The sequence below is a fragment of the Pelodiscus sinensis genome, chromosome 10 (assembly GCF_049634645.1).
Source record: "Pelodiscus sinensis isolate JC-2024 chromosome 10, ASM4963464v1, whole genome shotgun sequence".
Classification (NCBI taxonomy): Eukaryota; Metazoa; Chordata; order Testudines; family Trionychidae; genus Pelodiscus; species Pelodiscus sinensis.
In genome coordinates this window covers 51,403,693-51,543,667 of record NC_134720.1, presented here as the reverse complement: position 1 = coordinate 51,543,667, position 139,975 = coordinate 51,403,693, and the positions used below count along the sequence as shown (strand labels likewise).

The 139,975-nt window shown below is 55.5% G+C and overlaps 4 protein-coding genes across 8 annotated transcripts; 1 reads left to right on the top strand and 3 right to left on the bottom strand.

The window, feature by feature from the left end:
• The first annotated feature begins 50,107 nt into the window (after positions 1-50,107).
• On the top strand, positions 50,108-110,369 carry MASP1 (MBL associated serine protease 1). Of its 5 annotated transcripts, XM_075938224.1 has the most exons (16): positions 50,154-51,107; positions 54,589-54,814; positions 68,542-68,719; positions 71,967-72,098; positions 73,119-73,315; positions 75,079-75,226; positions 75,963-76,081; positions 77,411-77,489; positions 87,938-88,075; positions 90,183-90,257; positions 102,747-102,881; positions 104,703-104,816; positions 105,236-105,421; positions 107,036-107,103; positions 108,242-108,341; positions 109,849-110,369. In XM_075938224.1, exons 1-16 carry the CDS (start codon positions 50,935-50,937, stop codon positions 110,037-110,039), a joined length of 2,259 nt encoding a protein of 752 aa, XP_075794339.1. In that variant the 5' UTR covers positions 50,154-50,934; the 3' UTR covers positions 110,040-110,369. The 5 variants fall into 5 exon arrangements, 4 of the variants coding, with proteins under 4 accessions (XP_075794338.1, XP_075794341.1, XP_075794339.1 ...); XR_012906329.1 differs by lacking the exons at positions 102,747-102,881; positions 104,703-104,816; positions 105,236-105,421; ... (1 more) ...; positions 108,242-108,341; positions 109,849-110,369 and adding exons at positions 95,487-95,623; positions 96,637-96,771 and having other exon boundaries at positions 50,156-51,107; XM_075938223.1 differs by lacking the exons at positions 102,747-102,881; positions 104,703-104,816; positions 105,236-105,421; ... (1 more) ...; positions 108,242-108,341; positions 109,849-110,369 and adding an exon at positions 96,637-100,600 and having other exon boundaries at positions 50,108-51,107.
• Positions 110,370-115,352: 4,983 nt separating this feature from the next.
• On the bottom strand, positions 115,353-123,367 carry RTP2 (receptor transporter protein 2). Its single transcript, XM_025189585.2, has 2 exons — positions 123,019-123,367; positions 115,353-119,745 (listed from the first exon to the last, which is right to left on the bottom strand). The coding sequence occupies exons 1-2, from the start codon at positions 123,177-123,179 to the stop codon at positions 119,205-119,207; spliced, it is 702 nt and encodes a 233-aa protein (XP_025045370.2). The 5' UTR covers positions 123,180-123,367; the 3' UTR covers positions 115,353-119,204.
• Positions 123,368-127,260: 3,893 nt separating this feature from the next.
• Positions 127,261-134,519, bottom strand: LOC102444714 (receptor-transporting protein 3-like). Its single transcript, XM_075938222.1, has 3 exons — positions 134,372-134,519; positions 132,382-132,656; positions 127,261-131,141 (listed from the first exon to the last, which is right to left on the bottom strand). The coding sequence occupies exons 2-3, from the start codon at positions 132,525-132,527 to the stop codon at positions 130,652-130,654; spliced, it is 636 nt and encodes a 211-aa protein (XP_075794337.1). The 5' UTR covers positions 132,528-132,656; positions 134,372-134,519; the 3' UTR covers positions 127,261-130,651.
• A 378-nt stretch (positions 134,520-134,897) lies between these two features.
• RTP3 (receptor transporter protein 3) lies at positions 134,898-139,779 on the bottom strand. Its single transcript, XM_006112373.3, has 2 exons — positions 139,427-139,779; positions 134,898-135,453 (listed from the first exon to the last, which is right to left on the bottom strand). Exons 1-2 carry the CDS (start codon positions 139,570-139,572, stop codon positions 134,898-134,900), a joined length of 702 nt encoding a protein of 233 aa, XP_006112435.2. The 5' UTR covers positions 139,573-139,779.
• Between the last annotated feature and the right edge of the window lie 196 nt (positions 139,780-139,975).

Below are 139,975 nucleotides of genomic sequence, written 5' to 3'. Positions count from 1 at the left end.
GGAAGGGCAATGCTTGCAGATTCACCCGGCCTGCCATCCCGTTACCCTAATGCGCTGCATGCGGTCCACAGGCGGCAGGTTTCCCGCCACTGTCTTAGACCCACCTGGGTCTATTTTATTCCATTACAGGCTATCCAGGGAAGACGGGGTAAGTGCTTTCACACTGTTCGAAGAGAAGAGCCAAATAATTAGCCCAAATGGAAGGAAATGAGACAGAGGCTTGTGCCACAAAAGGAAGGGAAGGGAAACAGCATTTCTGTATCCCCCACTGTCTGCGCCACGACTCCGCGCAGTAAAAGCCTCCCAAGCTGATGCAAAATTGTCCGTGCCTATGCGACGGGTGCGGTTCCAAAGGCAGAAAGCACATGGATGCTGATGAGAAATAGTGATCCTGCTTGCGGGAGGGGGGGACGGAGGGAGTCATTTCGTTGCATCCCTCCTTCCCCCGCAAACCTCCTGCAAATCCATCGTAGGAGGCATGCGCCAGTCGTAATTTACTAGCTTAATTGAATAAATCAGCCGCACAGAAAGACGTGTTGGAGCAGATCCCGCACCGCCTGATGGGCGTAGAAAGGTTGAGTCAATGCCTCTACCAGCCTGCACAGATCTTCAGAGCCGCGGCTGGGTGGCCCACAGAAGGTACGGAGGCTGGCACGAGGTGCGAAGCCACAGAAAGGAAGCGTCTCTGAGCCAGCTCCGGGCAGCGGGTGAGGGAGATTCACTTCAGTGAGGCATGGCTTTACCCAGGGGGTGAGTTTCACCCTGTCTGATTCAGGCTTGGGATCAATAGAATTCACATTCCCGCCCTCTTCTGATCTGCCTGAACAAAGGTGTCGCCTGTAGGACACGAAGATTTGGGTGATTCCCAGGCTGAAAAATCCCAGAGAACCTCCAAGACATAAGGATGTAAATGATCCACTGAATCATCCGCCAGGGTGGCAATTCACAGAGAAACCAACAGTCCACAGAGACTCCGGCTAGATCCACAGTTCAAATGCTGCCCCCACAGAAGGGGCTCTCCCATTGCCAGACCAAATCCACCTCCCTGGGAGACAGTCGCTGGGTAGGAAACACCAGGTCTAGCCATTTGTCCAGCCAAGAGAGCTAGCGACTGTGATGTGAGGAGCAGTAAGAATATCCACACAGTGGACACCAGATGCCAGCTACCGTAGCACCAACGTACTGATTCGGTGGGGTTCTGGGCCTAGTCCCTGTCACAGGCACTAAACTCACTTCAAAACCATTTTTGCAAGTACCTGGTGTTACATGATGGTAGCATGTAACAGCCGTGATCAGAGACACCAACATGTGGAACCCTTCTGCCGGGTAGAGCCAGCAGCAGCAGGGACAGGTTCAATATCTAAGGGTTCCCTCCATCACAGAACCGGCTCGAGCCCCCACCTGGTCACCTGGGACATTCGCACACCTCCCCTGGGCCCCTCGGAGCGGCGATGCTGCCCCACGCACAAGCAGAATCTGAGCATGGACAAGAAACTAAATACAAGGAGGGAAGTTACTTGGCGTTAATTTGGGAAAACACCATCAATAGGGTTCATAGACATAAACCATGAGTAACAGTCCCGCCCTGAGTAGGCTGGGCCGTGTCCTCTCCCCCTCGGGGCCCTAAGTCCAGCAACGGAAACAGCCCCTTCCCAAGCCCAACCCTTCTCGGCACCCCACTCACAGGCGCTGCCCTTGGTCAGGGCAGACCCGGAGTTCAGAGGTGAGTCTACAGAGGTCTCCTCCCACCCTGAGCGAGGGGAGGTAAAGAGGCACCTTACTCCTCCGGTCACTCGCCGTCCGCCGGTTCATGGCTCTCTGGCACCGCCCTGCTGGCCGCTTGCCACGCCTCTCTGGCACCGCCCTGCTGGCCGCTTGCCACGCCTCTCTGGCACCGCCCTGCTGGCCCCTTCTCACGCCTCTCTGGCACCGCCCTGCTGACCGCTTGCCATGCCTCTCTGGCGCCGCCCTGCTGGCCGCTTGCCACGCCTCTCTGGCACCGCCCTGCTGGCCACTTGCCACGCCTCTCTGGCACCGCCCTGCTGGCCACTTGCCACGCCTCTCTGGCACCGCCCTGCTGACCGCTTGCCATGCCTCTCTGGCGCCGCCCTGCTGGCCGCTTGCCACGCCTCTCTGGCACCGCCCTGCTGACCGCTTGCCACGCCTCTCTGGCGCCGCCCTGCTGGCCGCTTCTCACGCCTCTCTGGCGCCGCCCTGCTGGCCGCTTCTCACGCCTCTCTGGCGCCGCCCTGCTGGCCCCTTCTCACGCCTCTCTGGTGCCGCCCTGCTGGCTGTTTTTCACGCCTCTCTGGCGCCGCCCTGCTGGCCCCTTCTCACGCCTCTCTGGTGCCGCCCTGCTGGCTGTTTTTCACGCCTCTCTGGCGCCGCCCTGCTGGCCCCTTCTCACGCCTCTCTGGCGCCGCCCTGCTGGCCGCTTCTCATGCCTCTCTGGCGCCGCCCTGCTGGCCGCTTCTCACGCCTCTCTGGTGCCGCCCTGCTGGCTGTTTTTCACGCCTCTCTGGCGCCGCCCTGCTGGCCCCTTCTCACGCCTCTCTGGCGCCGCCCTGCTGGCCGCTTCTCACGCCTCTCTGGCGCCGCCCTGCTGGCCGCTTCTCACGCCTCTCTGGCGCCGCCCTGCTGGCCCCTTCTCACGCCTCTCTGGCGCCGCCCTGCTGGCCCCTTCTCACGCCTCTCTGGCCCTGCCCTGCTGGCCGCTTCTCACGCCTCTCTGGCCCCACCCTGCTGGCCACTTCTCACGCCTCTCTGGCGCCGCCCTGCTGGCCCCTTCTCACGCCTCTCTGGTGCCGCCCTGCTGGCCCCTTCTCACGCCTCTCTGGCCCTGCCCTGCTGGCCCCTTCTCACGCCTCTCTGGCGCCGCCCTGCTGGCCCCTTCTCACGCCTCTCTGGCCCTGCCCTGCTGGCCCCTTCTCACGCCTCTCTGGCGCCGCCCTGCTGGCCGCTTCTCATGCCTCTCTGGCGCCGCCCTGCTGGCCCCTTCTCACGCCTCTCTGGCCCTGCCCTGCTGGCCCCTTCTCACGCCTCTCTGGCGCCGCCCTGCTGGCCGCTTCTCATGCCTCTCTGGCGCCGCCCTGCTGGCCCCTTCTCACGCCTCTCTGGCGCCGCCCTGCTGGCCCCTTCTCACGCCTCTCTGGCGCCGCCCTGCTGGCCGCTTCTCACGCCTCTCTGGCGCCGCCCTGCTGGCCGCTTCTCACGCCTCTCTGGCCCCGCCCTGCTGGCCGCTTCTCACGCCTCTCTGGCGCCGCCCTGCTGGCCGCTTCTCACGCCTCTCTGGCACCGCCCTGCTGGCCGCTTCTCACGCCTCTCTGGCCCCGCCCTGCTGGCCCCTTCTCACGCCTCTCTGGCGCCGCCCTGCTGGCCGCTTCTCACGCCTCTCTGGCACCGCCCTGCTGGCCGCTTCTCACGCCTCTCTGGCCCCACCCTGCTGGCCACTTCTCACGCCTCTCTGGCGCCGCCCTGCTGGCCACTTCTCACACCTCTCTGGCCCCCCTGCTGGCCGAGTCTCACACCTCTCTGGCCCCCCCCCCTTGCTGGCCGAGTCTCACGCCTCTCTGCCCCCCCCCCGCTGGCCGAGTCTCATGCCTCTCTGCCCCCCCCCCCCCGCTGGCCGAGTCTCACGCCTCTCTGCCCCCCCCCCCCGCTGGCCGCTTCTCATGCCTCTCTGGCGCCGCCCTGCTGGCCCCTTCTCACGCCTCTCTGGCGCCGCCCTGCTGGCCCCTTCTCACGCCTCTCTGGCGCCGCCCTGCTGGCCGCTTCTCACGCCTCTCTGGCGCCGCCCTGCTGGCCGCTTCTCACGCCTCTCTGGCACCGCCCTGCTGGCCGCTTCTCACGCCTCTCTGGCGCCGCCCTGCTGGCCGCTTCTCACGCCTCTCTGGCGCCGCCCTGCTGGCCGCTTCTCACGCCTCTCTGGCGCCGCCCTGCTGGCCGCTTCTCACGCCTCTCTGGCGCCGCCCTGCTGGCCCCTTCTCACGCCTCTCTGGCGCCGCCCTGCTGGCCCCTTCTCACGCCTCTCTGGCACCGCCCTGCTGGCCGCTTCTCACGCCTCTCTGGCCCCACCCTGCTGGCCACTTCTCACGCCTCTCTGGCGCCGCCCTGCTGGCCGCTTCTCACGCCTCTCTGGCCCCACCCTGCTGGCCACTTCTCACGCCTCTCTGGCGCCGCCCTGCTGGCCCCTTCTCACACGTCTCTGGCCCCACCCTGCTGGCCGCTTCTCATGCCTCTCTGGCCCCCCCGCTGGCCGAGTCTCACACCTCTCTGGCCCTGCCCTGCTGGCTGCTTCTCACGCTTCTCTGGCCCCCTCTGCTGGCTGCTTCTCACGCCTCTCTGGCCCCTTCCTGCTGGTCCGTCTCACGCCTCTCTGGCCCTGCCCTGCTGGCCGCTTCTCACGTCTCGCTGGCACCGCCCTGCTGGCCACTTCTGGCGCCTCTCTGGTGCCGCCCTGTTGACCGTTTGTCCCGCCTGTCTGGCGCCGCCCTGCTGGCTGTTTGTCACACCTCCCTAACACCATTCTGCGGGTGCCGCCCTGCTGACTGTCAGTCCCCATCCGCTGCCATCCACCTCTCGGCTGTGACCTCCGCACATCAGTCTCTTCGTAACTGTCAGCTCTTTTGCAGGCTGGATAGAATCGCTGCCCCATCTCAAGTGATTGCAGCTCCCAATTAGGTTTGCTCTTAGCAGGCAGGGCAGAAATACAGCTCCACCACAGCCAAATTAAGAAAGAGGCTCCTAATGAAACCTATTTAGCCCTATTTCTTGGACAGGGGCTGGGGGGGAGGATACAGGTCAAACCAGTCCAGGCAGTGTCCCCGCAAGGGTGTATGTCTAGCATATACACTTGCCTCCCCCTTTCTTACTCTCACAGGGGCTGTGCCAGTCGTGCCCCTGCTTAGCAAGGTCCTTTCTGCTACATGTGAGCTTTTTCCTTTGGAACAAATTAAAACACACTTTGGCTTTATTGTATTCCCCCAGCAATTACAAACATCAGCATCCATATTTCACTATCCCTGCATTACATACAAACCTAGCTGGGGCACAAATGAAGTTGATTGCAACATGTAAAACACCCCTCCCTCTACTGAATATCTGGCAAATCTACACCACGCAGGAGCAAACTCTATTTGCATGGACCCGCCCTGGGTCTCACCCCTCCTTCCAGCCGGCTGTCAGAGAAGCATTCCTTCAGGCCCCCCTCACATGTTGTGACGTAGTGGGGGTACCTGGCTGGTTTCTATGCTGCTGGCTCTGGCGTAACCCCCACTGGCTGCCATGGGTACCATGACCCAGCAAAACAGGATGAGTCACTATGCAAACCAGTAGGGCCAGACACCCCCCATGGAGAGGAACAAAGGAAGGTGGAATGCTGCCCTGGCTGGGGGGCAGGGCTGGAAGAGAGTTAGTTAGTTGCTGGCTGGGAGCATGGAGGAGACAGCCTAGGGAAAGGGGCTGGAGTTTAGGGGCCCAGTCTCCCACATCTCAAGGGGGCCTGAGGCATCCTAGCCCAGCTCTGTGACCAGATTCCATCTGTGCTGTGCTGTATCCTGGAGAGGCAATAAACTTCCTCTATTCCACTGGCTGGTGCAGTCTGTTTGTGCCATTTCGGGGTGCAGGAGACGGGGGACCCCCAACGCGCCGTCACACATGTGCACAAACCTATATAAAAGACCCTCCTGGAAGGGCTCACAGCTGAAAGAGACAAGCAATACAAGAACCTGGGAGGTGGATGGAGAGGGAGGCACTATGCAAGCCAAGTGATCAGAGAGCTGGTTGGGGAGAGAGGAGAGAACATGCACAGGGGAGAAACAAGTAACTTCTTTGACTACCACAAATACAATCAAAACACACCCTTTGGCCAAGAATGTATCCCCACTGCTTTAAAAAAAACACCCCCCACCACCGAAGCCCTTTCGTGTATTTTCCTTTGGCGAAGAAATTGATTTCCTTGGGCTCTCTCATTCATTTCCCCGGCACTTGCTGTTGCTTTTCAGAACATATGGAATTATTAATGTACGGCGCTGCATGGGTGCTGTTTAATATACAGAGCCCTGGGCAGCCATCCCAGAGCTGATGAACCGGGGTGGATAAGGTAGACACTCACCATCTCTGTCCTGGATTGCTTTGGCGGTGCCTTTCTGGGGCTTGAGTGAAAGCCTCATGGCCTGGTCTACACTGGAGAAAAAAGTCAACCTAAGCTACGTTGACTCCCGCTGTGCAATTAGCGTAGCTGGAATTGTGTATCTTAAATCACCGTCCACACAGTGGGAAGCTGATGGGACCTTACTCAGTTTCCCTTACTCCTCCTGTGGAGCAAGAGTACCAGTGCTGATGGGAGCGCCCTCTGAGTTCGATTTAGTGGGTCTTCACTAGACCTGCTAAATCAAACCCCAGAAGATCCACCACGTCAGCGTGAATCTTTCCCCATAATGTAGACATACCTCATGAGAGGGGCAGAAACAATGCAGAAAAAAAAGCCTTGTCCCTGAAGTATTCCTATCCCCTCCAGAAGCAGGGAGAGCTAGAAATCTCCTGAAACAATTGGTTCTACTTAATCTCCCTCTCTATTTAGTATATTGCACTCTAGCCATAGCATCAGGACTCCTGACATTTTCATGCCAATTTCATGAGATTCCCAGCCCAGATTCAAGAACTAGAATCAGTAAGATTCAAGTGAACATCAAGCAAGTTGTCTGGCGATTGACTAGAGCCAGGAATTTAGCAATCTATTTCCTGTGTGACTGGGGGCAAGTCACCACCGCTCAATGTGCCTCAGTTTCTCCATCTGTAGAATGGAGATAATAATATTTCTCCTTAGTTCTTTGGGGCAGGGACTATCTTTCAGTCCTGTGTTTATACACTACTCAGCAGTCTGGAGAGTCCTGGTCCATTACGGGGATGCCTACAGTGGTCCTGGAATGCAGATAAAGAACAATTTTAAAAAACACTTCAAAGGGGCGTGGTTAGGCGCGTTGAGGTCCCTGGCTTGCTTGCTGTTGCCTGCTCGGATACAGCCCTCCGATGTGAAGGATGCTTCAAAACTTCATGTACTGACAGCACATTAAAACTCAATTGTCGGCAGCGAGCAAAAAGCCAGGTAATTTCATTGTTCCAGGGACAGTGCCACGCAGCACGGGATCTTGTGCTATTTGCGCCATAGGAAATACATACCATTTGTTAACATGCCACCGGTTCTTTACACTGGCTGATTACAAAATAATTACCCTCCGCTCTTAGCGAGTGTGCTTCCCCATAAGCAGTGGGAAGCCGTTCCTGGGTGTTTAGCACAGAATGTGTCTTGGTTGTTCCGATAATATTTTAATTAAGTATTTGGTGAAAAGCTTTTTAATGGAACTCTCTTTTTATAAACACTTGGCCGGATTCTGGTCTCGATTTATGCTGGGGGAAGTCAGAACAGCTTCCCTACAGCAATGGAGTTACTCTAGATTCACACCCGAATTTGGCCTCTGTCTTCTTTCAGTGTGACCAGGTTGGTCCTCAGACCACTGGAATTTAATTGCCAGGTCTGTCCTCCCTGGGTGACCCCCGGCAAGGGGGTGAGTTTGAGGCCCTGCGACTGCCCCCCACACATGTCTACGGCACTGACCAGCGGCCATAAAAGCCCCCAAACCCACTCAAACTGGATTCCCTCCGAGCAGCCATTGTGTGGGGCAGCTGTCGACTGCCCTACCAACCCGCTACACCCAACCCCGGGCACAGAGCGCGCCAGATGTTGAAAGCAACTGGATGGATTGGCACCATTGTGTTTAATAACAGCAGTTCTAGGCAGTGCCACCCTCCATAGATCAACTGACATTGGCCGCCCAATTTAGCCAGCTCCCCCCTGCCTCCTGAACCACATTGGCCCCATTTCAGCTTCAAGAGCTGCTCCAATTCAGGAGGGCAGGAAGTTGGCTTCCCGAGGGCTGTCAGGTTTGCATCGTGCCTCACGCCCCGTGCCTCAGTTTCCCCCTTGCTGCACATGACACCAGCACTGCGGAGATGCTGTGTGGATTAATCCATTGCTCTTCCTGATTCAGGGAGCTGGCAGCCCCACATGCTGCTGAGAGATTCAGATGCCACCCCGCAGATTAGCAGGCCACCCACCGCTGGTAGCATGGGTTTCTACTGGTGGTGCACATCTGCACTTGCCCGGGTGCACTGAACAACATTTATACCACACGTGGATGGAAAAAAGTTAGAGGGAACGCTGGGCGTGCACCTTGGGCCTGGTTTAGACTCTCAATCATGCGACTGGCATTTCAAACCCGGCTTCCACATCCTCAGCCAGGCCCCGGCTGCCTCCTCTCCACAGCCAGAGCTCTCCAGTCCATAGGATAGTTCAGGGCTCTGCGCTTTTGGGGGTCCCGCATTGGCCACCCAACTGCTCTATGGACGGCAGGGACCCAGGAGATTACAAGGGTCCTGGCACCGGGGGCAGCAGGATTCCCCCACCACCACCACCACCCAAGGCAAGCAAGCAGCAGGAAGCAGAGCGCCTCAGTTTCAGGGTGCTCTGCTTTGCAGCGGGGGGCTCCCACTCCCCATGTGGTGAGGGGGGGTGCCCCCGGGGGCTGTTGAACCAGCCCCCCCTCCCCCGTAATCCCCTGGGCCATGTTGCTTGGGGGAGGGGGCAAAGAGGTGGGATGGAGGCAGGGCTTGGGAAAGGGGCGGAGTGGGGTGGGGCAAGGCCTGTGGCGGGGGGGGGTGCCCCAAGCTCTACACCCCCCTCAAGGTGTCCCTGTCCACACCGGCCATCTGCCCCAGCTCCCCAGAGTCCAACCTGGGCCAGTTTTGGTTGGATCGCACGGCAAATCCTCGGCAATTGAAGATTAATCGTCGATCCTTACAGACTTCAGGACAGCCTCGCGGGGTTGGCCATGGATCCCAACCCTCGCCAAAGGAGCTCTGTGTTGAGAATGAGCTAAACACTCTTGCCCGCTGTGCGGTATCTCAGCCATTGCTGTAGCACGGCGTCTCCACTGTCTATCCAGCGTAGGTGTGTATCGGGCCCCGTCGCTGCAGGATCTGAGCACCTCGCAATCCTCAATGCGTTTACCCCCACAGCACAGTGTGGGGCAGAGTCCAGGCAGGGAACGGAGGCCCAGAGAGGCAAAGTAACATGACCAAGGTCACACAGTGTCTGTGGCAGAGCAGAGACTTAACCCCATTGGCAGCATCTTTGAGAGACTCCGGTTCTTGGAGACAGGCAATCTCCATTAATTTAAAATTAAAAAACAACAACAAAAAACTTCCTTTTGTTTGTTTTAAACCTGCTGCCTATTAATTTTATTTGGTGAAATAGACAGAACATGGTGCTGAAAAACGACTGCCTTTCTCCGAGTGAGGCGATTAAAGACCTGGTTTTTCTACCCTGAGCCGAGATGTTAACCCCACTGTCCTGGACAAATACCAGATTGGATCATTTCATTCTGCCCCACTAAATGCCCTCCTGCCATTTCAGTTGTCTCCAGTCTACTCGCTGCCTCTGTCTGCACAAGGTGGCTGTGTGCCGTAAGCTGCCCCTGGGCTCCAGCCCAGAAGTGGCTGCTTTCCAGCAAAGACCAGGGCAATTGCTGTATGTATCATTTGCCAGAGCCGTCTGCGGTCCCACTGGATGAGCGATGCTAGATCAGCCTGCAGCATTATTAGCCCTTAGCTGCCTCCCCCGGAAAGCCAACCTAGCAATTTCCAGCATGATTTCTATAATGCTGCAGTACTCTGCTTTTGCCCGAGTCATGTCCTCTCGTTTGCCGTGGGCGGGTTGGCGAGCACGCAAAGGGCCAGCGCTAGCACTTTCCTGTCTCCAATTTCAGGCCACGTTTCAGCTCATCTTCGGCTGCCGTAACCTCTCCCCGACACCTCCGCCTGGCTGCAGGTCCAGAGCCGATTGCTGTAAGAGCCTTTCATTTTTCTTTTGCGTTCCTGGATAATTTCGTGGTCTGTCTCCTATGGCGGCTGCTGCTTCTCCCCACCCCGCTTGCTCTGTTTAAATCCGGGGTGGGGAACCTCCGGCCCGGGGGCCACATGCGGCCCCTGGCTTGCCTGGATCCAGCCCCCCGAGGCTCGGGGCTCCCGCAGCATTGGGGCAGAAGCTCCCAAAATCTACTAACCTGCGTCCCGCAGGCTCTGGTGTGGGGGGGAATGTGGGGCGTGTCTTTCTGCTTCTCAGGCGGGGGCCACGCCAGTGGGAGTTGCTTTTTGGTTTGGTTTTGTGCATCTCGCTTGGGTGCGGCCCCTGACTGATTTTTCTGTGGGCCAGCAGCTCCCAGCCCGAAAACGGCTCCCCGCCCCTGTTGCGAGCACAGAGAGGGGCCAGGTTACCGGTCAGAGCTCGCACGTCCTGCAGGGCCATATGGGAGAGGTGTTAGAGATCCAAGAAGCAGCGCTCTTCCCGCTGGGTCTTTACAGAGCCAATGCCGGAGCGCCGTCCCCGGGAGGTGGTGCGTGGCCTGCAAGCCCATCTCGCTAATGCACCAGTTCTCAAACTTTTGGCCTACGGCCCAGCCCGCTCAACACAGACCTTTCCATGGACCACCAGCCAATCACCCATGACGACAAAATGGGTGCCGGAGTGGACCAAGGATGGTGGGGTCTGGGAGGACAGTTGGGTGCAGGAGCGGGGTGTGGGGTCTGGGCAGGGGGAGGGTGCAGGAGGGAGGGAGGGTGCAGGCCCGCAAGTGGACTGCTGGGATTCTTTGCGGACGAAGGGCGCAACCCACCTGCCAGCCTTGGTGTGTTTCTGAGAACGAGGCCCAGAAAAACACCCATCCAGGTGGAACCCACACACCTCGTGTGGGTCACTGCCCGGGGAGTGGTACCTGGACCACGTACAGTGAAAGATACGAACAAGGGAGCACCACAGCCCAAGCGGAGAGCCAGCTGGCTTTGTAGTTCAAGCTGTGGCAGTTCCCACACTGAGCTCCCAAAGGCCTGGGTTCAAATCTGCCTGGATGTGGTTACCAGGCTCACGCTGTATCCTTCTGTTTGTTTCTTGTTCGAATTTGACACCTCTTAAACTTCTCCGTGACCCCTCTCCTGTTCCTGACTCTCCCCCTTGAAGGGAAATGGGCCAGATGATCTCACAGACCTCAGCCTTCTCTGATTCCTTGTCCCTTGATCTCTTCACCCCACCTTGCACTCAGCCGTCTGCTCTCTGTAGCCCTACGATCTGCAGGGGGGGCGTACACAAGGAGTGCTCGGAGGAAGGACCTGGCGTTGGCTTGATGGGAGGCAGAAAAGAGATGCTACTTCTGGGAAGGATAGGGTCCACCCCCAGCATTGCAGGACTGGGCTGAACCCCTACGGGAGGGGGTCCCTTGAGGCCAGCCCCCAGCTGACGGTAGAGGTGGGTGTTTGAACAGTGTATGCTCCAGTTGACACTGCTGCCTTTCAGGTCTGAGTCTGCATTGCCGCGCCAGGAGATGCATGAAACCCTGATGGGCCACATGCAGCCCTTGAACTGAAAGTTGCCCCACGCTGGGTCAAATCACGTGTGTGGGACTATGGCTTTCAGGAAGATCAACATTGCCCAGCTGACAAACCCAGGGCACCACAGATCCTGCAGCCTTTCTGGCATTCTCTCTTCCTGCAGGTGTAACCACCACCGGGCAGGTTTGAACCTGGGACCTCAGGAGCTGACTATAGGAGCCGCTACACAAGCAGCCCCTAGAAGTTGGAAACTGACGCGATCCGCACCTCACCCGTCTCAAGTGCTCGGAATTCTCTCTCCAGCTCAGACAAAGACAAAGATGTCGCGTAGCTGAAATTCAAAGACGCTTTCTCCCTGGGTGGTATCGATTACGTGGGGCTCCCATCGCGGCCGCACACGTCAGCTGTTGTCTTTCGAACGGAAGGAGCCCTGCTACAGCTGGGAGGAAGAAAAAGAAAACACGCGGATCAGAGGAACAGCCGACTGCAGGGGAGGCAGTGGGAAGATGAATGAAGAGGCTTCTGTCAACAGATCGGGCAGGCCGAGAACAGGCAGCGATATCTCACACTGCAAAAGGACCGCCGGGGCTTTGATCAGGATGGGAGTAAAGGATTTGGGACCGCTCCTCTGGTGTAAATCAGGACAGCTGCATTGACCACCGTGGAGCTGTGCTGATTTACACCAGCTCAGGGCCTGCCTCTAAAACTTGTCTCCGAGGCGGCCCTTTACGGGCTGAATCGCAGGCCTTGAGGAAGGGGAATGGGGAGTGGCCGCAGTTCGTCAGTGTCACCCGGCAGAGAGAAAAGGGATGAGAGGATCTCAGAGGGAGGAGTGGTGCTGATTCAGACATTGTAGGGCCTCAAGGGGTCGCTTTAATCATCTTCTCCAGTGTTTCTTAAACTTTTTAAGACCAAACACCAAACAATAACTTTTTTTATGAGGAACACCATGAATTTTTTGTTGAGAAAAAAAGGGTGGCGGGGGGGGGGGGGGAGTTATTGAGCAAAAAGAAAAAAGAAAAAAGTCACCTGCCCCTTTAAGGGCGGCCATTTTGAACTCTGTTCTCCGTGACACACCTCCGACTGCCTTACGGCACACCGTGTGCTGCGGAACACAGCTTAAGAAACACTGATCTACTCTGTAGGACTGCCGGGGGTCAATTCCTGTTTGAACTAGAGGCGATCTCTTGGAAAAATTCTTGTCTTCAAAATTTCCAACATTGGAGACTCTGCCGCAGCCTTGGGGAAATGGTTCGAATGGCGGCTAATTACGGTAAACACGTGCTCCTTGCTTCTAGTCTCAACTTGCCCCGTGTTCCCTTCCAACTCGCTGGACCTTCGTCTGCTGGACGGCTGAGCTCCTCTCACAGTTCTTGGTTCCCCACGCAGGTCCTTATAACTTGTGATCATGTCGCGCCTGCACCTTCCGAATGGTAAAATCGCCAGACTGACCTCTGGGAGGGCATCCCTCGAAGACACGTTTTCCTAATCGTTAATTATTTTTGTGGCTCTTTGCAGAACTCTCTCCAGTTCGGCTGCGGTGGGCACCAGAACTGGTCAGGATATTCCAACAGGAGTCACACCAAGGCCAAATACAGACAGAACATAAGAACATAAGAACAGCCATACTGGGTCAGACCAATGATTCATCCAGCCCAGTCTCCTGTCTGCCAACAGTGGCCAATACCAGACGCCCCAGAGGGAGGGATCACACCAAGTAATCCTCACATGATCCCATCTCCAGAGAAACAGAGGCTAGGGACACCATTCCTGCTCATCCTGGCTAATAGCTACTGATGGACCTAACCTCCATGAATCTGTCTAGCTCTTTTTTGAATCCTGTTAAAGTCCTAGCCTTTACCACATCCTCTGGCGAGGAGTTCCACAGGTTGACTGTGTGCTGAATGAAGAAAAACTTCCTTTCGTTTGTTTTAAACCTGCTGCCCATTCATTTCATTTGGTGACCCCTAGTTCTTATATTGTGGGAATAAGAAAATCACTTCTCCTTATTCACTTTTACCACACAAGTCATGATTTTATAAACCTCTATCATATCCCCCGTTAGTGTCCTAAAGTCTCTCTGCTCCTACCCAAGAGTCCTCTGTTTACACATCCAAGGATCGCATTAGCCCTTTTGGCCACAGTGTCACACGGCCAGTTTATGCACAGTCGACTGCCCGCCATGATCCCCAAATATTTTCAGAGTCAGTGTTCCCCAGGAGAGAGTCCCCGTTCCGTACCTATGGCCTGCATCCTTTGGGCCCAGGTGTACAAGTTTCCATCTGGCCATAGTAAAACCACATATTGCTTGCTTCCTTCCGGCTTACCATGTGATCCAGCTTGCTTATGTAGCAGCGACTTGGCCTCTTTGTTATTTATCAGTTCCCCAATCGTTGGGCCATCTGCAGCCTTCAGCAGCGGTGATGTGATGTTTCCTATATAAAAATGTTAAATAGAGCCAAGAACCCATCTCTGCAGGACTCTATTGGAAATACACCTGCACAACAAGTCCCCTTTGCAATAACATTTGGAGACTTATCAGTTAGCCAGTTTTGAGTCCCTGTCACGTGGTCCAGGTTAATTTTATATTGGTCTAGTTTCTTTGTCCAAATGCCATGTGCTACCAAGTCAAATGCCTTGCGCAGGTTTAAGTACAATGCATCAGCACCATTATCCTTATCCACCAAACCTACCACAACACCAAAAATAGATAGAAAATTGGTCTGACGGGATCTATTTTCCATAAACTCCTATTGATTGGCATTTATATTAATTCTTTATTAATGGAGTCCTGTATTAACTAACTGTTCCGTTATTTTGCCCAGTTTAATAGACTTATAATAACCCAAGTCATCCCATTTAGCCATTTAAAATATTATGAATTATTATTATTTATTACCACCTCGGAATCTAGTCCTTGACCAGGACCTCAGTGTGTTCTGTGCTATACAAACACAGAACCCAAAGATGGCTTCTGCCCCAAAGATCTTACAGGCTAAACATAAGACAGGGAAACTGACTTTCTTCCAGTTTCTGCAGCTTCCCCCATAATTCCAATAGTTATTGAATTTGACCCAGAGAGTTTCTCGGCCAGCTCCTTTCAAACTCTTGGATACAAGTTCTCTGGCTCTGCTGTTTTAAAAATGTCCCAACGTTAATACTTGCTATTTAAAATCCTCCTGCGCATTTCCCTATGCAGATAAGGAGATTTCAAACTATTTACTACAGCCATAGATTTTTAAAGGCATCAGGACTGTTATGTTCATCCAGTCAGCTCTTCTGCATGGCACAGGCCATAGGATTAGATTTACTGGTTCCTCTGTTAAGCCCATAATTTCTGATTTCCTAGTGCGCACCACATCTTGATGGGGTAGATAGCCCCACAGAGACATCTTCCCTTGTTAACTGCACAGATCCCACCTTGCATTCGCAGTCAGGGAACTAGGGCAACAACAATTGCTCTGTTGGGAAAAGAATATTAGGTTTCAAATGCAGTTTTCTGCCCTTTTCATGTGACTTAGCAGCAGGGAATAGAAAGGCAGAGCCAGCAAAATGTGACGGGCCAGCTCCCTGCACGGGCAGTCTGTGAACCATTGTCTGGGAACAAGTGTGCCAGAGTCAGGCCTGAACATCTGAATTTTGCAAATGACACCTGATCGGCACTTTCACCCACTTGGGACCATTCAAAATGGGGTGACGTCTCTGCTCTGCCACAGACGTCCTGTGTGGCCTTGCCCATGTCACTTAGCCCATCTCTGATCAAATGCACTAATGACAGATTCAAAGTCTCTCCTTTCTCAAAGGGGGGGGGGCTTTTGTTTACCACCACATGCTTTGCCTTCTGGAGGTAGTAAGGGGGGATCCAGAGGGGATAACAAAAACAGAGCTAATCTTTGGTCCTACACTGCTTTGAGGCTCACAAAGCGAATCTCACAATTGCTTTTCAGCAAGCATGTCCCATTTCGGAGCCCCTCTCTGTTCTGAGGCTGCTACCTGAGGCGGCCAGTGTCAGAGGGTGATGGAAGGAGCCACTAGCCGCTTCTCTCCAGCCCAAACGGCAACGGAAAAGGCCAGCCATCTCCGAATACAACCCCGATGCTCCTTACAATTCAGTGCTTGGCCGGCGGATTTGTCCAGCAGAGAGGATACTCGGATCATCGCTCTGACTGGGGGCTTTGAGAGAACACGGTCGCGCTGGCGCTGCATTCTCAAGGTGGGCCCCTGCATTCTGTGACACCTGATGCCTTGCCTGGTGTCACACCATTTCTCCATGCCTCAGTTTCCCCACTTCATTGCCGCTGCCTTAAGCACAGCTGCACAAAGTAGCACAAGGACTGGCTCACGCCACCGGGCTTTCTCCATGGAAAATCTGCAGGGAGAGGCCTTTTCTCAGCAAGATCTTTAGGCTCTCTGGGTCTCTCGCGTTTCTCGGTGCAGGCAATAAAGCCGACAGCAGGGGTTCCCAACCTTTTCGAGCACATGGACCCCTTTTCCATCTCTTAAAATTTTACGGAACCGCCCCCCGGCCCAGGGGAGCAGCAGGAACCAGCGGCCATCACGTCCTTTGGCCAGCGCTGCTTTTTCAGCTCCCGCCCCCTCCGTCCCCTGCCCATCCACAGAGGACATGGCGAGGGGGCTCTCATGGCTAAAGGCAGCTCCTGCTCTGGCACTCTGACCTGGCTGGGCACAGATCTCTGAGGAAGAAAAGAAAAGAAAAGAAAAGAAAAGAAAAGAAAAGAAAAGAAAAGAAAAGAAAAGATCGGGCCCACCATGGGACTGGGAGGGGGGAGGGCTGGAGCGTAGATGGCAGCACAGCTGATGGCAGGAGGACAGTTGGTATCAAGACCCCGTCCTGAGGGCAGTGTGCGTTTTGTTGCAAACAGCAAGCCTCGGGCGAGAATCACCCGGCGGAAACTCCCAGTCCCATGGTGGGCCCAATCCTTCCTTTCCTTTCCTAAACTTCCCACGGACCCCCGACAGTACTGTCATGGGCCCCCAGGGGTCTGTGGACCACAGGATGGGAACCCCTGCTTGGCAGCACTTAGACCTAATTCACTGGAAACCCAGGGCCTGCATCAGGGTGGTTGTTGGGGGCCAGAAGCCAGAGAGATGCTGTTCATTGTCCGAACCACTTGCCTGCCTGGAACAGCATCTGTTCTGTGGCTCTAGTGTCCCGGTGCCCATAAATGTGAGTGATTTGATGTCTCCTCCCTGATCTCCATCTTTCTTGCTGCACTGCCAAGGCAGGAGAGCTGCGGGGGGTGCAAAGGGGGCGGCCGGAGCATGCTGCCTTCATTCATTCCCCCGTCAGGCCTCCAGACCCATGGGGCCCCTCGTTAGCGTGGCTGAAAATAGCCTCGTCCCTTGCGTGGCCGATCGTTGCGAGCCTGTCAGAGCGGCTATTCAGCGGCTAATTGTCGGCGCTGGCTATTGATGAGCAGTTCTATAAAAATCTTTCACGGCTGCCTGGAAAATCGTTGCCCCCATCTGTGGGCTGCCCCTCCATCCTCGCAAAGAGGGCTTTCAAAGGAAGTAAAAGCAGGGCCTTCCACCTGAATCCGAGAGGAGGAAGGAGACTCTCTGTGTTTGATCCAGGAAGGGGCCGTCTGACAATCGATGACACGAGTGGCTATTATGAGCATTGCTGTCCTCTACTGGACAGGATCCAAACTGCTTACCTTTGTGTCATAGCCCCTATATTGACAGCGGAGATTCTCCAGGGGCGCAAGTGCTCAAGCTCCCTGCTCTTCGATGGACAGTCTACCCTTGCGGGGATGTTCTGAGTGTGTGTTGCCGATCACAGTGACAGCCGCAAAGAAGTGATTTGTGACAGCATGTCTAAATTCCCACCCACACACCCGGGCTCTCTGGGGTTCCCGAGGCAAGTGGGTTTGTTAAAGTGATTCTAAAGAGGAAAAATAAATAGCTCTGCCAGCTGTGGAAACAGGGAGCCGCCACCGAGCTGCCCGGTTCTGTGCCGGTGTATCGATTTGCTCCGAGCATGAGTGATTGTCGCTTTTCTCCTAATTGAGTGTTTTCCTGCGATAGCCACACTGAGCACAGACAGAAACTCTGCACACATTTTCCAGCAGTAAAATGTCCCCGTTTGGATGCTGCAGGCCATCGCATGGAGCATGACTGCACTGCCGACATACTCGGGGGGCATTCGATTCATGTGTAGGCTACATCTACACTACGAGTTCTCTCGGCAAAAAATATGCTAATGAGGGACTCATTTGCATGAGTCGCAATCTCATTTTTGGGGGCATAAGGATCTGACGGGAAAAGGGGGGTTTGCGCAGAAAGAAAGCATCCACACTGCTTGTTTTTGCGCAAAAACAGATCTGCAAAAAATATGCAAATGAGCTCACGACTCATGCAAATGAGTCCCTCATTAGCATATTTTTTGCCAAGAAAACTCGTCATGTAGACATTGCCGTGATGACTCGTTCTGAGATGTGCTCTGGAGATGCTGCCTCTGGGGATGCTCCAGGGGGTCACAGGAAAGCAAAGGGAAACTGAGGTTGGACATCAGGACAAAGTTTCCTCAGAGCACAACCTCTCACGGGAGCCAGTCTTTGGTGCAGCCAGAGAGACAATACACCAGCCAGGGGAGAGAAATTAAAACAAGATTTGGTGCATGAAGAAACTCAGTCGTGGAAAATTGCACCGGAAAATTCCTGGCTGCCCAAAGCTGCAGCCTCTTGGACAAACGGGGCCCCGAAAGACGTTCCAACAGTATTTTCAAAACTGAAATAAAGTCAGTGGAGACTCATTAAAAACCCGGTCATCTTGGAAACCGATAATATTGTCTTCCCCACCCTGCCCCATGCTAGTAGCTCTTTGCTGTCTCCTGGAGAGTGGGCCTAATTAATTCTTTGTCTTTACAGGCAGGTCAATTGTGCAGACTAGGGGGCTGGGTACAGCTGAGGGGATCTGAGGGAACATCTGGGATGTGTTGTATCTGAACTGATTTGCCTAAGTTAAACTCCATCCCCCTCTCAGGGGCTCTGGCTGACTCTGGATTTGGGGGCTGACCTGGGTTTCTGGTGCCCTGCAGAGACGATGGCCCTACGGTGCGTACAGTACTTTCACACTGCGTAACTTGCTGTTGTTTTCATAGACACGTTAACTCGTCTGTCGCTGTAATTAGCTTTCAGGGGAGGCTGTTTATTCTGATTTTGAATGTGCAAGGGGAAAAGAAGGAACAGGATAAAAGTTCGTTTGTTTTTATGGCAGCGATCGTTAACAGATTATAAAAAAACCCACAGCTGAGTACAACTTGTCTCCCTTCTTCTGACAATGCGAAATTACAGGCACCGACTTTATCCATTCGCATGTCACCGGAGCAGGAGAGTAACAGCTGTCTGTTCTCAAGAACCATTCATCTGTTGTAATCTTTGATTCTTCCTCCCAGGCAGTAGATCAAGTCAATTACGCAGCATGTTTTTTGACTTACTCTAGTAAATCTCATTCATTTACTTTAAAGCATAACAGCGGGGAGGATGGGCTTCCGTGGAAGCTGGACCCGGGAAAATAAGCCTAAAGAGCAGATAGGTGCCCATCCCTCTGCAGCAGCAATCTGTCGGCTGCTGTGTTCCTAGCAGGGCAGAACAGAAACAGTCCAATGATTTGCTCTTTGTTCCCCAAATAGAGCAGCTCACTCAGCTGTCAGACTCTTCCCAGAACTTTGAAAGGGGAGATGTGCAGGCCTGCAGGGCAGCAGAGATCACAAAACACAGAGCAGCACCATGAGGGCAGGCATGGTGAGTTACTGTTGGTAGCCAGTTCTCTCAGCAAACACAGCAGAGTCCACTCCGACTTTTTGTTGACAATAAAGGGAGGGGAAAGACGTAAGTCTCTCACCAGGGTAGAAGTTTTTTGTCACCAAAACTGGGTGTTTTTCCAGACAAAAGTTGCATTGCCGTGTGTACGCACTCACTGTTTTGTGCCACTGTAGACAAGTCCAAAGATGCAACATATTGCACGTTTTGGGATGAAATCACAGGAGTTGACCACACTGTGTTGCCAAAAAAACACCTTTCCATTATTTCCCGGTGGGGTAAGATCCTCCTCTTGCCTCTGCCAGGACCTAGATGATCCTGTTTCGCTTTGGTTTCACTTTCTGGGTCCTGGGCATACTCACAAGCAGGGCTAGAGGATGTTTGTTCAAAAAAACTGTTTCTGATGGAACTGAGCAGGGGAAAAATCCACAGCAGCATTAATGGTGGTCTCCATGCTGCCAGGCCAGGAAAGTCCTGTAGCTCGTACCCTGTTGGAAGCAGCTGAGAAGTCTGATGGAGGCCAGTGAAATTGCTCAAGGGCTTTAAGATGCACATGTGGGCGAGTAACTTTCTAGATCTGCACCCCGCCATACAAGCGATCAATGGGCTACGATCATCTTCAGTAGCGACAAGGAGTCTTGTAGCACCTTATAGACTGACAGATGTATACTTGATCATCTTCAATGTCTTTTGTAGACCAAAAGACAGGACTATGCAGCACTTTAAAGACTAACAAGACGGTTTATTAGGTGATGAGCTTTCGTGGGCCAGACCCACTTCCTCAGATCAATATGTGGAAGAAAATCGGCACAACCATATATACCAAAATGATACAATCAAAAAAATGACCGCATGTGAAATTGACAAATCAAATTTTAGACCAGTGGTAGCTTCACAGCGCCACCTGGTGGCCGCTGGGCAGCTGTTCACACAACCCCTGGCCAGAGTTTCCCTTTCTTGGATCCTGAAAGAAACCCCCCTGGAGGTTTTTTTCCTGTCCCATCTCAACAGCCTCCTTACAGCTGATCTTTTAACTTAAGGCTCAGAACTAAACACAAACTCCCCTGGCCTGGTCAGAGCCCTTCCTGCCCTAGCAGCCTACTCCCAGCCCCTCCTAGCAGGAGCAATTCTCCTGCTCTCCGTCTTCCCTGTGGGAACCACTCTGATCCTTATAGGAAAGGGCCTGATATCCCACAAGTACAGCCCATTGTGTCATCGGGGCTAGCTGGGCACTAGACTCGTTCTGTGGCATCCTTGTTCTGTGGCCTATCCGGCTTTCGTCTCCAGGGTTATCGATCCAGGTAATTTCACGCGCGGTAAACTCGCTGGAAAGTGTCTGCGCTGATGCATCGAAGCACAGGCAAAGGTCTCAGTTCAGAGATAAAACCTTAACGCCCCTTGTAGAGCAATTCCAAAGGGGATCCCTGGCCCCCATTGCAGAAGAGTGCCTGGCGGTGGAGAGGGGTAACGTTATCTCTGGGAATTGATAAGACCTGAGAGCAAAGGAAAGAATAACTCCAGGAATTGTTTTACGACAGGGGTGGGGAAACTTTTTTGGATCAACGGCCACTCACCCTCTGAAAAATCAGTCGGGGGCCACCCAAAAGTGAAAAACAAAAAACAGAAAGAAAGAAAGAAAGAAAGAAAGAAAGAAAGAAAGAAAGAAAGAAAGAAAGAAAGAAAGAAAGAAAGAAAGAAAGAAAGAAAGAAAGAAAGAAAGAAAGAAAGAAAGAAAGAAGTCACTGGCACGGCCCCCGACTGAGAAGCATTCCCCTCACACACCAGAGTCTGGGGGAGACCAGGCTAGTACCCCAGGCTCTGAGGTGGGTCCAAAGATGAGAGATTCAGTGTGTGGGAGGGGGCTGCTGGGAAGCAGGTTTGGGGTGCAGGAGTGGGTTGGGGGTGGGAGGTAGGGAGCAAGAGCAGAGTGAGGTTCCAGGGTCTAGGCAGGAAGTGGGGTGCCGGAGAGGAGGGGGTGCATGAGTGGTCTGGGGGTGGGGGGCCTGGGCAGGAGCATGGTGGGTGTGCAGGGTCTGGCCAAAGAGGGGGTGCTTACATGGTGGGGAGGAGCACCAGTGCGGACTCCCCGATGCTGGGGAGAAGCCCGGAGCCTCAGGGGCTGGATCCAGGCAAACAGGGGGCCAGCTACGGACCCAAGGCCATAGGTTCTGGATTACAGAGTGGGGTCAGGGGTCGGCCAGAGATTATCCAGGTTACTCAGCTGCAATCCGCTGTGCCAACAGTGTGCGCTTCATGGGGACGGAGGCGGCCATGAGGAGAAAATGGCGACAGTGTCTGCGCTTGGCAAACGGCCGGGTTGCCTTCAAGTCCTTTGCTCATTATGCGTGGCGCTTATGAAGGGCCAGGTTTGCTCCTATTTCTGGTACAGCGGATCCATTGCTGCCTCAACTGTGCTAGTGGGGGCCGGGCAGAGACGGGTTCTTTGTCTTTCACTCGCATCTTTTGCTGCAGAGGGTTGGTTTCCCGGGTAAGAACCAGGAGCTGGTGCTAGGTCCCATGACGACAGACACTTCAGATTCCAATGAGATCCATTCATCCACAGAGGTCTTATACCACCATGACTGATGGGGAGAACATGAATAAGGAACAGTTATTTCCTTGTTCCCATGACTTAAGAACTAGGGGTCACCACATGAAATGAATAGGTGGCGGGTTTAAAAAAAACCAAAGGAAGTTTTTCTTCATTCAGCGCACAGTCAACCTGTGGAACTCCTTGCCAGAGGATGTGGTGAAGACAAGGACTTCAACAGGTTTAAAACAAACAGAAGGAAGTTTTTCTTCACTCAGCATACAGTCAACCTGTGGAACTCCTTGCCAGAGGATGTGGTGAAGACAAGGACTTCAACAGGTTTAAAACAAACAGAAGGAAGTTTTTCTTCACTCAGCATACAGTCAGCCTGTGGAACTCCTTGCCAGAGGATGTGGTGAAGACAAGGACTTCAACAGGTTTAAAACAAACAGAAGGAAGTTTTTCTTCACTCAGCGTACAGTCAACCTGTGGAACTCCTTGCCAGAGGATGTGCTGAAGACAAGGACTTCAACAGGTTTAAAACAAACAGAAGGAAGTTTTTCTTCACTCAGCGTACAGTCAACCTGTGGAACTCCTTGCCAGAGGATGTGGTGAAGACAAGGACTTCAACAGGTTTAAAACAAACAGAAGGAAGTTTTTCTTCACTCAGCGTACAGTCAGCCTGTGGAACTCCTTGCCAGAGGATGTGGTGAAGACAAGGACTTCAACAGGTTTAAAACAAACAGAAGGAAGTTTTTCTTCACTCAGCGCACAGTCAACCTGTGGAACTCCTTGCCTAAGGATGTGGTAAAGACAAGGACTTCAACAGGGTTCAAAAAGAACTAGATACATTCATAGAGGTTAGGTCCATCAATGGCTGTTAGGGTAGGAATGGTGTCTCTAGCCCCTGTTTGTCAGAGGCTGGAAATGGATGACAGGGGAGGGATCACATGGTGATTTCCTGTTCTGTTCCCTCCCTCTGGGGCATCTGGCATCGGCCACTGTGGGCAGACAGGACATTGAGCAGACGGACCTTTGGTCTGACCCAGTGTGGCCGTTCTGATGTTCTCATGTATCCCGGACCCTGAGTTCTCCTCCCGGCTGGGCTGTGATTGGCGGAAGGCACGGTGGCTGTCAAGTGATCACAGGGTCTCTGACATGCATTGGACACTTGTGCAGCCCCCAATTTGCATAATTTGCCAGCCCCATTTGGGCTGTGATGTCCTTGTCCGAGGCCCCCCCCTTCAGGACAGAGACGCCACCTCACGCCTGCCTGGGAATCACTTCCCGCTTGGGAAGGCAAAGCTCCGTGGCCCTCACTTGCAGTTCAACCCAGGCAGCTCGGAGAGGAATGCTGGGCCGGTAGCGAAGCCCCCTGCCTTGGACTTGGCAGCTCTAGGTTTAATCCTGACTTTGCCCCAGACGTTGGGCGTACCCCCCGGCGAAGCACGTACCTGGCTGTGCCTCGGCTCCCAGACGTAAATTGGGTGGAGCAGCCCTTCAGGGACACCGTGTGCTGCTCGCTCTATCACCGGGGTGGGGTGCTACGGCCCAGGGACTGCATCTGGCCCCTGACTTGCCTGAATCTGGCCCCTGAGGCTCGGGGCTTCCCCCCCAAGATAGAGGGGCTAGTGCATCAACCCTATGGCCCCCCTCCCACCCATACCCCAAGCTCGCTTCCCGGCAGCCCCCCCAACACATACACTGAACTCATTTTGGCCCCCCCTCAGAGCATAGGAGGGCCCACGTCTAGTAACCCAGGCACCCTTCGGCTCTGAGGGGAATGTGGGAAGTGTCTTTCTCCTCAGCCGTGGGGTTTTTTCTTGCTTTTCACTCTTGTGCGGCCCCGACTGATTTTTCTGTGGATCGGCGGCCCCTGACCCAAAAAAGGTCCCGTCCCCCAGCTGCTCCATTGGCCCCCGCACCTCTTCCACATCCCTTCCCCCGCAGCTCGACAGTTCCTCTCGCGCCCAGAGCTAAAACCGGCGCGCCTGAGGGGCGCCCGGCTCCAAGGCGACTCCGGCCAATTGAACAGCATGATGGATGGCCACGCGTCGCAGCTGCGATCCAAACGCCTGCGTTCAATGCAGCCACCGGCGCGCCTGAAGCCTGCCCCGCGCCGATGACTAATTGCCGCTCAGCAGCCATGGGACGTGGTGAAATGATCCGTGGCCCTCCCAGATCGAGCTCCCTCGAGCCGCCCTCGCCCCAAACCGCCCTGGCAAGCCTTGTCTGAGCTTGCTCGGGTTAACCGCCCCACGCGTCCCGACGCCCTCGTTCGTTGTTAGGGGACGGAGGCGCCTCCGACGCGGGGAGGGGTCTGAGAAGCAGCCACGTGAGTGGTGCAATGGAGGAGAGTTAGCAAATGACGGCAGGGCCTGCTAAGTTCAGAACAGAGTAACGGGTGCTGGGCAGGGGAGCCGACAGCCACACCGGGCTCCTAGGCCAGGTGGGAGGGGCTCCACACTTCCGAAAGGGGAGGAGCTTCAGGCAGAAGGGGCGGGGCTAAGGACAGCCAGCTGTCAGCACTGCCAGGACCACAGCATCCCCCTCCAGAGCTGCCTGGAGCACAGCACTCCCTGCCTCCCCCTGCAGCCCTAAGAGCTGCCTGGAGCACCCAGGTGGCACTCCAGCGGCGATTTAAAGGACTCCAGGCACCGTCGCTGCCATAGCAACAGGAGCCAGGGCCCCGGGCCCCTTTGAATCACAAGGCCTCAGGGCGATTACCCCTTTCCTTTTGGTGGGCCTGAGGCGTCCACCTTGCCCCAAACTCTCCAGCCAGAAACTGAGAGTCGATGCAGGCAGCCCATGAAACACCAGGAGCAGCTCCCCTGGGTCTGAGCACCCGGCTTCGCCTCCCCTGGGTGTGAGCATCCCCAGCGCGAAGCCCTCGCACCGAACCACGCCCTGTGTCTGCGTTCACTCTGCGTAGCCGGGCATTAGGGGGGGTTCTCTGTGTGGACGCTCTGGGATTCATGCACACTCGGTTGTGTCGTCTCTCTCCGAGGGTGAGAAGGCCCTGGAGGGCGACCAACACATGGAGGGGTTAGCCTGTGTCTCCGCAGCAACGGGGGCCGGTCCTCGCCCAAATTAAGGCAAAGCCCAGCTCCAATTCTCCTCCTCCCAGGCATGACCGCAAGTTCAGGCCTCAGGCATTTCCAAACCTGGGTTTCTCTGCGGGGGTGGGAGCTGGGGCTAAAACCCCGGGGAGGAGCCCAGATTAACGGTGCCAGGGTGCTGATGTAATTCACTGTCAGGGACTTACATTGAGCAGTCACAGGGAGGGAGGGACGTAGCCGGGCTCTTCCAAGCTCCGCCCACAAAATAAGCTCCACCCACGCACATCACCAAACTGAGACACGGCTCGGGGTAGGTTGTGCAGATGTTCGAAATGTGACTGTGCAGTTCCCCGAGCTCTCCGACCTCCGCTGGCCCTGGGTGGGGCATGAATAGAGGTTGGCTTCTCTACCTCAGCCTCTCCGCATAGGTCATGTCTCCAACCCCTAATCATTTTGGTTGCCCTCTGCTGGACCCTGGCCAGTGCGTCCACATCCTTTCTGTAATGGGGGCCCAGAACTGGATGCAATACTCCAGATGTGGCCTCACCAGTGCCCAGTAAAGAGAACATAAGAACATACATAAGAACATAAGAACGGCCGTACTGGGTCAGACCAAAGGTCCATCTAGCCCAGTATCCTGTCTGCCGACAGTGGCCAGCACCAGGTGCCCCAGAGAGGGTGGACCGAAGACAATGATCAAGTGATTTGTCTCCTGCCATCCCTCTCTAGCCTCTGACAAACAGAGGCCAAGGACACCATTTTATCCCCTGGCTAATAGCCTTTTATGGACCTAACCTCCATGAAATTATCTAGCTTCTCTTTAAACCCTATTATAGTCCTAGCCTTCACAGCATCCTCTGGCAAGGAGTTCCACAGGTTGACTACACGCTGTGTGAAGAAGAACTTGTTCTTATGTTCTTATGTACTTAGCCAGTCAGTCCCCAGCCTGTCACAATGCTTGGGATTCTTCCGTCCCAAGGGCAGGACTCTGCATTTGTCCTTGTTGAACGTCATTCGATTTCTTTTGGACCAATCCTCCAATTTGTCTAGGTCACTCTGGATTCTCTCCCTGCCCTCCAGCGTAGCTACCTCTCTTCCCAAATTAGTGTCATCCATGACCTCGCTGAGGATGCACTCCATCCCCTCCTCCAGGTCATTCATAAAGACGTTGAACAAAACCAGCCCCAGAACCGATCCCTGGGTCACACTGACCACACACAAAGTAAAGAAATTAATATGTCCATCAACAACCATTGACATTTACAGCAAGGCAAAGTAAAAAAAAATGCAGCTTGAGAACTTCTTAGAGTCTGATTTAAGGCTATTTACTTTGTATTCTTTGCCGTGTGAAGCTGACTTCCCCCTATTGCCATGAATATTCCAATCAGTCTTTTAAAAAAGTTCTGTGCTTTAAAATAAACATTGGTGTTATCTGGCCAAATTCTTTAAAAAAATAAGCATTGAATTCTGCCAGGCCCACAGGTGAGCTGTTCTGGGCTGCTCCATGAGTGACAATAAAAGTATAAACACCGGGCGGTACCTCTCAAATGCCACCCACCGGTGACATGGAAATTAGACCCCCGTCACCAACAGCTGGCAGATCTGCTGCCTTCCTGTTCATTACCTACGGGATAAAATTCTCAGCTACGGTGTCATGTAAATTACCATCTCTGTCCACCTGAGCACACGTCTCCCTGTCTTGGAGGAAGGATTTCAGACCGCGCTGAGCTCTGTGGACTCGGGCAAACAGCCCTCAGGGGCCCTCCCTGTCACGTTACTGGAATTTGAGGGAAGCAGCCAGATCACTGCTGCACCCCTAGGTGGGGGTGTTGTCCCCAGAAAATGGTATAAAAGGGAGCCATGTGGGGTATTGAATGGGAGCTTATTGTTTGCTGATCCTGTGTATGCTATTTATGTGAGTGTATAATGTCTGTGTGTGTAGGTAGGAATCTGTAATCTGCGTAGAAGCTGAATATTTCTCTGAATGTGGTTAAGCATTGCTATGGACAGGTTGATTAGCCAGGCCCTGTGGGACAATGGCACTTAATGGGCTGAGGACACACCTAAAGAATGGGGGCTGTCACCTGAGAGCAGCCAGCAGGGAACACAGAGATTGGCCTCTGTCCAGGTGACCTGCTACATACTAGAAGAGGCCAGGAAGGAGGTATAAAGAGGCCATGTGGTCGATGCCATTTTGTTCTCAGCTCAGCACTTCATCCCAGAGGCAGCACTGCAGGGATCAAAGAGCCCGGAAGACCTGTGAACCCATCCTGATGATAGGATGTGCAACAAGAACTTTTAAACCAACAGCTGTAACATCTCTGCTAGAGCCTGCATCGAGAACTGGGAGATTCGGTGAATGTAACGTACTAATCTTTAACAATCTTACTCTCATGCTTTTCTTTCTTGTAATAATAAACCTTTAGATATAGATTCTAAAGGATTGGCCCAGCGTGATTTGTGGGTAAGGTCCAGAGGGTAAATTGACCAAGGATCTGTGGCTGGTTTCTTGGAACTGGACAGAACTTGTTCGGGGTAGGTGGGATTGGGTGTTAGGACCCCCCACCTGTGTATGAGGCCCGGGGCCATCTGAGGCACGGATATTGCTGGGGTGTTGGAGGGGTTTTGCTCGGGAGGCTTCAGGCAGGTTGCTGAAGCGCTCTGTGAGACTGGTTTGTGGCCTGTTTGGAGAGGTCTCCAGTCTGGGGGCTGTAAGGAGCCCCGAAGTTGAGCAATTCGCCCTGAGCGGACGCCCTCAGCTGTGCCCAGACATGGCCTGGTCCGTCACACTCCCCGTGCGCATGGTCCGTGTTTGCCTCGCCACCATCCCCGGCTCTGGCGAACCAAATGAAAGCCGGGATTCGAAACAGCGAGATGTGAGCAGCCCCCTTCGAGGCTGCCAGGGGGAGACAGCCATGGTAATTGACAGGATGAGCAGAAAATCGGGAGCGGCTTTGGGGGCCGCCAAGAAAGCCATGGCCCAAAGGAGGAGGATGACTGAGGTGACGGCAAAGCGCTGGAATTAACTCAAGACCATGGGTGGGCAAAACTTTTTGAAGTGGATTGCCCTGGAAGCATCCTGGCCCCTCTTCCCCATGAGGTACTTAATTAGGAGTGTTTGTGCGTCTACACAGCAGGGCTAAGCCTGAGAGAAGCTACGCAATGTGAGCAACGCTCCTTGCGTCACTTACGTCAAAATCGATTCTTCTGAATCTGGGCAGATCTACACAGCCCTTGCTTCGAAGTAGAGCGCTCTTCCTCCGGCTTCCCTCAGGCCTCGCACAAGGAGAGTGACAGAATTCGGAGTAAGAAGCCCGGGATTTCGAACTGATTTTGAAATCGCGGGCTTGCTGTGTAGACGCCCGCTTCCTTATTCCGAAATAACGCGGCTGTGTAGACTTCCCCTTATAGACCACGTCAGTGCTGTGAGTGCAAATAGCGGGACCCAAGCTCCTAGCATCCTCTGGCATGTCCTGGCCTCGGCACGGCACAAAGGAAGGGTTCTCAGTGCAGACTGGCCTGGTTGTTCCCAGTCCTGGTCCAGAATCTAAAGGGGATGGATCTAGCCCCTGCCTTGCATGGATCTGGCCCCCAAAGTTCAGGACTTCCCCCCCGTAGCAGGGAGCCGGCGCTCCAGCCCTGTGGTCCTCCCCATGGGGCTGGAGTTCCAGCTCCCTCCTGCGAGGGGTCACCCAACATGTTGCATCCTTTAGTAGAAACACAAGACCTTACCGGCCACCAGTGTTTCTTCTAAACTTTTCCATCCATGTGTGGAATAAAATTGTATGTGCACTGAGGCAAGTGTGAATGTGCACCACCAGTAGAAGTAAAACACCTCGCTGGGGAGGTGCTGTGCGAATCAGCTGGGTGGCATTGGAATCTCTCCTGGGCAGCCGCACAAGCGCCCTGCTAACAGAGGAACACTGCCTGCCCTTTCAGCTAGCCGTGCAAATGCATGCGTGCACAAGGGAAGGGCCTGGTGTGTGCTTGTGCACTCAGGGTTATATTTTTCACACAAGCCACGGCAATCCCAATGTTAAGGGAAAAACAGAATCCAGCCTTAACAGGCAGGAGCCACTACTGCTTAAGCTACTAGCCAGCCAGCTCTCGGCTAAGCTTGTAGAGCAGGCTCGTGTTTTCACTCCGTAAATCGTCTAAGTGCTACTCCCTGGAACAGTGATAGAAATGTAGCCGTGTTAGTCTGGTGTAGCTGAAACAAAAAACAGGACTATGTAGCACTTTAAAGACTAACACGATGGTTTATTAGGTGATGAGCTTTCGTGGGCCAGACCCACTTCCTCAGATCAAATAGTGGAAGAAAATTGTCACAACCATATATACCAAAGGATACAATTAAAAAAATGAACACATATGGAAAGGGCGAATCGAATTTCAGAACAGAAGGGGGATGGGGGAGGAGGAAAGGTAAATGTCTGTGAGCTAATGATATTAGAGGTGATAATTGGGGAAGCTATCTTTGTAATGGGTAAGATAATTAATGTCTTTGTTTAAGCTTAGGTGTAAAGTGTCGAATTTAAGCATGAGAATAGTGACCCACACCCAGTAAATCACACGAACCCTTTTGGACCCAGGACTGCCTTTTTGTGTGCTATTTGTACAGCACCTGGCCCAACTGGGACTCGTAGTCATTATGGTAATAATGAAAGCTCATTGATAACAGTATTGCAGTTCACCTACAGTGCTCCTGATGTGATACATAGAATAATTATTGCTACAGTCCACTCACAAGCCTTTTGCAAATGTATGTGAAACTCCTGCATGCTTCAGTCCACAGTACGGCATCCTCATCTCCTGCCGTATTACCCAGGTGCTACCATCGCTGTGGATCGCAACAGGGCTCCTTAGAGATTTTTTTCACCCTGCCTACAGTTCTGTGATGGTTTTCAGAAATGAATTTTTTTTTAATGATCAGCCACACCAAACATTACTTGGACACCAACCCGGTGAGACAGGCATGGGAAAGCCGGATGCCAGGCTGGATGTTTGCTCAGGGAAGAAGAAAAATCAGAAAGATTAGCGCTGTCTACCCTAGGAAATTATTTCAAACTAACTACATTCGAAATAACAACTCCTGAAATCACTATTTCGAAATAAGCTTATTCCCTGAGGAGAGCAGGAGTACAGATTTTGAAATAACCCTCCCGTTATTTTGAAATAACAGGCTTGGTAGTGGGGATGCTCTGATTATTATTTCAAAGTAAGTGGGGTGGGTATTTTGAAATAACTCCCTAGTATAGACCAGGGCTAAGGGACTTGCCCAAGGTTACACAGGGAGACTGTGGCAGGGAAGGGGCCTGCATGCCAGTCCTAAATTGGTGCCTAACCATTGGACCATGCATCCTCTCTGGTGTCTGATAGGCCCTGAAAAGTGAACCTAAAAGTATAATACAGTGTCAAGATTTGCAAAACAAATCTTGACTTTCAGGAACTTTCAGTCCCCCCCCCCCCCCCCCCCCACACACACACACAGTTGAGGTATCTCTGAGGGTGTGGTTTTCTAAAGGCAAATTCTCAGCATTTTTTGAAAACCAGGCCCCTTATGGTAGCTCGAGCTGGGCCACCCCAATTCACACGTCACTGAGATCTTTGCCTCTCCCTGTATGAGGTCGCTTTCTAGACCCACTAGCACTAACGGCTCAGTGTCCCATACCAGTGCCCCACACGAATGCACACACTGTGCCACCTGCTAGGGGCTGACCCTGGTGACCATATGTGACAGACTGGGCCGTGTCTGAGCACAGCTGAGGGCATCCGCTCAGGGCGAATTGCTCAACTTCGGGGCTCCTTACAGCCCCCAGACTGGTGACCTCTCCAAACAGGCCACAAACCAGTCCCACAGAGCGCTTCAGCTGCCTGCCTAAAGCCTCACGAGCAAAACCCCCCCGACACCCCAGCAATATCCGTGCCCCAGATGGCCCCGGGCCTCATACACAGGTGGGGGGTCCTAGCACCCAATCCCACCTACCCCGAACAAGTCCTGTCCGGTTCCAAGAAACCAGCCACAGATCCCTCATTCTTTAGGTGTGTCCTTGGCCCATTGAGTGCCATTGTCCCACAGGGCCTCACTGATTAGCATGTCCATAGGCCGGGCTCTGCCCAATACTCAACCACATGCAGGGAAATATTCAGTATCCACACAGATTCCAGATTCCTAACTACACACACAGACATTATACAATCACACGACCAGCGTACATAGGATTAGCAGACAGTGAGCTTCTATTCAACACCCCACATGGCCCCTTTTATACCATTTTTGGGGCCAACACCCCCACCTCTGGGTGCAGCAGTGATCTGGCTGCTTCCCTCAAATTCAGTAACGTGACAACATACCAGCCTGCTCTCCAGTTGCAGGAGTCCTCCTGAGGCAGGGACTCATGTAGTAGAGCTGAAGGGCCCAAGCTCAGGCCCTGGCCCCGAGGGCGCTGCAGAAGCTGCCGAGTGGTTTCGTGAAATAACTGGCCCAACCCATCGACGTGGCAAGGAGACAGTTACCGACGGTGTAAAGGAACATTGGCTGGAGAGAGCCAGCTCTCCACTGCTTCCCACCTGAGCTGTGGCACCCTACACACCTGCCTGTTATCGGAGCACTTGTGTCTCCACTGTGCTGAGCTAAGAAAAGTGGGGCGGAGTCTCCGCTGAGGCTTTGTCTACACTGAGCAGTTTTCAATGGGTTTACGCTGGACGCGTGGTCCCGGCGCACAGCGCTCTAGGTGAACCGCCTCTGCAAGGGGTGTAGCTCACAGCACGAGGGCCTGCTTCACACTGGCACTTTGCTGCCCTGCGAGGGGAGGGTGTTTTTTCACACCCGTGAGCCAGAAAGTGACGGCACTGTAAAGTGCCGGTCTAAACGTGACCCGACTTACTTCATTTTTATTCACGGCATTGCAGGGGCAGCTAGACCTGCCAGCCGGCTAGGGGGCTGTACCAACGCGAAGCAAGGCAGAGCCTTGGCCCCAAAAGAGTTTCCAAGCTCAGAAGACAGGGCAAAGGACATGGTATGAACTCCATGGGGAAACTGAGGCACAGGTGATGTGTCCAGCGCTGCACAAGGCGTCTGTGGTAGAGCTGAACCTGAACGCAGCGTTCACAAGCCCCAGTGACACGCCATCACTAAACAACCAGCCTCCCCAATTCAGTCCAGTCCCGATTAGAACCTGCCCCTTCCGTCTGAAATATTCCTTGGCTGTGTCTAGACTGGCCAGTTTTTCCAGGAAATCAGCCGCTTTTCCGGAAAAACTTGCCAGCTGTCTACACTGGCCACTTGAATTTCCGCAAAAGCCCTGACTTCCTACTATGCTGCTCCCATTCGGGCAAAAGTCCCTTTTGCGCAAAACTTTTGCGCAAAAGGGCCAGTGTAGACAGCTCAGATTTGTTTTGCGCAAAAAAGCCCCAATCGCGAAAATGGCGATCGGGGCTTTTTTTGTGCAAAAGCGCGTCTAGATTGGCACGGACGCTTTTCCACAAAAAGTGCTTTTGCGGAAAAGCGTCCGTGCCAATCTAGATGCTCTTTTCCAAAAATGCTTTTAACGGAAAACTTTTCCGTTAAAAGCATTTCCGGAAAATCATGCCAGTCTAGATGTAGCCCTTGAGTTTAGCCCAGAATTAGCTGCCCTCCCCTCTCCTCTTCTCCCCTCCCCCAACCCCATCTCTCTGCATGCAGGGAAACAAGACAGCAAGATAAAAACAACACAGAGAAGTCCTAAAACCATGCCACCGGTCCAGACGGTGGAGGCCAGGGATAGGGGAATTGATCACTTCGGGATGGGGGGGGAAGGGAAGTTTGTTTTTTCACACACTGAAAGCTCTTTAATTGCTCTGAGTTGTTTACCAAAGGAGGCCATAATTAAAAGTGAATGGATGTAATTTCGTTATCAGCATGAATATTAACTGGAGATAAACACCACCTCAATATTCATTGAAGCGGGGATGGAAGATGAACGACAGGACTCAGTCCGGGCTGGCGTTTAAACCTTCGGGAAATGAAATTAGCCAGAGAGCAAGCGGAACAGCAGAGGCCTTCAGAACCTACCAGGGGTGGAGTGGGGGCTGCAGACGGGGTCAGAGTTGTGGTCTGCGGTGGCAGAAGTGGAGCTGAAAGGCACGAGGCTCATGAGCCTTATAGGAAGTGCTGTGTACAAATCCATGAGCGTTACTAGACAATACTGTAAAAGACCAGGTCAGTCTAGGGAGGGTTAAGACTTTCCTAGGGGGGTGCATTGATCCAGCTTGGCTTGGTGAAATGTTTCTCATCCACCTGTAAGACATCGCAGCAGCACTGTCCAGGAAGGTAATGCAATGGTTCCCCACATCAGGATACCAAGATGCCAAGTTTTGGTTCACTAACTTCATCAGTGATTTAGACGGTAGCATAGAGAGCACACCTGTAAAGTTTGCAGATGATCCCAGTCTGGGAGGGGTGGCATGTGCTCTGGAGGAAGGGTCATCATTCAAAATGAGCTGGGCAAACTGTAGAAATGGTCTGAGGTCAACAGGATGAAGTTCAATAAGAGCAAATGCAAAGTGCTCCACTGAGGAAGGAACAATCCGTTTCACACACACAGAATGGGAAGCGACTGTCTTGGAAGGATGTAGCAGGGCAGCTGCCCTGTACTGGCCCTTTAAGAGCCAAACCCCAGCCTGGAGCAGGCCCGGGGAGTTCAGCCCAGCTGGGCGGTGTTGGCCCATTAAGGCCCAGCTGGGAGCTATAAAAGGGAAGGGCTGCTTCAGCAAAGGCAGTGTGAGCCTGGCTGCCGAGGGAGCAGGATGCTCTCTGGAGCTAGGGCAGGGCTAGAGAGGCAGGCTGGGCTAGGGTGCTTGGATAGCCAGCCTGCTAGGCCTACGGCAAGGCCTGCTGGAGAGACACCAAACCCCTGGAAGGGGGGCTCAGAGCGAGTGACTTGGGCACTGCCGGAGGGCAGTGTGGCGAAGAGAGCAACGCGACCGGAAGATTCCAGAGGGGAAACGCCACGTGAGCAGAGGCCTGTGCGGGTGGAATGGACTGATTCCGGGGGACAGACGACGGACCCCCGCTATGGTGGTGAGTGACCCCCTCACAAAGGAGTACGGCAGAAAGGGATCTAGGGGTCATAGTGGCCCACAAGCTGAATAGGAGTCAACAGTGTGACGCTGTTGCAAAAAAGCAAACATGATTCTGGGAGGCATAAACAGGTGTGTTGTGAGCAAGGCACGAGAAGTCATTCTGCCGCTCTACTCTGCGCTGGTTAGGCCTCACGTGGAGTATTGTGTCCAGTTCTGGGCACCGCATTTCAGGAAAGATGTGGAGAAATTGGAGAGGGTCCAGAGAAGAGCAACAAAAATGATGACAGGTCTAAAGAATATGAGCTGGGAGGGAAGACCTAAGAATGGCCAGCATCAGCTGCTTTAGGGGGAGGTGCAAGAAACCACCTACCAGCCAGCTCCGGAATAACGTGCCATGCGGGTAAGTTTCTTCCTGATCCCCATTAGTAAGCAGTGGCCAACGGCCCTGAAGCATGAAGGTTCCGATGCACCGTTCTGTCTTTTTTCCAGTTCTCCCTGGATGTTCTCATTGGCCTTATCGAAGTTTCATTCTTTTGAGTCCCACCACACTCCTGAACGGCCACAGGACAATCCAAACCACACTGGACGAGGCAACCTAGTGCATTCATGTGCGGAGCAAAGCTAATACCCCAGCCAGGGCAGGGTAACCCCGACTTTCCCACAACTCCCCCCGAGAAGCTGCAGTCAGCCACCTGAAAAATGGATCCCACACGTTCCCTAGGCAGTCTCCTTCTCTTCCTTGTTCCTGTCTCTTTTTTTAATCTTCACTTCTTAATTTAACCGTCAGATCCCCATTTGAGTAACCGACACAACAGTGACAAAATACACAATCGGCAGCCTAGTATAAGATAGCTGTCGCTTTTCGGGGGATAGTAGCTAGCTATGGCTGGCGTGTTTTGCTTTCTTTATGTATATGATGGTAGCCTCCAGGTACCCCACTGTGCTGGGAATATAAATATCTGTCAAATCTACATTACATGAGCATTAAGGCTGCAAAGCCACCAGTGCCAGTTCACAATTGCCTCTCAAATCTGAATTCCCATCCCCTTGCTCAGATGCACTAGGACCGATGTTCCTTCTCATTTTTGCCATCCTGTGTGGAATAAATTTTGTGACACACACTGAGGCGTGTGTGGATGTGCACCACCAGTAGACACACCCGCTGCCGGCTGTGGGCGCTCTGCTAATCAATGGGGTGACATTTGACTCTCTCCTGGGTGGCCACCCAAGCGCACCTCTTTTGCACAAGAGGGATGCACTGTAGACGCAGCCCTGGGCTATGTCTGCACTCACGGCTTCTTGCGCAAGAAATATGCAAATGAGGCTAAGCGTGGAATATCGCCACACCTCATTTGCATACCTAATGAGCCGCCATTTTTGCAGAAGAGGCTTTTGCGCCAGAAGGAGCTGTCTACACTGCCCCTTCTTGCGCAAGAAAAACCCCTCTTGCGCAACGCCGTTCTACCTGAAAATAATCGGCATAGCGGCATTGCGCAAGAGGGGTTTTCTTGCACCAGAAGGGGCAGTTTAGACAGCTCCTTCGGGCACAAGAGCCTCGTCTGCAAAAATGGTGTCTCATTAGGTATGCAAATGAGGCTCAGCGATAGTCCACGCTTAGCCTCATTTGCATATTTCTCGCGCAAGAAGCGGCGAGTGCAGACGCAGCCCTAGGGTTGAAAGCTGCTGTATAAAGTATCGCTCTCTTATGATGGAATGTGCAGCTGAGAATTTACTCCCGAAGGAGGCGTGAAAACACTGCTCTTCCGGGCTACAACTTGGGATACCATCCATTAGTACAAGCCACTTGTCTATTTCTCTGCCTCTAAACGCACTCTTCATCTTCAGGCTCATTTTCATGCCAGGCTTCTTACTTTGCGGGGGGAGAGGCAGCACGTCACATAGCTTGACTAAGATGCTAAATCCTGCAACCTGTCACGGGGGAAACGAAAGGATCCATAATCCCCTGCTATGAGACCCAATCAATGCAGATGGGTCCTTAAAATCAACCCACCCTCTGGTTCGTAATCATTAGCCCCGCTTCCCGCCCGCACATGCGGTACACTGGCTGCAGTTCACAGTGTTCCGCCATCCGTCCCCGTGACAGGCGCTTGGCAGTCGTTTAACAGGTTACTAATGAGAAAGGAGCTAATGAGTTTATCAATAGTACTCAGCAGCAAGCAGGCGAACAGTCCTATGTGACGGAGATGAGGGATGGCCGTGAGCTGTCGGCGTTGGAATAGTACATGGTGCTCCCCTGGACAAGAAGCAACAGCTTCCAGGGCATGTACGGTCCCTCTTCTCTATCCGTTCCGCTCCTGTCCAAGTCTGCTCTCCCCTTGCCTGGGGTTCTCGTGGCTCACATTGATGCTTCAGGGGAAAACCCAGGGAAAGGCTCTGTAATAGGGGGTGATCACAGAAGACCCCTGGGGGTTGCTTCCTGGGGTGCTGCTAATGCATCGACTCATCCCTCTTTGCTCGCTGGGGTCTCACCGCCCTGTCCGGCTGGGCCGGATCTCCTGGTCTCCCCGGCCCAGGCACAGAGCTAAGATCGCAGCTCCCTGAAGAGCAGTGCAGACACAGCCTCCGGGAAACCAAGCCCCAAATGGGATCAGAACCCCCAGATGAATCCGTCTGTCACGGTGTGAGTATTTCACACGTTGAAAGCCCACCCTGGCACGGCCCCTTTAGCAATCACAGATGGGTGTGCACACTGATGGCTCCCCCAGGTAACGCTTGTTTACACCAGGCTTGACAGGAAATAAAAGTGCTGTAACTAAGTACAAGCAGGAGAGTTGAGGCAGTTGCAAGTGAAAACAGACAGAGCCGAGTGATTTACAATCATATATATAGTAGCCCAATGTCTGTGACTCTGTAACGCTGTAGCATTACGAGTTGCCTCTAGGGGGTGCTCTTGCTTCCCACCGTGGCGCTCGGCTGACTTCTGCACCGCACAGCTGGGCCGCCGTGGGGGAGCCCAAATGGCCGCTTCCTCCACTTGCTCCCCTGTGGCAGCCCGGCTGAACAGCGCAGAAGTCAGCCGAGCGCCATGGCGGGAGGCGAAGGGAGGGCGGGGTGGTGACGTGAGGTGTGACAGCAGCTCCAGGCCCCGCCCCCTGGCTGTGAACGTCACCGCCCCACCGAGTGCCATGGTGGGAGGCGAAGGGGGGCGGGGTGGTGACGTGAGGTGTGACAGCAGCTCCAGGCCCCGCCCCCTGGCTGTGAACGTCACCGCCCCAGCGAGTGCCATGGAGGGAGGCGAAGAGTGGCGGGGTGGTGACGTGAGGTGTGACAGCAGCTCCAGGCCCCGCCCCCTGGCTGTGAACGTCACCGCCCCACCGAGTGCCATGGCGGGAGGCGAAGGGGGGGCAGGGTGGTGACGTGAGGTGTGACAGCAGCTCCAGGCCCCGCCCCCTGGCTGTGAACGTCACCGCCCCAGCGAGTGCCATGGCGGGAGGCGAAGAGTGGCGGGGCGGTGACGTACACGCCCAGGGGGCGGGGCTTGGATGAGCGTACATCCCCGATGGAGACAGAGGAGAGAGGAGAGAGAGTGAGAGGCAGGAGAGGGAGAAGAGAAAGAGAGAGACAGGGAGAGAGGCAGGAGGTGGAGGAGAGCTGAGAGAGGGGGGGAGGCAGTAGGAGGAGGAGAGAGAGAGACGCAGCGAGAGACCGGAGGCTCAAGAGAGAAGACCGACGTGGAGGAGAGACCTGAAAATCCCGTCTTATGACGGGCTAATTGGCTAGTTTTAAAAGAAAAGAAAAGCCGGAGCTCAGACTAACACACCAGAGCTTATCGCCGACTTGCCTGAAAACTGTTCTTATTTTGGGCAAACCTCCCAGCCAATGAAGATCTTTTTCTCTCCGGGGTCCCTGACAATTCCCTTGGGTGTGTCCTGCCAGCCACAGACAAAGGGACAGCTTGCTTCCCCTTGTTTTATAGATTCCACTTGGGGTGGGACCTTGTGCTTTTTCCCACCTTCCATGGAAAAGTACCTGGTCAGGGCAGTGCTATTATCCCCCCAGTGGCAGATTGGGAAACTGAGGCAAGGTGAAGATAAGTGACCAGTCTCCAGCCACACAAGGACGTGGTGACAATGCCGAATGTGTCCCCGCTTAGCAACACAGGCTTGGGGGCACAGCTAAATAGGTCCCTCGTTAACTATGTGAGCCAGGAAATGATGGGAAGGTTCATAGCCAGTTCTACTGCAGGGCATTGTGGGTGCTAACCTGCAGAGATGCCCAGCTGTGGGCCCTCAGCTGAACATCAGAACGTCCAGACTGGGTCAGACCAAAGGTCCATCCAGCCCAGTGTCCTGTCTGCCCACAGTGCCCAATGCCAGGTGCCCCAGAGGGAGTGAACAGAGCAGGAAACCACCCAGTGATCCCTCCCCATCGCCCATTCCCAGCATCCGACAAACAGAGACTAGAGACACCATCCCTGCCCATCCTGGCTAATAGCCATTGATGAATGGATCTAGTTCTTTTTTTGAATCCTGTTAAAGACCTGGCCTTCACAACATCCTCTGGCGAGGAGTTCCACAGGTTGACTGTGTGCTGCATGAAGAAAAACTTCCTTTTGTTTCTTTTAAGCCTATTAATTTAATCGGGTGACCCCTGTCTTGTGTTATGAGAACAAGGAAATCACTTTTCCTTATTCACTTTCTCTGCACCCGTCATGATTTTATAGACCTCTATCCCATCTCCCCTGAGTCTCCTCTTTTCCAAGCTGAAAAGTCCCCGTGTTACGAATCTCTCCTCTCTTATTAATCTCCCTCCGAGCTGGCTAATTGGAGGCGATAAGCCCTGAGAAGTCACAAGGTCCACACGAGAAACGGCTTGCTTGGTGATGAAGGGTGGCCTGACAGACGAAGGCCAGGGGCTGACTTTGCAAAGCACACAGCTCCCAGTTCAGCATCGTGCTTTCTGAGCGATCGCATGCGTGTAATCGGGCCCCAGCTCCTCAAAGGCAGGAAGGGTCCCAACGTCCCTTACAATCAAGCCCACAACGGGATTTAGATTGCAACGGATGTGAGGAATTAACATACCCTCGTAGGTGTGGGGCGTCATCGCTCCGTGCCTCAGTTTCCCGCCTGCATACTGTCACAGCCCTACCTCCCAGTGGCCAAGGGCAAGTACCAGGCACTCCAGTGAGGAAAGGCACGCAAGCAGGCAGGTAGAACATTCCCTCTGTGATCATAGACTCATCTACTCCCAGGGCTGGCAGACCTCAGGAGCCATCGCGTCCAGCCCCCTGCCCAAAGCAGGACCAACCCAACTAAATCAACCCAGCCAGGGCTGTGTCAAGCCAGGACTGAAACACCTCTAGGGATGGAGATTCCACCCCCTCCCTAGGGAACCCAGCCCAGCGCTTCCCCACCCTCCTAGGGAAAGAGTTTTTGCTAATATCCATCCCAGGGTTGGCCTTACCATGAGGCAAACTAAGGCAGGCAGACTGTAGGGGGGTGCCACTAAGACCCAAAGTGTAGAAAATTGTGTCTGCTGCTGGTGCGTATCTATTCTCTCTGCTCTAGATGCCCAGAGGTGGGGGAGTGCTGTGCTGGAGGAAGGAGGGCACAAGAGACGTAACAGGCAGGCAGGAGAAAAGGGGGCATGGGGGCGTCATTTGAGCTCCCGTCTCGGGTGCCAAAATGTTGTGGGCCGGCCCTGATCCAACCTAGACCTCCCCCATTGCAACTTGAGACCATTGCTCCTTGTTCTGCCATCTGTCACTCCTGACATGCTCTTTCGGAAGCCCCTGTATCCTCGTTCCACAAGGGAGAAGGGAGTTTTCGAAAGAGTGGAGGGTTCCGAAATCTGGCCCCGTCTAGGTGGGCCACATTTCAGAAAAGCCTCTTCCGACAAAAGCATCGGAAAAAGACACGCGAAATGCGGAGCGCAATTTGTGTCTCTTTTTCCGATAGATCCTCGCAGTCTCGTTGTACCCTCCCTCGTCTCTTCTGCAGCCTAAACAAGACCAAACCCCTCAGCCTCTCCTCCTAGGTCATGTGCTCCAGCCCCCTCATCCTTTTGGTTAGCCAAAGAGGAGCTAACATCCGAGTGCCTTGGCTTCGGCGTGCTCGCTGCATTACCGGAATCTAGCTCATTACTGGGGAAAGTGCTGGGGGAGACCTTGAGGGAGAAAGGCACTAATATACACAGCTCGCTGCTCTCCAGCCGACCACGTCCTGGCCAATTTGCCGCCTAAAGATCTGGAGAATAGAAAATAACTAAAGTGCCCCTGAAGCAAAAAACAGGACTATGTAGCACTTTAATAAACCATCTTGTTTGTCTTTAGGTGATGAGCTTTCATGGGCCAGACCCACTTCCTCAGATCAAATAGTGGAAGAAAATTGGCACGACCATATTTCCAATCTTCCACTATTTCATCTGAGGAAGTGGGTCTGGCCCACGAAAGCTCATCACCTAATAAACCATCTTGTTAGTCTTTAAAGTGCTACCTCATCCTATTTCAGGTTCAGCTACTCCAGACTAACACGGCTACATTTCGATCACTATTCTAAAGTGCCCCTGAGAGCCGCCGGGAGATGGGGCTGCAGGAAAGCGTCTGTTTTTAAAAATAAAAGTGGGTTTAAAGTGTGAAATGGGGGGGCTGCTCGGCTGGGTTCCAGGCACCGGAAAGGGAGGGTCAGAGCAGCCTGCAGGGGCAAATCAGGAAGAGCGCTGCCGGCTGGGTGCACGGGCACACTCCAGATTTGAAGCTGGGAGTTGCTTAGCACTTCCAGGCTGTGGCCCATACATTTCCAAACAGGGGAGCTCCGCTATTGCAAACCGGGGACCAGGAAGCCCTGTGAGAGAGGAAAGGCAGAGCTGAGGATTTTCCTGCCTTGTCCAGCAGGGAAACTGAGGCATGGAGCAAACTAGGGCCAGATTTTTCATCTGCAGGGGCATTCTGGAAAATCCCTCCAGCTGCCCTCAGTCTTGCTGGCTTGTCCAGGGCCGCACACACACGCTGCACCCCAATCTCTACAACACTAGCCGCCCTGACCCATGCTCCCCTTCCAGGACTGCCGGACCAGCTGCATCCTGGGCATCAGTGCTGAGAATGCCGAGGCAGAGACCGACGACAGCTGGCCCCGGAGTGAGACACGAACAGCAGGAACCTCTGCCCTGGGGCCCACCGCTCAGGGCAGAGAGGTGGCCCCCTGCCCCCTGGCTGCTGTGCACTATTCAGCACTGTTGGGTGCGGGGCACCGTCCCAGCTAGTGGCGTGAGACCACTTGCAGAGAGAGAAAGACTGAGTCTGCTCCACAGCCATAGCTGGGCGCCAGCTGGCTTGTAGCTCCAGCCACAGACGCGCCTGCATTCAGCTCCAGAGGGCGCCGGTTCAGTTCCGCCTGTCGGTGCTACAGCTGCGCTTAGAGGACACCGCCCTGTGACAACGGGCCTCTTTCCATTGGAGCATCCGCACAAGCCTGGTCTTCCCATTCGCCCAGGGCTGCAGTTCTGCACCCCCAAGAGCTTGGGAGCAGCCTGCCTGTGCGTGGTGGGAATGTGAGCGGGTCTCTGTGAAGCCCCTTTCTCTGCCAGAGGAAAGGCAGAGCAAAAAACCATGGAGCTGACTAGCAGCGGCATGATCTGCCGCAGGGAAATCCAGTCTTCTGCCGAGCCAGTGGCTTTGCTGTGGGCCCCTGACACGTGTGTAATAGCATCACTCACCCCATGCTCCTCCACCCTGGCCATGTCTCTGCCGAGGAAACTGGTGTGATGCGGGTTGTCAGAAAGCATTAAGGTGCTTCTCTCTACAGCAATGGTGGAGGTGGGGCCAGGCTGGGAGGGACTTTCCAGGCAGACAAGGCAACGTGCCACCAAGTGCCAGGCAGGGATGAGAAAGGAGTTCAGGGGGAAGCGTTGAGCCTGTCCCCTGTGTTGCACTGGAGGGAGGGAGCATGTGAGTATTGCCCAATGGTTAGCGCACTACCCTATGACTTATGATCTGGGCTCAGTTTCCTGCCTTGCTGAAGATTTCCTGTGTGATCTTGGGCAAGTCCCACAGCCTCTCTGTGCCACTCTGTACAGCCGGGTTGATCGTACATTGAAGCCTGTGAGATGCTCTGCCGCCAGGGTGATGGGCACCATAGAAAGCCAGGGGAGTTAGCCTGGGGACTGATCAAATTCACCTAGTAGGTAGCTGCCCCTGTAGTTCATCAGGCTAATCCCTGGCTTAATACTGGCGCAAAGGAACAGGTCCTTCGCTGTCAGTGGCTGGCCATCTCTGGCCCCCCAGCTCTGAAAGCAGCGGCACAGCAGGAAGGGCGACGTGGGTCTGGTATTGCCACCCTCACTGCTGCACCCCTGCTGCCCGGGCGCTGCTTGCAGAGCTGGGCATCTGGCCAACTTTCCAACGCCAGCTGCCCAGCTCCGAAGGCAGCACAGGAGTCAGGGTGGCCACCCCGTGACCCGCCTAAAATAACCTTGTGATCCCCCTTTTGGGCCCGGATCCCCAGTTTGAGAACCGCTGCTCTCCCCCAGGAAATCTGTAGAGTGTAAGGGGAAAAGCCCACAAAAGGCCAGACTTCACCGGAGTGTACAGTCGGGGCATGTTTTGCATGCCCGTGAATTTGGTCAGGCCCTTCTCATAGAATCATAGAACACTAGGACTGGAAGGGACCTCGAGAGTCATCGAGTCCAGTCCTCTGCCCTCATGGCAGAACCAACTAATGTCTAGACCATCCCTGATAGACATTTATCTAACCTGCTCTTCAATATCTCCACAGATGGAGATTCCACAACCTCCCTGGGCAATTTATTCCAGTGTTTAACCACCCTGACAGACAGGAAGTTTTTCCTCATGTCCAACCTAAACCTCCCTTGCTGCAGTTATAACCCATTGCTTCTTGTTCTATCCTCAGAGGCCAAGATGAACAAGTTTTCTCCCTCCTCCTTATGACACCCTTTTAGATGCCTGAAAACGGCTCTCATGTCCCCTCTCAGTCTTCTCTTTTCTAAACTAAACAAACCCAATTCTTTCAGCCTTCCTGCATAGGTCATGTTCTCTAGACCTTTCATCATTCGTGTTACTCTTCTCTGGACCCTCTCCAATTTCTCCACATCTTTCTTGAAATGCGGTGCCCAGAACTGGACACAGTACTCCAGCTGAGGCCTAACCAGCGCAGAGTAGAGCGGAAGAATGACTTCTCGTGTCTTGCTCACAACACACCTGTTAATGCAGCCCAGAATCATATTTGCTTTTTTTGCAACAGCATCACACGGCTGACGCATATTCAGCTTGTGGTCCACTACAACCCCTAGATCCCTTCCTGCCGTACTCCTTCCTAGACAGTCGCGTTACATGTGCATTACATCCGTCATTGGAAAGTGAGAGCGAACAGGTGGGAGAGGAAACACCTTTTATGAGACCTCAGGCCAGAAGAGCTCGAAAGCGTCTCTTTCCCCTGCAGAACTCGACGGTCCAGCCAAGGAGATTTCCTCTCCCACCCGGTCGCTCGTGTCCTGGGACCAAGCCGGCCACCGTAGCGCTGCAGACAGCCCTAGAACGTGCGAGAGCTCCGGCAGTACATTTCAGGCACCTCTGCGACTGAGAGACGCCTCCGTTGTTACGCTCACTGGGGTGAATGCGACCAGGGAGAGCGAGCCTCAGGATTCAAGGCAGCAGCGGGGGTCAGGAAGAAATGTCACTGAGAGTCCGGCATTGCGCAATGGCAGCCCCTTGGGGCGGAGGGGTGACGCTGCATCTGTCCACAGTTCTCCTTTTAGTGGTCATCCTTTTCCCTGCCCCGTTAGTAGCGCCAAGGGCACGAACCCAGGGCGGGGCTAGACTCCCCACACGCCCAGCAGGCCAAGAGCTGGCCTGGCTGTAGACCCAAGAGCTGTGCACATGAAAAGGGAGGCAGATTTCAGGTAGACGAGGCGGAAGGATTGCTCCAGCTGCTGATGCTAAGCCCCGGGCAGGCTCAATGAATTCTGCTGCAGTAACGCCCTGGAGTTTTTATCATGTCTGCTACCCCCCCCCCCCCCCGCCCCGTTCCCTATCTGAATTCCTCCAGCAGGTCGAAGCTGTCCCTGCGTGCACAGCTGGGGCACTGGGTTGTACCAATGGGTGTCTTCTGGGCAAGGCACCATGTGTGTTCACAGCCCACCTGGGATGCTGGCCCGGCTGTGTTTACAGAAGTGTCACAGCGCCTCCTGCTGGCTAGCACAAGCCTCGGGTTACAATTCTCTGAGCTAGGAGGGTTTGCAGGCCCCGGAGAGAGCCCTGCGTGTTCACAGCTAACGGTGTGTGGGGGCCGCTTTTTACAAAGCGTTTTGCTCTTGACTCGATAAAGCCCATCTGAGCCAGAAGTCCTCCACGTTGTCCTGTCAGCCAGCGCCTGTGGATGGCGGTAAGAGCCATCCTGTCAGCCCCAAGGACTCCCAACGGCTTTACAAATCACCGAGGGTACCTCTAGACTGAGAGCTTCCGAAAAAACGGCTTCCAAAAGAGAGCGTCTGCACTTCAAAAGCGCATTGAAAAAGCCATCTGCTTTTTCGAAAGATAGCGTCCACACTGACTGGACACTCTCTCGCATGTAAGCTGTGATTGCTATGGACGGAGTGGGCACCTGTGCCTCTTCTTTCGAAAAAACTCCCTCCTCTGCGTCCAGACATGCCTTTTTCTGAAAGAGCTCTTTCGGAAAAGGTGTTCTTCCTCGTTGAATGATGTTTACCCCTGTCAGGAAAACCCCTGCATTCTTTCGATTTTCTTTCACAAGAACGCGATTGCAGTGTGGGCGTCAGTGAAGTTTTTCCGGAAAAAAGGCCGTTTTTCTGGAAAAACCCTGCCGTCTAGACTCACCCCTATGTAGAAACATTAGGCCTACCTCCGGAATGCAGCCATCTCTGGGGTAAAACGTGGCAGCTGTGACCAACTGCCCCACAATTCCACAGTACAGTGTGTCCTCTCTGTAAGTCCAAGATACGGTCCAAAAAATGGGGACTTCTAGCGATACCACGTAAAGCGGGGGAATGTCTTTCCGCAGATGACTTCCCTGGGTGCAAACTGGGCGTTTGTGAGATTTTTGCGTGATTTACGAGCAGGGAACGGGAGGACTTGTAACGCATCCGTTCCTACAGGCGTCCACGACGTTGGTGCGGAACGGACGTGTGCCGGGATGACTGATAGCGGGGACACCCTGTACCTAACAATGTGACCCTCCATTTTACACCGCCCCAGTGAGAGACAAGTCCCACAGCCCAGCATCCCTTCCCCCATCTTGGGAAATTGGGCCACCAACCCCCCTTTCTTCCTACATGTCTCCCAGCCACCCCCCAACCAATGCCTCTGCTCCACCGGCGAAATCCGACCAGCGGCCCCGTCATGGCGGGTGACACTGGTGAGTCCTGGGATGATTTTCACAATCCGACTAGCACGTACATTAAATGGGGGGGGGGGGGGGCCTGGAGCAGCTGTTAGCCGGGGTGAGTCAGGGAGAGACACCCACTTTCCTAGGTGTCTTTTCCTAGCCTTTTAAGACTACACTTGAAAGAGAATCCTCTGAACTGTCATTCATGCTTAATTCGACACTTTACACCTAAGTATGAATAAAGACGCTAATTATCTTACCCATTACAAAGACAGCTTCCCCAATTATCACCTCTAATACCATTAGCTCCCAGACATTTACCTCCCCCCCCCCCATCCCCTTTCTGTTCTGAAATTCGATTTGTCCTTTTCATACGTGTTCATTTTTTAAATTGTATCCTTTGGTATGTATGGTTGTGACAATTTTCTTCCACTATTTGATCTGAGGAAGTGGGTCTGGCCCATGAAAGCTCATCACCTAATAAACCATCTTGTTAGTCTTTAAAGTGCTACATAGTCCTGTATTTTGTTTCAGCAAGACCAGACTAACACGGCTACATTTCTATCACTATTCCACTTTCCTAGGGTCCAGGCAGGGTGCAGACAGCCTGGCTTTGTAAAGAGAGATCCAAGTGCCATCTAGTGGGCAAAAGACACAAGTGTTGTGCCACAAAAGATTCAGGCCTCCTGGCATGACCTCGTGCCTGACGTTTTTAGAAGCCGTGAACCCGCAGCTCTGGCAAAACCCAGTTACGAGGAGGAAGAAGCCGGAAACAGAAGGGAGGGAAGCAAACGCAGGAAACTCTTTTCCGAATAGTTTGGGGAAAGGAGCTGGCTAGACAGCCCTAGGATCTCAGAGACATGGGCCCCCATGGGAGTTGGGTGGCTCTGCCTAGGGTTGCCAGGTGTCCGGTTTTGAACTGGCCAGTCCGGTATTTGAGTTTTCTGTCCGGGAAACAAATGGAGAAAATACTGGAGATAGAAATGTCGGGTATTTTCTCATTAAGTACGTTTTATTCTTATCAGGAGTATCAGTGGATAGCTGTGTAGTGCCTGGCTGGTAGACACGCTCACCCTGCATCAGTCACGTTGCGCGAGCGTGTCTACCAGCCAGGCAGTACGCAATTACGCAGCAGAGAGAAGAGGGGTGGGACCGGGGCGGGATGGAATCCCCGGGTCCAGACTCGCCCGTGCATCCCGCCGGGACTGTGCACTGGATGGACAGCACCCCGGATCTGCGTGTGCCCAGGACAGCCCTGCTTCCCACTGGCCAGTTCCCTCCTCCCCCCGCAGCCAACTCTGCTACCCCCGAACCCCTCCCGGCCAGTCCCGCTTCCCGCCGGCCGGTTCCACCCCCGCCCCCCCAGCCAACCCTGCTACCCCTAAATCCCTCCTGGCCAGCCCCGCTCCTTGCCGGCCAGTTCTCTCCCCCCCTCTAACCAGCCTTGCTCCCCCCAATCCCCTTCCAACCAGCCCTGCTTCCCACTGGCCGGTTCCCCCCGGCCAGCCCCACCCCCCCAACCCACTTCTGGCCAGTCCCACTCCCCACTAGCCAGCTACCCCCAAACCTCTCCCAGTGAGCCTATTAGCCAGGGGATAGAAAAGGTGTCCCTGGTCTCTTTGTCAGAGGCTGGAGAGGGACGGCAGGAGACAAATCGCTTGATCATTGTCTTCGGTCCACCCTCTCTGGGGCACCTGGTGCTGGCCACTGTCGGCAGACAGGATACTGGGCTAGATGGACCTTTGGTCTGACCCAGTACGGCCGTTCTTATGTACCTTAGTTGAACATAAGAACATAAGAACGACCGTACTGGGTCAGACCAAAGATCCATCTAACCCACTAGACTGTCTGCTGAAAGTGGCCAGCGCCAAGTGCCCCAGAGGGGGTGGACTGAAAACAAAGTTCAAGCGATTTGTCTCGTGCCATCCTTCTCCAGTCTCTGACAAACAGAGGCCAGGGACACCATTCCTACCCCCTGGCTAATAGCCTTTTATGGACCTAACCTCCATGAAATTATCTAGCTTCTCTTTAAACTCTGTTCTAGTTCTAGCCTTCACAGTCTCCTCTGGCAAGGAGTTCCACAGGTTGCAAGCATAATAACATGACTAGAGGAAAAGAGCCACCAATTAATCTAGATACTCAGGGGAATCCCCTGTGCTCAGGACTTAGTTACAAAAGAGAGGAAACCCCCCACTTTTAACAGCACAGACATCATTTCCACATTCCCAAACCAGGAAAACAATAAAGACTGGTGGGTTAACTAACTTTACTCTATTTATGTATTGTGAAAAGTCTTTTCTTGGAGAGAGAGAAAGCCTCCCATCTCCCTGTTACCTGGAAGAAAACCGTTCTGACTCAAAGGAAGGATTAAAAATTCCTTTGTCCCAGTTTGAAATCCCTACCTGCATTGTTATTGGCTGACCAGATACCTGGCTAGAGCCAGGAGATATAGTTAACCCCTTAGTTCCCAGGTGCTGGCCAGCCCTCATGGTTATGACAAGCGGGTATTGCCAATCAACTTTAATGATATCTGGCTAAAAACATCAGCTGGTACATTGTCTTGGAAAAGCAGGTTTCCTTCTTCCCCAGACTTGTCTGGGAAACACCGTTCAGGCAGGATTTCAGCTTCTGTTCATAACTCATAACTATGAACATACATTTCATAATGATATTCACGAGCAGTGTGTTGGAAGTGAGTAGCGAAAAGTTATTAACTTGTTCCCGTGGCATAAGGACTAGGGGTCACCAAATGGAATGAATAGTTTGCAGGTTTAAAACAAACCAAAGGAAGTTTTTCTTCATGCAGTGTCAACCTGTGGAACTCCTTGCCAGAGGAGGTTGTGAAGACCAAGACTTTGACAGAGTTCAAAAAAGAACTAGATACATTCATGGAGGGTTGGTCCATCAATGGCTGTTAGCATCTGATACATCACCGGGCATACTTTGTAGTTGTACAAAGATTATCACAGTCGCGTGAATAAAAGCGTGGTTTGGTCACAGTCCCATCTCCCCACCCCCCGGCCCTCTCTGATATATTGGGACCAACATGGCCACAACCACCCTGCCTCCAACAACAATTTTGGCAGAGATATTAAACCTGCGTCAGGATTTATGCTAATCTGTAACGCAAGGACGGGGAGACCAAACACCGTAGGCAAATTATCCACCATCTGCTTACTGTGAGGTTTCTTGCAGCTGGGGATGTTTCACAACCAGTTTTGGGAAAGATGTGGAGAAATTGGAGGAAGTCCGGAGGAAGGGGGGAAAAAAAGAGTAAAGGTCTAGAAAAAATGATTTAAGGGCACCGACTGAAAAAGACATGGGTTTGTTTAGTCTGCCAGAGAAACTACGGAGTGGGGACATGGATTCAGACTTCTCGTGCATAACAGGTGGTTATTAAGAGGCGGGTGAGACGTTATTTGCCTTCTGCACTGACGCTAGGACAAGGAGCAACGGGCTTCAATTGCAGCAAGGGAGGTTGAGGCTGGACATCAGGGAAAACTTCCTACCTGTCAGGGTGGTTAAGTTGCCTGGGGGGTGGGATCGCCTGGCAGGGTTGATCTAGATCAGGGGTGGGCAGCGCCATCCTTAGGGGAGTGTGGGGCTCAGGCCAACCCCCCCCCCCTCCGCCTCAGGCCCCATCCTGTCTCTTCCTGCCCCTGCTCTGCCCCCTTCCACCTCCATTCTGCCCCTTCCCCCAAGCCCCCTCCTCCAATGACACAACCTGAGGGATACCGGGGGGCTGGCATGGGCTGCAGGGGTCACCTCCCCCCAACACTTGCCACCCGCTCTACCCAGCGCTGAATGGCAGTAGCTCTGAGTGGTGGGACTCTGTCAGGGGCAAGAGGGCTGAGGCTGGAAGCAGAACCCAGGCTGTGGGGACCCCCCCAAAAACCTGGGGGTGCTGCACCCCTTGTCCCCATGCTTCTGTGCACAGCCTCCCTCCTTGGTGGGGCAAGCTGCTGTTTGTGGCTCTGCAGAAGCGGGTGTGTGTGCCTGTGGGCCAGATGAAATTTAGCAATAGGCCCTAGGAAATACCAGAAATATTGAGTCATATTGTCCTGGTCTTGCTAGAGGGCCTAGATGTATTTCAGCAGCTTCGTCGGTCTTCGTGGCCTAGATCACTCTTTAACAACGAGAGCCTTTTGCCGAAGCGTTGCTTGGCCGTTTGAGTTAAGTGATAACAGAAGCCCCCATGATGCATCACCTCGTGATGGGGGCGTGGCCTGGGCACAAGAGGCAGGACTGGGGGCGGAGCTAGGGGCTTGCCTCCCCCAGCCCTACCTTGGCCCCCCCCGCCCGTGGCTGTAGGATCCTGTGTGGCGGACCCCGGGGGACTTGTGTCCTGATGACCCATTAGAACTTCCAAAATAAACCAGCGATTGGGAGGGAAATAGCAGCCGCGGAGCCTCTCTCAGACCCCCCCCCCCCCCCACTGACATTTTGTGACTTTTACAATAACCTTTTCCTCTTTTTTAATGAAAAACTTTATTTCTTCCCCTGCGGCGGAGGAGACGTTCCACACGAACAACAGAGGGCAGCAACGATGCTGACAGCATCCTCCCCCCCCAACACACACACACTGACAGGAAACATGGCCAAACGCAGAGCAAAAATACTCCCCTGTCTTCATTTGCAACCATCCTCCAGGTGGCCGGGAGCTGGAGAAGACACCGGCCCTTCAGGCAAACGTAGGGGCCTTAAACCAACCGGGGCCCCTTTAACTGCAGCGCCACCGCCCTGCATCAGAGCGCTGGAAAAGTCCTGGGAGGTTTGAGAAACATGCTGTTTAGCATAAGTGTTGCCAACACATCCCTGCTTGGGCGTGTATTTAACATGCAGCGTATGTCCCCAGGCCTGCCTCGGGGTGTCGGCAGGATTTACACGAGCTGGATTAAGCGGATGCTGCTATTCAGACTGGACTCTGAAACTGTCAAAGGGCATCCCGTCTGGCAGAGGAGCGGGTGCTGTTTTGGCTTCCTGGCTGACAGTCCCCTTGTTTGCAGCCTGCCTCGACTTTGTTCCCCGTATCTGTGAGAAGCAAAGCGTTCCTTTTGTTCAGAGCAAGGGGGAAATGCAGCCGTGTGGGGTGAGAAAGCATCCCGGGTTTTATTGGTTCCTTTTGCCAGCCTGGTCAAAGACTTACAGCCTTCCGCTGAAAGGGGTTCTAAATCCAGAACTGAATCCAGCCTGAATGTTACCTTTAACCCCAGAGCAACGCCTCCAGAGCTTCGTGGAGGTTGGATCTGCGCCTGGGCCTGACTGTCATGATCGGGATGGTTCTCCGAAACCAGAGTGCCACCCCAAACTGCAAGCTGCTTTGGCACTGCAAGAGAGGCTGAAATCCGGTCTCAGACCCCCAGATCTGGATTCCAGCACCGGGGCCCAAGTCTCTTTTCGGTTATTTCTGTTGGGCAAGTTTTGTGTTTCATACATTCCCAGCTCGCACGGGGCTGGTGTCTCTGCAGTGTGCCCTGTGGAGAAGCAATTTTAGCCATCTGGCACGGCTGCCTGGAAAAAAAAAAACGGCCAACACAAACACATACGCACAACCTGGCAGATTTCGAAAGACACCAACCTAGCTGCGCCCGGTGGCTTTTGTTGAATTCCGGGAGACAGCCCTGCGGAGTCAGAGGAGGGACTGGGAGGCCAGCCGGGCTGAGCAGAGGATAGATTCAGGCCAGTCAGGTTTGTGTGTGTAGAACTGTAGCAAGCAAAGGAAGGCGTGATCTGCATGGAGAATGCCAGACACACACACACACACACACACACACACACACACACACACACGCACATACACATCTCTGTGGAACAAAGATAAGGCAGACCGCAGGCGCGTTTGGGACAAGCAAGCCTACACCAAAAACACCCTCGATCTGAGCAGATCAGAAAACACCAGCAGCAGCAAAATGAGGTAAGTGCCCATCTGGGAAACTGACAAGCAAAGAGATTCCCACGCTATTTGGACAGAGCCAAGGAAGGGGGGGTTGCCGCTGGAAAATACTTTGCCGATTGCTTTTTTTTGATTGCTTCGTCTGCAAGGGCAGCAGCAAGTAAAACATGACCCGCATCTCCACTTCATGCCAGTGCTGGGAACGCATGCTGGAGTCCCCGGGAATTCTAGCTGATGGGGGGATGCAGGCTGGTTTTTTGGGGGGTGCAAAGAAAGCGTGGGATATTATTGCTGCGGAGTGCTTTATTTACACAGCGTTTGCTGAGTGTCTGAAAAGTGTGAGTTTCAGCAAAGGCGTGACATACTGTACATGTTTCTGTTTCTCGGCTCACACCAAAGTCATTTCTCTCCCTTTCCTGAGAATAAGACTTTCCTGGCATGGCCTAGAAGTTTGATCTTCTTTTTCCTCCTCCGTTACCGAGAAAGCAAAGACATAACAGGCCAAATCTTTAGCGGGTGCAAATTCGCATTGCTCCATCAAAGTCAGTGGGGCTGCCTGGTTTGCGCCAGCTGTGAATCTGGCCTCACAGATTTATTCTTACCAGAAGAGAAACAGATTTTTCCCTTTGCACATTTTTGTGGTTTTTGAAGAAGCCATCAGAAAGTTGCATGTTAAAACTCACTGGCACTGAGAGAAAAATTGATCCCGATTTCTCAGTGCGCCTTAACTTTCTCCGCTTCTCAGCAAATGCTGAGGAAAGTGACCATCCCCAGATATCTACCACTCTGCTTTGAAGAGGTTTAACCATCAGGTTAAAAATAATCCATAGAGATCGTTTTAATTTCTTCACGGTCGTAGCCAACTCAAGTGTCGATCTTGCAAACACTTATACACACTTAGTGCATAAATAGTTCCGTTGGCTTGTGAGGGACAAGACCTGAGTACCTTGTTTTTACAACTGAAACAATATTTTAATTGATCTGATTTTTTTACCTGCTGCCTTTATGGATGCTTTTTATTCATGTGGCTAATGGAATTAAACTGCTTTGTCTCTGGTCAGTGTCAAGAACGGTAGAGGCAGAATGACTAAGGCCAAGCAGATCTGTTTTCACTGGTTTTGTTTTAAAAAATACTCACACGAATGTAAGATGTTTGTGCCAGAAAAGAAGCACATGACTGAGCATCAGGTTGGCGGGATTATTAGCAGCAATGTCTTGGGACCTGGGACAGACATAGAATCCAAACGCTCTTGTGATTTTGGACAAGTCACCTAGGCTACGTCTATGCTACAAAGAAAAGTCAGAAAAAGATACGCAAGTTGCGTTTCTGTTTCTGCTTTTCTTTCGAGAGAGGCCAAATTTCGGAAAAACCTCCTCTTTCGACACAACGAGGCTCGCAGCGATGGCAAAAAAAATGTGTCCGCTTTTCCGAAAGTTTTTTTGGAAAAGCGGACGCATTCCTTGGATGTAGCATTGCTTTTCCAGTATCCCAGAGGAAAACTGCAGACTAGACATAGCCCCTAGAGCCAGCACCAGAGAAAAAACCTGAGAAATGGATTCTAATTTCCACTGATTTCAGAGTAATTTAGGTGCCAACTGACCTTTGAGGACCTGGACCTTAACCTCTCTAGGGTGTGTCTAGACAACAGGGGTTTTCCAAAAAAAAGTGGCCTTTTTTAAAAAAAACTTCCCCTGCGTCCAGACTGCGGCCGCGTTCTTTTGAAAGGAAATCAAAAGAACGCGGCAGTTTTTTCGACCGCCGAAAACCTCGTTTTACGAGGAAGAACGCCTTTTTTTGAAAATGCTCTTTCGAAAAAAGGCGCTATGTCATGCAAACTGTGCTTTTTTGAAAGAGAGCATCCAGACTGCCTAGGTGCTACTCTCTTTTGAAAAAGTGGCTTGCATTTTTGAAAGTACTGGTTGCAGTCGAGAGGCTCTTTTTCGAAAGAGGCCTTTTCAAAAGTAGCTTTCGAAAAAGCCTCTTTCGAAAGAGGCTTGCAGTCTAGACGTAGCCAGAGTGTACAGGGTTCCACCTCTGTAAAATGAGGATAATGCCTATGGAAGGAAGGAAGGAAGGAAGGAAGGAAGGAAGGAAGGAAGGAAGGAAGGAAGGAATAGACAAGAATGTAACTTTAAGAAAGAAAGAAAGAAAGAAAGAAAGAATTTAACTTTACTCTCCCCTTATATAACATGAAGAGCATGTTCATTGCAGTACAGTAATGGAGATTTATAAGCTCAGAGAGTCAGCTTTGATCTACACCGGGACTTTCCCCTGGCCTAGCTGTGCCTCTCAAAGGTAGGAGAAATCCACAGCCCTGCAACATGAAGCCACTGCCACCCTAGTCCCCAGTGGGTCAGCAGAAGAATTCTTTTACGGCCCTAGAGACTGCCTGCGTATGAGGTACATTACCTACCCTGAGGAGAGACACCCCCCAGTGTCGACGGTATCCACGCTGCAGCGGTCTGAGGGGAGTCCAACCCCCGGCTGGCCCAGGTTTCGTCAGACGAGGGCAAACAATCCGCCGCTTCGCGATGGGAGCCACGATTCTTTCATTAAGTCCGTTTGCAGGCTCCGTTATTTCATTACGCTGCCGGACGTTTATTCTTCCATTAAATTCAATTTCCTGAGCTCAGCGGCCTCAGTGCGCAGCCGACTGTTCCTCACCGCGAGTTGGGGCCCTGGGTTTGGGAGGAGGCCGTGTGCCCAGATTGCAACGTGGCTGACTAGTCCCTATGGAGACTGCTCCGGCGCGCTGTGTCTTTCTCAGAGACTTGAGTCCTGGTGTGGGTCAGCACTGACCACACCCTCCAGCATGGGGAGAAGGGGACGTCAGGCTCCGTGAGTGTCCGCCGGCTGGGTGAGATGAGGTCCCACCGGAGTCACTGCTAAAGGGGGGAGCCATTCCTGGCTTCAGAGAGGAGCCAGCAGGTACCGTGTGATCCTCGCCTCTCAGCTCCGGCTCTTACGTTCTACCTAGTTACCCCAATCTTAAGCTCAAGGGGTGATTCCACTGTTGCGGTGCCCCCAGCTGGCTGCTCGTTGGGCCGTGCACCACCCGGGGCCATGTGCGGAAGGACGTGCGCTACAAAATGGCGCCCTTCAACGGTGCGAGTGAGGTGGCTCTATTCAGGGTGGCCATTTTGGAGAGCAGGGCTGCCGAGGAGGCAGATGCGTTTCAGAGGCAAGCGGAGTCGTTCCCTGGGCTGGGTCGGGCCCACGGGCTGGCAGTTGGCATGCCACGGCAGACTAAAGTGGGTGCCACAGGGAGGGGAGACCGAGGTGTCACTAAGGCCCCCGCACTGGCAGGGGATCGCTACGTGAGACGTGCCCAGGTGATCAAACCACATCCACAAAAACCGTTCTCGCTGCCCATCCTGCAGCCATAGAGAGCTGGTCTAGAATAGATCCCCCCCCACACACACCTCCCAGAACATGGGACAACCCAGATCGATGGCGTCCAGCATGAGGAAACATTAACTTGATCTTCATGGTGTTTTGCAGGTACCTTCTGGCCTGGTCCCTTTGTGCCTTCCTGCTTGCCAATGCGGGTGCCGTGGAGCTGACGGACATGTTTGGGGAGATCCAGTCCCCGAACTTCCCCGAATCCTACCCCAGTGACTCTGAAGTGACCTGGAATATTTCTGTGCCGGACGGATTTAGGATCAAACTCTACTTCATGCATTTTGACCTGGAATCGTCCTACCTCTGTGAATACGACTACGTGAAGGTAAGATGCACCAAGCGCTCCGTGCCGTGGTTGGACTGGGTCAAAGCAAGGACCAGACGGGCATGCAGGGTGCCCGGGTAGGAGGGAGTGTGGCGATGGCGTAGGAAGGGATCTTTTCATGTTCACAGGGCACAAGAGTGGCCTTTCCAAGTGGGAAACTAACGGAGTTGGCGCATATCAGCCAATGGCAAAAGTAGATCGGGGATGCTCTTAATTAGACAAACGAACAAAGTTTAATAAGGACAAATGCAAAGTGCTCCACTGAGGACGGAACAATCCGTTTCACACACACAGAATGGGAAGCGACTGTCTAGGAAGGAGCCCTGCAGAAAGGGATGTAGGGGTCAGAGTGGACCACACGCCGAATAGGAGTCAACAGTGTGACGCTGTTGCAAAAAAAGCCAACAGGATTCTGGGCTGCATGACCAGGAGTGTTGTGAGCACAACACGAGAAGTCGTTCTTCCGCTCTGCTCTACGCTGGTTAGGCCTCAGTTGGAGGATTGTGTCCAGTTCTGGGCACCGCATTTCAGGAAAGATGTGGAGAAATGGGAGAAGGTCCAAAGAAGAGCAACAAGAATGATGAAAGGTCTAGAAACCATGAGCTAGGAGGGAAGACTGAAGGAATTGGGCTTGTTTCGTTTGGAAAAGAGAAGACTGAGTGGGGATGCTATAGCAGCTTTCAAGCACCTATAGGGCGTTACAAAGAGGAGGGAGAAAAATTGTTTTCCTTGGTCTGAGGATAGAACAAGAAGCAAGGGGCTTAAACTGCAGCAAGGGAGGTTGAGGTTGGACATTAGGAAAAACTTCCTACCTGTCCGGGTGGTGAAACACTGGAATAAATTGCCTGGGGAGGTTGTGGAATCTCCATCTCTGGAGATATTGAAGAGCAGGTTGGACAGACGCCTGTCGGGGATGGTCTAGTGCTTGGTCCTGACGGGAGGGCAGGGGGCTGGACTTGATGCCCTTGCGAGGGCCCTTCCAGTTCCAGTGTTCTGTGACTCTGTGATTCGATGTGGTGGGGAGGGACAGGCAGGATGTTCACATACTGGCTGTAGACCCCACGTGTGAACTTGAGCCCAAAGGCCAGTGCACTGTGCTGCTCACTCAGGAGACCCTGTGGTGGTAAATGTGTCAGGCTCGTGCAGGTGGCAAAGGCAGCCCGGGCATCCGCCAAGGCCCAGCACTGGAGACGCATGCCTGGAAAATACCCTACATTTGGAAAGGTTTTTGGAGAGAGCCGATAAAGAAAAGTTATTTATTAATTCCCTAAATAGAAGAACTAGAGGACACCAAATGAAATTAATGGGGAGCAGGTTTAAAACTAATACAAGAAAGTTCTTCTTCACACAGCGTGTAGTCAACCTGTGGAACTCCTTGCCAGAGGAGGCTGTGAAGGCTAGGACTATAATTGAGTTTAAAGAGAAGCTAGATAAATTCATGGAGGTTAGGTCCATAAAAGGCTATTAGCCAGGGGATAAAATGGTGTCCTTGGCCTCTGTTTGTCAGAGGCTGGAGAGGGATGGCAGGAGACAAATCGCTTGATCATTGTCTTCGGTCCACCCTCTCTGGGGCACCTGGTGCTGGCCACTGTCGGTAGACAAGCTACTGGGCTAGATGGACCTTTGGTCTGACCCAGTACAGCCATGCTTATGTTCTTATGTTGACTTGAGCTGTTAAGCTTGACTCTGGTCCCAGACTTGCCCAAAGGCCATCGGGCCCAAACGTTTGTCTGGCCCAAGGGTGGTGGGTGAAGACAGGGCTCAGGTAGGCCAGCCCCCAGCCCCGCCCCTTTTGCCAAGGCCCCGCCTCCACAGAAACCAAGCTGCCTCCCTGCTCCTCCCCCCACACTCCAAGGAGGGACAGCACGCCACATCCCCCCTCACCCAAGCACGCTCCCAGCTTCCCCAGGCCAGAGAATGGGCTGGGTGGTGTGACGGCGCGTTGGGGGTCCCCCGTCTCCTGCACCCCGAAATGGCACAAACAGACTGCACCAGCCGGTGAAACAGAGGAAGTTTATTGCCTCTCCAGGATACAGCACAGCACAGATGGAATCTGGTCACAGAGCTGGGCTAGGATGCCTCAGGCCCCCTTGAGATGGGGGAGACTGGGCCCCTAAACTCCAGCCCCTTTCCCTAGGCTGTCTCCTCCATGCTCCCAGACAGCCACTAACTAACCCTCTTCCAGCCCTGCCCCCCAGCCAGGGCAGATCCCCCTTCCTTTGTTCCTCTCCATGGGGGGTGTCTGGCCATACCGGTTGAGAGGTCCCTTTGCATAGTGACTCATCCTGTTTTGCTGGGTCGTGGTACCCACGGCAGCCAGGGGGGGTTACCCCAGAGCCAGCAGCATAGAAACCAGCCAGGTACCCCCACTACGTCACAGGTGGGCACTGGGCGTCAGCAACACTGAGCCCCCAGTGCAACTACAACAGGCATTCGGGGGGCGGAGTCTGGGCGGGGCCAGGCTGGCGGGTTGAGAAGGCAACACCTCCCCCTGCCTAGCACATCTGCCCCACCCCGTCTGGCCCATTACAGGAGCAGAGATTGGCTGGTAGCGTTTGGATCCAGACTTCCAGGCTGTCTTTTACAGTCACCCAATTGTCGGTAGGAGATCTCTGTGGGAGCTCTAACAAGCCCTGAGCCAGGAGAGATTTTGGGCTGACACCTCCTCTGAAAGAGCCTCTCCAGCCACCTGGCGTGTCCCCAGCCCGTCCGGGGCACGCCGATCAACACTGCCAAAGCGCGCCAGACACGGCAATATGGCACTAGTCAGCTCTGTGCTCACCCTGGACTTACGTCACCATCGCTGTCGGGTGTCAGCAGAGATGAGGCCAAACCCAACCTCCAGTTCCAACCCCCACGGATGGATCGTTGGGCGGGAGGACGGCGGATCGGGAGCTGAGTTTCACGCCTTCGCCCCCGTCTCAGCTGATTTACATTTCTGCTTTGGGAACACATCACAGAAACGTTTGCATTCTATTTTTCCGACTTTAGTGGTTGCCTCTTTCGGGCTGGCACCGTTTTCCTTCCTAACAGCATGCGCTGCTGTTTGATTAGTCCTTTCTGCTTTTCCTGGATCTCACCCAAGAGCGAAGATCACACACACACATAGACACACACACACATACACACCTACACACACATACTCACACACACAAACACATACCTACACACGTACACACACATATGCACACATACTCACACACACACACACCTACACACACATATTCACACACACAAACACACACGTACACACACATATGCCCACATACACACAAATGCACACATACACACAAACACACACCTAAACACACATACACACACACACACATACACAGACAGGCTAGGTCTAGACTACACCCGTTTATTGGAAAAAGCTACGCAAATTGCGCTCCGATTGCTTTTCCAGAAGACACTTTTCCACCATTTGGCCCTGTCTAGATGGTGCCAAAGGACGGGAAAGCCTCTTCTTTCGGCGGAGCCTTTATTCCTCGTCGAACGAGCTATACAGGGCTCCCTGACAGAGCACGTTCGCTGTTCTGCAAAAAGAAAAGCAGAAGAGCAAGCGCATTCCCTGAACGCGGCCGAGTTTTCCTGGGCTATCTCCGGTATCCTGGAAATCCCCATAGTCTAGACGTTCCCCTCCCCCCCCCCCCGCAAGTAATTGTACAAAAAGCCAATGCGCTTGACGAGAGAATTTGTTGAACCTCCCCCTCCCCCCGTTCCAAGCTTTTCCCTTTACTCCCTCCCCCAACCTTCCCTTCATAACAAGCCTTTTTCTTGGGCCCCGGGGCCGCAGAAGACTCCTTGCTCCTGGGCTTCCACAAGAAGCTGGCCTGTTTCCCAGGGATTTCGCGCCCAGCTGTATAAATGCACCCCAGGCTGAAATCTAGCCGCCGAGCCTCAGCCAGAGAATGACATGCTTGCTCTGAAACGCTCAGATGCGTCCACCGGGCTGTTTCGACGGGGGCCTGAAAACGATCCGGGCATGCGCGGATGACACTGTGACAGCGTCCCGAGCCAGGGGACCTGGCGAGAAAGAAGTCAGGAGAGTGTCCGAGCGGCTGTGTGACTCTGCGGACATTTCCGTCCTCTCCGGCTCCTGCCAACATTGGTGGATTCTGCTCTACAGGCCGGTTGGACACTCTCCCTTGGTGGTGCTGGATTGTGCCCTGCCCGATGCGCTCTGGAGCGTCACTGCGCACACACACCCTGCGCACACACACTGTGCCCCGCACTTTCACACAGGAGAACACCCTGGCTCAGGACAGGAAGAGGAAAGTCACGTGGCTCGTTTCCCAGAAGTCAGCACGGCTGCGGCCAAGGGCCGTGTTAGCCAATACGCCGACCTGGGTGAAGGCCCCTTGACCGCCAGCGGCTGAATTCAGGGCAAAGGATGAATCACCTCCGAGCCAATCGGAGACCAGTTCCAAATCTCTGCTTTCTGATTGGCTCGTCAGACAGGACAGATGACTTTTCCTTGCGGGTTCTCCCAGGAGGGGGCTTAGAACAAAGCGCTTCACGGTCGTTCATAGTGGATATTTTCACAGCCCGCCCATGAGGCTGGGCGGTGCCATTGCCCCCATTGCACAGATGGGAAACTGAGGCACGGAGCTATGTCGGTCACAGGTGTTCTCTAACCTGGGGGGGCCAATTTGAACCACGCAGGAGGTGAGATTGCAGAGTACTTAGCATTATTCAGCAATACATATGTTCACAGCGTTGACTCCAGTGGTAGCTGTGAGTGCCCCGGGCTTCTATAAACAGGGCCCCAACATGGGCGCAGAAAGTAGGAGTGCGGAGGGAGGGGCTCTAGCACCCCGAGATTTTGCAGTCAGCTTCCCCGCACCTGGAGGCTGGCCCCGTTGCTGGCTCCTCCAGCCATGGATCCCAGCTGCTGGGTGACCCCCCCAAAAGTGCTAACCCCACACACTTTTCCAGCCCCCCAGGGTCCTGCCACCATGGGCTTTGCCAGACCCCTGGGATCCTGCCAGCCCCATCATCCCATCATCCCACAAGATCCCATCATCTACCAGCTCCACAGACTCTGCTGGTCCTCTAGGGGTTCTAGAGGGTGTACTAGAGCAGTCGACTAACTGATTGATCGATAAGCAAAAGCTCATAAATTAATGCTACAGACTACATGCATTTCCACCCCCCCTTGCCAGTAAATTGTTCAGCAGGCTGGCCAGCAGCCCGGCTCAATCCCAGCATGCAACGGGCCTGGGACCTACCCTGCTGGGTGGAGGGTCCCAGCGAGCCGCTGAGGCTTAAAATAACCGCCTAGACGCACAAGCCCCATTGGGATGTGCCAGAGAGGGATTCCAGGCAAAGCCCTGGGCTGGGTTTGAAAATCTCCCCATGCTCCTGCAATTTTGTGCGCACCCCAGGGATTTCTGGCCCAGGCGCTAGCCCGGCACACCAGCTGGCAGGGGCAGGGCTGAGCTTAGACATTCCTGACATTGATTTTATTCTGGGACTTTCTTTATTCTAATTAACGGTCACCCCTTTGAATGAGGCGATCACATCACACGCTGGATGCCCTGAGTCTGAGCCACGTCCCTTCCCCTGTTTTGGCACCAGCCCTAATTCAGGCAATTCTTTAAGTTTCTACAAAGGGCCACTGGAGTCAGGGAAATTTTAGCAAGTGCTTAGTTGCTTTCTGGAGGTCGCATCTTGTAGACGGGGCGAGGAGAGTCTCTGAGGTCTGCTCTAACTTTTCTGGGATTGCTCCCCATGGGAACACTCTGTTGTGGAACAGAAGTCACTCTGGATCCAAAAGGACGTGTGCCCTCCCCAGGTTTATTCCGCACTAGCTGTTCAGATCCATTGCCGCATGTTGACATGCCTGGACATGCAGCACCCAACACTACAGAGAAAACCACATTGGATCAGGGAAATCCCTCGTTGTGTTGTGATACTTACGTGACTGCCCCGAGGACAGGAGCTTTATCCCAAGCCTGTGTGACGGCGCGTTGGGGGTCCCCCGTCTCCTGCACCCCGAAATGGCACAAACAGACTGCACCAGCCGGTGGAATAGAGGAAGTTTATTGCCTCTCCAGGATACAGCACAGCACGGATGGAATCTGGTCACAGAGCTGGGCTAGGATGCCTCAGGCCCCCTTGAGATGGGGGGAGACTGGGCCCCTAAACTCCAGCCCCTTTCCCTAGGCTGTCTCCTCCATGCTTCCAGCCAGCAACTAACTCTCTCCCAGCCCTGCCGCCCAGCCAGGGCATCATTCCACCTTCCTTTGTTCCTCTCCATGGGGGGTGTCTGGCTACTAGTTTGCATAGTGACTCGTCCTGTTTTGCTGGGTCGTGGTACCCACGGCAGCCAGTGGGGGTTACCCCAGAGCCAGCAGCATAGAAACCAGCCAGGTACCCCCACTACATCACACCCTCGTTGTGTTGCGATACTTACGTGACTGCCGAGGACAGGAGCTTTATCCCAAGCCTGGGATGCAAAGCATCGGCCGGGGGCCATTCGAGCTCTGCGCTCCAGCTCTGAGAGTGCCGTCCCTAGGATGTGGAAGAAACTGGTGGAGATCCAGCTCCCGAGAGATGTCTCCGGTAAAGCATATCGCAGGCCAGGCTGGACTGCGGAGGACCAAATGACGCCCCAGTGGCATGTTTTCACAAGCATGTGCAACACCGTGAAATGGATCCGTCGGGTGCCACGCTCCAGCCGCACGGAGCCGGAGAACATCAGGGGGTGTCGCTGTCCCGCGTCGCCATGAGACTGAGACGTGCTGCCATGAAAGGACACCTTGGGGATTTGCCTGTGTCGGTGAGTGTTTTCCCAGCCCCGAGCCGTACCACTCTGCACATGTGCATGGCGCTCGGGGGCCCCCCTTACAGATGCCTCCACACAGGGCTCAGATCACAGCGCTACATAAGAACATCAGAGCGGCCACACGGGGTCAGACCAAAGTTCCATCTGGCCCAGTGTCCTGTCTGCCCACAGTGGCCTATGCCAGGTGCCCCAGAGGGAGTGAACAGAACAGGGAATCATCCAATGATCCCTTTCTTGTTACCCATTCCCAGCCTCTGAGAGAGGCTAGGGACACCACTCCTACCCATCCTGGCTGATTGTCATTGACGGACCTGCCCTCCATGAATGTATCAAGTTCTTTTTTGAACGCTGGTAAAGTTCTGGTCTTCACCACATCCTCTGGCAAGGAGTTCCACAGGTCGACTGTGCGCTGAGTGAAGAAAAACTTCCTTTTGTTTGTTTTAAACCTTCTGCCTGTCCATTTCACCCGGTGACCCTAGTTCTGGTGTTATGGGAAAGGGACATCCGTATTTACCATGTGATGCAATCGACAACCTTCCCAGAAAGGCTTGACTGCAACGTGTGCTCAGATTCATGGCACGCCGAGAGTGGAGATTCCGACAGCAGAGGGCTATCCTCTAGTGGCATACAGGCACTGTCGTATGACTCCCCACACACCCACCCACCTACACAGGCCACCAGCTTCGGTGGTCCAGCCCAAGGGGTGCAGAGGACACCCCGGCATCTGACTGATCCCTGCCTGCCAGAATGACCCTGCAGGCCATGAGCCGCCTGGATAAGACAGAGTGGCTCTATCTTTATTCCTGGCTCCGGGTTTGTGCATCTTCCGCCTCATCCCCTGCGCCTTTCCTCCCAGCCTGGCCTTGCAACGAGCACAGCCTGCAGTCTGGAGAACCCGGCTCTGCCTATTGAGCTTTTTAAAGCCGTTTTCTGAACGATGGGCCAAAGGGCCTGCGGGTGGAAGGGAATCGTGGCCGCCGACCCGAGTGGCGAATGGGCCCCGTGCTGCCTACGTTGCGCGTGTGCATTTGCACGCTCCAGGATCTTGGCCATGCACGGAAGCACCAGCTTTGCACAATCTCGCACCCGTCTTAAAGGACCAGGCACCCTGGGCATTCCCTCCGAAGCATCTACCACCAGCCAGTCTCAGAAGACAGGTCGCTGGGCCCAGCATGGCCGCTCAGAGGTCAGTGCCGGGGAGGGGGTGGGAATGCCCAGTGGCTAGAGCAGAAGTCAGGGCTGGAGCGAGAGGCCCGATGCCAGGGCCCAGGGTTAGCACCAAAGTCAGAAGCCAGGCAGTGGACGGAGGGTGAGCCTGGAGAGGGGCGAGGCAGGAGTAGACTGGGGTAGCTAGAGACACAAACGCGGAGCCAGGATCTGGACCCCTTCCCTGCGTGCCGGGTTCTCCCCATGGCTCCTTCCATGTGAGTCAGCACCGCAGAACCGGGCTCTGAGCACCCAGCAGCGGCCTCGTTGAAGGTCTCTGGGCCTCTTTCTCTGCGCTGGACTCCATCCCCTGCAGCCCATGGCGCAGTGACAGGCCTCTGGCAGTAACATAAACAGAGAGGTCGTCATCCCTGGTTAATATTTGCTGCCGCTGCGGAGGACTGTGTACTTTTTCATAGATCATTTACATCCCGAGAGCCGGCTGGTAATTAAATCTCGGCTGTTTGTTTGAATCTCCCCGTCCGGGGTCACGGGGTCAACGTTTTCACTAGAGAAGATGCGTCCCTTCGGGAAACATCAATGGGAGCAGAGAACATCTTCCTTGTTTTGAAAGCGGAGCCACGGCGGTCAACCCCTCTTCCAAGCTGGACCACAAAACCGGCTCGGCCCGTTTCCCATTGGGCCCCTGGCCTCCGGGACTCACAGCCCTGTGCCCCGGTCAGGAGCGCCGTGAGGTTGCTGCGTGGACAGTTGTTGGGGAGCCCAGAGGACACGGGGCCTCCCGGGGCACACCCGGACGTGCCGCCTGTGCGCCGTTGAATTTCCTAGTCCAGGCCGGAGCCTCGACTGGCGTCAGCCGCCCTCGCTCCTCGGCAGAGCCAGCATGGTTTGGCCGAGCCTGCCCTTTGTAGGACACCGGCGTGGGGGGAACCAGGGCCGTGCCAGCCGGGAGAGCTGTGTCGAAAGCCCCAAGGGCATGACATTTCACAAGCTCCAAATGGAATTCGGCCGCTCGGCTCAGCACTGGGAACAGCCGCCGGCAGGAAAACAGGACAAAGCAGGCAGTAAAGAGACGCACCCCTCACCCCTGCCGTTGCCCGCCCAGGAATGCACTAATTGGATTGCGGCGAGCAAAACATACAGCGGGTAATGTATGCGAGCGGCTCATTAGGCGGACCAGGCCGAGGGCAAGGCTGAAGGCTCGCTGGGACCATGACACAAGGAGGGGGCGATACGGACAGATCGGAGAGGGACGTCTGCTGCCAAGGTTCTCTGCTCTGAACGTGTGCGGCCTCCTCGTACTGACTGAATCACAGATTATGCAGGGCCCTGGCAGAATGATCAAAGATGCTTCTTATTATTCAAGTACCTAAAAGGGTGTGACAAGGAGGAGGGAGAAAAATTGTTCTCCTTGGCCTCTGACGATAGGACAAGAAGCAACGGGCTTAAACTGCAGCAAGGGAGGTTGAGGTTGGACATTAGGAAAAACTTCCTACCTGTCCGGTTGGTTAAACACCGGAATAAATTGCCCAGGGAGGTTGTGGAATCTCCATCCCTGGAGATATTGAAGAGCAGGTTGGACACACACCTGTCAGGGATGGTCTAGATGGTATTTGGTCCTGCCGGGAGGGCAGGGGACTTGACCTGTTGAGGTCCCTTCCAGTCCTAGTGTTGTAGGATTCTGTGATTATTAGGGATGAAGCCACTTGGGGACATGAGACCCAAGCTCCTTAGTCTCGGCAGGCAGGTTGAGCACCGACGGATGGGGGACAGGTTCTCACTTCTGCTGCAGAACCAGACCAGAGCTTCACCCCCTCGAAGCTGGGAGGAAAGTTTGGGATCAGAACTGAGGCTGGGGACCTGTCTTCACTCATCGCTCGAATCTGGTGGCCGGGAGGGAAGGCGTCGATATTTCCGCTGGTGTTCCCGTCCTGTGGAAGTTAAGCACCTGCCCATCACTCAGACACCACATCCCCACCCACTCCTGCACCCTGCCTACCCCCAGACCTCACCCCACCCACTCCTGCACCCTGCCTCCCCCCAAACCTCACCCCACCCACCCACTTCTGCACCCTGCCTACCCCCCACCCCACCCACTTCTGCACCCTGCCTCCCCCCAGACCCCACCCACTCCTGCACCCTGCCTCCCGCCCAGACCCCCACCCCACCCACTCCTGCACCCTGCCTACCCCCAGACCCCACCCCACCCACCCCTTCACCCTGCTTACCCCCAGACCCCACCCCACCCACTCCTGCACCCTGCCTACCCCCAAACCTCACCCCACCCACTCCTGCACCATGCCTCCCCCCAGACCCCACCCCACCCCACCCACTCCTGCACCCTGCCTCCCCCCAGACCCCCACCCCACCCACTCCTGCACCCTGCCTCCCCCCAGACCCCCACCCCACCCACTCCTGCACCCTGCCTCCCGCCCAGACCCCCACCCCACCCACTCCTGCACCCTGCCTCCCGCCCAGACCCCCACCCCACCCACTCCTGCACCCTGCCTCCCCCCAGACCCCACCCCACCCACTCCTGCACCCTGCCTCCCCCAGACCCTCCACCCAAACTTGCTTCTCAGCAGCCGCCTCCCACAGCCTGAATCCCTCACTTTTGGCCCCACCCCTGAGCCTGGGGGCCCACAAAACGTACTAGCCTGGCCCCCTTGTCTCTGACGTGCGAGGGGAATACTCCTCAGCCGGGGCCACATCAGTGAGGGTTTGGTTTGGTTTGGTGTGTTTCGTGTGGCCTTCGACTGGCTTCCAGCGGGTCAGTGGCCCCCACCTCAAAGCCCCGCCCTGATATAATCAGGAGTCTCAACCCACGAAGGCCCATGGGCTGCCCCCTTTCCCGGTGGGCCCTGGCCCAGCTGTACCGCTGCCTCCGCATGGCAGACAGGATGGGCCGTGCATGGGGGCCTGTGTCCCACGGGGGTCCTGGCACCCCGGGCTGGGAGGGGAAGTGCGAGGCAGGGGCTCGAAGCCACGAGGCTGGGGGCAGGGGGGCACCGCAGTGAAATTCTCCAACCCAGGCCAGGGGGTTGCCCCCAGGGCCGCTGGGACCCCAGGCCTGGCCCGGCAGAGATGGGAGGGGAACGGATGCCAGGCCACGCTCACCGCCTCCGCATGACAGCTCCCTCCGCCTGTGTGGTGTTAACTGGGGGGGGGATTTCGCAGCTCTGCTTGCTGGGGTGTTAGGAACAACTTGAAACCTCCTGCCAGTCACACGCACAGGTTTTACGCACACACACAGGCTTGTCACGCTCACAGTTTTTACACACACACACACACAGGCTTGTCACGCTCACAGTTTTTACACACGCACACAGGCTTGTCACGCTCACAGTTTTTACACACGCACACACACACACAGGCTTGTCACGCTCACAGTTTTTACACACACACACACCTCTCACTCACCCAAACACTGCCTTGTCCAACTCATAACACACAACACCCACTGCCCCCTACCCGTTCCCCTGACTGCTGTGAACACACTCACCCACTCGCCTCACACACACAGGCTTGTCATACTCACAGGTTTTACACACACAACCACACCCACACACTCCCCTCACACACAGGCTTGTCACTCTCACAGTTTTTACACACACACACACACACCTCTCACTCACACAAACACTGCCCTGTCCAACTCACAACACCCACCCGCACCCGTTCCCAGGACTGCTGTGAACACACACCCACTCGCCTCACACACACAGGCTTGTCACACACACACACCCCACCCCCACACACAATCCTCGCCCGTTCACTCGCCTCTCACCTCCGTTGCCCTCTCAGGCCTCTTCATTTTGCTGGGGGGACAGTCCGGATGGCCCCCACCGAGCGGCACGCCCAGCTGTCTCCTGGGGGCGGGGGGGGCCAGCCGACCCAAACCCCAAGAGCAGAAAGCCCCCCCGGCAGTCAGAGCTGACCGATCCTCTGGGCCCCGGGGGCCAGCCCCTTGAGTCGTCCCCTTAATAGAATCCACGTGAGACGCCACAGTCCCACGCCGCCCCCTCCCCACGCGGGGCTCTTCCTATTCCACGCTCCTAGCCGCACCGGCGGGGGTCGTACACAGCAGCTGGCAGAGGTCACGGAGCCGGCCCCAGGACAGCCCGGCCACGGCAGCGTTTGCCTGGGGTCTCTCGGGGCGGTTGTCACCCTATGCGCCCTGACCCTATCCAAGTAACTCCTCTAAACCGAAGCTACTCCTCTAAAGCAGCCAGTTCTTCCCCCCGGCACTCCAAGGAGAGACTGCCTGCCTAGCAGCCCTTCTTATATAGCCCTCCCTGGCTCCGATTGGCTGCTCTAACCAGCCTTCTCCTGACTGGCTCTCTACAAGACCTCCCCCCATTGGTTGGGTTTTGCGCTGCCACCCTAAGGGCTGCTTTAACCCACCATCTTCTGCGCGGGGGCAGCCGCCCCACTACAAGCCTCCCGTTGTCAGGCTCGGTGGAGAGATTAGAATTAAATGGATCCCGCATGGTCCCCAGGAGGCCGTCTGCTCCCTGGCGCGCCAGCGGGGTTGGGGGCGAATGGAAGTTCATTCAGACGCTGTGCAGATAGAGAGGGAGCTGTGTCAATCTGACATTCCTCACCATTTCTTTCTCCTGCCAAATGCAGACCTAGTGTTGTAAATTAAAGCAGCAATAGCACCCCTAGGGAAACTGTTTCCCATACCTCGCCAGAGAGTCATCCCTCCGCTGTTTCGCGGCCGTGCTAATTAAGACATCCTGCTGAAACGTTTCAAGTGGTTGCATGAGAGATGGCCCTCGCCTCCCGCCGCAGCAAACAGAATGTGCGTTACACAGGCTGGCTACGTCTACACTGGCATGATTTTCCGGAAATGCTTTTAACGGAAAAGTTTTCCGTTAAAAGCATTTTCGGAAAAGCGCGTCTAGATTGGCAGGATGCTTTTCCGCAAAAGCACTTTTTGCGGAAAAGCGTCCGTGGCCAATCTAGACGCGCTTTTCCGCAAAAAAGCCCCGATCGCCATTTTCGCCATCGGGGCTTTTTTGCGGAAAACAAATCTCAGCTGTCTACACTGGCCCTTTTGCGCAAAAGTCTTTCGGAAAAAGACTTTTGCCCGAACGGGAGCAGCATAGTATTTCCGGAAAAGCACTGATGATTTTACGAGAGATCGTCAGTGCTTTTCCGGAAATTCAAGCGGCCAGTGTAGACAGCTGGCAAGTTTTTCTGCAAAATCAGATGATTTTTTGGAAAAATTTGCCAGTCTAGACACAGCCAGGGAGGGGGGCTTCATGTAGCTGCAGGATGGGCGTGGGCTGCAGGACATGCTCCCAAGAGCAGTGGCCAAATGGCCAGCTTCAAAGCGAATCTGTTCCTCATGGCCTGGAGACGCCTTTCTCAACGTTCAACCACACGTGCCTGGGTTCAGTCACGTTAATTACCCTGGCGCGGGGGAAAGCGCCCTCCTCTCCAGAAACTGTTTGATGACGTTCCATGACTTGTGCAGTGTCAGGGGACTCCTGGTCTGATCATGGTGGGCCCTTCTGGTCTTAGTGTCTCTGACCCGGGTGGTTTCAGAAGAAGTCTACCTTGCCGTGAGATAGGCTTGACGAACAACCTCACGGCCCACACTTCCAAACCTACTCCCTCTGCTTGTCGATGCCCTTTGGTGGCCTGAGCCCTGAGTAGCATCAACAGGGAATATTGTGCATCATGCTGGCTGGCTCACTTGGGTTGACTGGTGCGTCTCCAGCCATGACTTGTGTCAACGGAGTCTTTCTTTGGCTTTTAATAGATCGAGGCTGAAGACCAAGTCTTGGCCACTTTCTGTGGCAGGGAGACGACAGACACAGAGCAGGCGCCCGGGCAACAGGCAGTGTTGTCTCGAGGTTCTTACATGGGCCTTACATTCAGATCCGACTTCTCCAACGAAGAGCGTTTCACCGGCTTTGATGCCCATTACACAGCCGTGGGTAAGTAGCCCTTTGGCAGCGAAGTACTAGAAACAAGCACTCTGCGATATTGCCACACGCAAATAGCCCCGTAGGACTCCATGGCTCTGAGGCTACGTCTAGACTACAAGCCTCTTTCGAAAGAGAGCATCTAGACTACAAGCAGATTTTTCAGAAAATCGAGACACTTTTTCGAAAGAGAGTCTAGACGTTCTCTTTCGAAAAAGCACAGTTTGCATTCAGGGTATGTCTAGACTACAGGTTTTTTTTTAAAAAAGTAGCCTTTTTTCCGAAAAACTTCACTTGCATCTAAACTGCAGAGCTACGTCTACACTGGCATGATTTTCTGGAAATGCTTTTAACGGAAAAGTTTTCCATTAAAAGCATTTTTGGAAAAGCGTGTCTAGATTGGCAAGACGCTTTTCCGGAAAAGCACTTTTTGCAGAAAAGTGTCCGTGGCCAATCTAGACGTGGTTTTCCGCAAAAAAGCCCCGATCGTCATTTTCGCAATCGGGGCTTTTTGCAGAAAACAGTACTGTGCTGTCTACACTGGCCCTTTTCCAGAACAGTTTTCCGGAAAAAGACTTTTGCCCGAACGGGAGCAGCATAGTTTTTCCGGAAAAGCACTGATGATTTTACATGAGATCGTCAGTGCTTTTCCGGAAATTCAAGCGGCCAGTGTAGACAGCTGGCAAGTTTTTCCGGAAAGGCGGCTAACTTTCCGGAATAACTTGCCAGTGTAGACACAGCCCAGCTGTGTTCTTTCGAAAGTAAATCGAACACAGCAGTTTTTTTGATCGTGGTAAACCTCATTTTACGAGGAATAACGCCTTTTTTCGAATGTACTCTTTCGAAAAGAGGCGCTATTGAATGCAAACTGTGCTTTTTCAAAGGAAAGCATCTAGACTCTCCTTCAAAAAAGCAGCTCGCTTTTTTGAAAAATTTGCTTATAGTCTAGATGCTCTCTTTCGAAACAGGCTCTTTTGAAACAGGCTTGCAGTCTAGACGTAGCCTCAATAGCGCCTTTTTTCTAAAGAGTACTTTCGAAAAAAGGCGCTATTCCTCGCAAAATGAGGTTTACCACGATCGAAAAAATTGCCGTGTTCTTTCAATTTACGTTCGAAAGAACGCAGCTGCCGTCTAGACGCAAGTGAAGTTTTTTCGATAAAACCCTGTAGTCTAGACACACCCTGAGGATGGTGTTGAGCTTCGTAGCTCAAGAGGGGACAGAATTCAGATTCTGCGGTTCCAAACACACAGAGACAAGGAGAATCTCCATCGGCTCTTAGCAGTGCAGGGCCTATGGCAGCTGGGTGTCCCGCAGGAAAGTGCTGAGTGTTAGCAGAGCTGGGGGCAAAGGTGAGGCATCGTGAGACATTTTCCGGGTGGTGCAGAAGGATGCGGGGTGCCGGCTGCTGTGATACGTGGACATGCTGCAGCGGTTGCTCAAACTGCTGGTGGTGGGCAGAACGTTGGCTGGGCCCGTGGTGCTGGGTTCTCTTCCCACCGAGCTGCATGCAAGGCAGTTAAAGACGCACACTCTTTTCCTAATGTTACTTGTCAATGACGGCGCTTTCTCCAGAGACGTTACGGCGCTGTGAGCGGCAGGGCCGTGGTCTGGGGGTTCGCCAGTGACAGGAGAGGCGTCCCGGACACAGTCTCTGTACTAAGACGTGGCGCGCTCTGTGAACGAACGTGAGAGCACAAGGACGGGCTCAGCAGACCCAGGGAAGGACCGCTCCATGCCCAGGCTGCTCGGCTATCACCGTCCCTGGGTCTCCTCCCACCCTGGTCCTCTCTCAGTCTCTCCTTTATCCTCTTCTGGTTTAGTCTTGTCCTCTGAGGTAGCAAAGTCTGTTGCGGGCAGCACAAGGCTGGGTGACAACATGGGAGGACTCCTTGGTTCCTTATTAGGAGAACTATGTCCGGAGTGTCTCCAACAGCTGCTGGCATTCCAGCCATGTGCTGGTGCCTCTTCCTAACTCTTCCCCCCGCAACCTCCCTTTAAGTTCCAGGCAGGTTGCTGCAGAGTAACTGAAGACGGTCCGGTCGGGGTCTGTCTCTCTTCAAAGTGCCCCCAGATTCTGGGAATCAAAGCTTCCGGCGGATATAGCAGCCCAGCTCCTACACTGCAGGGCTAGCCCAGCATCACCTCACGCCTCATCCGCTAAGGAACCCCAGTGAAATGATCCCGCCGTCAGCCCTCAGCTTTGCAGACCAGGCTCCAGACCCCTTAATCCATCCTTGCGTATCTGCTGCTGGCTTGGGGAGCGGGAGAGGCCTTTTAAAGGAATCGGTTCCTTCAACCGTCTGAGACACGCTTACACCAGGGGGACACCATGCAGTTACTCCAGAGTTATGTAAGGTAGCCGAGAGCAGAATCTGGCCCTAAGGGTTTAAAAGGTGATCAGAGCAGTAAGAGATGCAGAGACAAGCATGACCCTTATACACACACACACACACGCACAGAGCTCTAGGGCCCCGGCCCAGCAGTCCTGCAGGGGAATTACACACACACGCACACACACACACACACACACACACACACACACACAGCTCTAGGGCCCCGGCCCAGCAGTCCTTCAGGGGAATTACACACACACACACGTCCACGCACACACACACACACAGCTCTAGGGGCCCCGGCCCAGCAGTCCTGCAGGGGGATTACACACACACACACACACACACACACACACACACACACAGCTCTAGGGGCCCCGGCCCAGCAGTCCTGCAGGGGAATTACACACACACACACACACACACACACACACACACACACACACACAGCTCTAGGGTTCCCAGCTACCCTGAGGGAGCTGTCAGAGGCTGGAAACAGGCGACAGGGGAGCGAGCGCGTGATGATTCCCTGTTCCGTTTCCTCCGCCTGGGGCACCTGTCGGCAGACAGGACCCTGGGCTGTGTCTGACCCAGTGCGGCCGTTGTCACGTTCTTGTGTGTGGACGGCGGGAGGTGCAGAGTTGTAGGATGGTGACTCCCTGACCCTCAGCCCTACGCAGCCGGGCAGGGCGGCTCCCCTTCTCCCTCCAGTCAGCCCCGTGCGAACACATCGTGGGTCGGGCAGACGTGGGTATTTGCTTTCTCCCCCCCATCCCCGGAACCGACGAGCCATGAAATCGGGACCGAACCGCTGTCGCCACGCGAGCCACGCGCAACCTCGCTCCCCACCTGCGCCGTGTCCTCGGGGGGCTCCCCGGTCGGCACCGGCCTGTCTCACGCCTGGCTCGCCTCTCTCCCCCGGCAGACGTGGACGAGTGCCTGGAGAAGAGCGACGAGGAGCTGGCCTGCGACCACAACTGCCACAATTACATCGGGGGGTACTACTGCTCCTGCCGCTTCGGCTACCTCCTGCACTCCGACAACAGGACCTGCAGAGGTGCGGCCCGGCGCCGGCACCGCTCGCGCTGCGCTCTCCCCCGGCCTTGGAGCGCGCCCGTCGGGCACGTCCGCCCTGCTGCGCCCGGGACGTCTTCCCCCTCCCCGGCGGGGCCCTGGGGAGGTGGGCCAGCATGGCGGCGTGGCCAGGGTCACCTCTGCTTGTGGCCCACAGAGTCCTGCTCCCGGCCTGTGTCCACTGCACACGCGGATCTCACCAGGCTTGTTCTGAGCACCCTGCAAGGGGGTCCCAGTCCCCACCCAGCCTGTGTGGGTTACAGTGGGGCCAGGCCAGCAGACCCACAACGACACCCAGGGCCAGCCGTAGGGCTGGGCAAATGGGGCCCACGCCCGGGGCGCTGGTGCCGGAGGGCGAGGGGCAACGGGGCATGGGTGTTACTGTGCAACAGGGGTCGAGGGGGCGGACATGCTGGAAGCGCAGGGCTGGGATTGGGGGCGCAGTGCAGGGTTAGCGGTAGTGGGGGGGAGCCCACGGGTGCCAGGGGAAACGGGGGTGCTATGTCCCCAGGGCTCAGGGGCACCAACACACAAGTTCCCATTTTCGCTAAGGCCGGCCCAGCTGGCGCGAGTCCACCAGCCGCCGGCGGGAAGGCATGAGGGCTGGAGCCTCAACGGGGCTGGGACAGCCAAGCGGCCTGGGCGTGGAGCCATCGTTCCCTGGGTCCCTGAGCCCGCCCTTGTACTCGGGAGGCGCCGAGCCTGTCCCCAAAGCAGCGCTGGGCCTGATGCCCCACTGGCTCATGCCAGGTTTACACCAGCACAACCCCACCCTGGGCGGTGCCGGTCCCGAGGGGCGCTGCTGGGCGCAGACCAGAGCCCGGGCCAGGCGGGTCAGCGAGGCAGGGGGAGGCGTTCTGAAGGGGAGACGGCCCAGGGCTGGGGCCAGGAGACAGCGCTGGGCCCGCGGGCGCGTGGGCTGCTCTGTCGGGGCAGCCGGCTGGATTTGAACCCGGGGCCGAGGGTCGAGGCCGGCGGCTGAGGCGTCCCGTGTGCCTTCCAGTGGAGTGCAGCGACAACCTCTTCACTCAGCGGAGCGGCCTGATCGCCAGCGCTGACTTTCCCGGCCCCTACCCCAAGAGCTCCGACTGCCGCTACCGCATCGAGCTGGAGGAAGGCTTCCTCGTCAGCCTGCAGTTCGAAGACGCCTTCGACGTCGAGGACCACCCGGAGGTGTCCTGCCCCTACGATTACGTCAAGGTGAGCGGGGGGGGGGGGAGTCTCCCGGGACCGGCCTCGCAGGACCCAACCTCCTCTGACCACCCGCGCCCCAGACCCCCGGGGGGTCCAGCCGGACAGATCCCTGAGCCTGCTTCCAGCGGGGCTGCATTGGCCCCCGGCCTCTTGCGTGCACCCCGCACCTCCTGCCCAAAGTACTAGGAAAACTCCCAGGGGGGTGAAATATTTACCACCGCTCCGCCCCAGACAGCTCGGAGACAGCACGGGGCCCCGGCTCACCCGCCATGACCAGCTCCGTGCTCTGGCACCCTCCGCGACCCCGCCAGCTTCGCCAGCACCCCCCATTCCTGAGCCCTCAGGCAGCACTGGGGTAGGGTCCATGCTGGGTTCTTCTGGCCGGTGGGCGACCTCGCGGGGCCTTTACGTTTGGGGCAAAGATTCATTGGAGACAAGGGAGAGGTGCCCCCCGCAAGGCACGTCGCAGAGAGCCTATGACATACGGATACCTGCAAGGCCCAAGGGCTTAGCGAGACCCATGCGCCAGCCTCAGGGCGTAGGGAGACCCACGCGCCAGCCTCAGGGCATAGGGAGACCCACGCGCCAGCCTCAGGGCATAGGGAGACCCACGCGCCAGCCTCAGGGCATAGGGAGACCCACGCGCCAGCCTCAGGGCATAGGGAGACCCACGCGCCAGCCTCAGGGCGTAGGGAGACCCACACGCCAGCCTCAGGGCGTAGGGAGACCCACGCGCCAGCCTCAGGGCGTAGGGAGACCCACGCGCCAGCCTCAGGGCGTAGGGCGACCCACACGCCAGCCTCAGGGCGTAGGGAGACCCACGCGCCAGCCTCAGGGCGTAGGGAGACCCACAAGCCAGCCTCAGGGCGTAGGGAGACCCACGCGCCAGCCTCAGGGCGTAGGGAGACCCACAAGCCAGCCTCAGGGCGTAGGGCGACCCACACGCCAGCCTCAGGGCGTAGGGCGACCCACGTGCCAGCCTCAGGGCATAGGGAGACCCACGTGCCAGCCTCAGGGCATAGGGAGACCCACAAGCCAGCCTCAGGGCATAGGGAGACCCACAAGCCAGCCTCAGGGCGTAGGGAGACCCACACGCCAGCCTCAGGGCGTAGGGAGACCCACGCGCCAGCCTCAGGGCATAGGGAGACCCACGCGCCAGCCTCAGGGCTTAGCGAGACCCACGCGCCAGCCTCAGGGTGTAGGGAGACCCACATGCCAGCCTCAGGGCGTAGGGAGACCCACGCGCCAGCCCCAGGGCGTAGGGCGACCCACACGCCAGCCTCAGGGCATAGGGCGACCCACACGCCAGCCTCAGGGCATAGGGAGACCCACGCGCCAGCCCCAGGGCGTAGGGCGACCCACACGCCAGCCTCAGGGCGTAGGGCGACCCACACGCCAGCCTCAGGGCATAGGGAGACCCACGCTCCAGCCCCAGGGCGTAGGACGACCCACACGCCAGCCTCAGGATGTAAAGAGACCCACACGCCAGCCTCAGGATATAGGGCGACCCACACGCCAGCCTCAGGGCGTAGGGAGACCCCCGCACCAGCCTTAGGTCGTAGGGCGACCCAGATACCAGCCTCAGGGCGTAGGGAGACCCCCGCACCAGCCTCAGGTCGTAGGGCGACCCAGACACCAGCCTCAGGGCGTAGCAAGACCAACGTGCCAGCCTGAGGGCGTAGCAAGACCCACACACCAGCCACAAGGCGTAGCAAGATCCCCGGTGCATCCTACCTCTCTGTGCCATCTGCTCTTGTTTCTCCTGGCAGATTAAAGCGGGTGAGAGGGAGTTTGGGCCTTTCTGTGGGGAAAAATCCCCAGGACGTCTGGAAACCCAAAGCAACAGTGTTCAGATCCTGTTCCACAGCGACAGCTCCGGCGAGAACCGCGGGTGGAAGTTATCCTACACGGCCATCGGTAACTGCTCTGGCTTCTTCCCTGCGCTGTGCATGGGGGCTTGGCCGCGTGGCTAGTGACCAAGGCTCCGCCTGGGCCAGGATCCTGTCTCTGATAGCCGACTCGATACCTCTCGAGGCCCTGCCAGTTCTCGTGTGCCAAGAGTCCCTGGCTACGTCTACACTGGCATGATTTTCCGAAAATGCTTTTAACGGAAAAGTTTTCCGTTAAAAGCATTTTCGGAAAAGCGCGTCGAGATTGGCAGGATGCTTTTCCGCAAAAGCACTTTTTGCGGAAAAGCGTCCGTGGCCGATCTAGACGCGCTTTTCCACAAAAAAGCCCCAATCGCCATTTTCGCCATCGGGGCTTTTTTGCGGAAAACAGCACTGGGCTGTCTACACTGGCCCTTTTGCGCAAAAGTCTTTCGGAAAAAGACTTTTGCCCGAACGGGAGCAGCATAGTATTTCCGGAAAAGCACTGACGATCTTACATGAGATCCTCAGTGCTTTTGCGGAAATTCAAGCGGCCAGTGTAGACAGCTGGCAAGTTTTTCCGGAAAAGCGGCTGATTTTCCGGAAAAACTTGCCAGTCTAGACACAGCCCCTGAGTCTATGAGTTATGGGCACAGTGATGCTAATGAACGGCCATGGGTACTGGATACAGAGCAGCCTGGGTGGGTTGGGGCTCCCTGCGCCCCCTTCCCGCACTCTCACCAGTGAGTCAGTGTGGTCTTTCTTTGTCCCCTCCCCCCCCCAAGGGAACCCGTGCCCACTGGTGCAGCCACCAATCAATGGGAAAATCGAGCCGGCGCAAGCCAAGTACACGTTTAAGGACCAGGTGGTCATCAGCTGCAACACCGGCTACAACGTGCTAAAGGTACAGGCGCCTCTGGCTTTGGTCTCTGGTGGGGGGGCGGATTCTCATCTCCCTCGCGCCAGAGGGAACCCGGAGTCACTCGGTTGTACGGGGGAGCGCCACATGTCTGGCGCTCGAGCCAGAGGCGTGTCCTTACGTCAGGACGCGGCCCGCGTCCGGTGCCATCGATCCAAACACGGGCACGGGATGATGGGCTGAGCGGAGGATCCCTTCCCCTTTCAACTCTCTGAAACTACCCCAGCTCTGCCACAAAGAGGCTGCGGTGGTGCTCTGCCCGGCTTCAGCGAGACGCACGCAAGCCCTCGCCGCTAGGCGAGCCGAGAGCAAGAGGATCCCTTCACTTCCCTGTGAGTTGGCTCTTCTGGGAGCGCATTTCCTGGCCTCTGGCAGTGCTGGGAAGGAATCAAGCGAAAGCCCATCACATCCTCCCGGAGCACAGACTATCCCCAAGGGCATGACAGGCGTAGAGCCACAAACCCCCCTCTGAAGACATGGCAGGAGAGAGAGAACGCAGCACGTCCCCCAGCCGCCAGCTCCACGCCGTGCCCACGCCCACAAACTAACTGCCCGCCAAGAAGCCAGATGGAAGGCTGGGCGTGGTCCCAAAAGACAGAGGCACCAGGTTCCTCTCTGTCTGTGAGGCCCTTCCACACTCTCCAGGCTCAGCAGGGCTGGTCCTGTGGTAGGGGACTTCCACGGAACAGCTGTTCACTGAAGGAAGTGCTGATGAGTCGTTAGGTGGGGCTCTTACCTCTGGATCAGCCGCCCTCAGTTCTACCTACCCCATCACTAGGGCTTCATACCATGATCTCTCGCTCGCTCTCTCTAATCTGGCTCTAGCATCACTTTTACATGCTACTACACTGATATGATAGGCTGCCCCATCCGTCCATCTAGATCAGGGTTTCCCAACCTGTGAGTCGCAACCCAAATATGGGTCACCTTCAAAAGAGTCACCAAGTGTCTCCCCGGGTGGCTCTGTCCCTCCTGCTCCCCCGTTTTTGAATTGCTTTGGGTCACCAAGTCGTCCTGAATTGTCAGAATGGGTCCCCATCTGGAAAAGGTTGGGAACCGCTGGGCTAGATTTTAACACAGCCGATCTGCAAAAAAACAACCCACGCTGGTTTTCCACAATACTTTCAGACTCAACGGAGGAGGTCCTAATGACGAGGACCCTCCCTTTCCCAGGGCTGGCCCATGCAGCGAGCAGCGTCTCTGTAAGGTCCGGTCGGGGTTCCAATCGGGCCCTGGGCGGATGGGGGGTGGCCGTGCGCGGAGGAGGCCTTTTGGCTGGTTGATTCACGGTGTTCGCTTGCCCCTCCCTCTCAGGACAACGTGGAGAGCGACTCCGTCCAGATCGAGTGCCTGAAGGACGGCACATGGAGCAACAAAATCCCCGTCTGCAAAAGTAAGTCCCGCGGTCGCCCGCTGGGTGCTAAATGGAGTTCCCCTGCCAAGCTCTAATTTACCCCCCTGCCGAACGGGGTGGGCACTTTCTCTGGAACAGAGCAGGATCCGGGCCCCGAAAGAGCAGGATCCGGGCCTCATTCCACAGCCCGGATGCTAATCATTTTTTCCCTTGGGCGACTTACAAATGTAATTGGTTTTCCAACCTACTTGGCTTTCTCCTGTCACCGACTGCCAAGCAAGCCCTTGCCTGGCTCGTGTGAGTACGTTTTGGCCTGGCGTTAAGAGCCTGATCTAATGCCCGTTGACGTCTGTGGGAAGGCTCCCGTTCACATTGCTGGAATTGGATCGCGCCCGAGAGCTACGCGTGATCAGTGGGGGACTAGGGCCAGCTTCAGATGCTGAGTAAGACCTTCTCAGGACGTCTTTCAACAGGGTGGAGCTCCTTTGCTGTAATAGGTCAGCTCCTGCGTTTGTCGCCTCTTCCAGCTGCCAAGGCGTGGCATGGCTCTGGAGCTGGGTGGGGGGATGTGATTACCTGGCCCATTTTCAAAATAAGGACTCCTGGTCAAATCGGAATGTAGCTCTCAATTTCCTGCCGCTTTGAGGCTGTTCAGGCCCCAGCTTTGGGGTGGCCCTATCTCTGCCCAGAGCTAGGAAATGCCAAAGGAATTAGAAAAGTCGGCCAACTATTTTTTGCAAACCTCAAAAAAAAAAAAACCCCGTTCCATTTGAAAGGGTGAGGGAAGAGTCGTGCCACGTCTACGCTCCTGGGTCGGCACAAGTTACATCAGCGCCCAGCTGGTCCCTCGTGTGCGTGTGTTCCCACTGCTCGCATGCAACAAGGGAGAGCGGGCAAGGTGCCCAGATCACCAACCTGGGCTCAGTGCCGCTTGGGAACGGAGTTTTACTCCATCACCAAAGCAGGGCCTTTATGTCAGCCAGAGACAAATCTGAGTATAAACACCTGCTTACACAGGTCCACCAAGGGGACTTGGGTCACCCTCACTTTGTAGGGAAGATCCGGCCTCAGATCCCTTCTTGTGTCTTCTGTCCCAGTTCCCCTGTTTCTGAGATCAAGCTAATGAACGCGCCATTTACAGCTGCCATCACGATTCCGTTTCCCTGGCGGACACTCGTTTCTTTTCTCCAGCCGCCAAGGTCTGCCTTTTGCACGGGCTTCCTGCTTTGGCGTTTCCAGGTCAGGGAATGTGTAGATAGTGGTTCTTAAACTGTGTTCCCTGGCACACCAGTGTGCCACAAGGCAGTTGGAGGTGTGCCGCATGGAACAACAGTATTCAAAATGGCCACCCTTAAAGGAACAGGCGACCTTTTTTTTTTTTCTTAATAACTTTCCCCTGACCCAGTTTTTCTCAATAGCTCCCCCCTCCCCGACCCTTTTTCTCTGCCAAACTTTTTTTCTTTTTTTGCTCAACAAAAAATCCTTGCTGGTCCTCATAAAAAAAATTGTTTGGTGTTCCTTGGTCTTAAAAAATTTAAGAAACACTGGTTTAGACCCCTTAAACCAGGGGTGGGCAATAATTTTAGATGGGGGGGCACTTCACTAATTTTTAAGTGGCCCTGGTCTGCCCTGGAAGGGGCAGGGTCTCAGGCAGAATGGGTGAGGTCTCAGGAAGAAGGGCAGGGTCTCAGGTGGAAGGGTGGGGTCTCAGGTGGAAGGGTGGGGTCCCAAGCAGAATGGGAGAGGTCTCAGGCAGAAGGGGCGGGGTCTCAGGCAGAAGGGGCGGGGTCCCAAGCAGAATGGGAGAGGTCTCAGGCAGAAGGGGTGGGGTCTCAGGCAGAAGGGGCGGGGTCTCAGGCAGAAGGGGCGGGGTCCCAAGCAGAAGGGGTGGGGTCTCAGGCAGAAGGGGTGGGGTCTCAGGCAGAAGGGGCGGGGTCTCAGGCGGAAGGGGCCGGGTCTCAGGCAGAAGGGGCGGGGTCTCAGCGGAAGAGGCAGGGTCTCAGGCGGAAGGGGTGGGGTCTCGGGTGGAAGGGGCCGGGTCTCAGGCAGAAAGGGTGGGGCCAGGACACTTCCACGCTTCCCACCCACAGACCCTGATTTATCTGGGGGTGGGGGAGCTCGTGAAGTCTTTGCTCCTCCCCCCTCCTACAGAGAACTGCCAGCTGTTCTGAACACCTGGTGGTTCCCTCTAGGCACCCGCCCCCTGGCAGGGCAGGAGGATACTTTACACGTTCCCCCACCCCCAGGCCAATGCGGGCCCGGGGGCAGGAGGAGTGCATGAAGTCTCTTGCTCCCTGCCCCCACCCTGCAAGGGGCTCGTGGCGCTTTCACTCTAAGAGCCGTGCGCCCCCTGCAGGGCAGGAGACTTAGCGCGCTCCTCCTGCCCCCAGGCCCTGATTGCCCTGGAGGCGGGGGAGTGGCAGGGCATCCGCGGGCCAGATCCACTTGCTTGCCCACCCCTGCCTTCAACCCAAATGTGCCTGCCCTCATGCGGGGGTTTGTAAGGGTTCATTTGGGTCTGTAGCTCTCCTTGAGGATGAAAAGGGTGATGCTGCTAGACTTGGTAAATAGTGTCCTGTCCTGTGTATGCGGGACAGCGACCACCATAAAACACAAAGGAATCCTCCTAATTAAACCAACGGCTGAGTTTCCTATTCCCCTATTACCAAACCAATCGCCCATTGATTTCATTTGAGGTTCTGCTTAGTGCTACCAGCTGAGGACAGCTTATTAAAACTGGGACTTTTCAGCTTAGAAAAGAGGAGACTAAGGAGGGATAAGATAGAGGTTTATAAAATCATGACCAGTGTGTCGAAAGTAGATAGAGAAAAATTAATTACTTTCTCCCTTAACATAAGAACAAGGGGTCACCAAATGAAATGAATAGGTGGCAGGTTTTAAACAAACAAAAGGAAGATTTTCCTTCATGCAGCACACAGTTAACCTGTGGAACTCCTTGCCAGAGGATGTTGTGACGACCGGGATTTTAACAGGATTCAAAAAAGAGATAAATTCATGGAAGACAGGTCCATCAATGGCTATTAGCCAGGATGGGTGGGAATGGTGTTTCTGAGAAGCTGTGAATGGGTGACGGGGAAGGGATCACTGGATGATTGCCTGTTCTGTTCACTCTGGGGCACCTGGCATTGGCCACTGTTGGCAGACAGGCCACTGGGCTAAGTAGACCTCTGGTCTGACCAGTGTGGCCGTTCTTATGTTCTGCTTGAGCGGAGACAGTATAAAAACTAGAACTGGTTGCAAGTCTTCCTCACAAACTTTTTCTCCACAAGCTTTTGGACAAAAGTGACATTTTCATCAAAATCTTTTAAAGATTTTGTTGAAAAAAGACATTTTGGGCTGTCAAAAAGGGGAGGAGGGGAACTGTAGTGAGTTAAAATTCCTCCAAAGAAATAAATGACAAAACAATTGCACAAAAATTAAACTTTTCCCCTGAACCATCTGGCAGGCAATAAATATAGATTTTTTTGAATGACCACTAATTAATGTTGATGGAGGACTTAATTTGTGCCCAGTGAGGAGAATTTTATTGTAACAGGAGCCAGCCAAGCTGGTGCGGGCTGCATCCCAGAGTAGAATTTAGCACAGGAAGGCCACGGAAGGTGCAAGGAATGAGAATGCCTATTGAAGCAACAGAAGACTTTTACTCCCCTAAGGCAGTTTCCCTTCAAGCTGGTTCCATTGCATGGTAGCACCTGCTGATTTTTAACAGGATCTCTGTGCGCAAACCCCGGAGCACAGCACGGTCGGTGTGTATAACCCAACTTGCTTTTCACGCTTGCTGAATTGAAACCGTGCATCATTAACTATTTCTGGTGTTATTGGGCTGCGTTTCCTGCATGAACTTTCGCTGCTCGTCCACTGATTCTGCTTTCTCTCTCTCTGCTTTCCTCTTTCCCCCTTTCTCTCTGCCTTCGGTGCAGCTGCGGAAACAACCGACCCCCAGCCAGAAAGAGGAGCTGAGTTGGACCAAACGGCCGCATGATCCCGAGTGCCATCTAGCCACAGCCCCTAGAGTGGGCACAGGGTCTCTTTGATGTGTCAGGGAGCCAGCAGGGCATCCCCGCAACCCTTCCTGATCTGGAATCCATCCCGGCTGTATGGACGGTGCTGTGCTCTGTTAACCCCATCCCGCCCAGCACATGCTTAACTCCAGCTGGGGTGCAGAAAGGGAAAGAAAAACACACCTGAAACACATGCAAATGAGCAAGTCCCCTGCTGAAAAAACAACAGCTAGACTGCTGGGAGTTATAATGTCCTCCCGGTGCATCATGGACCTGCGCTCTCCTCCCCCCGCCTCTCCGCCCTGCTCCCACCTCAATGAAAGTCCTTCTGCAAAGGTTGGCGGCTTTGTCTGGGCATGTGTTGTTTGCTGGCTTCGACTGAACTCTTTGCTGCCTTGTCTCGCTGGGATCGGGGGATCTATTTCAGTGGCATGAATAAGAAACGTCCCTTCCACTGGCTAAAAATCGGGGCAAAAAAAGCCAACCTCGGTCAGCCTGTTCCGGGGCATTTCAACCCCTCCTTTGGGACTAAAAGCCACTTACAAAAGATAGATCCACAAGGAACCTGGGTGTGATCACAAGTCTCTTCAACCTGCTTTTGCCAGCTCTGCTATGGAGATGTGAATGGTTAACCAGTCAACTGGTCAATATCATCCCTTCCCAGGTGATACTTACCAGTTACAGTTAACAGGCAGGGGCTGGAGCAGCCCCCCCCCCCACACCACCACCACCACAGGCAGGGGGGGCTGCTCCAGCCCTCTGGGGCCCACGATGGGCGGCATAAGGAACATAAGAAAGGCCGTACTGGGTCAGACCAAAGATCCATCCAGCCCAGTAGCCTGTCTGCCGACGGTGGCCAGCACCAGGTCGGAGCAGCCCCCAGCTGCCTCTGTTTACTCGGTTAACCAGTTAAATAGAGCAGTTAACCAGTTAACTCGTTCAACGGGATTTTAGATCCCTACTCGGCTACTGCTTCCCCACGGCAACACCCTCACACTAATTGGACTCTCCGGGGCTCTATGCTGGGGGTTCCGTCTCCTTCCACCTGTCCCAGGTCGAGCAGAGACCCCCAGGGCCAGAGGGCACTGCCTGGAAGGAATTGTGGAAGGGCTGGGCTGGGGGAAGGAAGGGGAAAGAAAAAGAAGCAAGCTGGGAGAAGGAGCAGAGAAGGGAGGAACGGGTAGGTGGAAGTGTAGTGGCCAGGCAGGGGAAATGGGGGGGGGGGGAATGGATGAAGTTGGGGTCCTGGAGTAGAAAGCTATGGGACCCCATGCCCAGAGTGAGCCAAAGTCCTCTGAAGTTGCTGGAAATGTGGGCACAGGCCCATAGTGAGCAGGGCTGGGACAGGAACCGGACCTCGGAGAAGGGGAGCAATTCAAGGGAGCGCTACAGGGCTGGACGAGTCAGCCCCTGAAAAGCAGCTGAGGGGAGGCGCTTGCAGCCAGCAGAGAGAGAGGAAAGAGGGGGGCTGGAGTCGCGGGGCGACAATCAGAAAGAGGCTGCTGGCTTGGCAGGAGGCGGCCTACCGTTTTAACGGTGAGAGTCACTCCCCCTGGGATCATTGGCCAAGAGTCCCGGAGGGTTCGCCGTCACTGGCTCTTTTACAGCCACGTCGGGATGGGTTTGGAGAAGGGTCTCTGGCCTGTGTTAGGCAGGAGGACAGACCCGGATCCCACCGGCCCCTCCTGGCCTGGGGCTCTGCGAATCTGCAACAGGCCAATCGGCAGCGGCTCCGGAAGTTTGGCGAATGTTTCCAACTCGCCGGTGTCATGGGGCATGTCCTTCCCCTCCCTCCCTCTACTGTAGGCCCCCGTCTCCTGCCCCACGTATGAGGACGAACACATTTGTCTCGTCTTCCCTCTTGTGGGGTCTGGCAGCCGCAGGTCTCACAGAAGGAAAGCTAGAGAATTCATAGCTACCTTCACCGCAGGCCAAATTCACTGTCCTGGTCAAAGTCGTCCCCTTGTGAGAGCCCCACACTTCTGATTATACCTGCCGTGGGCTGGCCCCAACACCTTCACTCTAGCGCACACACATCGCAAAAGAGATACACCACAATTCGAAAAAGGACAGTGGAGGGCAACACAGACACCTAGGGGTCTGGAACCGCTTCCATATAAGGAGAGATTAAAAAGACTGGGACTGTTAAGCGTAGAAGAGACGACTAAGGGGGAATATGATAGAGGTCTATACAGCCATGAATGGTATGGAGAAACATGAACAGAGAAGTGTTCTTTACTCCCTTCACATAACACAAGAATCCAGGGGGTCCCCCAAAGACATGAACAGGCAAACAAACCAAAGGAAGTGTTTCTTTACACACAAAAATATGCACCGTTAACCTGTGGAACTCCTTGCTAGGGGATGTTGTGAAGGCCAATAGTAGGAGTGAGTCCATCAATGGCTCTTTGTCAAAAGGGTCAGGGACATAACCATCATGCTCTGGGTCCCCTCTAATTCCTGACGCTCGAGGGTTAGGGCTTTCTGGTCACAAAGTCTCAGCCCAAAGGGCTTTGAGATCCAGAAGAGCCACGCGCAAAGGCGGAGTGGTTCTAACGCCCCAGAAGGAAGATGGCAGAGTGTGTCTGCTCAAAGAGAGATGCCCAGATGATACCACCTGACCCCTTGTCTGCTTATTCTTGCTCAAGAGGCTTTGTGCTCACCTGTAAATCAGAGCCCCTTCCTAAAGCCAATCAATTGTACAAGAGACTGAGCCAGTGTCCATCTTGGCCTGGGCCTGTAGCTCCCGCTCCCCCTCCTGGCAGGTACCTGAGGCTTACCAGGTAAAAGAGCGCTGCACAGCTCCTAGAAGTGACCGGCATGTCCGGCTGTCCTCACCCCCAGCTCCCATTGGCCATAGATCCTGGCCAATGGGAGCTGTGGGGAGGCACCTCTGGGTGGGGCTGAGCACAGAGCTGCCCTTGTGCTTAGGAGCCGGACAAGTTCGACATGTGTGTTTACCCAGGTTAGAAATTACAGGCGCTTCTGTGTTTGTCCAGCGCCTAGCACAGCTGGACCCTAGCTGGTGACTAAGGTTCCTAAGTAATTCATAGCAACCCATGCATTTCCTGTAGCCTTTCCTAAGCCACCCTGGAGTTACTGTGCCTCGTCAGCAGGGCATCACCTAGATTGATTAGCCTCCGAGTCGTAACAAGAGTTTGCAGGGCTGGGCTGGAGACGAGGCGAGCGACGGGGCACAGCAAAAGCCCACCGTTAAGCGAGCACAGCAATCCAAGCCGCAATGGGAGTCGCTGGACAGCCTGCCTCATGCCGACACTTCAAAACAACATGACAAAGGCCCAGCCAGGGAGAGGCAAGCAAAGAAAACAGCAGGGGGGCGGACGTTTTGAAACGATGCAGGGTTTGTGTGATGTTCACATGGCGATCACGTGTCTCCCCAGTCCAGACAGCAAAACCGCCGCCCTCTGCCTGACTGTTGTTCATACAATGTGAACAATGCGCTGCGCGGCTCGCAGACAAACACAAAGACCTGGTCTGGGAGAACAGGTGGAAGAATTCACAGGGCTTGCCTGCGTGGTAGCTCGAGATACAACCAGAGTAAGGTCCCTCTCTAGCTTCAATTCAGGGGGGGCCTTAAAGCAGGGCTGGGTGTAGTGTTGTGGGGGGTGGAGAAGTTGTCAAGTGCTTGCTGTTGCCCCGTCTACTACCCACAACATGATGGGGACTAAGGGTATGTCTACACTACCCTCCTAGTTCGAACTAGCGGGGTAATGCAGGCATACCGCACTTGCAAATGAAGCCCGGGATTTGAATTTCCCGGGCTTCATTTGCATAAACTGGGCGCCGCCATTTTTAAATCCCCGCTCGTTCGAACCCCGTGAAATGAGGAGTAACAGTAGTTTGGACTAGGAAGCCTAGTTCGAACTACCTAGTTCGTGCCGCGTGTAGCCGCGCGGCACGGGGTTCGAACCAGCAGGGTTTTAAAAATGGCGGCTCCCCGCTTATGCAAATGAAGCCCAGGAAATTCAAATCCCGGGCTTCATTTGCAAGTGCGGTATGCCTACATTACCCCGCTAGTTCGAACTAGGAGGGTAGTGTAGACATACCCTGAGAGAGTATCTTCTTGCCTCTCTATCAAACCACGGCACGACCACGTCTTGAATACAGAGTGCAGACGTGGTCGCCTCATCTCAAAAAAGATCGATTAGTATTGGAAAAGGTTCAGAAAAGGGCAATAAAAATTATTACAGGCCCCTTATGGAGAGAGATTTAAAAGCCAGGGACTTTTCATCTTAGAAAAGAGAAGACTAAGGGGGATGTGAAAGAGGTGTATAAAGTCATGACTAGTGTGGAAAAAGGGAATGAGGAAAAGTTATTTCCTTGTTCCCATAACATAAGAATTAGGGGTCACCCAATGAAATGAATAGGGAGCAGGTTTAAAACAAAAAGTTTTTCTTCACGCAGAGCACTGTCAACCTGTGGAACTCCTTGCCAGAGGATGTGAAGACCAGGACTTTAGCAGGATTCAAAAAAGAACTAGATAAATTCATGGAGGTTAGGTCCATCAATGGCTGTTAGATAGGATGGGTAGGTAAGGTGTCCCCAGCCTCTGTTTGTCAGAGGCTGGAAAGGGATGACAGGAGAGGAATCATTAGACGATTCCCTGCTCTGTTCACTCCCTCTGGGGCATCTGCCATTGGCCACTGTGGGCAGACAGGACACGGGGCTGGATGGACCTTTGGTCTGACCCAGTGTGGCCGTTCTTTTGTTCTTCTGTAGTAATGCAACGGGCACATGGTGAACATCGGGCTGGGGGAAGCAAGCCCCTAACCCCGCCCCTTTTGCCTGAGGCCCCGCCCCTGCACCGGAGCCAAGTCCACTCCAGCATTCTGGGGGCGGAGTGTGGCCGCGGCGGGGCCATGCCCGGCAGCGTGAGAAGGCAATGCCTTCCTTTGCCTCTTACACCCGCCGCCCATGACCATGTGGCAACAGCTGGTGTGAACACATCAGCGGCTCGCCCACTGGCTCTGGGCAGCCCCCGGGTTCTTTTGCAGCGTGGCCGCTCTCTCTCAGGCTCATAGCACGTGTGTGGAAACTGGTACTCACGGCTGGAAGCAGGGGGCAGGCTCTACGGCTCTGCTCCGTCCAGCATTTCCTGGCTGGCGGGGTATTGCTGGGCGAGCGGGGGTGTCGGTTTCCAGGACAGCGTGCCGGGAAGGCTGGAGACAAAGCGAGGGACAGGGCGCAACAAAAGCAAAGCCATCAATCCATGCAGCAATGGGCGGCTGGAGACAGAGCACTGGGCTGGGAGCCAGGGCACATTCCCTCCCTGTCCCTGACCCGACTGACTTTGTACCGAGCATTTCTTCCCGCTGCTCCCCTCCCGCGCTGGATCGATCTGTCTCCTACTCAGCGGGTTCACTCCTTGGGGCAGGCCCCGTCTCAGGTGGTGTTCGTGGAAGACGGCAGGAGGTGCTGCTGAAACAATCCTAGGACGCTAGACCTGGAAGGGCCCTCGCGAGATCGTGACCTTGCATGACAATTCTACGATTCCCGAGCTATAACGTATAGGACTGAACCGTCCACATCCATCGCTGCCTAGTGATGTCAGTGACTATGATACACAGACTTTCACAGCAACAGCAGGGCTAGAACTGACATTCTTCCCAAAGGCTGGACTCTACCACTGGAGCTAAAAGAGAATCTCCCTTAGCTATGGACGCTATAGTCTTATGACACATGGGTGAGCTGCCTTGGTTGCAGTGGTGCACATACACACTGGCTAGTGCATCACATCAGTGACCTGGACTGGATTTGGTTAGACACAGTCATATCCACTCCCAGCCTGGCCGGAGTTACGGTTCGTTACCGGATTCCTGCGTGGGGGAGAGGGGGTGAGCTCACAAAGGGAAGGGTTGGTTTGGGGCTTATTGCAGGGTATTGTGTGAAGATACAATGATACTGTTGAAATCAGTGCCAAATTCCCATTGACTTTACCAGAGGCAGGTGTTCAATGCGGAGGGAAGGGCAGATTCCCACGGGGAAAGGCTTAGGGTGGCTGGTGGAAGGAAAGGAAAAGACGAGGAACTAAAAACAGACATACTCGGCCTCAGAGCCTGACGGGCAGTGTTCCCTGTAAGCTGAGTGCTTGGGTGGCCACACAGGAGAGATTCAAATGCTGCCAGTGGCACGTTCATGTGGGTGGTGCACATCCACACATGCCTTGGTGCACACAACAAAATGTACTCCGTGCATGGATGGAAAAATTAAAGGGACCATTGCAGACAGGTTAAAATAACCTCACTTGTGCACGTCCCGACCTGCAGCAGGGCTAGGTCTGGAAGCGCTGGCAGACCGGCGGCTATATGGGCCCCTTCGAAACGCCCCCAGGAGCAAGCCATGCATGGCCCCTGTAGCGATATTGCGCAGAGGCCGTGGGCGGAGCCTGCGGAGACGGGATCTGCCCGCCGGCGCCTAAACTCTCCTTTCCTTGCGGCTTTTCAGTTGCTGACTGCAAAGCCCCCGCAGAGCTGGAGCACGGGTCCGTCACCTTCGCCACGCGAAACAACCTCACCACGTACCGCTCCGGGGTCCAGTACGCCTGCCAGCACCCCTACTATCAGATGGCCCCAAATATCACTGGTGAGGCTCTCCGCTGCCGGGGGAGGGGCTCAGGGGCTGCGGCCAGGCAGGGGTGGGAGGGGCTCCGTGCCCCCTCCCTCCGTCGCTCGCTCTCCCCCACCCGCGCTCACTTTCACTGGGCTGGGGCAGGCGGGTGGGGGATGGGAGGAGGTGGGGCCACGAATGAGGGGTTCCGGGTGCGGAGGGGGCTCCAGGCTGGGGCAGGGGGTTGGGGTGCCGGACGGGGTTCAGGGGCGGGCTCTGGCCAGGCGGTGCTGACCTCTGGAAGCAGCTGGCATGTCCAGTCCTAAGCACAGGGAGCCCCGCCCACAGGGGCCACCCTACAGCTCCCATTGGCCAGGAACCACGGCCAATGGGAGCCTGGGGTGAACTTCTAGGGGTCGTGCGGAGCCAGGGCAGGCAGGGAGCCCCGAGCCCCCCGGCACCAGCGTCCGGACTTTAGCAGCCCGGGGCTGCCCAGAGCTGCCAGGTCCCTTTTCAACCGGGCGTCCCGGTCAGACACCGGATGCTCCCGTGTGCCTCCTGGGCGCTGAGAGCCCGCAAGGGGGAAGGACTCCAGCCCGAGCATCTACGCTGCCCTATACAGCCCAGGCCCCAGCCGGAGTCAGCTGTCCCGGGCTGGGAGCAGCGGGGCTGAGGGTCTTTGCCTGCTGGGTGCAAACAGCCTGACTTCCTGTGGTCAGGGCTCCACTTCCATTGGCAGCCAGGTCACAGCTCGGCTCCCCTTACGGGGAGGGTCTGCAGCCGGCGGTGGCAGGTGCGCTAGGCAGGGGGAGGCGTTGCCTTCCCAACCCGCCAGCCTGGCCCCGCCCAGACTCCGCCCCCGGAATGCCGGCTGGAGGCACACTGGGGCGGAGTGTTGCTGCCCCCAGCACCCGCCCTCCCTGTGCTCCAGGGCCACTCCACTTCCTCGTGCGGGGCTGGCCTCTGTGGAGGGCGGAGCCTGGGAAGGGGGCGGGGCCCTGGCAGAAAGGGCAAAGCTGGGGCAGAAGGAGCAGGGCTGGGGGCTTGCTTGGCCCTACCTTCACCACCGCCCATGTCTGCAGCCACCGCTGGCCCCGGCCTGCTCTGAGCAGCATTGCAAGTGCCTTTCGGTGCCTGAAGCAAAATGCAGGACAATGTAGCACTTTAAAGACTAACAAGATGGTTTATTAGATGATGAGCTTTCGTGGGCCAGACCCACTTCCTCAGATCAAAAGATTTTTTTGATCTAAGGAAGTGGGTCTGGCCCACGAAAGCTCATCATCTAATAAACCATCTTGTTAGTCTTTAAAGTGCTACATTGTCCTGCATTTTGCTTCAGCCACCCCAGACTAACACGGCTACATTTCTATCACTTTCGGTGCCTGACTCCCATGGGTTTCCTGCACGCCAGGGCTCTGCTTTCCACGCTCCGCCCGGCCCCGCGTGGGGCGCGCGGCGTTGCAAACCTCCATGGGCCGCGTTTGCGCTCTCAGCCCCCCTCCGGCACCCGTGGACGTGCCCCCGACCCATCCAGAGACCCAGCCCGGCCGCTCCGGGGGAGGCGTGGCGATCGGCAGGATCTGCTCACATCCCAGCCCCCTTGCTCTGGACCCCGCTGCTCCCCCGTCTCCCGGGCCCTGCCCGAGTGCGCAATCACCTTTGGCATGGCGGGCGCCTGCAGGGAACCAGCCCAGCCCATCTGTCCTGCATTATGTTAGCAGGGCCTGACAGCCTGGGAAGGAGAAGCAAATGGGCCCATGGCCAGCAGGGGCAGGACAGACCACAAGCCGCCGGAGAGGCCGGCAGGGGAGCGCAAATCCCCATACACACGGGCGTGCAGATGCCCTTCATTTCTCCCTGCCCTGGAAAATCATCGGGGGGAGGGGGAGCAGTGGAGGGGCCTTTCACACAATCCGACTCCCCCCCAACACACCTCCCGGGCCCCAGGCTGGCTCCCAGACTCCAGATGGCCCCCGGCTGTCGGCGGAGCGTGCGCCCCTGGGCGCCAGACCGACAGCCGCAGCCGGCGGTGCCACTAACCCGGGTAACCCCGCAGGCTGTGGCTGTGGGGTGGTCCAGGCAACAGGCGGCCGGAGGAGCGGGTGTGCATCGTGCTCCCGGGTCACAGGCTGCTCTCTTCCAGGCAGGTACACCTGTGACGCGACGGGGGTGTGGAGGAGCGAGGAGCTGGGGACCGCGCTGCCGTCGTGCCGCCCAGGTAAGGAGCCGCCGCCGGGGAGGGGGTGGCTTGTGCCGGCGTCGGCCGGAGCAGCATTCGCTCTACAAGGGGTAACAGGGCGCGATGCGACTGGTACGGGCTAGGACGAGGGTCGGGGGCTGGTCAGGCCGGCAGGGACACGCAGGGCAGAGCTGTGTGCCACGGGGGGTTGGCTTCCGACCACCCCACACGCCACAGGAGCTGAGCTCCAGGGGTGGGTTCGGGGCCCATCTCTATTGCGGTGGCCAAACCCTGCCCCGACAGCCTCTGCAGGTACCCACGGGATTGCACTGGTGGGACGTGGCCCAGGGTGGACAGCCCCTTAGAACCCGCCTCGGGCAGCCTCCCACGAGCCCAGCAAAAATCAGACGCCCAGCAGGGCGGGTCTTTAAATACCGGCCCAAGAGAGTCCCCCTCTAGGCGTGCTCTCCAATGGCCCCCGTGCTCTGCACCCATTCGCCGGTGGGTCCTCGCTAGCCCTGCTTTACCGCTGGCAACACTGTGGCTGAGTCACTAAGGGACAGGCCACAGGCCACAGAGAGAGGCAGTGTCAAGGGGGGGAATTCGGCTCCTAGCTCCGATGTCTGCATTCGGGCCACCTCGCGCTGTTGATTAGGTGGCGTCCACCTAGCCCCGGTGGCTGGTAACAGGTTTTCTCTGGGTAGACCCACGGGAATGCAGCGTGTTAGGCGCATTTAGAAAGCAGGGGTGGGGAAGCTTTTTTGGAGAGGGGCTAGTAACCCACAGAAAAATCAGTTGGGGGCCGCACGCAAGCAGAGAGACCCTCCCCACTTTCCCCTCGCACACCAGAGCCTGGGGGGGCCAGGCTAGTAGATTTCGTGGGCCCCAGCCCCACGGGGGAAAGGCAGTGGAGGGGCTGGCGTGCTAGCACCAGCTCCCCACTGCTGTGGGAGCCCTGAGCCTCGGGGGCTGGATCCAAGCAATCCGGGGGCCGCATCCGGCCTCAGGTCCCCCACCCCTGATTCAAAGCCTAGAGTCTGAGCCACAGAGAGAGGCAGCAAAACGTGGGGATGTCTTGGGTCCTCGCCCACCTCCGCTCCTCTAGCTCGCCGCTGCTTTGTCCTGGGAAAGGCGGAGCCCCCGCGGGTGCCCAGCGCTGAAAGCCACTTCACGTTTCCGACAGGTCCTGTCTTATTGCCACCCGGGGCCTGCTAGCTCGTCACATGGCTCAGCTGGGCCGCACTGTCTGCCCTAGAGAAACCCTCTCCTCCCCTTTCCCTCTGCTTCTCACAACGCCCCCAGATCTCACCGGCCGCAGGGCCAGCCCCCGCACACAGCTTCCGGGCTGTTTGCTGCCGCGCCGTCAGGTCTCCCAGACTCCTTTCATGGTCTTGTCCTGGGCGTCGTTGTTCAAACACCCTGCAGCCCTGCACTCCTGTATGAAGGCTTTGTTCGCTCATCTAGGACTGAAGCAGGGTTCCCTGTGAGCTGAGCACTTGGGCGGCGGTCCAGGAGAGATTCAGGTCCCACCCAACTAATTGGTAGAGCTGACCACAGCCAGCAGCATGTGCGTCTATGTGTGGTGCACATCTGCACATGCCTTGGTGCACACAACAAAATTCATTCCACACACCGACGGGGAAACTTTGAGGGGACATTGGCCAGGAAGACTAGTCCCACGGGGGCTTGGCTGGCGAATCGCCCCTCACCCAGAGAGTGCAGGGATAGCAAGTTTCAAAGGCTCACCCTTCCCGCTCGATCCAGAGCAAGACCAAGCTGCGAGATGAGGATCCGCATCGGGTTTTGCCACCACCACGGCGGCGGCCCAGTCTCCTGCCACAGCCACTGCTGCGGTGCCTGTTCCGTGGAGGGGCCAAGGGCTCCGGTGCCCAGGCCTTTCAGGGAGCAATAAATGCAGCAATAAGAAACTTCCCTCTCCTCTGCGGGGTTCAGCTTCCGCTCCCACTCCTGCTGGCTCCAGTGGCCTGACTCCATCGTAACCAGCTCCGCTCCTGGCCCCAGCATGGGCAGGGAACACGTGCGCCGGAAGCCTCCTGAAGGAGCCTTTGGGATGTCTAGGCTGACCTCCCGCCTCCCGCGAACCCAGGCTGACGTCGCTTCGGTCCCTCCGGGCTGAGCGGGGGTAACCCCCACTCCTGCCGGGGGTGGGTCGCTGCCCCGTGGAGTGTCACGCAGACCACGGACAGCGAGAGACAAGAGTGCGGGCGCTCGACAGGCTGGGCTGAGAGCCGGCTGGCTTTATAGCTCAGGCTGTAGAGGGCCCTACGCTGAGGTCCCAGGTTTGAATCTGCCTGCTGGTAGTTACACTGAGTTCAGAGCTTCCTGTCCCGTTGCCAGCCCCCTCCCTGAACTGGGCACCGCAGTCTCATTGGGGACCCAGGCCTTGTTCCACAGAAAGGGATGCAGCCCCCCAGGGGAGTCCCAAGGTTTCCTGGCCAATGGAGATGGAGGGCCTGGTGCGGGGGGGTTAAGGATGATGGTGGCCTGTATCCCAAAGGCAGAGAACAAAGGATGTTGTGGCTCTGTAGTTACCTCTCTTCAGCACCCCAGGGACCATGGGAATGGCCGGGCCTGGGGCTTTGCCTAGGCAACCATTTCCAGCAGTGAGTGGCCGTAACGGTCCCCAGGCAAGCTCCCCCTTGGACACTGAGGACCAGCCTTGTGGCCAGGACTGTGGCAAGCTCCTTCTGGCCTGAGGTGACAAACATTTTGCCTTTAGTCATCGGGGCTTCCGATGGGGCTGGCGAGCCAGGGGCTCCCGTCTCTGATCCCCTCGGGGGACATGACGGACAGAGGGAGCGAGCTGTCCAGAGAGCAGTGCTGGTTCAGCCGGCCTCAGACTCCCTCCCCCTTCCCTCAAGCCAGTCGCCCACCGGCACGTAACCCCGCCCCCCGGCCGCTGCGCCGCACCCTCCAGCTGCCGTGAGCAAGAGCCCTGCCAGCGCCTTCAGGGCTTGGTCTACATTTCGTTAGAATAAATATTTGGCAGGAGCAGCTTCCGCTAACCCTATGCCATGTCCCTAGGGGGGAAGGCCGCTTTCCGGCAGGCTGACAGCTGGCCAGCGCTGTTTGGCTAAGTGCATTTTGTATTCCTGACAGCATTTGAAAAGGGAGAGAACTTAAACACGCACGCGCGCACACACATGCATGTCCACACGCATACAGATGCATGTGCATACATGTGTACTCCCATGTGCAGACGTGTACTCACATGCATGCACATGTGCACGCCTGTATATGCATGTGCCTGTACAGACACACGTGTGGACACGCACATATACACATCCGCACATGCATGTCCACACACACACACAGCTACACACATATATGTGCGTGCAGTACAGACACACACATACTCGTGTACACACACACATGCCCACACATATACACATACGTGCGTGTACACATATGCATGTGCATGCGAACATACATACACGTACACATGTAACCCACACACCTAGGCTGTGTCTAGACTGGCCAGTTTTTCTGGAAAATCAGCCGCTTTTCTGGAAACACTTTCCAGCTGTCTGCACTGGCCGCTTGAATTTCCGCAAAAGCACTGATAATCTCATGTAAGAGTGTCAGTGTTTTTGTGGAAATACTATGCTGCTCCCGTTCGGGCAAAAGTCCTTTTGCGCAAAACTTTTGCGCAAAAGGGTCAGTGAAGACAGCTCGGATTTGTTTTCCGGTGTGGTTGTTACACACACACACACAGAGCCACTTCTAGAAGGCCCATCTTTACAAGTCACCTTTCCCCGGTGGGTGTCAGACAGCACAAGCTCAGGCTGGGGTAACAAATTAGGCAGCACGGTGGAATGAAACTGATCAGTCCCTGGTCCATATCAGGCAGCTCGATGCTATTGTCCCTCCTTACCCGCTGGGGACCTCTTTGGAGAGGCAGAGCTGTCTATTGGGCTGAGGATGTGGCTGTGAGCCATGAATCAACCTCATCTGCTTATGTAGCCAGTCCGCCCCCTCCAAAGTACACGTCTGTATCTGAATCCCAGAGTTAGACTCGTGTTTATTATTTCTCTCTTTTATTTCTGTCTTTATTTTGCTGGGTGGGGTCTTTATTTCGCATCAGGTTACCCTTGTCCTGTTAGCAGCACCGATTAAAGCATCGTGTCACGGTGCCCACTTAAATTGCAACCTGGTTTGTCACTGAAGCACAAAGGAGAGCCTTGCTAGGCTAGAGCACCCCTTGTTATCAGAGTAGAAGAATGGCCATATTGGGTCAGCCCAAAGGTCCATCTAGCCCAGGGTCCTGTCTGCCCACAGTAGCCAATCTAGGTGCCCCAGAGGGAGAGAACAGAACAGGGAATCATCAAGTGAATCCTGTTATATAGTCTTGGCCTTCACAACATCCTCTGGCAAGGAGTTCCACAGGTTAACGGTGTGTTGTGGCCAGATATGCTCCCTTTTATTTGTCTTAAACCTGCTGCCTATTCCTATTTATTATTTCTCTCTTTTATTTCTGTATTTATTTTGCTGGGTGGGGTCTTTATTTCGCACCAGTTTACCCTTGTCCTGTTAACAGCACCAATTAAAGCATCGTGTCACGATGCCCACTTAAATTGCAACCTGGTTTGTCACTGAAGCACAGAGGATGGCCGGGCTGGGCGAGGGCGCTGCAGAAGCAAAGCAACACAGGCCTGATATTTTGGGGTCCGTGCATAAGTGGGATGATCCCCACATCCGTGGTCTGCTGACAAAGACCCTGATGCTGCCCTTAATGACACAGGAGCAAAGACCCTGATGCTGCCCTTAAAGACCCTTAATGACACAGGAGCAAACCCCGAGCGAAATCGTTGGCTTTCCGGTGTGGTTAAGGCTTAGCTGCTTGGCTGCTTGGCCCTGTGAAATCTACTGAGTCACATCAGTGCCAGACCCGGGCCGGCGAGATCGGGGTCAGGCAGCACCTCCTTTCCGAGGCTCTTTGGCCATCAGCCCAGCGATAGGCATTAGGGAGCTGAATGCTTTTCCTGCCAGAAAACCAGCGCTGCTTCTGCAGCCACAGAGGTTGGCCCTGAGGTCTCCGATGGGGACAGACAGGAACGACGTCCATCCCATTACCTGAGCCAGTCTTGGGATCAGATCGACTTCATCTGCGCAGGCATCAAATCCCAGCTGGGCTTGCCCAGCCCAGTAATGGAAAACACGGGGGCTGTCGAGTCCCACAGATCCGCCAGCCGGCTCCAGGGCGGGGCGGGGATCGGACGACTTGCTTTTGTTCTGTTTCCTTGCCAGCTGGAGCCGAAGACCTTCCAATGGCAGGCAGGGGGCACTAGCGGCGGGACTCTTCCATGGTTCGGGGCGAAGGGGGGGCGTTGAGCAGGTGGAGAGTGTTCAAACTCTTCCCGCCTCCCCTCCCGCCCCCCATGCAGGTATTCTGGGCTTCGAAAGGGCAATGATGGATAGCGCGAGGCGGCGTGCATGCATCATTGCGGGTAGATTATGCCACAGGCCTGCGCCACACGCGTCCTTCCTGCAGCGTGAGTCATGCACTCAGAGGAGACCCTGCCCGAGGCTGGCAGGGGTAACGCATGAATTGGTAGCAGAGCGGAAGGGGAGTTAAGTTCATTAAATACGTGCAGCTCGGAGGCCGCCCAGGGAAAGCAGATGACCAAGAGGCCAGGCTGTGAGAGTCAGGACACCCGGGTCTCATTCCAGCACTGTCTAAATAGACAAGCCCAAAAAATAGGGGAAGGGGAAACTGAGGCACAAATTGAGTGCCCAGGATCACAGGCAGGGAAAGGCATTGCCTTCCCACACTGCCAGCCTGGCCCTGCCCAGTCTCCACCCCCAGGACACTAACTGTAGGGTGGGGGCCTTGGCTCCCCTGGGGGCAGAGCTTGCCTTCCCCAGCCTTCCTTTCACCCACCACTCAGGGTAGGACTAGAACCCAGGTCTCCTGAGGTGCCTTCCAGTGCCCTGTCTGCTGGACTGCACAGCCCTGGAGACAGATGCGGGGCAGCCCCCTAGGTTTCAGCAGGCACTGAAGCAGCCCAGGTCGGCCCTGTCTGACGTTCGCAGCAGAACGGGGCTAGGAAGGTGCCAAGCGATGGAGCCAGGGACCACCTTTAGGGACTGAAATAAGGCTGAAAATCCGCACGTGCCCTTCTCCCAGAGGTAACAGAGAGGGCCATGGGACTGTCATTAAAACCCAGCCTGCTCCGCACCCTGGTGCGTTCATCGTAGGGACCTGCAGGGGTGTTGGGTCTTTTCCAGCACACGTGCTCTCCAGAACGAGGACTGTCCCGTGGGCGTAGAAATAAGAGACCGTGGTTCTTAGGAGACAGAGCCGCACTGGCATAATCTACTGGAGAATCCCTTTTCTGCTCTTCCTGTGGAGGTGCGGACCCTGTTGGATTAACTCCCTTGTCCTTTCTCTCCCCAGTGTGTGGCAAGCCCGTCCGCCCCCTACCCGGGATAATCAAGCGCATCATCGGGGGGCGCAACGCGGAGCCTGGCTTCTTCCCGTGGCAGGCCCTGATCGTGGTCGAGGACACGTCCCGGGTCCCCAACGACAAGTGGTTCGGCAGCGGGGCCCTGCTCTCCGACTCCTGGGTGCTGACGGCAGCCCACGTCCTCCGCTCCCAGCGGCGGGACAACACCGTCATCCCCGTGTCCAAAGAGCACGTCACCGTCTACCTGGGCCTGCACGACGTGCGGCAGAAGCAGGACGCCGCCAACCGGAGCGTGGCGGCCATCGTGCTGCACGAGGGCTTCGACATCCAGAACTACAACCACGACATCGCCCTGGTCAAGCTGACGCAGGCGGTGACCATGGGCCCCCACGTGATGCCCGTCTGCCTGCCCCAGTTCGCGCACGAGCTGGAGGGGCCGCACCCCCACACCGTGGGCCTGGTGGCTGGCTGGGGCATCTCCAACCCCAACGTGACCGTGGACGAGCTCATCAGCTCGGGGATGAGGACGCTGTCGGACACCCTGCAGTACGTCAAGCTGCCGGTGGTGCTGCACGCCGAGTGCAAGACCAGCTACGAGTCCCGCTCGGGGAACTACAGCGTGACCGAGAACATGTTCTGCGCCGGCTACTACGAAGGCGGGAAGGACACCTGCCTGGGGGACAGCGGAGGAGCCTTCATCATCCAGGACCCCGGGACCCAGCGGTGGGTGGCCCAAGGCCTGGTCTCGTGGGGCGGGCCGGAGGAGTGCGGCAGCAAGCAAGTGTACGGGGTGTACACCAAAGTGTCCAACTACGTGGACTGGGTGGAGGAGCAGATGGGGTCCTCGCTCAAGGGGCCATTCCAGGATCCTGAGCCGGAGAGATGAGCTCCCTTCCCCCCAGCCAGCAGGCACGACTCTGCTCTTTTGCCACCAATAGCAGCAACACCCAATCTCCTCCCCCCCTGCATCCCCTCCCCAGCCTTATTTCACGGGGTCTGCCCCTTCAGGCGCTCTCAGGGGTGTGCCCGCGCGGCGGCCCACGGGAATGAGCTGGCGGGCCTCGGCCAGGCGCCTCAGCAGGTCAGGAGTCACAGTCACCCAGAAAATACCCCCCGGGGCCTGGCCCCTGGGCTGGCGTCGCCACGGAGGAGCCCAGGAGCGGGTGGGGCTGTGCCGACGGACCTCTGCCTACCAGGGTGGCCAGGACGCTCGTAGGGAAAGCCGTGCCCGGTCGCTGCCTGGCTGGGCACAGAAAGGCCCTCAGCACCCGTGGCTGCCAAGCCAGGACACTCCTTTGTGCTGCCCCCGCTTCTGCCACTGCTCCGGGGTGGGGCAGGGCAGGAAAACCCGGCGGTAACAACACAGGGCCCCTGACTCCGGGCCCCTCTTCCGGAGCCGTAACCGGGGAGGAGGTGGGGTTCTTCAGAGCGCGGGACCCTGCTGTATTTTCAAACCAAACTCCGGCGGGGGAGCTCGTTCAGCGCCAGGGAGCCGTCAGTAACCCGAATCCAGAGTGAAACCAGATAGTCCCCCCCCCCCCCGCCCCATCTTCTGAGAGCTGTGAGCTTCCGCCTCCCCCCACCGCCGTTCCTCAGCCTTCCCCGCTTGGCGGCTCCCTGCACGCGCCTGTCCCCCCTCACGCCCCCCACCCCTCTCGCCACGCTCAGGGCCAAGCGCATCGGCCGTTTCCGGTGCTTTTGCTTTGAAACCGTCGGGCAGCCTCCCTCTGGACCCGGCTCCCTCCCACCCTGCGTTCGCACTGGGTCCGGCTTCTCCTCAGCCCTCCCTGGGCCCTGCCCTGGCATCCCGCCCAGCCGCGTTTGGTCACCACAGCGCGGGGCGTGCTCCTGGCTCGGCTGCCACGCCTCAGCCTGGCCTCGAAGGCAGGCGCCTCTTGCTTGGCCTGCATCTTCCCTTCTCTCCCGCGCCGGCTGGGCCCCAGGCTGCTTCGAGGGAGGCTTCCCACAGGCAGGAGTCAAACCTGCCGGGTTGCCCACGGAAACCGCATCACACTCCAGAGCGAGGATGGGTTCAGCCTGGCCGCAGACGCCCGTGCTCTGATCCCACCAATCACACGAGCGTCTCGTTGCCATTTGTAATTGTCTCAAGCACATTTGGCGAGTGAGGCCGAGCCAGCGGGCCGGATCCAGATACCATTTACACTGGTGTAGATCCAGAGTCACTCCACTTCAGCAACCTCAGGAGTGAGGTTCACCGGCACAAGCCAGTCCCGAATCGAGCCCACCGGTGAGCCAGACCAGGGGCAGGCTTTCCTCATCGACGGCAGGGCCAGTGTGGCTCAGGCCTGCCCTGGCAGCTGCCCGTCTGCCCCTGCTGTACCTGCCGCCGTCTTCTCTGCGCTGGGACTGCGTAGAGCCGCACCGGGCTGGCTGCTCGGGGCGGGCACATGGGCACACAGGGTGTGAACCCATCCCGCTCCTTTCCCCGGGGGGCGGGGGTGTCCTGGCTCCCTGTCCTCGTCTAGCATCGTCCTGCCCCTCACACCTGGGACATCTGTGCGAAGTCTGTGCCCAGGCCCGGAGGTGCAGTGATGAGACCTCTGTATGTACAGGGCCCTGGCTTTGCTTTCTCCCCCCGTCCCCCCAGCCCAGAGCTTTATCTCAGAGCGGGGCAGCCCCCCATGTGCCCATGAGCTGGGAGCTCCCCACCCTCAGAGCCTGGCCAGACGCCGCATCCCTCTTGGTAGCAAACCCACCGTGTTCCCAGAGCAATACAGGCCGAAGGTGGAGCAGAACAAAGCCAGGCAGGGGAGGGGGCTTGCATCCACGCCACACACACACACACACACACACACAAACAAAAACACATACACAAACACACACACACATGCACACACACTTCCAGAGCGGTGATAGAAACGGAGCCGTGTTAGTCTGGTGTAGCTGAAGCAAAAAACAGGACTAGGTAGCACTTTAAAGACTTGTTAGTCTTTCAAGTGCTCCATAGTGCTGGTTTTTTACTTCCAGAGCTGTGTGGCTTGGCAGGCTGAGTTCACAGCCGTCCTTCCCTTGAACTTCCCTGCCCCGGAGGTGTGGCCCCTGCTGTTTTGAGCCGGAGGGGCCCCAGGGTGAGTGAAATCTCCCATGTTTCCCGGGGTTACCTATGGGAGCTGCCTCACATTCCCGAGGTGGGATGGCTTCAGCCTGACGTCCCAGCCCCCGAACTGTGCGGAACCCCAGGCTCACAGACGACTCCCTGCTGGCGTCACGGCCCTGCTGACCGCGCCTGGTTGGTACCCGCCTGCCCCATCCTGAGGCTCAGGCCTCGAGCCGGCACCGGGCACAGGCGGGAACGGCGGGATTCTCCCTCTCGGAGGGTGTCCAGGCCACATTCCCATTCTGTTCCGCGCCTGCCAGGGGCCGGGCCGGTGGCACCCAGGGACCGGACGCCTCCTGGGAGCCAAGTGTCACTTACTTCCAGCCAAAGCCCTTCGAGGGACTTACAGACTCTTACAGGCTGAGGAAACACACTCCGGGCGTGTCTCGCTCGCTAGGCCTTTAGCCCACCTCTTGCATGCGGCTCTGGTCTCCGCCGGGTGCTTGGGAAGCCCCGTGCCCCATAGCAAAAGACGGAAGGGGAGCTGTCCTCTGAGGGCTACGTCTGCTGAGCCACACCTTGCCGATCTGGCTTGGTTTTACTCAGACCCGGCGAGTTTCCCCTGGGTAAAAGTTGAGTAAACGCTGAGCGAGAACCTCCGCCTTTGACCCGCAGCCGTTTGAGCACGGCCTAAAAGGAGCAAGATTGTCCAGAGTCCAAAGGAACGTGTCTATGGTACACACCAGCTACGGCCTGCACTCCCGCTTTTGCCTCGTAGCTAGAGGATCGCGTCTGTTTTATATTTTTGTACTCCATCCGGTCGGCTGTCGAGCGCGGTGTACGGGCAGGCTGTATCGTTCCTACCGGGAACCAAATAAAGCCATGCTACGTACAAAGCAGGCCTGCTGGCCCTTGCATTGTTCTAACCGGGAGATGGGTTCGTGGGACTGTGTGTGGGTTGCCGCACCCTGCGTTCGCACTGCTGGGCCGTGCCGCTCCCCCGTCCCCAACCAGGGGGCTCCTTATGGATGCGCACCCCCTCGCAAAGTGTGGGCGCCCCGAGGTTTTTCCTCTGCTTGCTCCAGTCATAAATAGAATGACGGTCATCCTCACCCAGCTCCTAAGGCCACAGGGAGCTAGCCAGAAGCAGACACACCTGTTTGATCCGGGCAGACAATCCCTGTTCCCAATGGGAAGTTAGATCACTCCGGATCCTGCCAGTGTGCCCCTGGGTGGGGAATTCCTGCCTGACCACAATCAGGGAAGTGCGTTAGTAGGATTCAACCTACTAGGTCTTCTCCTTGCTGAAAACAGCATATTGGGAAACACGCCCTCTGCATCGAAACCATCGGTGATGTGTTTGGGCAGAGAAGAACCATAGAGCCTTAGAACGGGAAGGGACCTCGCGAGGTCTTCGAGTCCAGTCCCCTGCCCTCAAAGCAGGACCAAGCCCCATCTAGGAAGCAGCAGAGAACTCATGAAACAACCACGTAACCCCCATGCAAACATCCCTCCGATAAAACAGAGGGACACGAGAGTGTCAACACTGGAGCCAACTAGAAGGCTGCCTTCAAAGTTTTCAGTGTTAGACACAACGTTCCCTCCAATGTTGTCACTTGTGTGCAGACTCATTTTTGTTCTGTGCACTAAGGCACGTGCGGATGTGCACCACCAGGACAAACCCCTGCTCCCGACTGTGGGTGCTCTGCTAATCAGCTGGGCAACGTTTGAATCTCTCCTGGGTGGCTGCCCAAGTGCTCAACTTGCAGGGAACTGGAGCTTTTCTTGTGATGCCAAACCATCCCCAGCTGGCATGTGCCGTGCCCACGCATCACCACTGTCCTAGCTAGTCCATCTTCCAAAGTGGCTAATTCCTTGAGGGCAGTCCTCTCCAACACAGTGCCAAGCCTACGATTCCAAACCTGCCTTCCTTTAAACAGACTAGCGGGCGGAGACCACGAACGGGGCACACGCCGGAGGTAGGGTCCGTGCTGCCCTGTACGTGCCAGGCTGCTCAAGAGCGTTTTTAAAAAGCCAGCTCCCAAAGCCCTGACTCCGTTTGGAGGGATTTCCAAAGTATCGAACCTGAGTGCACACGAAATCCAGACTCAAACCCAGGTGTGGGCCCTCGCTGCCTTTCTGTCCACACTCAAATCAGGCTGATTCAGAGCAGGGAGTGCTCAGGGCACAGGGCCCAGATCCTGCTGCAGGGGGAGGGCAGAACCCAAGTCCTGCTGTGACAAGTCCCTCGGAGCCCGGCTGGCAGTGCAGTGCAAGACAAACTTCCGGTGATCTAGGAACACAAGTCCCATTGACTTTCACTGTTATTTATGCTTCTCAATCACTTAGTCACCTCTGGAACTGGCCCCGCCTACGGCCGTCGGCTTCCTTAGCAACTTGCCTGCAGAATAAGTAGGGGTGTAAACAAACGCCCAGTTAAACAGAACGTTAAACATTCCGGTTAACTGGAGGTGGGGGCCTTTCCAGCCTGGCAGGCGCGGCCCAGACCCGCCGTGCCACGCCATGCCTCAGGGTGGGAGCTGTTCAGGCTGGGCCGCCGGTGAATCGGTTACCCGTTAACATCCCTGAGCCACAGAGCTGGGGACTTGTCCCAAAGTCCGGCTACAATTAAAAACCCCTCCAAAATCGAACGAATACAGACTGCAAAGTGAGTTGCTCCAGGAGCCGTTCTCTCTGGAGACCTGTGGTCCCCTGGCTTGGTCTCGGGTGAGAAAGGGCCCTGTTTAGCTCGGTGGTAACCTAGTAACTCCATCACACAGACTTAGGGAAATGACGTCGGATGGGGGGCGAATGGAGCATCACAGGACTTGGGGGCAATTAGAGACAACGTTGGGTTGATGGCTTATACTAACGTCTGATTAGGCCGAGCCCTGAGCTCCTGAGGAAACCTTCCCTCCAGTTTTACTCTAACTCGGAAAAACGCTCTGGGGATTTGCCTCCGGCTACTCTAGACAGCTTGGCCTCTCAGGCGGGTTTCGCCCGTGTCTCTCTTGCTCCTGATCTGACTCCCTGTGGTTTCAGTGTGTGGGAAGCCCAAGTTTTCCAGGAGTTTGCTGGCCCGGATTTCCAGCGGTCGCTACGCCCAGCGAGGCATATCTCCCTGGATCGCCATGCTGCAGAGAGGAGGTCAGCCCTTCTGCGGAGGCTCCCTGCTGGGTAAGACTCTTGCAGAGCTGGGGACTGGAGCAGCTGCGCTCTGGTCCAGCAGCAGGAGGAATTAGGAGGGCAAGGAGCCAGCCCGGGTCGACCGGCGAGCCGGAGGGCCCAGGGTGGAATGGAATCTGGTTTCACACAACGCTTCCCGCGTTTCCAGAGACCGTGGCGAGCTTTGTGGAGCCAGGAGTTAGACGCTGCACGGTCAGGGACTGGGGAAGCAGCCACTAAGTCCTATTCAGCCTGGGAGAGCGGAGTTTGTGTTACCGGGAGAAGGAAGCTCAGGGCAGACGCAAGGGTTCTCCCCGGAGATCTTCAGCCTGACCTTTAACTTCCAGCCGGGCAGGCAGCAGTGTGGACGTGGCAGGCTATCGGTCTGCCCCAAAGGCAGCTCTCACAGCCTCACGTCAGGGTGGTGATGGTCTTGAGTCCCCACGTAAGATAATGAACCCAGCACCGACTGGCCTGCTAGGCACAAGTACTGTCATAGACTCCCAGGGCTGGCGGAGACCTCAGGAGTCACCGAGTCCAGCCCCTGCCCAAAGCAGAACCAACCCAACTCAATCAGCCCAGCCAGGGCTTGGTCAAGCCGGGACTTAAACACCTCTAGGGATGGAGATTCCACCCCTCCCTCGGGAACCCAGCCCAGCGCTTCCCCACCCGCCTAGGGAAATCGTTTTTCCTACTAGCCCACCTACACCTCCCCAGTTTTCAGTGAGCCGGGCCCGGGTACTTCCTCCCATGCGCTGCCTGGGGATGGGCTATCCCGGAGTCAGGCTTTGCTTTCAGCCGTGCTGCCCGGAGCGATCCTGCCCAGGGACGCCTCGGAGGGGAATGAGCAGCCCCGAGCCTCATTAGCCTGCTGAGGAGCAGGGGTAGGACCAAGTCAGGGAGGCCCGGCCCCTGCTCAGATCTTGCAAGGCCCAGGCTTGCCGGGGGACGGACCCCTCTGTGCAGAAGTTGCTGCCACCCGCTCACCCAGCCTTGAGCTCATGTAGGGCTCCCACGACTACCTGGTGCCGCCCGTGGTTTCCTGGCAAAGACTCGGGGCACGCTCCCTCCCCGTGGGAAATGCCGCCAGGAGTGGGGTGGCTGGGTCGGGCGGGCGCTGCCGCAGGGCCGGGGGCAGAAGGAGAGAGCCTCATGCGGAGCAAGGATGACCCCGAGGTGGTGTTAGTGGCTCAGTGGCTCTTTGCCACCTGCCCACCCAAGGGTGGGTCTCAGGGCTTCTTTCCTGAAGGGCCCAGAGAGCAGGACATCCCTCAAGGTCCGTGGGCCTCGGGGGTCTCTCGCCTGCGCTCAGCACCCAGCCCCGCGGCTGTGGAGCAGTCCCTCCGAGCACGGGATGACAAGTGTTGTGAACCATCCCACGTGTGGGTCCTGGGCTGACGGGTGTTGTGAACCATCCCACATGTGGGTCCTGGGCTGACGGGTGTTGTGAACCATCCCACATGTGGGTCCTGGGCTGACGGGTGTTGTGAGCCATCCCACGTGTGGGTCCTGGGCTGACGGGTGTTGTGAGTCATCCCACGTGTGGGTCGTGGGTTGACGGGTGTTGTGAGCCATCCCACATGTGGGTTGTGGGCTGACGGGTATTGTGAGCCATCCCACATGTGGGTTGTGGGCTGACGGGTATTGTGAGCCATCCCACGTGTGGGTCATGGGCTGACGGGTGTTGTGAGCAATCCTACATGTGGGTCCTGAGCCGGATGGGTGTTGTGAACGATCTCACGTGTGGGTCTTGGGCTGACGGGTGTTGTGAGTGATCCCCTGCCCTGGAGCAGGGCTGGACTGGACAGCTGTGTTGACTCTTCTCTGTCCCAGGAACCAGGTGGATTGTCACTGCTGCTCACTGCCTCCATGAGGAGCTGGACCCGGAGAACCCCGTTTTACGCAGCTCAGACATTCTCAGTCCTTCCTCCTTCAGCATAACCCTGGGTACGTGGCCAGCAATGAACTCCCAGGATCCAGGGGCAGACACAGGCCCTTGACCACCGGGCCCTCCAGGCGGGCCGTGGCCCATGGCTTAGGTCATGGAAGGCTGGATGGGATCAGACCCTTTCTGCCATTCCCCTGCGCCATTGCTGTGCGTGTTCTTGCTTCCCACACGGGCTTCCCCTTCCCTCGAGGCTCTGACATTCCCGGTCGCTCCTCTCCGCCGAGCCGGGCTCCCTGCTGCGGCAGCACGGTGGGTCAGCTGTGCCGGGGGACCCAGCCGCTCTGCCAGGCACTAGGCCGTGTCCTGTGCTGGGCCACACGCTTCTCCAAGCCCCCGAACGCCTTTTGTGGGAAGTCACTGCCCGTTGGCGACGGCCTCCCATGGCTGCACCCACCTCCCTGGCCTCCTTCCTTCACAGGGAAACACCGGACCCTCAAGCAAGACGACACCGAGCAGCAACGGCGGCCAAAGACCATCGTGCTCCACCCCTCCTACCGGGCAGCCACCTTCGAGTACGACCTGGGCCTGGTGGAGCTGTCTGAGCAGGCCGTGCTGAACGACTACGTGATGCCCGTTTGCTTTCCCGATGGCTCGCACCACAAAGGCGAGGGCTGGCTCCTTCCCCTTCCCCGCCCAGGGCCGGTGCAGGGCCCGCTCAGAAACGGGCCACAAACGGGGCCACGGCGAGGGAGATCCGTGGGCTGATTTCGCTGCGTTGCCAATTGGCCGGTAGCTCCCGCTGCAAGTCGGCCATCAAGCCCTGCTAGACCCAAACCACGATGGATGGGGTAACCCAAAGACCTGGGCGAGGCGGAGACCCCAGGCCGGGGGAGAGGACACGGTCAGGGAGCTGCAAGGGGCTAGGAGCAAGAGGCCAGAGGGCAAAGTGGATCCAAAGGGCAGAGAGAGATTGACGACTCCCAGCCTAGCCGTGGTCAGTCCCTTGTAGGGCGATGGCGCGGTCTCCCCCAGATGTTCCTTCGTGTCCATTGCTGGGCAAAACCCCAGCAAACATGCCACAGGGACAATCTCAGGTCAGGCTCAGGATGGAGAAATGCCCGAGAGCTGCTCAGCTCTGACCCAGCTGACTCTTTGACCTTACTCACGCCCAGAGTGTTTTATAAGAGCGGCCAGAGCGGGACAGACCAAAGGCCCATCTAGCCCCGTGTCCTGTCTGCCCACAGTGGCCAGCACCAGGTGCCCAGAGGGAGTGAACACAACAGGGAATCAGCAAGTGATCCCTCTCCTGTCACCCATTCCCAGCCTCTGGCAAACAGAGGCCAGGGACACCATTCCTACCCATCCTGCCTAACAGCCATTGATGGACCCAACCTCCATGAATGGATCTAGCTCAGTGTTTCTTAAACTGTGTTCCGTGGCACACCGGTGTGCCACGAGGCAGTCGGAGGTGTGCCACGGAGAACAACAGAATTCAAAATGGCTGCCCTTAAAGGGGTAGGCGACCTTTTTTTTTCTCAATAACTTTCCCCCTGACCCTTCTCCCCTCCCCCCGACCTTTATTTATCTATTTATTTGCTCAACAAAAAATCCTTAGTGTTCCCCATAAAAAAAAAGTATTGTTTGGTGTGCCTCGGTCTTAAAAAGTTGAAGAAACACTGATCTAGCTCTTTTTTGTTAAAGTCCTGGCCTTCACATCCTCACGTCTTCCCTCTTGCTGGATCTCCTGGCTGCTGCGACTGACCTCCCTTGCCTCTCCACAAAGGGGATAAAGGACAGTGCCAAGGCCCCTCCTCTGCCCGCGATGGAGTCATGCTCACACTCTCGGCAGGCTTCCTCGCTGTGTGCGCGAGCCTCACGTCTCCCCAGGCAGCCGCCTCGCCAAGCCCCACATATGTCCAAGGCCACTTGCTTTGCTTGTGACCCGCCCAGCGCCTCATTCCTGGGGACTTCCAAGCTGGGAGCAGCGCCACAGGCCGCTAATCGAAGGGGCAATTGAGGGTGCAGCTGGCTGCATGAAGGGACTTTCTGTCCCTGCCTTTGACGCCTCTTGTCAAGCAAACCGGGCAGCTCGGATCCCAAACCAGCTTCCAGGGAGCGAACGGTTGCCTTGGTACAGGCCAGTTGGGGGAGGGGCTTAGACGGACGTTAAAACGGACCGATCCATTACGGTGCTCGGCAGGGTCTCGTTAATAGCAGAGTCCTCTCCCCACCCCTGCATGTCCCATTGCTAGCAGCCTCGTCTGTCTTCTGCTTTCAGATGGCATGGTCGTCGTCAGCGGATGGGGGAAGCAGTTCTTGCAAAGACTCCCCGAAGCCTTGATGGAGGTGATACTGGGCTTTTGTTAGTCACCTGCAAATAGCAGGGTCTGGGGGCCTGCGCCTCGGGGTGGAGACTGGGGTCCTGTCTCTGACCCAGGCGTCCTCTGCAACCTCAGGCGTGTCCGTTTCGCTGCTCCTGCCACTGGAACTTGGGGGCCCTGGGGCTGGCAGCCTTCTAGCTGCAGTGAGAGTTAGGCTTTGTGTCACGTGGGGAACGAAGCAGGAAACGCTGCCGTCGGGCCAGGCTGTTGGAGCGCTAGGGGTCCTGCCGGGTGCTTGGCCTGGAAACCTGCAGAGAACAGCCGGCGTGGGGATCCGTGCAGCTACCCCCGTGCCTGCTCACTGCTGCAGTCGCACGGCCCCCAGGAGGCGAGTAAACACGTCTCCTGGGAGGAGCCAACAGACACCTGTGCCCCCTTGAGCAATGAGCAAATAGAGGCACTTTGCTCAGCCACTTCACTTCTCGCGGGGCCGGCCAGGACACGTGCAGAACACACAAGGAGCTGGAGCATCTCCATCGCCGATCTCTCAGATACAGCCCCTCGGCCCAGCCCACTGTGGGTGTTACAGTCAAGTAGGGCACGTTGCTGCATAAAGTCTGGCCTGGTTGTCGTAGGTGTCGCTGTGCCAGTCCCAGGGTATTAGAGAGAGAGGGCGGGTAAGGTGCTTGGCAGAATTGCACTGCTCTTTTTTTGTTATTTCAAGAGATCACAGCCGTGGGTTTTTCAATGTTTTCTCAATTTCAGTATTCACAGGCGTGGGAGATCCCGGGGGTTGGGGTCAGGCGAAAGCGGGGGTCCAACAGCTGCTTTCTGCTGGTAGAAGTTCGGATTGAAAGAGGAGGGTTTACAAGCGTTACACAATTCAAACCGTGACCATCCGCTGTCAACGTTTTAGCCTCGACTCAAACGCTCACACGTCCTTGAGCAGCGTTTTTCGGCCTCGGGCTCTGTGCCAATTTCAGTTGCTTCCAGCAGAAATAGGTCCCTGTTGGTTTGAGTTGTGTGCGGTTGGTGTGTCGACCGTGGACAGCTCTTGCTCACAATCGGAGCCTTCCGCCCGATGGACAGCAGGCCCCGCGAGCCGGGGGGCGCCTGGTGACTGGTTTTCCTCGCTTGCAAACAAGAAACTGTTTTGATTGCAGATTGAGATCCCGCTCATGGACCATGCACTGTGCCGGGAAGCCTACGCGAGGCTGAAGAAAAAGGTGACAGATGATATGATCTGTGCTGGAGAGAAAGAAGGTACCGCTCCCTTCTAGCTAAGCCAGCTTTGGTGCTGACCTGTCTCACGCAGGAGCCCTTCAGTATGGTCTCGCCTGTTTCCCCTGGGCAGACGCTGTCCGTCTGGGGATACGTCTGTGCCCACAGGCTGTGCTGGAGCCTGCAAGGGGCTCTGTCCGGCAGATATGGGGCAGCCGCGATGACTTACCTACACCCGGACAGATCCCCCTGCTGACCCTGGGCCTTCCGGGCAGCCTTGTCGGGCCCTTGCACCTCCCAGGAGGTCAGGCCCACTCTTTGAAAAGCTCTGGCCTCATGCAACCAGAAATTGTTGGGCTGTCAGCAGGAATCCCCAGGTTAGCTCGCCTGGCCTGCGTCGGACCAGACATCAGACTGACCGGTCACCGTCTGGCCTTCCGCCCATGAACTCCATGGGAAGCTCTGTGGTGGGGATGGGTTTAGGGACAGGGGTTCACTCCATTCAGCTCCTGCAAGGCATTCAGAGGGGGATTTGGTATCTGGTTTGGTTCTGGACAGACAGATTCACCCATACGGTGCTAGGCCATTGCCCGGTAAAACACGGTCACGTCTTCCCCTTGAAACCAGCTGGAGCAGTTCACTCCGTCTTTCCTCCTGCGCTGGATGGCTTGGGGTTAGTGGGGTCGGACGGCAAGTGTGAAAAATCAGGGTGGCGTGGGGGGAATAGGCACCTATCTAAGACAAAGCCCTGACTGGCCGGCTGTCCCTATACAATGGGAACATCTGGTCACCCTGCTTTGCATGTACCATCAAACCGAGGTCGGGGCCATGTGTGGTCACAGATGGTTCTACGCCACTTTCCGCCTCCTAGGGTGCTAATTCTGGTGTCCTGGCCAAAGTTTAGTTTGGGCCCATGGGCAGTGGGGGAAGGCCCAGCTGGGAAAGGCAAGATGAAGCCCCGCCCCTTCTGCCTGAAGCCACACCCCTTCCCTTGAGACTATGCTCCTTAAACAACCAAACACCCCCTGCCCCGCCCAGCCAAGCCCCACCAACCCTAGCTGAGGGCCGGGACTGCCGTGTGGCATGGCCCCAGCCTTCCCCGGCTGGCGGGGAACTGTGTAGCACAGCCCCAGCCCAATGTAGGCAGTTTTAGGAAGGCAATGCCTTCCCTTGCCTGCATTACCCCCGCCCATGGTTGGGTCCTTCTGCCTCCCATTGTGTCTCCTGTAGCTTCCCTCCTGCATCCCAGCTCTCCAGCCCTGTCTGAGCCTTTTGAGCTCCAAGGAGGAACTGCCTCACTCTGGCCCAACAGCTTCCTTTTAACCAGCTTGCTGGGCCCTGATTGGTCGTGGCCTTTGTGCCACTCTAGCTTTCCTGGAGGACATCTCTATGGTTTGCCGGGCGGGATGTGGCAAGGCCCCACGCCTCCAGCAGGGGGCTTCAGGGCCTGGTCCACCTCGTCACAAGCAGTTTGCAAAGTCGGTGGAGTGTTTGGGTCCCTGGGGGTTACAAGACGCCACAGCCATGACCTCCCTTCTCTTCCCCACAGGAGGAAAAGATGCTTGTAGCGGAGATTCTGGGGGGCCCATGGTCACGTTGAACCACCAGAACAACCACTGGCAGCTGATCGGCACGGTGTCCTGGGGAGACGGGTGCGGGCAGAACGATCGGTATGGCGTGTATTCCAGCATGCTCAAGAGCGTGGCCTGGATTAAGCAGATCACCGGGGTGGAATATTGAATTCCCTGCGGTTCCCCCCCTTGGCCAATTCTGCGGGGAACGATTCTGCCCGTGGCACGTAAACGGGTCGTTCCAGTGTCTTCTGCCAAAAAGCCACCTCAGGGAGAGGCTTTGCCTGCCTCAGAGCGGACATTCCCTCTGGGCAGAGCGACAGGAAAGGCCTGGACTGGATTCCTGCACCCCCTTGAGCTGCTCTGAGCGCTGAGTCATCTCCACAGCTGATCCTGCAGGGATAAACCAATTGCCCTTGGTTTCCAGGCCTCAAGAGAAGGACAATTCTGCAATTCCGCGGTAACTGTGCGTTTGGCAGTAAAACGCCGGATAAACCCAGTGCCGTGCTAATCATTTAGACGGGAGGGAACGCTGCTGCAGTTTGGGGGTCCTTAAAAAAAAGCTGGGGGTGGGGTACGAACACGTCTCTGGTGTGAAACGCTGCAAAGGTCGCTTTTCTCCGTAAGCCAAATGATTAGTTTCAAGACCACTGAATATTTGTCAAGCGTTTCTAGGTAATTGGCAGCCAGTGCTACGCAAACAAAGGGCCCGACGCGGCAAAGACTTGGCTGCTCCATTCTGGGATGCTAATAGGAGCTTTCTAAGTAGTATGCCTGGGAGTATTTCCAGGATCAACCCGGAGAAAGGCTGTGTCTACACGGGGAAGGTTTGGCCAGGGAAGTGCTGTCGACTCGCAAAAGTCGGCAAAAGTGAAAAACGGTTTTTCTGCCTCCCATGGTCGACACTTCCTGGCTGCGGTGCTAGCTCTCTGTGGACGGAGCGAGCAAAGCATTGTGGGTAAGCATCCCACGGTGCAGTGTGGAGGGAAGGCAGAGCTGATCCCTGTGCTTCTTGGGATGCCCTCGTAGTTCTGGCAGCTCTCCCTAGGGAACCCATCCCAGCGCTTCCCCACCCGCCTAGGGAAATCGTTTTTCCTAATATCCAACCTGGACCTTCCCCACTGCAACTTGAGCCCATTGCTCCTCGTTCTGCCATCTGCCCCCACTGAGAACAGCCTCTCTCCAGCCTCTTTGGACCCCCCCTTCAGGGAGTTGCAGGCTGCTCTCAAGTCCCCCCTCACTCTTCTCTTCTGCAGACTAAACAAGCCCAAATCCCTCGGCCTCTCCTCGTAGGCCAGACCTGCGAAGTCGTGCGTTGAGGGCTCAGCTCTCTGCTGTAGAATGGGGCGTGGGCCGGGCGTTGGCCTCTGAGAGAGACCCTGGCGATACAACCCGACAGCTCTCCTCCCCACAGAGACAGGATGGGGCGGTTGAGGGATGTGGAGGGAGGGGAGGTGACGGGCAGTAGAAGGTCTTTGGGCCACCTCCCAGAAAAGAGCGCAGCCGGGAAGAACGGGGTGACCTCTTGTGGGGTGTGAGATCCCCGCTCGGACAAACGCACCCCGGGCCAGGTCAGGCTCCCCGGACAACACTCCTCTGGGTCTCCACTAGTGGGAGAAACGGGGCCGAAGCAGAACCCGGCTCTGAGTTGGGAGCCCAACGTCCCGGCCCTGACCCTGATCTCACGGGGGCTGGCTTTCCCCGGGGGTGAGCGAGAGCAGAGTCAGGCCCCAGATCGCCCCAAATCCCTGCAGCAAACGCTCCAGGGGGCCCTGAACGATGCTCAAAATCCACATCGGCACCCGAACCTTCCCATATTCCAGGCTGGGTGGTTTTGGCCTGCGGAGAGAACGCTGAGCCGCAAACGCCGGCTCTGAACACGGGCCTGGAGCCAGGGGCCAGCACATGGGGTGTTGATCCTCTCGAGCAAGAGGAGCCCGAATTTTCCTCAGCGCTGCACTGCGGGAGTTACTCTGGACACACCTCGGGCAGAGGAGAGCAGGGGAGAGCGATTCTGGCTCTTTTAGCCCCTCTCGGCACCGGCGCTGGACACGCTCTGGAAAGCAAACGGGAAACTCGTTCCTTTGCAAAGACCCAAATGGAAGCCTGGCTCCCGGAGCGTCCAGCCTCCCCGCCCTGCGGGCCGCAGGTTCTGCGTTGTGACAGCTACCAGGCGGCAAGCACCCAGCCGGAGCGGATCCAGCGCTGCTCCGAGAATTTCTCCCCCTCTCCTCTGCTAGCTCTGCGGTTCATTGCGGAGGCTGGGCAGACAGCCCTTCCGCCCTCGCCTCCCTCCGGGCAGGCGCCTCTGTGCTCTGATCACTGCCTGGGCGGGGGGGTTAGAAAATCGGGGGCCGATGAGAAAAGGAAAAGCCCCTTTGCTGACCCCGGCAGGCGCTTCTCGGGCTCTGGCTGCTGCATCCGAGGTGATGTGTGGTACCACTCGGGAGGTGCCCCCATGCCCTCCAACATTTGAATTGCTAAGTGGGGTGCCCCCTTCTTGCCCTTCCTGCCCCCCCAACTCAGCAAGCACTGGCTGCCACTGATGGAGGGGCCCAACCAGAGCGGGCAGCGGAGTGATCAGCACAGGTCCTCATCAATGCTGTAGAGCCAGACAGAGAAACTGAGTCACACCGCAGTCATGTGATCACTGCATTGAGCTCCATCCCCCCCTCACCTGCCTGCCCGGCCTCCCCCTGGTTTTGGCAGCCTGGCTCCCCCATGTCCTGCCCATCAGACAGGGGCAGCCTTGTGTGCTACATAGCGATAGGCCCAGAATAGCTGGGAGACCAGGCACAACGTTGGGAAGTACAGAGGGCACTTCCGATCCCATCCTGCCATGCACACACACACACACACACACACGCACACACATACACACACACATACACATATACACACAGATACACACACACACGCACACACACACACACACACACGCACACACACACACATATACACACATACACATATACACACAAACACACACACACGAGCTGTGCTTCAGCAGAAGAGCTAGATAAGAGCATGGATCTGCGGCACCTGCTGCTCTGGATCTTCACCCCCCTCCCAGGGCCAGAGATGGGTTCCCCTTCTTGCAGTGCTTCATGACCACTGTGTGACTCAGTTTCTCCATCTGCAAAATGGAGACAACAGAAGGAGGGTGGGGAAGCACTAGGATGGGTTACCCAGGGCGGGGGTGGAATCTCCATCCCTAGAGGTGTTTAAGTCCCAGCTTGACAAAGTCCTGGCTGGGACGATTGACTTGGGGTTGCTCCTGCTTTGAGCAGGAGGTTAGACTTGATGACTCCTGAGGTCTTTTCTGATTCTATAATTCTATCTTCCAGGAATGCTTGCCCTGTGCCCCAAAAATATCAAGGCCCAGAGAACTGCTCAGTAATATAACTTTTTAAAACTCTGATCTATTTCTCATAATGTAATAGGTAGCGGGTTTGAAGCAAACAAAAGGAAGTTTTTCTTCACACAGCGCACAGTCAACCTGTGGAACTCCTCGCCAGAGGATGGTGTGAAGACTAGGACATCAACAGGGTTCAAAAAAGAGCTAGATACGTTCACAGGCCCATCAATGACTATTAGCCAGGATGGGCAGGGACGGTGTCCCTAGCCTCTGTGTGTCAGGGGCTGGGAATGGATGTCAGGGGAGGGCAGACAGGACACCGGCCCAGATGGAGCTTTGATCTGACCCACTGTGGCCGTTCTTATGTCTCATAATGAGCCAGCCTTACCAGCCACAGGGACTGCAAGGAATCCCTGCTGCTTTCCTTTCACAACTCAATTATTGTGTAAACTCAGTCAAGGGAAAAGAACAGAGAATGCCTAACGGGGATTCCTGCGCAGAAGGAGGGGACGGGAGCTTTACTTCAAAGGAAACCAAATTCTTTTCCTGGGCCGCTTGCCAAAGGGAGCTGAGACTTAAAAGGGGGGTGGGAAGGACTTAGAGCCAGGCTCTGATCCCATGGACAGTCCGCGGGGCACAGACACTGCCCTAAACATGCCTCTCGACAGACCCATTAAGTGCGGCAGAAAGGCAGGTTAGGGCTCCGCTGCTGCGGCAGAGCTCAGAATGGTTATGATCTGGATTACAGATTGGGCTGGGAACTGTCCCAGCACAATACCAGAGCCGGGCCCAGTCCTGAAGCACTTGCCGTGTCAATGAAGAGTGTCCCAAAGCAGCGATTATCCCCCTTCCTTTTCCCCAGAGAGTAAGTGACATGGCCAAGGTCACCCTGAACATCGGTGGCAGAGACACAGCAACAAACAGGGTGTTTTTCAAAATCTCTTCTGATGGGGAGCAACATTTCCTCACCAAGCAAACGAGGCCCTGAGGTGACGCGGGTATGTCTCTCTAGCCTCCATCTCCGGAGTGTCACAGGATATGGTGGGATTAGCCGCTCAGGAGAGATTCAAGTGGCACCCAGCTGATTAGCAGAGCACCCACAGCTAGGTTTGTTTTGACTGGTGGTGCACATTCACAGGTGCCTCGGTGCACGTAACAAAATGTATTCCACACATGGATGGCAAAACTGCACACGAATGGATAAGATTAGAGGGAACACTGCTGGGGAGGTGCAGAGGGGCCACGGGCGCATAGGGCCCAGTAAGAGCTCTTAGTGTCATGTCATTCCTGTCTCCTCTGCACGTACATGAACCATGTGCACCTGTGTGTGGGGAGGAAGGGGTGTATTTGTGTGAGTGTGTGTACATATTTGTGCAGGCAAGCACTGCCAGGAGAGGTCAGTCCACACCCACAAACACAATGGTAAACACATTAATTTGTGCAAACAAGGAACACAACTGCTCCTCCCTAAAAAACCCAAGTCCCGGCTGCCAACGTGGGGCTGGATTCCAGTCCTGGCCACAGCGGAATAGCAAAAATTGTTGGCACCAGTGGCATTTCCCCGGGGTTACTTTGGTCCATTCTATTCCACGGGAGGCGTATTTTCAAAGCTCGACAGCTAAGAAACGGGGTAGACAAAGACAGGCATTGTGGGAAGCGCCTCACCGCTTTTTAGCAGCCAGAAAGTCACTTTGGCCTGTAAGACTGAACCACAAACGAAGCCAGCTTCGTTAAAATGCCCAGCTGCGTGCAGCGGGGTTTAGCAGAAAGCAAGCAGGATAATGAACGCTCAACCACAGCAGCTTTCTCGCAGCTAAACGAGTCCCGTTCAAACACCTTAGCTGGCTGCCAGGCAAAATACAGGTGAGATTTCAGCAGCCTTTAAATTAGGCCTGTGATATGTCTGACTAAATGCAGGCTTGGTTGTTTCAGGATGAATTCTATGCAACGTTCCAGAAAGTTCAGAGGGAGACTCTCTCTCTAGGAGTGTGTCTGCACAGCACCCTGACCTTGAAATTAGCAAATTGCGTAGCTTATTTTGAGGTGATTTCAAAATAGTTGATTTCAAAATTTGGCGCTGTCTGCAAGGTGCCAAATTTTGCAATACGGTGCTGTTTCAACAAATCCCTTAGCCCTCGTGGAATGGGGGTAACAGGGATGCCGGAATAGCGCACCCGTTATTTCGAAATATGTTTTGAAATAACAGGCGCGTTTAAAGACGCAGAATAATTACTTGGAGATACCCAGGAGTGGCCTGAGACCAGCTGCAGCAGCTGGCACCCCAGGCGGAACGCGCGATCGGTGCCCTCGCCTGCACGGCCGTCAATGACGTAATGTCATCAGGCACCATTGAAGGCGGCACCCTAGGCGATGGCCAAGTCGGCCTATAGTCACGGGCCATCCCTGGGGATACTGGAAGAATCCCGAAACAGCGCCGCTATCTAGACGCACCCAAACAGAGTTTTATACAACTGTAGCAGCCGATTGCTTTCCAAGCACCAACCATAGCAACAGCAAAATCCAGAGTGGATGTTACGGCAGTTCTCCCTTTGCAGGGGAAAAATCTCTGTTCGGGGTTAGGGTTTCTGTTTGTTTCGATGTTCTCAATTTCCTTTTGGCTTTGGCTGGCAGCATCCAAGGGACATCGGATGAGCTGAGAGAAGGAACATTCATTGCCTCCTACTCCAAGAGCACCAGCCCCGGGGGAGGTTGAACCAAGCCCGGCTTTTAGGGGTGAAATCGGCCCCTGAGTCAGCCACGGTCCTGGAAAGCGGATGGGTGGTTCAAAGTGCTCAGAGGAACAAAACCTTCCGGCTAAAGGGGCACGGCGCCATCTGCAGGCACAGGCCGAGTGCAGCACTTGGGTTGATGCTGTCTCTGGTCCAGGGCACAGCCCACTTCCTCCCCAGCCTCCCGTGGGATGGAGGTGATGGAAGTGGGGGCTTGTGAGGGGGAGGGAGGAAAGTCACCGCCAGGTGCTGTCCCCTCGCCCCCCAAGGACCTCTGCTTCCGGCAGTGCGCATGCTGGCTGGGGGTGGGGGCATGAAGCAGGCTGAGAAGCCAGCGAGGCTAACGCGGCGTTTCCTCACTCGGTGCAGACGCCAGTCCTGGGACAGGGGAGGCTCCCTAGGGGAGGAACCATTGAACTGAAGCACCAAAGTCATCCCAGGAACTAGACTGTGTGGGCGGAGGCCGGGCCACCCTTCAGTTCTCCAGGGACTAGACTCGAGACTCCCTGGCCAGCGTCACGCCGGTGCAATAACATGGCCTAGGCCGGCCGTTTTCAAACTTTTTTTCTCGTGACCCAGTTGAAGAAAATCGATGCCGCGCCCCACATCACGTGACCGGAGTGGGGGCTGCGGGGTGGGGCTGAGGGTGGAGCTTTGGGATGTCGGAGGAGGCTCCGGCTGGTGGGGGGGCTGGGACAGGAGGGGCTGACCTCAAGTGGGTCCCAGTCAGCAGTGAGGTGCGGGGGCTAAGGCAGCTTCCTGCCTCTCCTGGCACCGCAGACCAGCCGGCAGCAAGTTCTAGCCAATGGATGTACGGAGCTAGTGCTGGGGGCATGGCCGGTGCGCGGAGCCCTGTGCACTCCCCCCAGCCCTCAAGGAGCCGGCCTGCTGTGGCCACTTCTGGGGCACAGCGCAGTCGGCAGTGCCAGGACAAGCAGGGAGCTGCCTTAGCCCCCACACTGCTCACCTGTTCCCCCTGCAGCCCCAAGCACCAGTGCCCAACCTCCCACCCCCCAGTGCTGGGTTGCAACCCCTAGTTTCAAAACCACTGGGCGAGGAGGAAGGTTCTCAACTGTATCCGTCTCCAAAGAGCAGTCCCATACCGGGCGTGTCCCCAAAGTCACACCCCTCCAGCCATTTTTATAGCCAACGCCGGTACATACACGTCACCTGAAACCAGAGTTTATGCATCAGCGTTGCACCTGGTTTGTTCCCAGTACCATGGTGCACCCCTCTCTCTTTTGTTTTTCAGATCACATGCTTTCCAGGTGGCAAGGGGTGTGCAGGCATCCCTGCAGACCAAATCCAGGGTAAACAGGCTTGGCTGGGTAACTCCTTCTCTGTAGCTATGAGGAAATGGTCGTATGTCCCAATACTGAGAGTTTTCTCATCTACTTGGGCCAAAGTTAATTTCCTCTAGTGCGAAGTGTCATGGGCCATGTAGCATAAGTGAGAAGGATCGGAAGAAAGTTACAGGCCAACCTGGATTACACAACAGCTGCATTAATGCTTAATAACAGGCTTATTAAATGATTGGAAGATATATTGTCGGTAGGTTAAAATATCAGCATGCTAGGCAGCCTGCATTAGTCACCAGGAACAACCGGTTTCACGGGCAACCCAGAGAGTTGCTTCACTGTTAACCACAACATAACACATGTGGCTTTGTAACTAACCCAACCTTGCCTCATGGCCTTTCAAGCAACAGCAACTAATGTTGGTTTTTCCAGGTACTTGCTGAAGAGACACAACATTACTGACAGCACAATTCACTTCTTGCACACAAGGGGTGACAAACACGAGAGGTAACCAAATGCACGGCAGAGAAAGGGACACGCTTTATTTCTGGCAAAGTTACAGCCGCCGTTTGGGGGCACGTTTAGTCTGGAGAAGAGAGAGCCACGGGAGGACGTGATAATGCCAAAGGCAAGAGGACAGTGATCAATTATTCTCCATGCTCACGCGAGGGAGGACAATTCATGGGCTTCGTTTGTGGCAATTGTGATGTACTAAGGAAAACCTCTTGCATGCCTCTCCAGACGGACATTTCCATGGTTTTCTTCTGCATTCGCTCATCTCCTTTGGCTCATCTTTCCTCAAACAGTTGGGTTGTTACATCCCCATTGTCCCGTTTTCACGGTCACATACCTCACTGAGCATGAAGGTAACAGGCAGATCCAGAAGAATCAGTCGCAGCTAATAATGTCCGTTATCAATGTAGCACCTTTCTGGATTCATAGACCTAACGCAGTTGTTGTTGGGATGGGCCAAATTGTCCAGACAAATAATTTCCGCCTCTGTACCCAAATGGTTCGCGGGAGCTATTTGTGCCTCGTGGTGTGTGGTTGGTCACCAAAGTTGTTAGAGAAGAAACAGGTGACCCAGGAGCGGATGAGGAGAACAGAACTACTTGATTGCTCACATACGTTTACCTTGGACACTCAACACAACGTCTGAATGGCCACAAATTGGCACCAATTATACCCTTTTATCTACTTTTCCTAAAACCTTATTTAGTAATGTTAACTACCATACAATGAATATTAATAAGCAAATAATGAATACCGTTATAGCCACCCCTAATTACTATTTACAGTGTCTAATTAAATCAACACTTTTCTACACTACAAACCTTCTAAATCAGCAAGTTACAGAGATTACAAGAAATTTCACCCTGAAAATATTTTATACAGAGCCAATGAGGATAAACCAAAGACACAACAAAGTAAAACAGCTACATACTTCTCTGGTTTCCTAGCCTACAGGAATGAAGGGAAAGAGCATGTTTATACATCAGGAAGGATAATACTGGTTTTGGACAGACTCTTAATGTATCTTTCTAAACTACAGAAACAAAGAGAAAAAAGCATGTTTAAAGAGTAATGCAATGGCTGCATTATTCCAGACCCCTCCGAATTTTTACATATCCCAAAAGAAGCCATGTGGTATTGTTTCTGCTCCTTGATTGACCAACTGGACTTTTTCAAACAGGAGATCAACCCCTAGAGAAAAGCTAGGAAGGAAGGCTGTAGCTGTGACTGCCGTTCTCAGAGGCACTCATTCCCGCCAGAATTCGTGACGTCTGGGGGACTTCCAATCATGTTTTTGAATCCCCAGCAATTATCTAGGCAATGCAAACTCATCAAGCAGAGATAACCCGGCTAGCTGACTCTATTAACAATGATTCATGAATCAGGTGGGGGAAAGGAGATGATCCCCATTATGTGGCCAGCTCCATCATAGATTCTTAGAACCGGAAGGAACTTTGAGAGGTCATCAGATAAATAAAAATGAACATGAAAATAACGCAGAGAACACAACAAAACTCTGAACAGCAATTCGGGCCCTCGAGTAAATTGTTGGACGGGAGCTGACTTAGTGGCATTGTGTCTTTGGATGTCCCATGATGCACTGTGCCTTTGGGTTTTCTATGGTGCTTTGAGTGTGTAGGCGTCTGATGGATTCCCAACCTGCACGCCTCACAATGGTCGCTCCGATGCGGTCCATGGGGCCATCCTGATACGGTAACCTCAGCTAGCTGGCTGTGGTCCACGAACTCACCATAACATTTCTCCCTGATGCTGCTGACCAAGTGCGCCAATATCCTCCTGACGCTTTCCTCCTGGAAATGTGGCTTTTCTAAATTGCCCTCAGAACACTCATAACATTCTTGTCGAAAGACTCTCATCTTCACCCGACTTTTCCTCCTGTGCGGGTCCAGGTACATGTGGAAGAGGACCACCACTTGAGCGGATGACCAGGAATGGTGGCAGCGAGAGCACTGGAAGCTAAAAAGAGGAAGGAGATACAGCATGCATAAGGCCACCAGGCGTCCTGATATTACTGGGATCGGCCCGATATTGGGGGAGTTGTCTTATAAAGGCAACTATTACCTCCCAAAATTGCCTCCATAATTGGCAGCTCCAGCAGGTGCCTGGCTGGGGGAGCTGTTGCCTGCAGACCAGAGAAGTCCTCCTACCCCTCCTGCCTAAGCTCAGCATGGGATGGGTTGACCCCATTACAGCAACCAACCAGCAGCCCCTGCTACCAAACTCAAGGCTCAGTAAAAACATGGGGCCAACTTCAGATCTGGCCTAGGCAGGTGTCACACTCCCCAGGTTGCATCCGCCAGGCCTTATTTTTAATGCATTTCACTGTCATTACAGGTTCAGATATGTCCAAGGGACCCTTGTGAGCATCTGCCCTGGTGAACTGTACAACACGAGCCAGGGAGGGGCCCTACAATCATTCCTGGAGCAGAGCTTTTAGGGACCCTTCCCTGCGTGATCTCCAAATTGGCAGCGATGGAGAGTCCACCACCACCCTGGGCAAGTGGTCCCAATGGTCAATTATTCAGAGTGTTAAAGATGTCTCCATCTTATTTCCGGTCTGACCCGAGCTCCAGGCTCTCGCCATTGGATCATGCTGGGGCTTTCTCTTCCAGTGGCCTCCGTGGTAAATATTTGTTCCCTGTGTAAATAGTTTGTAAAGCTACGTAGGTGGAGATCTTGCAACTGTGCCACTGGCCGCTGTGGCTGCTAACCCTTTAATCATTCTTGGGGCTCTTCGCTAGCCCTCTCCAATCAGTGTCCCTCTTCTATGGTGGGCGGAGCTGTCCCTCCCCAGCCCCTGCATTTTTGGGGGCCCCAGAGTGGCCGTCCCAACCGTCCTATGGACAGGAGGGTGCCAGGGGATGATGAGTCTCTGGTGCAGGGCAACAGCAGGAGTCACCCTCTGCACTCACCACATTGGTGGTGGGAGCTGGAGTGGTCTGGCAGCCTGCTCCGCCTTGCTGCACTGCCCTTTGCCAGCCCGCTCCATCGCCCTCTCTCATCCCGCTGCACCCATCCCGCTCCGTCCCACCGTACCGCCCTCTCCCATCCTGCTCCGCCCCGTGCCCCACCTTCTCCCAGCCTGCTCTACCCCACCGCCCCGCCTTCCCCCAACCCGCTCCACTCCATCCTCTCCCATCCCGCTCCATCCCACCGCACCGCCCTCTCCCATCCCGCTCCATCCCACCCCACCACCCTCTCCCATCCCGCTCCATCCCACCACACCGCCCTCTCCCATCCTGCTCCGTCCCGCCGCACCGCCCTCTCCCATCCCGCTCCGTCCCACCGTACCGCCCTCTCCCATCCTGCTCCGCCCCGTGCCCCACCTTCTCCCAGCCTGCTCTACCCCACCGCCCCGCCTTCCCCCAACCCGCTCCACTCCATCCTCTCCCATCCCGCTCCATCCCACCGCACCACCCTCTCCCATCCCGCTCCATCCCACCCCACCACCCTCTCCCATCCCGCTCCATCCCACCACACCGCCCTCTCCCATCCTGCTCCGTCCCGCCGCACCGCCCTCTCCCATCCCGCTCCATCCCACCCCACCACCCTCTCCCATCCCGCTCCATCCCACCGCACCACCCTCTCCCATCCCGCTCCATCCCACCACACCGCCCTCTCCCATCCTGCTCCGCCCCGTGCCCCACCTTCTCCCAGCCTGCTCTACCCCACCGCCCCACCTTCCCCCAGCCCGCTCCGCTCCATCCTCTCCCATCCCGCTCCATCCCACCGCACCGCCCTCCCCCATCCCGCTCCATCCCACCACACCGCCCTCTCCTATCCCGCTCCATCCCACCACACCGCCCTCTCCTATCCTGCTCCGTCCCACCGCACCGCCCTCTCCCATCCCGCTCCGTCCCACCGCACCGCCCTCTCCCATCCCGCTCCGTCCCACCGCACCGCCCTCTCCCATCCCGCTCCTTCCCACCACACCGCCCTCTCCTATCCCGCTCCATCCCACCACACCGCCCTCTCCTATCCTGCTCCGTCCCACCGCACCGCCCTCTCCCATCCTGCTCCGTCCCACCGCACCGCCCTCTCCCATCCCGCTCCATCCCACCACACCGCCCTCTCCTATCCTGCTCCGTCCCACTGCACCGCCCTCCCCCATCCCGCTCCATCCCACCACACTGCCCTCTCCTATCCCGCTCCACACCACCCTCTCCCATCCTGCTCCACACCGCCCTCCCCCATCCCGCTCCATCCCACCGCACTGCCCTCTCCCAACCTGCTCCATCCCACCACATCACCCTCTCCCAACCTGCTCCATCCCACCGCACTGCCCTCTCCCATCCTGCTCCACACCGCCTTCTCCCATCCCTCTCCATCCCACCACACCACCCTCTCCCAACCTGCTCCATCCCACCACACCACCCTCTCCCAACCTGCTCCATCCCACCGCACTGCCCTCTCCCATCCTGCTCTGCACCACCCTCTCCCACTCCTTTCATTACAATGTATGCACTGCTGGGCATGCCGGCCTGTATCAATACACCGCAGCTTCTAAATAGCATGCGCGAGAGAGGCTACAGAACCCCAACCAAAAAGTAAACTGCTAACATGGCAGCCCCACTTGCAGAGATGGGGGTGGGGAGAAAAGGGGCGGGTGGTGGCTGGAAAAGAAAAGGAAGCAATTTTGAAAGCAGAGGTTGTGTTTAAAGCAGGGCTGGGGAACCTTTTGGGGTTGGAGGCTTCTGACCCACAGAAAAATGAGTCGAGGGTTGCACACAAGCGAGAAGCAAAGGGAAAAAAACACCTGATGTGACCCTCAACTGAGAAGCAGAAAGACACTTCCCATATTCCCCCGCACACCAGAGCCTCGGGGGGGCCAGGCTACTAGATTTTGTGTGCTCCAGCCCCACGATGAGGTGATGGGGGAGGGCAGGAGTACCAGTGCGAGATCACAATGCTGAGAGAGGAGTTCTAAACCTTGGCGGCTGGATCCAGGCAAGTCGGAGGCCACATCCGGCCCCTTAGCTTCTCCACCCCTTATTTAAAGGCATCATTAATTCCAAGACAGAATTAAAGCATTCATATATTTGCTTCTACGCCTACACACACACACACGCACACACACGCACAAACACACACACACACACACACACACACGCACACACACACGTGGCATGCGTCACTGAATGCAGATCGTTTGTTAATGACTAAGGAGGTGGTGGTATGTGTGAAGTCTTAAAGGAATTCCCAGCGGCCCTAACAACCGCTTCTCCTCACCTGGCGAATGCGTGTTCTTGCACCGACTGCACCCAACCCGGTTCCAGGACATTGTAATCCAGGTCCTGGTGCATCGTTAGGTCCCACTTGTCCTGTGGCTTCACCTCATCTATCTTCTCATAAAACATTTCTCTCCAAGAATCCATGGTCAGCGTCTGCATCTCGCCCGACGGCCGTGTGGACAGTCAGAGGGTACCAGATGGCAAATGGAGTTTCCAATGGATTATTTCCCCCTTGTGTCTCATCACCTGCTGGGTGGCAGGATGGGCACTGGAGTTCCTTGTCCTGCCACTTGTATTCACTGCTAGAGATACCGGACAAACAGCCAGCTACTGTGGGTGTGAGAAATGAAACTGAAAGGAGTTTTGTTTCCCAAGCCAATCTGCTTCCTGAGTTTCTGGGGGTTGTTGGGAACAATCCAACTATTCTGTGATTAGGACCCTTCCAAATTCACAGCCATGAAATATGTGGCATGGCCCATGAAATCTGTCTTTTGTGTGCTTTTAGCCTACGCTATGCAGATTCCACAGGGGGAGACCAGCCAGGCGGTCCTGACCTAACAGGGAGTTAGTTGTGGGGGGGGTTGCAAAGTTATTTTAGAGAGGGTCACAATATCGCCCCCTTCCTTCTGTGCTGTCTTCAGAGCTGGGTGGCCCAAAAGCAGCCGCTGCTGGCCAGGCACCCTGCCAGCAGCTGCACAGAGGTAAAGGTGGCAATACCATACCATGCCACCCTTACTTCTGCAGTGCTGCCGGCAGCAGCTCTGCCTTCTGAGCCGGGCTCGCTGCCAGCAGCCACCGCTCTCCAGCTGCCCAGCGCCGCCACCCGCAGCAGCTCAGAAGTAAGGGGAGCAGTACCACAACCTGCGACGCCCTCCCCTCCCCCACACGGTTAGGACCCTTCCGTTAAAAACACGTGACATTTCCGATTTAAATCGCTGAACTCATGAGATTTACGGTTTTAGAATTCTATGACCCTGACATTGGTGAAAATGGACCATGGCTTTGGTAGGGCCAGAATTTACTCAGGGGCTGTGTCTATACTGGGCCACTTATTCCGGAAAATCAGCCGCTTTTTCAGTATCTGTGGGGAGTGTGGGTACCAAGTCAGTGGTACCGTCCTTTCCGGAATAAGCTGCGAGCTGTCTACACTGGCCCTTGAATTTCCGGAAAAGCAATGACGCTCTACTGTACAAAATCAGCCTCTATTCCGGAAAAGCTACGCTGCTCCCGCTCGGGCATAAGTCCTTATTCCAGAACACTGTTCCGGAAAAGGGCCAGTGTAGACAGCCCAGTAGTCTTTTCCGGAAAAAAACCCCGATCGTGAAAATGACGATCGGGGCTCTTTTCCGGAAAAGCATCTGTGGCCAATGTAGACGTATTTCCGGAAAAAGGGCTTTTCCGGACAAGCAGCCTGCCCGTGTAGACGCTCTTTTTCCGGAAATACTTATAACGAAAACTATTCTGTTTTAAGCATTTCTGGAAATTCATGCCAGTGTAGACACAGCCAGGGAGTTAATGCATGAAGAATACAGTGGGCAGATCCCCATAACGACATTCTCATGTGCTAGTAGGGCATGATGGGAGAGATACGTGCTGTACACAGAGGCTACGTCTAGACTGGCCTGATTTTCCAGAAATGCTTTTAATGGAAAACTTTTCCGTTAAAAGCATTTTCGGAACAGAGCGTCTAGATTGGCAGGACGCTTTTCCGCAAAAGCACTTTTTGCGGAAAAGCGTCCGTGCCAATCTAGACGCGCTTTTCCACAAAAAAGCCCCGATCGCCATTTTCGCGATCGGGGCTTGTTTGCGGAAATCAAATCTCAGCTGTCTACACTGGCCCTGTTGCGCAAAAGTTTTGTGCAAAAGGGACTTTTGCCCGAACGGGAGCAGCATCGTATTTCCACAAAAAGCACTGATTTCTTACAGTAGGAAGTCAGGGCTTTTGTGGAAATTCAAGCGGCCAGTGTAGACAGCTGGGAAGTTTTTCTGGAAAAGCGGCTGATTTTTTGGAAAAACTGGCCAGTCTAGACACAGCCAGGGATCCTTCATTGTTCTCCAGTGGGCAGCCTGGAAGTTCATAGACCTCAATGTATTGCATTAGTTCCAGACCTCAGCCATTTCGGTTTAGATGTGACAGATCTGTGGAACCCGCACACCACCAATCAGCAGCAGCGCCAGGAGGGCCAACCATGCACCAGAGCCGTGTCTAGCTACAGGGCAGACAGATAAGAGAAGCATCCCTCCAACCTTGGCTTGCTGGAGACCTGCCAGGACTCCTTCCTCTGCTTCCTGCTGCCAGCTCTCCACTGCTTGGAGAGTGGGTTTGCCATTCCAGGAGGGACTGCTCAGACGGCAGGAATGGGCATGTGCCAGCTGGACATCAAGCTGTTGATCACTACCCCTTGAGCCCAGTAATCAAGCCAGCTTTCTATCCATCGTATGAATAGACTGTAAGGTGGATAGATCATTGGGCCCAGCGGGTAGTGCTCAACCGCTCGATGTCTGGTTGGTGGTCGGTTTCAAGTGGAGTGCCCCAGGGGTCGGTTCCGAGGCCAGTTTCGTTCAACATCTTTATGACTGACCTGGATGAAGGGATGGGTTGCACCCTGAGCAAGTCTGCAGGTGACACGACGCTATGGGGAGAGGTAGATCCGATCCAGAGTGACCTAGACAAATGGGAGGATTGGGCCAAAAGAAATCGGGTGATGTTTGGAAGAATCCCAAGCATTGTTGCAGGCTGGGGACCGACTGGCTAAGCAACAGTTTGTCAGAAAAGGACCTGGGGTTACAGTGGATGAGAAGCTGGAGATGAGACAACAGGGCGCCCTTGTAACCAACAAGGCTAATGGCATATTGGGGAGCATTAGGAGGAGCATTGCCAGCAGATCTAGAGAAGTGATTATTCCCCTTTATTCGGCACTGGTGAGGCCACATCTGGAGTATTGTGTCCAGTTCTGGGCCCCCCACTATAGAAAGGACGTGGACGCATTGGAGAGGGTCCAGTGGAGGGCGACCAAAATGATTCGGGGGCTGGAGCACATGGCCTATGAGGAGAGGCTGAGGGACTTGGGTCTGTTCAGTCTGCAGAAGAGAAGAGTGAGGGGGGATTTGAGAGCAGCCTTCAACTCCCTGAAGGGGGGTTCCAAAGAGGCTGGAGAGAGGCTGTTCTCAGTGCGGCAGATCTCAGACTGTGGAGCAATGCTTGTAATAGTCAGTGACAGGTCTCCTGCTCTGTCGGTGATGAGAACCAGAAGGCTGCCTGCGGGTGTGCTCAGTCACATGGGCCCTGTCGACTTGTGCAATTAGTCACCACAGCAGACTCTGAGAAAGACCCCAAAGACCCCAAATCAGAGAAGGGCCGAAGGTGCCTGGCCAGGTTTATCGTTAAGAGAAGTACAGTCATAGCTGTGAGACTCTACCCAAGCACTACGCACATGTACCCCGTAACAATGCCCTCGGCTCAGTCGGCGAGAGGTCTCACTGCCCCGTAGGTCACACAAAGACAGCCCCTCCAAAACACCAATTTATATACAGATACAACAAGTTACACCTCTCGCCTGACATGTCAGGTTACCACCCTCTGCTGCACTTGGTGGTTGGATTAGAAGATCCCCCGTATCCCTCACGCTGTTGGTTTAGACCCTTTTCGAACCTGGGTCAGTATCTGTGGGGAGTGTGGGTACCAAGTCAGTGGTACCAATGTGCTTTCAACCTATGCCCAGCACCAATTACATAACATAAGAACATAAGAACGGCCGTACTTGGTCAGACCAAAGGTTCATCTAGCCCAGTATCCTGTCTGCCGACAGTGGCCAGCACCACGTACCCCGGAGGGTAGACAATGATCAAGCGATTTGTCTCCTGCCATCCATCTCCAGCCTCTGACAAACAGAGGCCAGGGTCACCATTTCTATCCCCTGGCTAATAGCCTTTTATGGATCTAACCTCAATGAAATTATCTAGCTTCTCTTCAAACTCTGTTATAGTCCTAGCCTTCGCAGCCTCCTCTGGCAAGGAGTTCCACAGGTTGACTGGGACTCCAATTACTGGTCTATACCTGGGCCTATTGCCAGTTAATGTTTTGCTCTCTCAGCTCTGTTCATGCCAGTTCCATGAGCAGGGACCTGCCTTAAGCCAAGTGTTGTCTGTTGTTAGCTAGGCCTCAGGCCTCGAACCAGGCCTGTGCTACGGGGGCTTTCGTTTCAGGCCCTCATCTTACTACAACGGTCTCAAGTTGCAGTGGGGGAGGCCTAAGTTGGATATTAGGAAAAACGATTTCCCTAGGCGGGTGGGGAAGCGCTGGGCCGGGTTCCCGAGGGAGGGGGTGAAGTCTCCATCCCTAGAGGTGTTTAAGTCCCGACTTGACAAAGCCCTGGCTGGGCTGATTGAGTTGGGATTGGTCCTGCTTTAAGGAGGGGGCTGGACTGGACGACTCCTGACGTCTCTTACAGCCTAGGATTCGATGGACAAAGCCAGCGCAACCAAAGCCTGAGCTGGGAGAAACAGCAGGGCAACCTGAGCATTTCCCCTCCACCCCCAGCCCACCTAAGAACCAGCCACTGCCCGAAGGGAAGGAAATTCCCTCCCCAGGCACTGAGGAGGCTGGAGGGAGGGCAGAGGCTGTGAGTGTTGGGTGGATGTAGAGCTTCCTCTCGGATACCTGGGATTTCTGTTGCACTCCCCCCGCGTGGCTACTGTTTGCCACAGCCCTGGGGGGTGCCCAGGCTAATCAAGGTGTGTAGTCCCCTTACTTAAGGGGCCTCTGTTTTATTCTGAAAAGACCCTGTGTGCTACAATCCAGACTACAATTCCCATGAGCCCTTGGGAAAAAGACAGGAAGAAAGGACTCTTGTGGGAGAGAGGAGGCTCGCTCCATGTGCTTGAAGAAGAGGCCTGGCAGTCTGGGACTCTGCCTTGCAGTTTGGAACCGAAGCGGGAGCCAGGCTGCTGCCAGGACATTGACCCAGTGCAGGGGCTGTTGGATGCAGCTACCGGATGCCTGTAGGAACTGGGAGTTAGCAGGCTGCTTCCAATGGGCCCAGCATGAGGCAGTAAGTTTGCGCCTTGCTGGAAGAGGCTGCCTGGGACAGAGCTGCTGTTTAGCCTGGACCAAACCCTCAGGACAGCTGCAACATCAGCGCGCCCACACAAGCAAGTCTGGGACTGAGTCCAGGGGTGTGCACACTCTGGGGTGGGGTCACTGTTGTCTGGCTATATAAGCTTCAGTGACTGTGATGTGTTTTGTTAATGCTGTTCCTTGCTAATCTGTTAATCCCTGTGGAGTTAAGGAAAGATGGTTTATTTTAAAGTGTTCCATTAGATGTCTATGATTTGTAGCTGTTCTGGAATTAGATCCAGATTTATGTTGGGATGAGTATATTCCTGGAGGCTCTCAAGGCACCAGTGTGTGTACAAGGCCAGCCAGGTAGAGGCACCGCCACTTTACATTCACTGCCAGCAAGGGACAGCAGCAAGGGGGTGGATAGGGCTTTCCCCAACTAAACACCATCCCCGCTGGGGTGCTCAGGATCTCTTTTGGGTTAAAACATCAGGCGCCCAGGCACACCTGTGAGTGTGACCTGCTCCCCAGTAACCCAGGGAGGAAAAAGGGGGTTACAGGTGCTAGGATCGAGCTGTGCACCGGGCGGTCGTTGGGGGAATTCCTGCCCCCCCAAAGGCTGTCGGGGTTCACAGCATCCCAGCAGAGAGGGAAACACCACTGCTTCCCCTGAAATTTCAATTTCAATGTGATGTTTTATTGAACTGACACAAAGCCAAGTACCGGTCGGTTAACGTGCGTTTTTGCAGGGGAAAAGACTGCTCCCGCCAGCATGGGTCCTTCTGTTGCAGAGGCACCAGAATCCGCCCTTTTTCAACAGGGACACAGGCAGAACTGCCTTTCCCGTTACGTCTGAACGGGGCCAAGACGCGCCATCTTCAGACCGCTGCGTGGCCCAGGGTTCCCGTAGTAGTGGGACAGAAAAGCACGCTGCGGGGCAGCACGTCGCCGAGGACTGGCATGCAAACCCGTGTTCCCTGCCACGCAAGCACCCAGGTAGAAAGGATCCGAGCTCGGTGATCGGCGAACATGGCCCAGGCTGAGGCTTGCAGCCTGCTAGTAGGCCAGCTTCCTCGCCGGGGGTTCTGCTCCCCGTCTAGGCTTATATCAGCCCCTCCCCTGTGGAAGGGGACAAGTTACCGGGGGACAGACCCTCCCTCGGTGAAATCAACAGCGCATCACTGTGGCTGGAACAGGGGCGTAACTCAGCGCTGCGGCGCCTCCTGCTGGCCGGTGTCTCACCCTCGGTTACCTGCCTCTTGCCCCTGGTCCAGGCCCTGCATCCCTTCCCTCCCGGTACTATCCCACAGCAGTGCCCCGGCACCCTAGGGCCTTCCCCTCCCAGGGAACCCCAGCCCCTAGGCCCACCTTGCCTCAGTGACCCTTGCCTCAGGGGCAAACTGCAGCCTGACATGGTCACTCCTCATTGGCAAGGGGGTGGACTTGCTGCCCTCTGCAGCCCCCTGCAGCCCTAGTCCCCTCAGGCCTTGAGAGCAAGGCCTCAGCCTGGGAGTTTCCCTGGCCAGAGCCCCCCAGCTCTGCCTGCCTTTCCCCAGCTCTGCTCTGCTCTGCTCTGCTCTGCCTCAGGTACCCTCTGTAGCTCCCCTGGCAGCCACGTCCCTCCTGCTCCCCAGCTGGAGCCAGACTGGCCTCTCCTCCCTCCAGGAGCCCCTATTTATACAGCCCAAGCTGGGCCCTGATTGGCTGCCACGTGCCTCAGCAGCTGGCTCCATGTCTCAGCCCTCCCCAGGCCCGGGTTTAACCCTCGCTAGGCCAGCGTGGGGAAGACGCCCCCATCACCGTGGCCAATGGAGCTACAGGACTCTGGCCTGTGGCCTTCCCTTCCCGCCACACCAGGAAGGACAGGGGAGTGGCCCTCCAGTTGCGGATGAGCCAGGGTGCATCTTGTTATACCCTCTATCAACCCTTTCCTCCAAGCAATGCGGCCCTGGAGATGGGGGGCTGGTCCCCCCACACTCACCAGCAGCAGCAGGCAGCGGAGTGACCTGGCACCAGCCTGCTCCGCCCTGCCTGCTCCCAGCTGTGTGACTCCACTTCCCGACGCCGGTGAGAGCAGGGACGATCCCACCTTTCCCCCCAAGCTCCATCCCCCGACTCCTGCTGCCTCCCAGCCCTGCTTCTGCCCCCCAGCGCTCCTGCCCCCGTGGCCCGGAGCGCAGCCCTCCCCTGCAGGGCGCCCAGCTTTCTAGGGACGGCCTGTCCCAGCGGGCACAGGGCACAGAGATGAAGCAGGAGGGTCTGTTTGGGATCTAGTGCCCGCTGGAGTCAATGGGATTCCACGGGGCGCTGGACCAGACCCACAAGGAGGGGCCCAGAGGCGGCTTAATGCACCCGCCTGCTGTTATTTCCACCTCTGTGTTCCCCTGTTGAATTCTGAACGGGCCTCTCGATAGCTTTGCAAGGTACCGTTGAGCAGGGGCCGGTTTCCCCGGCCCATGGCGCCGATCGGGGCGTTTTTCCCTCCTGAGGAGGGGAAGGTGCATGAGCCGCCCGTCTGGATAATACAATAACCGCCTCCCTCCCCCCCACGTCATTCCGGGCGCCGATCCTCCTACTGCCCACTCCAGTGCACCGCCAGCCCGAGCAAAGCAGCCAGGACGGGTAGCACATAACACAGGAGCCTCCAGCAGCTCTCCGTGTCGGCTCCCCGCCCCGCCAGGCGGCCATGCAGAGAAGCGGGGGCAAGGGGCGCACGAGCAGACGAGCCTTTCACCGAACAGACCCCCAGAGCACACGCCTCGCAACGGGCCGTGTCATGGGGCCCTTCCACCTCTTCTTCCACCAGGGGCTCGGCGAACTTGGGCTTTGCCAGGGATTCCCGGTAGCATTTCTGCAGGATCTTCTGCACCAAGTTGTCCAGGATCCTCTCCATGGCCTCCTGGGTGAAGGCGGGCTTCTCGAACCGAGCCGCCCAGCACTTCTTACACGTCTGGCCGAACAGCCTCATCTTCACCCGGCCCTGCCTCTGCGCCAGGTGCATCTGGAAGAGAAGCACCACCTGCGCCGATGGCCAGCGGCGGGAGCAGCCGGAGCATTCAAACCTGCAGAGGCAAAGGAGGGGGCGTTTAGCCGGGCGCCCACCAGGCGTCTGCATCCGCCACCTGCCAGCCCGCCCAGCACTGCAGCTGGGATATGAGCCCACGGATCCTGGGCTTACCCCTGTCCCCATCACTGCCCACCCGCCCAGAGTTGGGGCCCACCCAGGTGAGTCCTTCTGGCCACACCTTTGCCCCAAACTCGATGAGGAGAGACCCATCAGCCACTGACATTGGGCTTCATCCTGCAAGGCTCTGAGCACCTCCCAGCAGCACTCAGCACTCAAGGGCGAACCCCTGTATGGCCTTGTCCTAACAGCAGTAACTCACAATCACCTTAACTCTGCCCCCCAAGCAGATGGAGCAGATGGGCAGCTTCCACCAGTGTCCCCGCTGGACTCCATGAAGTTGTGCTCTTAATAGCTAGCCCTTTCTCCGGCCACTGACTCCCCCAGGGAAAAACTCCAGTGCAACGACGTTTCCTCCGCGCTTGGGGTGGAAAATGCTACTAAACAGGAGGCCAATGTGCGGGACCCTCCCGGTGACTCATCGGCATTCAGGGCCAGGAGCTGTACAGCTACATCGCTGGGGCTAGCCCAACAGATCCTGTTCCTACCCCTCTGCCCTGCCCGCCCGGCGTCCTTCCCCCCGGAAGCTCTGCTCCGAGCCCTGGGTAGAATTCACTGTGGAGCTAGGCCTGCCAGATGGTTCCAACAGAAATCCCGGGCACGCCTGACGTGACATCACAATCGCCATTCCATCTCAGTTAGAAAACACCGGACAGTTCTATTTCCTCATTTCCATTTTCTCCGTTTGGTTCCCGAACAGAAAGCTCAAGTACGGGACTGTCCGGTTCAAAACCGGACACCTGGCCACCCTATCTGGAGCATGGGCGGCTGGTAGCAAAGGCCAGGGCGGGGTACGCCTCCCTTAACCCAGGCCAGGGCCCGGCCCACGCTCTGCCCTGATGCTCCGCCCTTGGCTCACCCTCCTCCAAAGCCAGTGGGGGCTCACTAGGGTTCAGGATGGTTTGGTTGAGGCTCCTCCAGCCTCAATGCCGGGCCTCGGAACTCTGGCAGGCAAGCGAGGCGGAAGGGCGGGGCCTCAGGCTGTGGGGGCGGGGCCTCAGGCTGCAGGGGCGGGGCCTCAGGCTGTGGGGGCGGGGCTAGTTTCCCTAAAGGGGGTTCCTACCCCGCCCATGCCTTCGTGCATCATTCACTGCCCTGCTTCTCTGCTCCCCCCTCACCTGGCAAATGCTTTTCCTTGCTGGTACAGCTGCCATCCAGGCTCAAGGTTTCGTGGACTGAGGTTATCCTCCGGGGTGAGCGACCACTTGTCTCTGGGCTTCTCCCAGGCCATCTTCTGCGCAAACATCCTCTGCCAGGTTTCCATGTTCTCCCCTGCCCCTTCACAGCCTCCCTTGGGCAGGGCAGTCACTGTCTGAGCCAGGAACTCAGTGATTTACATAAGGGAGCCAGCTGCAAGACAGGGCTCCCAGGTCTGCCACCTTCCCCTCCGTCCCTGAGAAACGAAAGTGAAAGGGAGCTGATCTGCTTTGGGGCCGGACTGCCCCGCCCACAGGGATTAACTCCCTGGCCCTGCGGAACTCCCTTGTTCTGCTCTCTGGCTGTAAATTGTCTAGGTGCCACTCCCCAGAGCAGTGACCCACACTAGGACTACATCTAGACTGACATGATTTTCCACAAATGCTTTTAACGGAAAAATTTTCCGTTAAAAGCATTTGCAGAAAAGAGCGTCTAGATTGGCACGGATGCTTTTCCGCAAAAGCACTTTTTGTGGAAAAGCGTCCGTGGCCAATCTAGACGCGCTTTTGCGCAAAAAAACCCCGATCGCCATTTTTGCAATCGGGGCTTTTTTGCGCAAAACAAATCTGAGCTGTCTACACTGGCCCTTTTGCGCAAAAGGACTTTTGCCCAAACAGGAGCAGCACAGTATTTCCGCAAGAAGCACTGATTTCTTACATGAGATCGTCAGTGTTCTTGCGGAAATTCAAGCGGCCAGTATAGACAGCTGGCAAATTTTTCCAAAAAAGCAGCTGCTTTTGCAGAAAAACTTGCCAGTCTAGACACATCCCTAGGTGTGTAGGTTACGCTTATAGACCGTTGACAGAAAATATCCATACTTATTACTAAGATTTTTTTATTTTTATGTGTACGTTGATCTCTATACGTTTTCACAGCTACAAAACATAATGGCTGCGTCTAGACTGGCAAGTTTTTCCTCAAAAGCAGCCGCTTTTGCGCAAAAACTTGCCAGCTGTCTATACTGGCCACTTGATTTTGCACAAAAGCACTGACGTTCTACTGTCCGAAATCAGTGCTTCTTGCGCAAATGCTTTGACATTCCCATTCGGGCAAAATTCCTTTTCCAGAAATGTTTTTGCGCAAGAGGATCAGTGTAGACAGCTGAAAACTGTTTTGTGCAAAAAAGCCCAGATGGTGAAAATGGAGATCTGGGCTTTTTTGTGGAAAAGTGCGTCTAGATTGGCACGGACGCTTTTCCACAAAAAGTGCTTTTGCGCAAAAGCATCCGTGCCAATCTAGACGCTCTTTTCCGCAAATGCTTTTAACAGAAAAACTTTTCCATTAAAAGCATTTGCGGAAAATCATGCCAGTCTAGACGTAGCCAACGGGTGAGGCTTTTTCCCTGCATTTTTATTGATTTACATGTTCATCGTTCTCGGAAATTCTGAGGCAGTCGAGTAAGCGGGGAGTCTAGCAGTCAATATTTAATGAAAGCTGTCATGGCTCCTTCCCCACTCTAGCATGATAAATGCAGAAGTGAGGGCCAGCAAGTGCACCCCAAAGCCTTATCTACCACGCATGGGAATAAAACTTCCCCCCAAAATCTTCAAAACCTAGATTTTGGGAATAAAACTTCTGCTACCACCCCCCAAATATTAAGAAAGCAATCAGGGGAAAGATCATTTGGGAAATCTCACCCCTAAAATAAAAATCAGGGCACACAATTAACCAATGCCAGGTTAATAAAAAGAAAAGAGAAAACTTTTATTATCACAGCAATATTCCTGTTGCAAGCATCATGAGCAGATGGAAAGGTCACAAAATATACTCATGGAGGAATTACACCATAGGCTAGAACTTAGTTAAAAAGAAAAGCCAAACATCTTTTAAGCAGCGCGAGACATCAGATCCCATAACCAATCCTTAAAACAATAAAGCCTAACGAATTTATCTAAACTTTACCCTACTTACAGAAAGTGAAGAATTGTGTCTTGGAGAGAGAGAAACATGTCTCTCTCTCTCTAGCTGCAGAGGAACTCACAGAGACCAAGGAGGGAAAACCCAAATTCCTTTGTCCCCGTTGAAAGTGCTACCTACATTCCTATTGGCCACTCCACCTGGCTAGGTGTAGTTAACCCCTTAGTCCCCAGGCTGCTGGCCCTCTCTCATAATCATAATCATGACAAAAGCCAAGACTGCAATTCGAAAAGTTAAAACGTCGTCACTGAGACAGCACAAACTGTCCACCTCTTGTGCCGAAACAGACCAAGGAAATATCCTGCAATCACATTCTATAGTCTCGAGCTGTGTTGTTTTTCCATTGCCTATTGGTCAATTTCAATTCGTGATGGAAATATTTTTTCGCTGGCTTTTTGTCTGTGGTGAAAATGGGCATGTACCGATTTACAGATCACACCTTAATCCTTGAAAGCTCGATTATTATCCAGGTTATTGCAATTCACTTCCCGTCAGGGCAGGGGTGAGCGCTGACTTGCCGCTACTTGGCTGTGAAATAAAGCAGAACAAAAATGAGCAGTGCCAGAAAAATGACCACACAGCAACTGTAGCAACACCAACGCCGCCAGTTACAGCTGCTCTCCCCGCCGGAGCTGTTCTCCCCCTCTGCGTCGCTCCAGTCCTGCTGGGCAGGGAAGACGCGTGGGAAGAGGGAAACAGCCCTAAAGAAGGGCTTGGTTGGTGCTTGGGCTTCATTTTTCACGAAACAGATGCCCAGCCGGCAAGCTTCACAGTGGGCGCTGTCGTGGGGCCCAGTCGTCTGATCTTCCACGATGATCTTGGACAGCTCTTTGGGATGGATGGCATCCCTGTAGCATTTCCCACTGATCTTCAGCACCAGGTTCTCCACGACTCTTGTGACGTGTTCCTGGCTGAATTCGGGCTGCTCCAGTTTCGGCAGGAGGCATTTCTTGCACTCTTGTCTGAAGATTCTCATCCTCACCCAGCCCCGACTCTGCCTCCGGTCCAGGTGCATGTGGAAGAGAATATTCACCTGAGCTGACTGCCAGGCATGCCAGCACTGTGAGCACTGGAACCTAACCGGAGAAAGCAGGAGACAAAACTTAACCCAGAGTCAAAGCCCTGAACCAGCAGCAGCGGCTAAGCTGAGATCTTAGCTTCTACCCACAGGATGGTCTGCATTCACAGGAGGGTGGTGAGCAAGACCCGAGAAGTCATTCTTCCACTCTACCCCGTGCTGATTAGGCCTCAGTTGGAGTGTTGTGTCCAGTTCTGGGCACCGCATTTCAAGAAAGATGTGGAGAAATTGGAGAGGGTCCAGAGAAGAGCAATAAAAATGATGAAAGGTCTAGAAACCATGAGCTAGGAGGGAAGACTGGAAGAATTGGGCTTGTTTCGTTTGGAAAAGAGAAGGCAGAGAGGGGACGTGAGAGCTTTCAAGTACCTAAAAGGTTGTAACAAGGAGGAGGGAGAAAAATTGTTTTTGACCTCTGAGGATAGAACAAGAAGCAATGGGCTTAGATTGCAGCAAGGGCGGTTTAGGTTGGATGTTAGGGAAAACTTCCTACCTGTCAGGGTGGTGAAACACCGGAATAAATTGCCCAGGGAGGTTGTGGAATCCCCATCTCTGGAGATATTGAAGAGCAGGTTGGACAGACACCTGTCAGGGATGATCTAGATGGTATTTGGTCCTGCTGTGAGGGCAGGGGATGGACTCGATGACCTCGCGAGGGCCCTTCCAGTTCTAGGGTTCTGTGATTCTATGATGGGAGAGGTCAAGATTGGATATTAGGACAAACTGTTTCCCTAGGAGGGTGGGAAGCACTGGGCTGGGTTCTCTATGGAGGGTGGAATCTGGCTGGGATGATTGAGTTGAGGTTGGTCCTGCTTTGGGCAGGGGCCTGGACTCGATGACTCCTGAGGGCTCTGGGATTCTATGATGGGTTGCAGAGCGTTGTCTGCAGGAGATGTGGCTGGAGAGCTCCATCTACTAGCACTGAGGAATGTATAGCGCTGTTCATGCGGTCGTAGGGTCAATACAGCTGCTCTTGTTATACCCTACCAGCGGTTTCCGGCACGAGGCCACTCTCGCCAGACTGCTCCTGCTCCTCCAGATGATGGACGCTGAGAGCTGCTGTTAGCCACAGCTGTCCGACAATCCGACTGCCACGGCGTCTAGTGGCCTCTGGACAATGCCTACCCTCCCTTCCTGATCTGGAGCAGCAGCTATTGGATCCTGACCCGACACATGACTTTTTGCAACCCTGACCCACGTGCTGGGAGTAGGGTGAGGAAATGAAGACCGGTCCGTGACCAGCCCCGCCGCATGCCAGGCCCCTGCTGTGTCTGGCACCACAGCACCCTTGGCCACCTTCACAACCCTCCTCCAAAGCAACGGTTCCAAGAAGGCTTCCGAGCAGTGCCTCCCGACGGCTTAACAATCATAACGGGCTAAACATCCCCTTTGGCCCAGTCTAATGAACGCTTTCTAGGGCAGAGATTCATTGCTCTGTGGCTGGAGAGTGCCTAGAACAAGGGAATCCTTTGATCATTTTTGTTGTTCTTCTCTGGACCTTCTCCAATTCCTCCACGTCTTTCCTGAAATGCGGTGCCCAGAACCGGACACAATCCTCCAACCATGGCCTAATTAGCGCAGAGTAGAGTGCTGATGATAATGATCCTCTTAGTGTTCAGTGGAACAACGTCTTGTTTGCTGCCTCCGTATTTGCTCCCAGAATCCCTTCCGCAAGCCGCTCTGAGGCTGCTGCATGGCCACAGCTACCAGCCCCAGGCTCCTGCTGACCTGTCCCTTGTTCTATGGGGAAGTTTTTCTTCACACAGCACACGGTCAACCTGTGGAACTCCTTGCCAGAGGATGGTGTCAAGACCAAGACTTTAACAAGGTTCAAAAAAGAACTAGATAAACTCATGGGCTGTGTCTAGACTGGTATGATTTTCTGGAAATGCTTTTAACAGAAGAGTTTTCCGTTAAAAGCATTTTTGGAAAAGAGCGTCTAGATTGGCACGAACGCTTTTCCGCAAAAGCACTTTTTGCGGAAAAGCGTCCGTGGCCAATCTAGAGGCACTTTTGCGCAAAAAAGCCCCCATCGCCATTTTCGCGATCGGGGCTTTTTTGCGGAAAACAAATCTGAGCTGTCTACACTGGCCCTTTTGCGCAAAAGTTTTACGCAAAAGGGACTTTTGCCCGAATGGGAGCAGCATAGTATTTCCGCAAAAAGCACTGATTTCAGACAGTAGGAAGTCAGTGCTTTTGCGGAAATTCAAGCGGCCAGTGTAGACAGCTGGCAAGTTTTTCTGGAAAAGCAGCTGATTTTCTGGAAAAACTGGCCAGTCTAGACACAGCCAGGGATCTTAGGTCCATCAATGGCTGTTAGTCAGGATGGGTAGGGATGATGTCTCTGGCCTCCATGAGTCGGGGCTGGAAATGGGTGACAGGGAGAGATCACTGGATGATTCCTTGTTCTGTTCACTCCCTCAGGGGCACCTGGCATTGGCCACTGTGGGCAGACAGGACACTGGGCTGGATGGACCATTGGTCTGACTACGTCTGGCCACTCTTATGTTCTATGATCCAGGCTAGCCCTGAGGAGCATCCTCTCCTTCCCAAGCCATGCCTGGCCCTGAGACATAAAGAGTCGGCAGCAAAACTGACGCAGCTGGGGCACGGTGCCTCCGTGGGCACCCCGAGGAGAGCTAGCTCAGCCTAATTCAGCCTCCAGAAGGCTGTAGGCATGGAGCCCTGGGGATGGGGAAATAACCACAGAGGATGAAAATCTCAGAGGCCCTGAGACAGATTTCAAGATATTTCTCCCCCTGCCTCCCAGGGCTTTCTCGGGCCTAGCACACTCCAGAGCACTCGCTGATTGTAAAAACCCAGCAGCCAGATCCGACCACCATGGCCGCACTGCAAATATTTAGGAACCTAGACGCGGCTAGCATCAGTCACGTCATTATTCCTGAAGATTATGCACCATCAACGACGGCTTTTTTTTTTTTTTTGGTTAGTGAATCATTCATAACCTGATCCTACATCCCCCTCCCACCCCACTGATTCCCTATTTGTAAGAGTTCACCTAATAGTCTGGCCTAAACCAGGGGTGGGGAACCTCAGACCCGGGGGCTGGATGCAGCACTCAGACCCCCAAAGCTCAGCAATGGGGAGTCCGCACTAGCGCTCCTGCCATCCACCCGCAGGGCTGGAACGCACGAAATCTACTAACCTGGGCCTCCGTTGGCTCTGGAGTGTGAGGGGAATGTGGGCAGGGTCTTTTCGGGCTTCTCACGTGGGTGCAGCCCCCGACTGATTTTCCTGTGGGTCAGCAGCCCCTGACCCTAAAAGTCTTTCTGCCCCCTGAAACGCTTTCACCCACTTGCCACCCTCTGAGCCGCACCGTATTGCTTCAGCTCCCTGATTGGATGGCGAGCACTCTAAAGCAGAGGCAGGCAACCAATCGGGCGCAGGTGTGACGTTTCAGGTGACGACTCAGGACACTCCTGGGTCTCTCACACAGTTTGACACCTGCCCATCAGGGGTGCAGATATTTGCAGGTGTTGAATAATGTGACCCCCCCCACGCACACTTCCCGGGAAATGGAACCTGGAGTCCCTAGTCACAAGAATATTACTCTTGCCGGAAAAGTTGACAAATGTCAACAAAAGGGGTGCGACACGTCCACAACTTTTGTCAGTGACCATCTATGTGCTAGAGCTGATAACAGGCAAATTCTCCCCCCCCCCCACCCCACCCCTCCCGTGAAAAATTTTAAGAGGGTGTCGAAAAAAACAAAACATTTTTGATTTGATGGAAAACCCTCCAAGATTTTTAAACACCTGCCATATTTCATGAGCATTTCCATTCAGTCCAAAAAGCCACTTCCTTTCAAATAATCAGCGAGGAGGAAGATTTGCCACCAGCTTTTTCTTTATTATTCAACCGGTTCTTAACCGCCTCTGTTAGTGCGGCAGAAGGAAGATGAAGTGGTTCAAAAAGCCATTTCCTAACCCTGTCCCCCACTACCTCCCCCTCACCTGGCAAATGCATGCTGTTGCAAGAATTGCTTCCATCCGGGATCAAGGTCGTTGGACTGAAGGTTATAATCCTCCTTCAGAGTCCACCTGTCCCCCGGTTTCATCTGCTCAATCTTCTGAGCAAATATTTGCTTCCAGAGCTCCATGGTCCTACCCGCTCCGCCGGTGAAGCTGGTTTTGGTCCTGGATGGTGACAGGGATCGGCGAAAGGAATAGAAACCGAAATGGGGTCTCTTGGCTTGTGGCTTCCACGTCTGTGGCTGGGTTGTTGTCTTTTTCCCAGCAAAAAAGTCCACCCCGTGGCATAGAACCAAGTTGGGTGTGTCGGGAAGGTGGACCTTTGCTCCCAAGACAAAGTCCACGCCATACGGAGCCACACCCCGAGGGGGTGTGACACTGCCAGGGCTCCATGGGGTGCCAGCCTGGCAGAATGTGACCAAACAGAGAACAGCGCACCGAAGGTGCCTGCTGGTTTTGCACCTGCAGCTTGGAGGCGTGACTATCTTACTGCCTCTCTATAAATCCACGGCATGCCCATCTCTTGAATCC

What these genes read in the sequence shown, in the direction of transcription:
- MASP1 (XM_075938223.1), top strand. Translation starts at nt 50,935, where the DNA reads ATGCCAGACACACACACACACACACACACACACACACACACACACACA. An exon ending in ACCAGCAGCAGCAAAATGAG is followed by an intron (nt 51,108 to 54,588) that starts GTAAGTGCCCAT and finishes GGTGTTTTGCAG; the next exon opens with GTACCTTCTGGCCTGGTCCC. An exon ending in TGCCCATTACACAGCCGTGG is followed by an intron (nt 68,720 to 71,966) that starts GTAAGTAGCCCT and finishes CTCCCCCGGCAG; the next exon opens with ACGTGGACGAGTGCCTGGAG.
- RTP2 (XM_025189585.2), bottom strand. Translation starts at nt 123,179, where the DNA reads ATGCAGACGCTGACCATGGATTCTTGGAGAGAAATGTTTTATGAGAAG. An exon ending in CAAGAACACGCATTCGCCAG is followed by an intron (nt 119,746 to 123,018) that starts GTGAGGAGAAGC and finishes TCCTCTTTTTAG; the next exon opens with CTTCCAGTGCTCTCGCTGCC.
- LOC102444714 (XM_075938222.1), bottom strand. Translation starts at nt 132,527, where the DNA reads ATGGAAACCTGGCAGAGGATGTTTGCGCAGAAGATGGCCTGGGAGAAG. An exon ending in CAAGGAAAAGCATTTGCCAG is followed by an intron (nt 131,142 to 132,381) that starts GTGAGGGGGGAG and finishes TTGCCTCTGCAG; the next exon opens with GTTTGAATGCTCCGGCTGCT.
- RTP3 (XM_006112373.3), bottom strand. Translation starts at nt 139,572, where the DNA reads ATGGAGCTCTGGAAGCAAATATTTGCTCAGAAGATTGAGCAGATGAAA. An exon ending in CAACAGCATGCATTTGCCAG is followed by an intron (nt 135,454 to 139,426) that starts GTGAGGGGGAGG and finishes TTCTCCGGTTAG; the next exon opens with GTTCCAGTGCTCACAGTGCT.